Source organism: Haemaphysalis longicornis, unplaced genomic scaffold (genome assembly GCF_048455015.1).
Source record: "Haemaphysalis longicornis isolate Haplotype H1 unplaced genomic scaffold, Haemaphysalis longicornis Haplotype H1 scaffold_2, whole genome shotgun sequence".
NCBI classification, from domain to species: Eukaryota; Metazoa; Arthropoda; class Arachnida; order Ixodida; family Ixodidae; genus Haemaphysalis; species Haemaphysalis longicornis.
Genome location: NW_027526295.1, coordinates 228,496,680 through 228,640,858, shown reverse-complemented (window position 1 = coordinate 228,640,858; position 144,179 = coordinate 228,496,680). Strand labels below are relative to the sequence as shown.

Here is a 144,179-nt window from a genome sequence, read left to right as displayed (position 1 = left end):
TCCCACCCCCCCCCCTCTCTCCCACCATTCTTTCTTAAAAATGGTATTGAAGATCCGATGCCGCATGACAATATAAACTATGCTTACCATTACATAAATTGTCTTACGTCCTTCAAAGGGGCATTGTTCTCACGGAGGGCTTTTTTTTCTCTGAAGGGGAAACTAAAAAATTCTTGCTCGCGAGGTACGTTGGCACGGCTAGAGAAAAGGCCTGATTGATTTGACATTTATTTGCCTCTAAAAAAAGTGTTTCACTAATATTTTCCTATTTTCTTTTCACAGCAGGTGCTGGTGAAATTTCCCGCGTGGAGAATCCGAAGTACGAAGACTCTGATGCACAACGCTTCATCTGCGCTGGCTACAGAGGTGGCTGAAGGGCATTCATTCCTGCTGCTTTGTAATGGCGAAATTGGCCACTCGACTGAGGTGTACAATAAACAAGTTTCAAACTGCCAATTTGTGCGCATACATGCTGTTCTTTTCAGTCATTTGCTGGCCCGCATTCCGAGCATGGCCGGTTTACATTTTCACAATGGCGCATATCTTTAGCCTAGTGCCTATTAAACTTTTTCAAACTACAATATGATAGTTTCTAGTTGAACGGTAACAATTCCCACTAAGACACATTACCATGGCATCTCTCAATGTATTTAGGTTTTATTTAGTATACACTAGTAACACATTTTGAGTATATTTGAAGCAGTATTTCATGTGCATTTAAAATGCATTACTAATACATTTTGCACGTATTTAAAATTACATTTTCTGAGCATTTTTAATACATTTCAAATGCATTAAATATATATTTTTCATGCACTGCTTATGTATTTTTGAGGTACATTTTAAATACATTGTAAATGTATTCGAAATGCATTTCGAATGTGGACAAAATAATGCAGAATAAATACAAAGTTAATATATGTATTAAATGCATTCAAAATACATTAAAAATACGGCATCTTTTCGCTAAGGGTGTATGCCCGTTATCGGAACTTTTGTGAGCGCGTTTCATACCGACTCGTCCATTCAGCGCTGCCCTTCATTGTAAAATAACCATAGCAGCGTGCGCAAATGAAGGACCTTTGCACTGATGGCGAAGAAATAAACGTGCCGTTCTGGTAGAATTTTTCTTTAGCTCTTTGTGGCCTTCTTTGAAGTTTTTTAGGCGCAAGAGTATCGTTCTTCTAATGCTGAGTCCGTTTGGCATGATAAACAAATGTCGTAATTTAAAAGAAAGAAACGCTACAGGCCACAGGCCCTCTCAAAAGAACCAGCAAACCTCGCACTCCCCGTCCTCCACCTCCCCCAACCCCCATACCGGTGTGCGCTGTTGTGATGCTGCCTGGATCTAGAACTGTTACTTACACATTCTAAAATGAAGCATGAAGAAAATATTGAGCAATTGTCAGAATTAATGAAGTAGCCAAAATGACCGAGAAATCATCATTGTAAACAACTTTGCAATTTTTAGCCAACCTCTCATGTCGTAGCCTGAGACCACGCTTCAGTAATTTAATCACAACACCGACACGTCTTACAAGTTGCTCGAAAACCTTAATGGATCGTGTTCTAACAAACATTGAAACAGGTGCTGACGCCCGGGTTTACAGTAGTCCGCTCTGAGATAACTATCCTGTTTACGGGACCATCCATGAGTCAAGAACTGTAAAACGTAACAATACAAACTTCACTAATAATCTTGATGATGGCGTGATACGCCAGCAGCTCAGGACTTTAACTTAATCCTCATCAGATATACCGTATTGATGTAGATGAAGAGTTTGAAAGCCTCATTGAGACTCTTATCAACACAATGGCCAGCAGTAGCCGAAATACACGTGCCCACTCACGCGACAAGCCAATTTGCCCCTGCATGAATAAAGAAATTTTAGATGTTATAAAAAAGAGATTACTGGCACTATAAATGGACACATAACAAAACCAATGACTATTATTTACGTCAATTCAAACACACACGCAGCACGTCTGTTGCTCTGAAGAGGACTCGTAAAAAGAAATTTTATTCGAGTCTCATCACGCACTCCTATGGCACCACTAAGAAAATATGGAATATGTCAATAAAATTATAGGGCACTCCCAGAAGGTACAACCAGCCCCTGACAATGTTATTTAAGCAACGGTTGAAACCTTTAATAATTTTTCACCAGTGTTGGTACTGACTTGGCGGCGAAAACTTGCACCATTAGCACGCACAATTCCATTCTTACGCCAATAAGCAACACTTTTGTTATGGAAGACATTGAATTGAATGAAGTAATGGCAATACTAAACAGTCTTCCCAAAAACAAAGCCACAGGCCCTGACGGTATTACCGCCCGCTTCATCGAAGGCATTGACATATTTGGCCCCATAATATAATAATTTCAACCACACTCTCCTTGATGGTATATATCCGTCACGTCTGAAAATAGCCAAAGTTACCCCAGTATTTAAAGAGGGGGACCGATCTGAGCCATCCAGCTATCGCCTGATTTCAGTTCTAAGTGTCATCAGTATTATTTTCGCAAAATTAATTGTAAAACGCGTCCAAAAGTTTCTTAACAAGCACCGCGAATAGGTCCGCAACAGCATGGAGTCCGCCCGCAAAACTCAACATCAACAGCTGTGCTCTCACTTACCCAAGAAGAAGGCTGCTTGTATGTTATTCTTGAACTTGATGAAGTGGCTCGTACTCTCAGAACGAAGGGGGGGGGGAAGAGGGGAACGGGGCTTGCAAGCGACGGGTGTATAGTTAAATACTGAAATAGTAAATATGGGAGTAAAAATATAACCAGAGTTATTTCGCATGAACGGGGGAGACAAAATGACATCATTGTTTCCCAGCTGTTTAATTTCGTTCACTGCTTCGTGGACATTTGGGAACCGATCTATCACCGATGTCTTAATTTCTGTCTGAAGTCGTAATAAGCCTGCTCCGAAACACAAAAAGAACTTCGCAAAACACCCGAAAAACGGTGTGAACTCTCAAGCCAAAAGCAAACTCCTGTTGGGCGAATGCACTTGGCTCATGATTCGTTAAACAGCAGGATCTGGATCATTTTCGATACAAACTGTGATCTGCGTAGACGTTTTCAGGGCGTTATCTGCACTATTTCCTGACCACCCCTTTTTAGGGGAAAGTGGCCGAGTTTTTCTTGTCACTGTAGCTTTATTTATTCTTATCACTGCAGAAAACTGCAGAACTGCAGGTTTCTGGACCTGGCTCATTTGAAAAAAAAAATCTCATATGTGTACATGTGTTTTTGATGAAATAAAGCGTTAAAAAAAAGCGCTTGTCCTTTACTGGTTCGCGGATATTTTGATCGCACCCTCCACTCGAGCCTCCAGTGCAAGAGATCATTGACACCCGCTTCCCCATGGATAAGCATTACGGAATCCTTCCCTCATCCGAATTGATGGAGCAAATGGAGTGCAGGAGGGACTCAAAATACGACCCTTTGTATTCTACACCTTTTCATCTGCTTCTCTACCTCCTCTCTCATTCGGTTCCCTCCCCCAGGTCACGTGAACCAGTGGTTGACGTGGTGACGATGACTGGTCGCTCAAGTATGACTGCTGTCTGACTGATGTAAGATTGGTTGAAGTGATGTGACTGGTGGGTCCCACGTCGTTTGCGAGTAGCGCATTACAGTTAAGTGGCCAACAAGTGGGTCCTGTGACCAACCGGGAGTACACAGTGTATCCACGGGTGGGTTAATGAATGTTTTTCAACTCCGGTGTATAACCAGTGTGCTACCAATTGAGCGAGTGACCCGCTATCGAGCAGAACAACAAGTCTAGCTGATTCCGGTGACAGACAGACAGACAGACAGACAGACAGACAGACAGACAGACAGACAGACAGACAGACAGACAGACAGACAGACGGATACAATGACGGACAGACAGACAGACAGACAGACAGACAGACAGACAGACAGACAGACGGATACAATGACGGACAGACAGACAGACAGACAGACAGACAGACAGACAGACATTTTCGCGTTTGCCTACACATAGTACGAATTCCGCCTTTAAAAGCACGCATTTCAGTATGCCTTCTATATTTAAACGCCTAATGTATTTTCTTCAAATACCGACAGCGGTTGTTGAGTGGATAAGGCGTTGTACTGCTGAATTGGAGGACGTGGTTTTAATCCTACGCGGAGGCTGTTTTCTTGATGGAGGGGTGGAAAAAAAACATCTGTATATTGAGTTTTCAGTGCAGGTTAAAGGTCTCCAGATGGACTACTTTGATCTAGCCCCTAAATACCACGCACTCCAAAAACTAGTTGCAACTTCCTCATGTAAATCGCTCAAGCTCTTTTTTGTTCCCGCATAGATTTTATGCAGTAAATTCCAATTTCAAGGTAATTTCTATGATGGCAGGGAGCCACCAAAGCTGGGTGTACCCAATCACTGACAGTGCTGCCGTGGCTGAAGTTACGCCGAAGCGTTTGAAAACACGTTCACCACAGCGAAGCGCATAAATGTCAGTCATTCAATTTATTAACTCCAGAAGACAAGATGTGACGGGAGTTTTTTAAGTATTCGCCTCGAAAAAAGAACATTACTCGAATCAATGCCTGAGGGAGCTATCCCCTGAGGTTTGCCCCATATCTGCCATGTCCTGCATCGATTATTTATAACAGCCTGTGGAGGGGCTCGTTTCAGTGAAATTCATACTTGACCCATTTCCATTTAATATGTAAGATTGCGTGGGTCAAAAAGCGCTTGTTTTTACATTGTGGCAGCGAGGAGCTCTCAAAAGTACAGGCGCCCCATGGATAAGCAACTGAACGACGACAACAAGAAGTGTAATTAAGAAGAGTCCAATTTAAATTCGACAGTTACCTAGAGTAGGAACACCATGTGTCGTCGTGGTGCCTAGTGCACTGTGCCACCGGGTGACTTTGTTTTGTGTGGCCCTTCGCTCGTCCAGCGCTCGTCCTCCATGGTCTCTCAATCCTTATTATTACCTTCCTCCTTGAGCTGCATAAATGCGTTGCGGACGTCACAGAAATCGCATTTCAGAGCTTGAGCGTGTTTAGTGTTTTAGAAGGGTTTATGCGGAAACGGCTGTTGTTGCTTGGGAACAATTTAAGGTGGCCATTCTGAACGGGACGAATTAGAAGGGGACACTACATGCTCGTAGTTCTTATCCGTTAAGTTTTACGTGGCCCCAGCCTACTGATGATGTGGCAACCACTTTAAGTTCGCTAAAGATAAAAAATCGCTTCTAATAATAATTTATTTCCTTGAGACAAGACAGATGCTTCATTTCCCTGCAGGCGTGATTATGCGGTCTTAGTTCACATTGTTGTTTATTTTAGGTATACTTTGTAAGGTAAGCATGTGTGTAATTCCTCTCTTGCTGATTCTGGCAACCTCCTGCAAGGTCTTTACCGCAGGCGCATTGTTTCATTCTCTTGCAATGGACGTCATGACGAGCCTGGACAATGGGTTTTTGGTCACAATTGCGGCACCTGGAAATATTTCTACGTCGATCGGACCAGCGATGCCGCTTATTCATCGGGCTGTTTGGATCTGGACTGAGTACTCCTTGTATTTATCGTACCCTTTTGCTTCTTGGTTGAAGCAAGGATTGCGTCTGCCAACTCTAGTTATATTTCTACCCTGGCATTTAAATTATCGTTTCAATTATGTGCCCATAATAATTGAAAGTGTTTTCAATTCTGTTGATTCGTACTTTATCCTTTCAGTATTAGAAAATGAAACACTGCCCTTGCGGAATTTTCGCGCCCATCTTGATTGCCAGGTCGTCTACGTCTCCTCGTCTATCATTCGCGAGCCAACTGATTCCTTCAACAATTGCTCAGCTGTGCGGAGGAGCACCGGCCCGTCACTAGCAGTCTTTAAGTGCCGCGCAAGCGACGAAAAAAGGTATCCACGAAACCTGCAACTAGTTGCTGCTACCAAGTTCGGAGGCACATTTCAGCAAAACATCCAAAGGTTTCCAGAGACAGTGGCTGTGATGAGAGCGTACTCTGCCTTGAACACGACGTTGTCTGTGTACGACAAAACGAAAAAAGGTAACGAACCTTTCCCAGTTACGGAAAGGATGGCCCACTTCGGCCTGTTCCCAAAGCCCTTAAGAGCTTACCCAAATAACTTGCATTTTTATCACGCCTTGTACCCCCCTTGTAGGCTTTGTTTCTTCACCCGCAGAGTCGTAGGGATAAGGATTCCCCTCTCACTTTCTCTTTTCAGCTTTCTGGTGTTCGCGACGTACCTACTTGTCATTCTTTTGGTAGCAGCTATTTTGTATCCTCGCTGTGGACAACCTTGCAAAAATCAACGCTCAGAAATGTCGGTAGTGACCCTCTATTTATTAGCGGCATCTCTCGGTAGATCACCAGAGCCTCTCCGCTTCAACGACACGGGAAGAAAATGTTTGATAGGAACATGGCTGCTTAGTACTTTCCTCGCAGGCGCCTACCTCCAATCGTGGATCACAGCTGAAACTTACGTCCCTGAATTCTCGAACGAAGTTCAGGACATCGCTGATCTGGAAAAGCGTATCGATGCTGGATCTATTATGCCGTGTATCGACTACGATACGTATTGGATTCTTAGGGATAGTGGGACCGCGCTTTCGAAAAAGCTTCTGACTGTTATAAACCAAAACATTAAAGATAGCGTTGACAACAAGGCACTGGACAAGTGCTTTCGTCTTGCAGTCGGTGGATCACACATTTACATCCGACCTTGTGGTAGATACGACAGTTTCTTGGCTCTTCAGTGGGGTTTGGTGAAAGGCGAAGACACCTTTCAGATGTATCTGCGCGAGTCTGAAATGCTCAAAAATTGTCCGGTGCGACACCAGCACCGGCGCGTTTTATTAGCTGTTTCCGAGTCTGGTATGGATATTCATGAAGAGAGAAATGCTGGACTTAAGTACGTACGTGAAGGCACCATCGTCCTTCATCAGCCTTTTTTTAACTACTTATGGGCGTACGCAGCGGGTTGTTTCTTCGCACTGTTGTCGCTGGGAGGTGAAATACTTTTTGTCCGAATCAAAGATCTCACTTCTAAACCCCATTGAGATATCTTTGAAGTTATAGAACTTTAGAAGTTGTCCATGCAAGCAGACCAGTTCAGGATAGGGATTTTCCCGGAAATATTTATTTTTGGTTTAGCTCTGCTTCGACTGAACCGGAATCTGTATATTGCGAATTCAACTTGAATGAACTGTAGAAAACGAAGTATAACTTTTAAAGAGCCAGGCTGGTTTACATGGAAGCTAGTACAAAAACTGCGAGCAAAATAGTTAGCGGGAACACGTAAGAACTAAGAAGGGTGCCACAAATAGTGCCAGTTTTTTCTGGCACATATTATCCCCACTGGCTTTATATATAGTTTTCACGCACCCGTTTTCTCTTCATAGCAATGTTCCCCAGCTTTACAGCGGTTTCACTTCAAGTACTTAAAGGGGTAGTGAAAAAAAATTCATTTGCCTTTTCTTAATTTTATGTGGTTGAACAAACTTCTATGAACATATATGTAAAACAGTTTCACAATTCATTGCGTCTGGAATTTAAGAGACGCCTTTGGAAGAGAGAGAGAGAGACAAAGCTGTAGTGAACACTGAAGAGGTTATCCCTACAAATGGCGGGGCGTGCTACTTGAGATGGGTATTAAAATAGGCGAAAAAAAGAAAATAAAAGGGGAAGAAGTACGCAGCAACAATGAAAAATAGGGATGAGAAAATAAAATCAGTTCAGATCATAGAAAAACTTCACAGCGCTAGAAGAAGAAAATTCTGAGGATCCCAAGATTAAAGAACCTCCATTAATCCCGAGTCAGACAAAAAAATAAGGGAGCCTTTGGCCTGCTGCGTCGCAGACGACATTACCCTGGATTCCGAAATGACCTGCCAGCCATTGAAGCGGGAGGCAGTGCTCGCCTCGTAGTCCAAGTGTGTGCAATGCGTGTATATCACGCAAAAGTTGGCTGCAGTGTGTGGGATGGCTTCATTAGTGTTTGCAGGCATGCCGCGAGTCGGTAAAGTTCACCCATTGCCGAGCGGGACTATTGGTGCTGTGAAGGAGTGCCGCCCTCATAGCAGTTAACTCAGTGAAGGTGGACGACGTCTTGTGATCACTATCCTGGGCCCCACATATCCGTCACTTCAGAGGACGCCTGCACTCATTTATGGTTATTTTCAGGATGCTGACAGGAAAAACACGGGGCTGGTCACTGTCCTCACAATTGCGACTCTATCAGCACTATTTCTTGGCCTTCTGCGGTACAGCCTCCCAGCGCTGACTGGTTTGTCTAAGACTAACTTCAGAGTGCTAGAGTGTGCACAAGCTCATGTTCTGCGCATCTTCCTGGGCCTTCCAACGTGCACATACACAAATGGAAGTCTCTGCGAAGCAAGCTGCATGTCAGCCCAGCCACTACAAGCTCACGAGTTCCTTCGAACCAGCCTGCGTCACGTAACCCGGTATGCTGACCATCCTCTAGCACATTGGACTCGATTTGAGGCGCATTACAAGCGACCGCGCGATATCGCCAGTTGGTCGGAAGACTAAACGCTGTTTGTGTATATTATTTGGCAAAGCTGTAAACCCGATATATAAAAAAAATAATGCATCCTATATAGGTTTCCATAGACAGTTTCTTTCACCTACGTTCGTGGCGCCGCGGCCGATTCAGTTGTCTGGCAACCAGTATTGCAGAACTCAGATTTACTGGCTGTTTGTGGGGCTTGTACTTAGTCTCCCTGTTGAAGTTAACGTTGTTATTCCGAATTCTGTTTGCAATCTTACCCTTTTAGAATCAAATGGTACAAAGCCAAAAAAGCAAAAAAAAAAAATGTGTTCCCGCGTGGGATTCAAACTCCGGCCGCCGGGCCGGCCTGCATTGAAGTTGGACACATTACCCACTCAACCAAAGACAGAAGGTGCGGGCGCGCGTAAAAACTGCGGTATACAATTGGCTTCACACTCTTAGCCCAGCATGCAGGTTTGTTTTTATAAAATCTAATCTACCCTAAGCTTTAACCGCCAACTTAATGTTCAGCGCTTTTACAGTAACACAAAAGGGAGCATATCCAATTGGTGAAACAACGTCAACAGCATTGTTTATTGCTGGAAAGCAATAGACCTACGTGTTGGTGGCACTCGGTGACGCGCTGCGTCGCTGCTCCCCGCTCGTTATTTTTAGGCTTGTATCCCCCCCCCCCCGCAACGTTTTACGGGTTGGTTTTATTTTCCGACAACTCAAATTTCCTTCGATAAACGTGTTCCTGTAGTACGTTCCCATTTTAACCTTTCTGTCATTTATCTCGATAGCCAGGTCAGGAACTTCCTATTCGCATACCTCACGTTACAAGTTATGCCAGAAAAAAAACGTCGGAAATCTTGAGCAATATGTCTGCTACCACAAAGACAGTTGAGACTAGGGCGAAACAGCGCAAACAGTTTTCGAAATACCCAGTTTACTTTAAGCATTGTTACTTCTTCCTGAACCACTCGCGGGGGTTGTTGACTCGCAGTTCGGCCATGTTAATCAGTCGTATTAGAAAGAGATCAATCATCCCCAATTCTGCTGCGGGCGAATTTCATCATGACGCCGATGTTGTATGTGTATCTGAGTTTTGCGAGCTCCCTCTACGCCGACATGTTGCGCAGGCAAGGGTGAGGTACGATTGACTTCTTAACAAGACGACTCTTCATGAGTTCAGAAGGAAAGGCTCGGTGAAACCCAAACTGCCTTTTTTTTACCTATTTGCCGATATCGTACGAAAAGAAGCTATGCTTAGTTTGTTTATCAAGATTACCCAGTTCCAAATACCCACATAACACATTTCTTTTTTCAAAACCTCTTTAGGACGCCTTTAAGACGTCGTGGTGTTTTGTATGAGGATTAGTATGGTAAAAGGGAGTGACAAAAAAAATAGTAACAACGTAAAAAGTAACGCACACCCTCACAAGTATTGTCAATAATAACCCAAGTGAGCATGTTTGTTAGAATCCAATTTCCAAAAGAGGAAACAGTATGTGCAGATCGCCACTCTCATTTGTGACCTCGGGAATGGGGCCAACAATAAATATATGCAAATGCAAAAAGTAGGAAATTGTAATACAAAAATCGACATCGGCATGGTTTCGCTTCATTCGGTTGCCCTCATTCTATTAATTACTCCAGTGGTTGGTTTACTCATGCAGCTATTAAGTTTCCCAATATTTTGAGACTACTAGTGCAAAATGATTCTAGCATTCATCAACTCCACGCACCTTCCGGAAGGGTGCAAGAATTTATGTTTTTGTTGAGATGTTTTCTTTTTCTTGAGTTTTTGCTCCTTCTTCATGCCGCATACGTGTCAATACAGTTCACTAATTCGAGAACAAGGAGAGATAAGACACGTACCTCGAAATTATAACCGGCACTTTAGCGTCACACAAATTAAACGTCAATGCTGTCTCCAGCCATTGCACACACGTAGCTCTATTGCAGTCATATTCCTTCTCCATAAGTAAATTTACGCTTCTACAACCCCACCGTTTAATGTTCAACGCCCCTCTACCACCTCACGTCGACTGTTCAACCACTACAGCTGTTCACGCATTTACGGTGCCACACATGCTTTAAACTCGTCTGCTCCCAAGTGCTATACGCATTTGGAACGTTCTGCCCGATCATATCGTATCTGTGTCATGCCATGTAAACTTTAGGCGCCTTGTGTCTGATTATTCTGCTTCTGAACCTTTCACAAACACTTAGTCTGTATGTATTTTTACTAGTTATTTGTTTCTCGCCATCGGCAAGTGTCCGATATTTCAAAGTGCATTGATAGGCTTATCGTGTCCTGTATGATACTGTTCATTTTTGATTAAATGTAGACATATGTGCGGTAATCAACGAAATTTCTATTAAGGCGACTAGTTGGTTCGAGGCTGACGCACATATTCGATTTTGTGTGTGTGTATGTGCGTGTGTATGTGCTTGATAAAGTTGAAGTACTATCTGTTGTTAGTTTTGCCTACCGGTGTTACAAAATTTGTGCGCTAAATCTGTTAATATTATATGCTTCCCCTTACTCTATGCCCCACTCCGCGCGCCTGTAAGGTATCTTGGATAAGTAAGTAAATAAATAAATAATTTTTATTAGCTTTTATTGTATTGCTATCACGCTGCTACGAAACCTGGGCGTTAGAGATATTCCAAGCCTATGCACCCCTTAAGGATGCGCCAAAAATATTTGATGTCCTCAGAAGTCTGTGAGGAAACATTTTATTTAGTAATCAATGAACAGTACGACAGCTTGCAAAATGTTGATTAACACAGATTACCCCGTGGCAAATTACGCTAGTACGTATTGCTGTAGACGGAGCTGCAAGAGTACTCCCGGAGATCTAACAGTGAAGCAATGTCGTCTTTTCGCTGGTAAGGCGATCGCAGTACCGCCTTTTACTCGTTCGGACCGAAGTGGTGACCCCAAGTGCTCATTAAGAGGTGACACTCTATGATATATCGTTTGTGCGTCAACTTACCTTAGAAATCGCGGTGTCATGTGTCAAGTATGGGGTTGTGAAAACAGAAAAAAAGACTACGAACATCACAGAAATGAGTTAAAACTAAAAAGATTAGGTGAATGCAAATAACACGAGAAATTTGCCAATAAAATTTATGGAAAGAAATTGTATATGGGCACCTGTCAAGCGGACACGCGGGAAATAGAAAGAACAGAACGTTGAAGAATCCGCCCATATGTGCGTAGCATGACGGAAGGCAAGGTGACAATGAAAGTGACCTAGCAAGTGACTAAGAACGCCGGTGTCGGAATAGGACTAATGAGTACTGCAGATCGCTCAGCGCAAGAACAAAATAGGGGTGTCGGAACTTGGTGCACCTCAGTATGCAAGAACGGGACAACGGAGAGCAGGCACACAAGTTCGTGATGCCCTATGAGCCTTACCAGAGACGAAGCTGCAGCTGCCTCACACCTTTGGTCTCCCTTCGCTACAGAATGCTACTCAATTCGCATCAGTGTCTACACACCGTCGGTTCCAAGTGCAGCGGCAGCGGGAGCGGACGAGACCGAGGACCAGTAAGCATTGCGGAGATTTTTACCGCCCTTGAAGACTCTTGGCCGCCAGCAGTGGAGACGCTGGAGTGACGTCACTCGTCGCTAAACCTCACGCACTAACTGGACTTCGCCGTGTCGCAGCAGTGCATTCTGTACAGTTGGGGTAGAACACTGATTTTTAGTCGCAGCCTAAGGTGATTGCTTGTGTGTAGAATTAGGTTTTAATGACGTAGAGATAGGTCAACACTCTATACGCCTCGAGCGCTGCCAGTAGTGGCGCCACTGAAATCCCCCTAGGGGCCCGTTTCGAACGCAGCTGACGTAGGCTCCGGCCCACTTCCCAGGGTCGCCGCTGCTTTTGCTGCATGTTCACGACGGAGATTTACGCGTTATGTGCGTTGGAAACACTTACGTATATGGAGCAGTCACTCTGTTCGCAAATATTGCGGATTTACGAGAGCGTCAATGTTTCTGACACGACCTTAGTGTGGTACATTCGTTCTGTGTAAGCGCCAGGTGTGTGTCACAGGCCGGCGTTACGATAATGGCATATGCATGGAGCTGATTGTCATTCCGCTGCTCTGAAATGTATTAAAGAGTCTCTGTAAGCAGTGTTTCCTCTGATGGCCCATGCTACGGCTATACACTACGACGCAAATCGGTTTTGTGTGCTTACATAATCTTGTGGAGCACTCATACCTGACAGCACGCCAGTTATGCTTGTCAATATACCTCAGATAATGATTACTACCCTGGAGAAGGCATTGTACCCTGACATTCCACGAAAGGAGTAAGATGGATAGTGCAAAATTATACTCGACAATCAGCACACGACAAAAAAATTATTGCTTGGTCATCTTGTCGTGAGTTGAGCGCTCGCAAACATTAATACATCCTCCGGGAGCAGCGCGGATACGGGCTTATAGAGTAATCCGCGTCCGCGACTTAGTGATTCTTGGAAACATCATCATATGATACATGGACCCGACAGAATCTAAAACACACTGAAATCACATGGCCTCATCAGATACCAATCTCTTACTACAACAGCGTTTATAGCATGTAAACTGCTTCCTCTGTATACTTTAAAAAATGCGTCTGCCGAGTAATCAGCTTGTCGTTGAAGTAAAAAACCAAAGTAAAGTGAACTCGCAGCTTGAAGGTGTGATTACTAAAACTTTCCTTCCTTGATTTTCATCCGCCTTTGTACGCAACGATAGTTAAGTGTCCCCCCCCCCCTCCATGTCTTGCGAAATAAAAGTAGTGCATTTCGTATCTAGGTGTTCTGGTGAGGCCAACCGAACGCACGTCCTTAGAATTTTCAAAGCTGCAATGAATTTTTTTCATTCCCGTACAAGGTAATTTGTTTCTTGTTGACTTGCATGCCTTTTATTTTTTCGTGGTTTTTATTAACTCTCCTCAGTTATTGATACAAGGCGTAAGTGGGCACATAATGATTTAACGACGCGCAGCCTTGGAATATACTTAACATTTTCGCCTCTCTTATAATTCTCATAAAAGACACAAGTTATTGTCAGGTATTGGGAAATTACATCACCGATTCGTATTTTTCTACGACGTATATGTTCGAAACAAAGCCGCATTCATTGTCCGCGCCAGAAAAAGAAAAACACCTCTCACTGTGCCAGTATCAGATATAAACCGAGGGGCAATAGAATTCGCTTGTGCTGACGTCCTACCAGGTTAGAATGGTGGTATACTGTGGCTGTCGCCGTCGCCCTTAGCAGCGGCACACAACCGCACAGAATTGCTTCCCCATATAGCTCATGTTGGCGTTCGAGCACTTAACCAAGACGCAGCTGTTTTTTGAAGTGACCTAAACGTAATATTTGATTAGAGACCTAATTATTACTAGTTGTTTGGGGCGCGGAAAGGCAAAATGAAACGAAAGAGAACCGAAGCACTGCATGAGCCCCTATTGGCCACGCAGTGCTCAACCCGTAAACGCCGCGGAGAAGCGGCGGCAGGCCGTGCGGCAGTCGCGAAGCTCGAGGCGTATAGACTTGTGTTGTATTTTTGTGGCCTTGCTCGTGTGTGGCGTGTTTCTTTTGCAGTTAGTACGAACGTGCCGGTTTGCTGTGTATGGTTGGCGTTGCTTAATTTTTCGATAAAAGAATACTACCATCATATCTTGTCGTCTTTCCGATCTTTATTTTCTTTTAAAGACTATAGTCTTTCTTGGGCTACTTAAACCCAGAACTTTTGGTCTGTCTGTCTGTCTGCCCGTCTGTATGTCTGTAACTCCATTCAGCGACCCGGCCAAAGTAAAATGCTGGCTGCGCAATAGTGTTATATACTCAGAGCCAAATGTAAACGTCTAAGCCCGGTTTATATGGTCATACTTGTCAACTTTGTTGAACAAGAACAAGGCATTACGCAAATATAAGACAGGAAATTAGTACACAGGGGATATTTACAGTGTTTCTTTATTAAAAAAATTCCTGGGTGCTTGGTTTTTTGATAGCAAATGATATTCTACATCTACTGCAGAAAACTGCCGCCTCCTGGCGGCATATAAAAAATCATGCGGCAACAGCAACGAAAAGTTCCACTAGCTGGCGTCCACGTTCTGCTTGGAACGCACGTGGAGCACCGCCCGCAGTTCTATAAACCTTGTAGTCGGCCGCCTCCATTGACGCGCGTAGCTGCCGTACTGCAGCGCTGGCATCGAGGAACCCTGCCTGTAGCAGTGGAACGCGGTAAATTCAAATCGCCTTGACAAACCTTTAGTGTGTTTACTTTGGGATGAGCGTGACGGAACAGGAACAGCATGAGAGGTGAGCGGGAAAGCGATGGGGGGCATTTCCTTGGCAAATGCCTACAAAGACTATCGTCTTTTGACGACATTTGCAACGGAAGGAGCAGATACGCGGCCAATTTTTCGATTAGGGAGGCGCATCAAATCAGGACTACTGAATATTTATCACTGCCTTTTAAGTACTGGTCGTTGATGGAACACAAAATGGCTTTACACAATGTTTGTGATACCGTATTATGTTCAATTTAGTTTTTGCCTTTCAATTACTATCAACGTATCTGTGCGCACACTTAGTTATGAGTATCATTGCCTAAATGGTCTTGTAGAAAAATAAATATACTGTCTCAAGGAAGGGTCTCGATCGTGATCGAGTACTTATGCTTGTTGCTTCAGATGGATGGGGTCTGGGGTTCGATCACCAGAGAGACGAAGTGACGAAGACATTTTGTTTTCTATATCTGTGTTCGGCAGTGCATGCCGAAGATACTGCGGCGAAGGAAGTGGCAGACTACACGAGAGCTGTTACAAACATTTTAAACACGATAGTCTTTCATGGGTTCTAGGGCATTAGCAGCAGTATATTATTTTGCTGTATGCATCTAAGATCGTGTCTCTCCCGAACAATCATTTTAATCCTATCATGAACGATTCATCAGACGTACAACTGTTTTTAAACAGGCCATCTATTTTCCTACCTTTCTCTTTTAGAGTGAGGGAAAAGGCTTCTGCACTCAAGGTCCCCATTCCAGATTCGCATAAAACGCCCATCCATAATTTCATTCCACCACGGCATCTGCGTCCTATATAATGTGACCCGTCATTCACGCAAATAGAAAAAATAGGGTACCCAGGAAGGAGTATGATTCTGCAGCACTTCCTGTTCCTGCATGACCAGTACACGAGCGCGGAATTCATCAGCGACGCGTCAATAAGTGCTTCTACTCTCTCTTGTGCAGCACACAGACCAAAGTTTAGCGTTAGTTAAACAATAAATTTTCATAACAGCATTTACACGGCAGAAGCGTATGGCATCTTACTCATTTCAAATCACATCATCAAACATAAAATCCGAAGTCCATCGTGTACACAGGTTCCCTAAGTGTTGTGGAGGCGGTGTCATCAGGAAGGTCGTCTTGAAACTTAGTGATACATGTTCTTTTAAATGTTCTAATGACTGCATATGCCTCAACTCTTGAAATATGTAGGGTACCAGGGCACTGCGGAATCTCTGGCAATGAGACGGTTGATAAAATGGCTGGTGCTGCTGCTCTCATGACTACAGCTGACGTAACAACAGTAGCTTACACCGACCTAAGGACACATATCAGACTGCAGCTTCGTAACACATGGTAATTACAGTGGAGTCAACAAACAGACTACAAACTACACGTAATAAAACTATAATAGGGACGCTACACAACTGAGTCACACAACAGATACACTGAAGTCGCCCTGGCCAGACTACGGATAGGCCACACACATGTAATGCACTCCCACCTGCTCACTGGATCCTCGGGACCCATGTGTAGCAGGTGTAGAAAAGGCCTATCCGTAGTCCCGATACTAATCACATGCAGGGTACTTGATACAAAACGACACAAACATATCCCCGAATTATGCAGATGATACATACCACTGCAACCATCATACTCTTCAGCCGACGAACCAGTGTTTTCTACTCAACGTGTTCTGAAGTTTTTAGCTGAGGTAAGATTTCTGTTCCTCTTGTCATATCACTGGAACAACTTTTCCGTGCACCGACTGCGACACGCATTGACTAATTAGGGACAGTGAGGCAGCTCTTTCGAAAAATCTTCTGAGTATTATGAATAAAAACCTGAAAGATCGCGGCGATCTTGCCGTCGTAGTACCACACATTTTCATCGAACCTTGTTGTAGATACGGCAGTTTTTTTGTCCTTCTGCGCTTTTAGTTAAACGCGACTAAACCTTTCAGATGTATCTTCGCAAGTCTGGCATGCTCAAGAATAGTCCGGTCAAACACCAGCACCGTCGAGTTTTATTAGCAGTTTCTGAGTAGGGTTTGGTCGTTCATGAAGAGAAATGCTGGACTCAAGTGCGTACGTGAAGGTCACATCGTGTTTCAGCAGCTTTTTTTAACTAGTTTCCTTTAGCTATTTCTGGCCTTCTTTGAAGTTTTGTAGGCGCAAGAGTATCCTTCTTTCAATGCTGAGGTGGTTTGGCATGATAAACAAATGTCCTAATTTAAAAGAAAGAACGGCTACAGACCACAGGCCCTCTCAAGAGAACCAGCAGACCTCGTGCTCCCCGTCATCCACCTCCCCCAACCCCCATACCGGTGTGCGCTGATGTGATGCTGATGGATCTAGAACAGTTACTTACACATTCTAAAATGTCGCATGAAGAAAATATTGAGCAATTTCCTGAATTACTAAAGTAGCCAGAATGACCGAGAAATCATCATTGTAAACAACTTTGCACTTTGTAGCCAACCTATCATGTCGTAGCCTCAGACCACGCTAATTTAATCACAAAAGCGACACGTGTTACAAGTTGCTCGGAAACTTTAATAGATCATGTTCTACACACATTAAAACAGGTGCTGACGCCCCGGTTTAGAGTAGTCCGATCTTCGATCACTATTTTGTTTATGGGAGCATTCATGAGTCAGGAACTGTAAAACGTAAAAATACGAACTTCACTAATAATTTGGATTATGGCGTGATAAGCAAGCACCTCAGGATTTTCACTTAATCATGATCAGATATACCGTATTGATGTAAATGAAGAGTTTGAAAACCTCATTGAGACTTACCAACATAATAGGCAACAGTAGCCGATATACATGTGCCCACTCACGCGACGAGCCAATTTGCCCCTGTATGGCTAAAGAAATTTTAGATGTTATAAAAAAAGAAACGTTACTGGCATTAATGGACACATAACCAAAGATTAATTGTTAAAAGATTAAGGGACACATAACAAAACCAATGAATATTATTTACGTCAATTCAAACACACACGCAGCACATCTCTTGCTCTGATGAGGACTCGCAAAAAAGAATTTTATTCTAGTCTCATCCCGCACGCCTCTGGCGACACTAAGAAAATATGGAATATTTTAAAAGAAGTTTTAGGGCACTCCCAGAAGGTACACTCAGCCCCTGACAATGTTACTCAAGCAACGGTTAAAATCTTTCACTATTATTTCACCAGTGTTGGTACTGACTTGGCGGCGGAAATTTGCACCAGTAACAAGCACAATTCCATTCTTACGCCAATAAGCAACACTTTTGTTATGGAAGACATTGAATTGAATGAAGTAATGACAATAGTTAACAGTCTTCCCAAAAAAAGCCGCAGGCCCTGACGGTATTACCGCCCGCATCATCCAAGACATTGACATACTTGGCCCCATACCATATAAACTATTCAACTACTCCCTCCTTGATGGTATATATCCATCACGTCGGAAAATAGCAAAAGATACCCCTGTACTTAAGGAAGGGGACCAATGTGAGCCATCACGTTATCGACCAATTTCAGTTCTAAGTGTCATCAACATTATTTTCGCAAAATTAATTGCAAAACGCGCCCACAAGTTTCTTGAAAAGTACCGCGTCATCTCTCCGCAACAGTATGGATTCCGCCGGCGAAACTCAACATCAACAGCTGTGCTCTCACTTGCCCACGTACTTAATATCAACATGCATAATAATAACCTCGCCGCTGTAGTATTCTTAGATCTTCAAAAAGCTTTTGATACAGTAGATCCCAATATTCTGCTTGATAAACTTAACCATTCTGGCTTCCCAGACAAAACCTTTCATCTATCCCGTTTACTTACCGACCGTCAGCAAAAAGTGTTCATTACCATAACAACGTCTTCACTACGATACATAACAACAGGTGTTCCGTAAGGGTACATGCTTGGGCCCTACTGTTTACCCACTATATAAACGACTTGCCTCGAGTAATTTCTTCTGAAATGCACATGTATGCCGATGACACTCCTATCATATTCGCAGCCGATGATGAGGATGAACTTCAGGATAAACTCATCATAGAGCTAGCTAAAATATCAAACTGGTTTTCGAGAAACAAATTGATAATCAACACAAAGAAGACTAAATACATGATATTTCACTCTGAGAGAAAACTTGTAAATTACAGTCTAATTAAACAGATTATTAATGGTGAACTTTACAAAACCAGTTCCCTCAAATATCTAGGTATTGTCTCTGACAGCAAGTTTAACTGGAAGAACCAAATTACGCATGTTTGTTCAAAGTTAGCCTCAGGATGCTACGTCCTTTTACAGGCTCGTGATTGTTTTGACATTAATATCTTATACTATACCATGCCTTTATCAGAAGTCACCTGACATATTGTTAAGAGTGCTGGGGCTGGACGTTCACTACGTACCTTAACCCGATCAGACGATTTCAAAAACGCGCGATTAAAATTATTAATTTCGCCAAATGCCACAGGAAACTTCAGCTTCAAATTTCAATCTTCCCCTTGCTGATAATATTTATGGTGAGCGACTTATGCAGTACGTTGATGTGAAAGCGCGCAATAAAATATCTTTTGACTTGAGGAATGATCATAACTTCTGTAAAAAACTGAAAAACCATTTTCTGTTGTTATATGCCCAAGGGTGTCACTTGCGCTAGAAACAAACTAGTTTTTGTTCTTTTGCTTTTTGTTCGCAGCACGATCATTTGCGTACAATTGCAAAGCTCGCACCCTTTCTTTTCTTTTTTTAAATAGTCCTTACGTGTTATGTATGACTACTGTATTCTAACATGGTTATAGTGCAGTATGTTTGTACACTGATTGTTAACAGTGAGACTGCTTATAACTATGCATTTCCCAATTTGGATCCACAACTAGACTTTGGCTATGGGTCCAAGCACTGTTTGCAAATATTACGTACCTATGCTTGAAATAAACCCAATGATTATTTCTACAATTAATTAATTAATTAATTAATTAATTAATTAATTAATTAATTAATTAATTGATTGATTGATTGATTGATTGATTGATTGATTGATTGATTGATTGATTGATTGATTGATTGATTCTGAACATTACGATCGCTGTCAAATAGCGAACGCTTTAACTGTGCCATTACTGTCCGTTCCACGCTGAAACACGGTAGTGTGGAGCATTAATGTATTCGGAGCCCGGTCATTACGCGTGTTTTCTTGGTGCACTCCGGGAAACAAAATGGTGACTTGTTTCCAGCATCGCACCACCACCCAAGGTCATGCTGGCTCTGTACAGCTGCCCAATGCTCCGTTTTGCGGTGGAACGAAGAGCTTTCCTAGCATAATTTCTATTTCCCGTGTCACTAACGATAAGTGCAAAATTCCTATGCACCTTAAACATTCCAGAGCCGCCCATACTGTTCTCTCGTTCAGCTTTAAAACCGGCAATGCGTACTCGGCTGACCAATGGCAGCGCACGCATCCGCTAAAAAGTATTCCTATCCATTTATGTTTGCAAACAAACTGATAGGGCCTCCCAACAAAATTCGAAACGCAGCAAGATTTTTGTCTACTTGGACAGAACATGCCGCTTAACCACGAGAGTATGGTCAGACACTACCGCTTTGCGTTATTATTTTTTCTTGCTAAATTTAACGTTCGACATTTCATTGGATATTGAACTTTGCAGTGACTTGCTCTACCTTACCCAGGGGTGGTACCTACACCTAAACGGGACGGGCGCCCCAGAAAAGTTGCTAGATAGTGCATGCCTCCAGGCAAACTATAAAGCCTTTATGTACAAAGCAGTGAAAACTTGACTGAGAACAATGCAAGTATTTCAGAACACCAATTTTATTACAGCAGACTGGACATTTGGGCTATACTGAAATGTCAACCAGGCTTACGATGTTACAAAGCACCGTCTTCTTATATGCACTGTGCGTTCTGATAGAACCTACGAGAAGCAATATATGCGTTAATGACTCAAAATGGAAGCGCAAATTTCAACTGGCATGGCTTGACAAATACCAATGGCTGAAGTATTCAGCGCTGCTGGAGGGCTAATTCTACCAAGTGCGTGTAATTTCCGCCGTTAACAGCACTGTCTTTGTGCGTGATGACTGTGTGTTCAGGGTTTGTTTTTGCTGAAATTATTGTTAGTGATACAACGCTTGTATTCGTAATTCATAGCCTGTCATATTTAAAAAAATGAGACATGCACTACGCATAGCTCAAATGCATACAATGTAAACAGCACAGAATTAGCTCCCTTGGCCCCACTCTGGAAACTTCTTACAGGGGTAGAATGCTTATTTTAATTTTTTTTCTGCATTTTGGACAAGAACAACTAAATAAATTTAATTCTTACCGCTTGCGTCATTTTATTGCGGATATCGCACTCATCATACTGCACACGTTGGAGTAAAGAAAGTAATCCCATGGAACTACGACCATTTAATGCAATGCCTGCACAAGGTGCCAGTGCGGGCAGTATACGTCCCGTAATACGGGCGCAGGCTTGCACCACGTGGTTAGCAGTTTTTTTTCCACGTTTACAACTAAACCTTGCACCAAATACCATCATAATAAACACCAATATCCCGAGAGAGACATTGAACGGGTTATATGAAGATAAAATACAACCTAGTCTTTGCTATCTCACTCGGAGTCACTCCGCTTCATTCTAGTCATAGAATACGTTTTTCAATCGAAGCAATGCAACAAATATAAACAATTTTCCAATTTCGCACTGCAGTGACATCATACATATTGGCAGGATTGATGTAGCATAGGCCAGCATTGAAACGTAGTTATGAGTGTGTTAACGTCAGGTTAGAACATTTCGATTATTCCTTTGAAATTGGCGAAAAGACTGGTTCTTATCGGGACAATTCAGTCTTTTTAATGAACCACACATGTCTTTATAGCCTTTAAGGACGCAGGAAACTACCGCATTCTTTTTGTTTCGGGAAGGAGGGGGGGGGGGGGAGAGGGTGGCCTTCTTGAGGACAACCTTAGCCCACCCACGAAGAAAAATCTCGCCTGGCGTGCAGGGAAGTTCCCGCCGGTCAGCGCGAGGCACGACCTCACGGGCGCTCCGCATTTTCTTAATATTTTTTCCTGCAACACTGAAGTTAAGGCTTGTACAACAGATCCGCTGTTAAAATTATCCAGTATACCTGCAAGCCGAGGATCAGACAGTTGGATGAGGTGTTTATATGCGTCCTCAGTGTGACCATTGACCCAGTAAGTTGACCAAGGGAAATCTCGAGTCACAGCAATATTCACTGCTTTTGACGTGCCCGTTGGAGGTCTAGACACGTTAGGTGGCTCGGAGATTGTGTGCCCTGAAGTGCCTGAATGTGTGTGTGACACGCAACAGAAAATAAAGCAACCGAAACCAAGAAAAGTGGGTCGCATAGTTGCAACATTTACTTCGCGTCTTGCGCCAATGGACTGAAAGGTATGCGCCACTGCCGAGAGTACCTTATTGAAGCAACATAACTTGGCGCTAGAACACCAGTTTCTGACAGCCACAACGCACAGAAATTTCCAATTTTTAAGAGGTACGCAGACGACCCTGTCTTCTCCCATATTTTCGCGCCGTTCTGTTCCCCTTCATTATTTTGCACCCGGCAACCACGCAAACGTTTGAAGGAAGGATATGCTACAGGGGCCCTGAACCCTGGTCTCAGAACCACCTTCAAATGCGTACCAACGCCTACTCTCCATCACGCCTAATCCATCACGAGATAGGTTCGCGTTCAACCACCGTCGTCATCTTCCCGTAGGGGAACCGCCAAAGAAGAAGAAGAACGAGAAGACAAAGCTGCGAAGAGGAGGGCGTGTACATTGCTCTCAGCCGGTGCACCAATGTCAACAACCTTTACCTCACCAAAGCTGACGGAGACTACCGATTCTGATGATGATGATGATATCTGGATTTTAATGGCGCAAGGCCAGCTAAGGGCAAAGTGCGCCAAACAAAAGTGATTTCATGACAGCGATGTGAAAGTAAAAGTAGAGGGTTTCAGTAAACATACACAAACTAAAACAAGCTAATGAAGATGACTGGTGTAAAGGGCCAGGTTGTCATGATGCATGATAAGAGATGAGATGTAAAAAATTGACATCGGTGAGAAACTTAAAAACAAGCTTCGTGGAAAACATGGGCTCGTCTCCTAGAAAGTACAATGGGTGAAACAGAACATGTTGTCTGTATAGTTGTGGGAAGTGTTTGCGTCGTGTTGTGTCAAGTGCCTTGCATTGGATGAGTACGTGGATTACGGATAGGCCCTCTCCACACCTGCTGCACGTGGGTCTTGGAGATCCAGTGAGCAAGTGCGAGTGTGTTTCATGTGTGTGGCCTATCCGTAACCTTGCTAGGGTCACTTCGGTGTGTCTGTTGTGTGAGTCAGTTGTGTGTCGTCCCAAGTGTGGCTTTATTACTTGTAGCTTGTTGTCTGACTGTTGACTCCAGTGTGTTTGCCATGTTTTACGTAGGTGTTGTCTGATGACTTTCTTCATGTCAGTGTACGGTACAGTTGCTACGTCTAGAGTGTTTCTCAGTGCAGCAGCAGCGGCCATTTCATCAGCAAACTCATTGCCCGCGATGCCAGCGTGGCCTGGAACCCAGCAGATGGTAACATTCAGACCTGAAGCATACGCCGACATCAAAGATTTAAAAACCAGATGGACAATGTAATTTTTGGAAGATCTTTGCGATGATAATGTACGCACGACGCTTAGTGAATCTGTGAAAATGATGGAGTTTGCGATATTATGTTCATTGATGTGATTTAAAACAAGGAGTATACGATATGCCTCCGCTGTAAAAATGCTAGAATTCACATTCATGGTTTTACAAGCACTGAAATTGGGTCCGTGTGCAGCACAAGACACCGTAATGGATGTTTTTGAAGCATCAGTAAAAAATTCTGTTGCCCCATATTTCGCCTGGAGATACATGGAATGCTGCAAAACGGCAGCTGTGGGCACCGTGTTTTTCTTTAATTGCGTAAACGACAAATCACACAATACAGGACGAAGATGCCATGGGGCTATAGAATCAATGAGAGATGTTGTAAAAGTGTCTAAAAACGAGACAGAAAGTTCAGAGGCTTTCTCCCTCGCCCTGAGCGAGAAAGACGCAGAAACAGATGGACGATTTAAAAACAGTTCGGATGTAGATGTATCGTTCATTATAGAATTAATGGGATGGTGAGACATTGATGAAACTTTAAAAGCATATAGCAAATCGATATACTCGCGCTGGTACCCTAGGCACCATCTGTCACACTCGACGTACGGACTTTGCACGGGGCTAGTCCGGAAAGCACCAGACGCAAGTCGAAGGCCCAAGTGCTGCACTGGGTCGAGCATTTTCAAAGCAGTTTCCCTTCCTGAACCATACAAAACACTCCCATAGTCTAACCTCGAGCCTACCAGGCTGGTCAACACTCGCAGCAGAAGTTGTTTGTCAGCACCGTACGAGTGATGCGACAAGACCTTTAGAATATTCAGTGTTTTAATACATTTTTGTTTTAGTTGTTTGATATGAGGGATAAAGGAAAGTTTTTATCAAGGACTATACCTAGGAACTTGTGTTCTTTTTTGACCGGAATCGAGACAGCATTCAGTTTGATGTCTGGATCTGGCCTGATACCACGCCTTTTGGAGAACACAACACAAGTGCTCTTAACTGGGTTTAGCTTAAAACCGTTCTGATCAGCCCAGCCAGCTAGCTTATTAACACCAAGCTGGACTTGGCGTTCGCAAATTGGCATACTACACGACTTAAAAGATATTTGGACATCATCTACATACATTGTACAGGAAATGGTTCGTGGCAACGCCTTTCGAAGTGAGTTCATCTTGACTATGGACAACGTACAACTCAAAACGCCACCTTGAAGCACACATTTTCCTGCACAAAAACATTTGAAAGGGCAGTACCAACTCTTACACGAAAGGTTCGTTCTGCCAGGTAGCTATAAAGAGTGTTAAACAGAGTGTTAAACACCGAATGATTTCAGGTCGCTAAGTATCCCGTATCGCCAAGCAGTGTCGTAGGCTTTCTCAAGATCAAAAAAGACCGTAGCACAAAACTGTTTGGGGACAAAGGCATCCTTTATATACGACTCAAGGGCGACGAGTTGGTCGTTTGTGGATCGCCCACCCTGAAGCCGGCCTGGCAGCTCTCGAGAAGACCATTGTATTCTGAGAAGTACACGAGTCTCCTGTTAATCATCTTCTCGAGAAGCTTGCACAGGCAGTTTGTGAGGGCGATGGGTCGGTAACTGGCGGGAGAAGACGGGTCCTTACCCTCCTTCAGGAACGCCACTACAATAGCCTCCCTCCAAGATTTCGGAATGTGCCCCGAAAGCCATATGTTGTTGTATAAGTGTAGGAGTGTTTCAAGAGTATCTGGGTGTAGGTGTTGTATCATTGTGTATGTAATCTGATCTGTGCCTGGAGCTGAAGGTTTACATGTGCTCAGGGCAGCCTTCAGCTCATAGAGAGTAAATTCAGAGTTGTAACCAGATTTTGACCTGTTATTATCATGTAAGGACTTCTTTTCACAAGCGGTTTTATGTCTCAGGAAAGTGTGTAGTGTGCAGAGCTGGAAACGTGTTGAAAGTGTTGTGCAAGTGTGTTAGCCTGGTCTTCCAGTGTGTCCCCTGTTGTACTAACCAGGGGCATGCTGTGTGTCTGTTGTCCTTTTAGTTTTCCTATTCGTGTCCAGACTTTGTGTGTGTCTGTGTATGAGTTAATAGATGTAAGGAAGGTGCGCCAACTCTCTCGTTTTGCCTCACGGCGCACACGTTTTCCAAACGCCTTGGCCCGTTTGAACAAAATAAGGTTGCCCGACGTGGGGTACCGTCGAAGGATACCCCACGCCTTGTTCTGGGCCTCTCGCGCCCGCCTGCAGTCCTCATTCCACCACGGCCTTCTCTGGTTGCGCGGGGCACCAGAGGCGTGGGGAATGGACTTTTTGGTGGCGTCGAGGATGTGCGCCGTGAGGAGTTGGGTAGCTTCTTCAACGTGCAGGTGTCCTATGGATGTGTGGTGTAGTTTCGATGTCTCTGTAAATGTGTTCCAGTTAGCTCGTGCTTCATTGAACCTATTATGGGAAGATGAGCTGCTTGGGCCTTTACCTATATATGTTAGTGAAGTGGGGAAGTGGTCACTGCCATATGGGTCAGTGCCCACTCCCCACTGAAGACATGGAAAGAGAATTGCCAAACCAATAGCCAAGTCAAGATGTGAGTATGTATTGTGTCCTATGTTATGGTATGTAGGCTGTTTCTGGTTGAAAAGGCATGCTCCAGAGGATGTTAAAAATTTCTCTATCAGGCGACCTCGGGCATCCGTGCGAGAAGAGCCCCAAAGAGAATTGTGTGCATTGAAGTCGCCTGTAGATGTACGGTTCAGGAAGCTGGTCGAGCAGCGCCTCAAAGTCAGAGCTCAGAAGTGCAAGATCAGGAGAGATGTAGATGGAGCATACCGTTATCAACCTATTAAAAATTATCGTGCGGACGGCTACAGCCTCAAGGACGGTGTTCAAGGTGACAGGGTGGCATGCTAAGGATTTGCGGGCGATTATGGCCACACCACCAGACGAGTGTGTGCAGCCATCCCTGTCTTTCCTGTATACCAGGTAACTATTTAAGAAATTTGTGTGTTTGGAATTCAGATGTGTCTCCTGGACACACATTAAACTTGGCTGGTTGGAATGCAGAATCTCATGCACGTCGTCAAGATTATTCAGAAGGCCTCTGCAGTTCCATTGAACTATGTTTTCTCTTCCCATTATGATGTGTCAGAGCTACTGGAGTGTGATTATTTATGTAGGGTCTTTCGGGGCTTGGACTCTTGGGAGGGGCTTTCTGGCCTTCTCTACTGACCTGGACGTCGCAACCCGTTCCTTCCGCTGCGATGAAATCCGGAAGGGCTCGACGTCCATGTCATCATCTGATGGCAAGGGGGTGCCCAGCGGACTGGGCCCCCTTGACGTGGTACCCTTTCGGGTGTTCTTTGCCTGCGCTGCCAGTGCCAAAGGCGTGGGGAGCACCACAGATGATACAGGCAGTGAGGCGGGGGAGGGGGTCGCTGCGACTGCCTCCGTCTCCATCTCCGTGCCCTCGCGTGTGGTTTGGGACGGTGGAATGGAAGTGGAGGATGCAGCATCACTCCCACCGGACGTGGATGCCACCACAGCCGCTGCTGGCCCAGCGAGTGGTGCGGAGGCGGGTTGGGCTGCAAGAGGCAACCCAGGGGGGGGGGGGGGGCTGGGGCGGGACCAAGTCCGACTCTCGGTACTGGGTCCCCGCCGAAACAAGACGCCGCTCCGCCCCCCGGCGAGCTGCGTCGGCGTACTTGCCCAGAGAGAAGGAGGCGAACCTCTTCGCGCCTCTGAGAAGGTGATGTTTTCGGTTACCTTGATGTTTATGATTTTCTTTTCAAGTTGACATTTTTCACATCTCCTGGAGTAGGCCGCGTGTGGACCCTGGCAGTTTATGCAAAGAGACTGTTGCACGTTACAATTTTCAGACGCGTGGTCGTGCTGGGCGCATTTCGCACAGGTAAGTCGGCCGCGACAGGAGTTTGTGCCGTGCCCGAACCGTTGGCACTTGAAGCAGCGCCGCGGGTTCGGGATGTAAGGCCGGGCTGGACATCGCACGAAACCTGCATTGATGTATTCCGGAAGGCTCGACCTGTCAAAGGTTAGGATGAGGTGCTTTGTTGGTATGTGTTTATCATCTCTTCGTATAGTTATTCGCCTGACCGCGGTTACGCCCTGGCCACGAAGGCCCTCCAGCAAGTCGGCTTCAGTTTCATTCAGTAGGTCATAGTCGGAAATCACGCCCTGGGAGCTGTTTAGGCTGCGATGGGGCGTGACTCGGATTGGCAGATCGGCGATGCTGGTTTGAGCAAGAAGTTTATTGGCCTGATTCTGGCTACTGACCTCGACAAGAATTTCACCGGTTCGATGTTTTTTGGCCTGATACGACCCTCCAACAATACCGTCAAGAAACTTTGAAATGAGAAATACCGACTGTGAAGCGAGATGTTTTTATTGGTCTACAGATTCCATCGCGATGAACCGAGGATAGTTGTTCGGTTTCGGAGGACTCAAGTCAGGAAGTGGTCAGGAAGCAGGGAGACGGGGGTACTTTCTCCTTTGACCTTACCCTGGTAGTCAAAGAGGTCCCCGAGCTCCCTGCCTGGTAGACAGGCATACAGGCAGGGAGCCCATCGGCCGGAGCTTGACCAAGGCTCCGACGGCCACCGTTCGCGGCTTCTAACCCTTCACCTTTCAACTTCTAGCCACGGTAGGTGACAGCTTAGGTATGGGGGGGCTCGGGGTACGCGGTGTCGCCACTCACCGTCACCAAGATTGCTCAAGGTGCCCCGTGCGGGGAGACTACCGATTCTACCACAGAGACAACATCGACAAGAACATGATGGACGAGTTTTGACGCCTCGAGAACCACCGCCTACTCACCGTAACACAACAGCACTTGCGTGCCTTTGCCACCGGCGTGGACCCGGACGCGGAATTCCCTCTGGCGCTAGTAAAAACCAGATCACTCAACATAACGGCGACACAATGAAACCACACGGAACCGCCACGATGCTTCGCATCCTCAGCAGGATTCCCCACGGGAAGCAAGAATAGGTACAAGATACGATTGAGTAGAACACCGTGTACGAGACGGAGGTGGTCCTGTTCCGTGATGCCATGGTGCTCGGTGGCGATCCATCTGACTGGATGCGTGGTTTGGGTAACGCATTTCTTTACGTGCTAAATTGTGGCTGTGGGTGATCTGTTGAGTGGGAGGGTGAGGCTGAAGACTCTAAGTTGCTGTGTGTTGGGTATTTGGTCAGATTGCATAAAAAGGTCGGTGGTGGGGTTTGGAGAGGCTTTCTTGCTAGGGGGCGTAAACTTTAGGAGAGCGCATTTTTGTGGACAGCTCTGGGGGCGAAAGGTTTGATGTGGTGCAGGGCTTCGTTGAGGCCGTGTTGCAGTGTTCATATGTGTTGGCCGGAGCCAGAAGGAACCTAAAGGGCAATGTGTGCTGCGTAGTGGAGGGATGGTGAGGAGAGAGTGGACAAGAGGATTAGGGCAAGTTTAAAGAGAGTGGACGCGAGGACCGCTCCTTGGGGAATTCCGCGTTCTGGCACATGGAAAAGATCAGAATGTACATGGCCCAAACGGATGGTAGCAGTACGTTGTGTGAGAAAGTTATATAGTGGTTGAAGTGTAGGCTTGGGTTTTGGGAGGAAACTGCCTGAAAGATGCTAATGTGTGAGACATCGTCAAAGGCCTTTTGGAGGTCCAGTGAAATTTTAACGGTGTGGTCTCGTGGCGGGGGTCTTTGTGGAAATTATAATGGTACTGTACTGGCGTCGCATTTACTCGGAAATTTTGTTCCATTGATTGCTAGCTAATGTGAGTGCGGGCGCCTCGATCTTAGTGTGGAGGGTTTGTAGTTTTGTAGTTTGAGGCGAAGGTTGCGTCGATGTTTGTTTCCGCCAGTGCTCCTCTATGCTGGTGTAAGCCTCCCAAAGGTTTCGGAGGTGGGTGGGCACATATTGCACTCGAGGAGCTGTGTCGATGGTTTTCGTTGCAAATTGTTTAGCTGAGAGAAGGTGGGTCCTTATTGTTCTAGGTCAAAGTTGCAGGTGGTAGTTGGCAACAGTGGGCATTCGTTACGGGAGAGATCCCAATCTGAGCATATTCGGGGTGGGAGTGAGAAAATTGTGGTGATGCCCTTGAGAGTAAGAGATACGCTTGTAAACTAGTGATTGCAGCCAAGTGCATCCGATGTCCTGGAGGGGTAATGGGTGAGTTGCCCGGTGCAAAAGGTGAGGGCGGGAGTGGTATCACGCTGGAATTTATTGCCAATGCATGTTGGGGAGGACGGTTGGGTGGAGTGTGAGGTGAAAGGAGTGGGTAAGTTCTGATAGTAAACGACCTTTGTGAGTCGTGTGAGAGTAACCCCACTACACATTGGAGCGATGAAATCGCCTACAATTATGAGAGGGCCGCGTTTAGCGAAAGAAAGGGCTTGGTGAAAGATGCATTTGAAGGAGATGTGTTTGGATTTAGTGGGGCTATAGATGTTGAGAACGTGCATGCGTGTGACAGATGATTTGGGAAGGTGGAGAGTAGTGACTATGTGTGGGATTGGTGAGGCGAGCATTCGATGCTTGCTGGCAATATCACGGTGCACAAGTGTGGATATCTGGGAGAAATCCGGCGTGGAGTGACATGCATAGTCTGTTAGCTTGGGTGAATAGTACTTTTTCTGTGGTGCTAGGAGGGTGGGGAGTTGGGTATGGCTGTAATGTGTGCTTCGAGGTCTATTTTAGTTATAGAACCGTGGCAGTTTCACTGCCAGATGTGTTGAGGGTTAGAGGACCGGGTCATTTTCGGGATTGGAGGTATGGTGCAGCGTGTGAGCTTCGCTTGTGTTGGGTGTACTAGAATGGGAACTCGGTTGGGTTGTTTTAGATCCAGCGGGCCTCCTCTCATACGATTTATTTCTGCCGAATAGGACACTGGTGCGAGCACATCGCGTGGGGCTTCCATACCAGCTCACCAGCAGGACGGGCACACAGGGGGCTCAGTGTTCCCCCGGTAGCGGCAGTGGTCTACTGTGTGGAGCCCAGCACAGTACCCACCGCACGTGAACTGGTTGCGGAGGTGCTTTTCAACATAACCAATAGTAGCGTACAGCTTACACTTGGAAATGTTGTGTGTACGAAGCGCAGACAATGTTGACGTGCGTCAGCTGTTTCAGTTGTGTGTAAAGGGGGATGGATTGCCTACTGGGATGATTCGTGTTCCTTTCCTGTTTATGGAGTCTGAGGTAATGTCATGCGGTGTTCCTTGAATGCGAGTATATTGCGTGAGAATGGAGTGGGTGATGTCTCCTGCGCGAAGCCCAACCGGAACGCCAACGATTCGAAACATCGGTTTTTGAAGGGCCAGGGTGTCCATGCTGTAGCTTTCTGCCAACGGGTCTTGTTCGATGGGTTGTTTTAGGTGGGTGATTCCCTCCCTGCTTGAGGATGAAACCCCCACCGTTCTGTTCGTAACCTTAATGCCGACGTCTACTAACCCCCAGTTCTGGGCTGAAGTTTGTGGCCACAAACTTCGCTATGGTGCTTCTGCTTACACCTGCGTGGTTGGTTAAGTTGATAACCAATGCTGTCCTTGAACTTGGGGTCTGTGGTTGCTTTTGTGATTGTGGATAATGTTTTTAGTTTGCGTAGGTGTTCGGAGGGGTGCGTTAGATTGTGGGGTCTTGGAGTGGTGGTGCTACAAGGGGTTAGGAACGTAAGGGTTGGAAAGCAGGAAAGGTTTGGACACGTGGTGGTGGCTCAAAGGTGAAGAGGTTTGGAGGGGGCTCTTTGGGTCCAACGGGACTTACTAATTCATGACCCACGGGTCTAAAAATCACGGTGTACCGATACGAAAGGGTTTATAGACCCATAGAATGCTCCTACCGGCCTAGTTTGCTTCGTTTAGAAATATGTCGTTTCTTTACTGAGATAAAAAGTAAACAAGATATGCCTATCGTTTGAGGCACATTTCACTAGATGGCACTAGCTATGCAGCAATCAAGTGTTTTATGTCTTTATTTCTGCTTAGAAGGTTCATATTTGTAAAATAACCAACCTCCGCCGATAGGAACATTGATATGTATTTGTAAAGATTTTTGTATTGGTGCACGATGGTTTTGAAGTCAAGTCCGGGGGTCATGAAGAGTAAGTCCCATAGTTATGTTAACAGGTGAGTCCCCCTTAAGCCTTCATGTTCAGAGATTCGTAGTGGAGACCCAACAGGATGCTTTTTCTCTTTTGGAACAAATGCAACACGTGCTTACTTGTCTTTTCTGTGAGGCCATCCCACTGAGCCACAATCAGTGCACTCATGTAAATTGTGTCGTAGCGGATGGCGGCGTCTAGGACAGAATCACGTGGCGGTGTGAGCTTGTGTATGGTAGCGGCATTGGTGTGGGAGGGGGTAGGGGAAAGGGTTGTTTGACCTGAGTCAAGAATGGGAGGGGGGATGTTTGGCTTTGTTGGTTTATCCGAGGTGAAAGGGGCGACAGTGTGGTGGGTCTTGATACGGGACGAGGGTTTTCAGTTTATTGGTAATAGAATGCGGGAAGAGCAGGGAGGTGTTCGAAAGGGTGTGCGGGGATGGTAAACGTGAGGGGGAATTTTAGGAAGAGGATACCAGAGATTTTGGAATTGTTTCTTTGTGGTCAGGCTAATTTGAGAGTGCTGACAAGGATTTGGTGTTAAATCCCGTCTGGTCGATGTCGACATCCCCACCCGAGGTCTCAGGTCCCGTACTTGAGTTCTGAACCCCACGCTGGCCTCGGATAGAGGAAAAGGGCTATGCTTTGGGCGTCCATTGAGTGCTCAACTAAAAAATCGCGGGTTCTGTGCGCTACGAGCGAGACCTTAGTTCATGTTTGTTGGTTGTCGTGGTTAGAGAAGGAGATTCATGGGACAAGGAGCTGGTGACGAGGTTGCAGAGCGGATGTTTTGGAACTGTCTGTTCCGATTTGTTTTTTCTTAGTATTTGGTTTGGTGGTATAGGGGCAACATGGCTAAGAAACTGCTTCCCAAAGTGCTGGCTTAGTGCGTAGTGCGGGCTGGAATCATCTAAGTCCCAAAGCTGCAATTACAGGAAAAAATTGGCCGCGTATCTGCTCCTTTCGTTGCAAGTGTCGACGAAAGACGATAGTTGACTGGTGCCCCTGGCAAGCAAATGCTCCCTTTCTCTTTCCCGTTTATCTGTCATGCTGTTCCTCTCCCGTGTCGTCCCTCCCAAACTTACACGCTACAGGTTTGCTCAAGTCAATTTAAATTTACCGCGTTCCACTGCTCCAAGTCGGGTGCCTCGATGGCAGCGCTGCCGTACGGCGGGGACGCGTGTGAATCGAGGCGCCTTACTAAAACGTTCATACAAACACGTTGCCCTCCTCCACGAGCGTTCCAAGCGGACAGTAGAACCTATCTAGTGGAACACTTCGTTGCATTTGCGTTTGATTTTGTTAAATGCCGCCAGGTAGCGCGGGCAACAGCAGCCAACGGTTTTCTGTAGCTGATGTAGTATTTTTATTGCTATCAAAAAATCAAGGATCCGTGAATACAAAAAAACTGCAAGTATCACTCATGTATTTATTTTCTGCCTTATATTTGCGTAATGTCTGGTTCTTGTTCAACAATGTTGACAAGTATAAACATTAACGCCGTTCTTAGACGTTTAGATTTGGATGTGGGTATGTAACAGAATTGCGCAGTTTCTGTTTCACTTTGTCCGGGTGGTTGAATCGAGTCACAGAAGGACAGAGAGAACAAAATTTCTGCGTTTAAGTAGCCCAAGAAGGACTATCGTCTTTGAAGTATCACTAACATGCTAATTTACAGTGGGATTTTGGCGGTTAGGGTGGCTGTGTGTTCGGCATGGTATCGCAGGCAGTATTGTGCGACGCTTTGTGAGCTGAGGTGTTTTGGGGCCGAGTAAGCTTCCCGAGATGGTCCACGACGCTCTGGCTGTAGTTTTCGTTTCCCAAATTTCAAATTCATTTCAAAAATAGATAACTACGCTATTTAGGTGCTGATATCGATGCTTGAGGTGTCTACGCTTCGGTTACATGACGAGCAACGCCTTTTTAAAAGCTTTACGGAGATAGTTTTTGACGGCAAGGCTTTAGCCTACGACGCTTTATTTTCGCCTGTTTTTCTGATGTTTTAGCTGGAGTATTGGGGTAAAAAAGTTTGAGAAAGGCACTGCTTGCTTAGGTGCATGGTCATGTGAGGATTGCAGTGATGTCCTATGTTTCTTTCTTCATTAGTTGTTTCGCAAGTTATAGCGTAAAGTTCATTTTAGGTTTAGCGGCTAAGGTAAGCTCTGGACTAAAATCTTAGCGAAATTGCATTTATGAAGGAATAATATTATTTTTATATGGTTGTGTTCGCAATTACATAGGTGTTATTGCGGTTGTGTTCAAAATGAGCAAACTTACAGAAAAAATGATTGTTTCTTTTAAAAGTAGTTTTTGTAGGTGTTTTGGTTTAATTTAAAAACATTTCTGGGGTATAAAAATATATTCTCTTCTGTCATAGGAATCAGTAAAACATGAAAGTTAAATGTCCAGCGAAATCTGCGGCTAAGCATAATTTGCCGTTCGGCGGCTGTCTTGTGGGTGTGTTTGGTGAGTGACGTCCTGCGGGCAGGTCACTTCGGCAAAGGTGTACACTGGCGTCTTTTCCGTGATGGATATGACGTCAGCGAAATCTTATGACATCGCGGTATAAAACGCTTTCATGTTAGAATATAAAACCCGAAAACGAAAAAACTCCCACCTCCCCTCGCGGGAATCCCTGTGTAGATGCGACGCATCGGTGGTTCACGTTGCAGCGTTGGACAGCGGAGGAACGACGCTGGAACGATGGAGCGGAGCGGCGCAGGCACCGCGTTTTATAGCGCGCATAACGGTGAGGGGACGCGCCGGCGCCAGTGCGTCTGCCGCGGCTATGACGCAACACAATCCAACACAATCCACTTTAATCCAATCCAATCCATATCTAATCCAATCCAATCCAATACAAGCCAAGCCAAGCCAAGCCAATGCCCCTCGCGAGAGAGTGTTCGCTATCGGAGAGGAGAGGGGGTGAGCGGCGGAAAGCGCAGCTGGCGCAGCGAGGAGAATGGGGGAGGGTGACAACGCCGGATGGATGCAGGGACAAGGCGAGTGAATGAGATGCGTTCGCATCTAAAACCCTAAGTATAACGTACTCTTTAGTACTTAAGGTTGGTTCCCCGCAAGAAGACACTGTGTGCAGGGGTGTATACTTTGCCGGCCGCTTGCTTCGTTGTACTGGCGTCACTTCCGTGACGGATATGACATCAGCGAAATCTTCGTGTACCCAGGACTAAAACACTTTCATGTTAAAAAAGTGTTGACGTCGTCGGTTGATGGTAAGGAAGGTCTTGTGGTAATTTGGTCAGTGTGCATTAACGCTCCGTTGAGTTATGGGGTTGTGTAAATTGTAGTATGAAGGAACGAGCTCACAGAGTTGCGTCCTCTTTCGGCGGCAGTGCGTCTTGGAGCAAAGCGTGTGAATGACTTCGGGAACCGACGCTAGATTATTCCCAGTAAACACGAGATTTAGCCGTATCGGTCAACCACCGCTACTCTAGAGTTTTATGCGTACAGATCGGACGAAGAACACACTTATCCGCACCACAAGTCCGCTTCGCGCGTTCCAAAGATTTTTCAAGTACGTTTCTAAGGCACCAAACCAATCTGCCCTTTTTAAACAAGTATGATTTCATTCGCTGTGGTGGAAAGGAACGTCAATGGATCTGAACAAGTTCTGTTTTATTTTTCTCCGTATAAAATAAAAACAGAAAAGTCTTTCCTTGCGGTTTGCTCCTCCACAATTTAAGAGCTGAGCATATAAGTAAATAACCTTCTGCACACTTAGTTCCAAGCAAACGCCATTGTTTGCGCACGCGGTAGTATTGCTTGCAGAACAGTTCACATCTGCGAAGAGTGTCTCAAGTTAAACTGATTGATTAAAATACTGGAAGTAAATATTACGTTGCATTTTTTACTGGTAACACCCTACAAACTTCAGTTGGAAGCGTCCTCTTTCACGGCAGACATTTTTTCAACCAAATTCATCCAGAGCACAGTTTTAGCACTTATAGTTCTGACGCTGGCAAGGTCTTCTCCAATTGGATTGAAGGGAGACACCAGGCAGTCAAACACAAACGCCCCAATTCTGCTGTGTGTTCGGAAATACCGGAAAAAGAACAGCGAGGCCATTTTTTGCAGCTTTGTGCAAAATCATTCGTGTATGGCTTACTACCATGTCTCAAAAAGCTGTCTTCGGTCTTTCGTTATTTTTTTCAGATCTCTGGTTGTCTTGAAACATGCAAATATAAAATGAATGTCAACCCGAGAAGTAAGGGTGCGTCCGCGTGTGGGTGGCCGCTGAATGAAAGTAATGTTATTTTTATTTCATGATAAAGACTCCAGTGTGATAACCCGGAACCGAGAACCCTTGACCCACATTACAAAACGCGGGAGTGGGCTTCGCATTAAGGTCTAGCCTTTTTAGCGGTAAAAGGGAGTGATAAAAGTATCAAATATTTCCTTTTATGAATTACTTGCTGCATATAAAACACATTCTCCTCACTTCGAGCCGCGCTCGATACATTTTCTTTTCTTGAAGGTTTGCGAGTGGGGAATTCCGTTTCTTGACTCGGAGCACTCGTAAAGGCTTCAAGCGGAAAGGTCAGGCACCCTATTGAAACCTTTTTTTCCAAAACACAAAGTGATTCGTCCATGCCAGAACGGCAATCACCCGCCGCAGAGTACGTTTAGGCAAACTTGAAAACCTAATCATGAGGTTAGTACAAGAAAATAATCTTTTCAAATACCGGCAATCAAGTCCTCTACTACTAACTGTAATATCACGAGCGGCTCAAATTTATCAAGATTTCTGAAGCAGGGAGAATAATGACGTTCTGAGAAGGCTGTCAAATAACAAATGCCACTGCCGAGTGTACTTCTATCAAGGTTTGCTTCTGAAAGACAAGAACCGTTTTTGGCTTTTAGGCAAGTGATTCATCACAGTGCTGAATTCTTCTGTTTGTCGATCCAGGATATTTTTATTAGGAACAATTAAAGAGGGAGCTAATTGGCCAATTCTTTGTCAGTATCTTCAGAGCAACAAAATATTTGCTATATGCGCAGGATACATCTGGGCAACAGCATAGTGATTTCATTTGCAGTTTTCGCAACGGAAGTTTGATGGGTAGCTTGTAACGTATACAATGCGTATTAATATCAACCCATCTTAAAATTTGTATACGTAGTGTGTACGTGCGTGCTTTCGTGAATCCTTTTGATTGTTTGATGGGTTGTTTAACGCGCCGACGCAACGCAGGCGATGGGGTGCGTCACAGTGGAGGGCTCCGGATTAATTTTGACCACCTCATGATCTTTAACGTGCGCCGAAATCTCGTACACACGGGCGTTTTTGTCTTTCGCTTCCATCAGAAAAGCGGCTGCCGCGGCCGGCAATCGAAGCCGTGGCCTCGTGCCCAGCAGCGCAACGACTTAGCCACTGAGCCACCGCGGCGGGTTTGTGAGCCCTTTTACCGCATGGTTTAAAAATAAAGCGCCACTACGAAAAGCAGGAGTTGAAACCGCACTCGATAGGTTCTGTAAGGGAAAGCATAGCTTTTCTGGGGCATCATTTTGCTCATAAAATCAGAGTGTAGGGATTTTATACAAGATCTTTAGGTTAGAATGAAGTCCACGAAGGGGAAGTATAATTCATTATGATGTGTACTAGTTCCTTCCCATGAAAGCTGAGCCAAATTACATGACGATGAGTGGTACAGCTGGACGTCCGCGCAGTTTCAGACAAATACAAAAGTCCGCCTTATACAATTACACCCACTGGTCAACGGCGGTGTTGGCGAATGGCCAAAGACAACTAGGACAGTCCGAATTTAAGAGGTTCAGATGGCTAGCAGGTGATAAGCAGCCAAAACTGCTCCACGTGAACGGCTGGGATAAAATGCTCCTTTACAACATTTGGCAGGTAATGACAATTTCTGGTGAGAAAGAAATGAATAAATGTGCTGTGCACCACTACAACAACACTGTGTCTCGTTTTTATGCGTGCTAGACTTTTTGTTCATTTCGGGCTTGATGAGTCATTTGGTTCATATTTTGCGTTTTATACACTCGCCGACTTTCTAGGAGAAGTCAACCGCTTTTTTTGGCCCCAAACTATTTCAAACCAGAAATCACTGTGCGCATGAACTCGCCCAAAAAACTTTGGTCGTCCTGAAGTAGCAGCCGCTGCAATATCCCCTCAATTTAGGCAAATACGCACTGGGAAGTTGCCCTGGGGCTCTAGAGCAGAATGGTCGAATATTAGGCGTACTCGTCAGTTTCCCTTCCCGTGGTTAGCGCTACCGCCATGAACATCGATAGTTCAGTTGGTGAGAACCGAGCAACCAAATGGGCGACTCGGAGGAAGCACTCGTGACATTTATAGCACTTCAGTGGCTTTGTCTGATGAATATGCCCGCCAGCAAATTCAGAGTGAAGAGTTGTTGTTCACTATGTCTAATGAACTCGACGTTTCCAGTTCAGTTTCGCACCACGTGGCCTGCTCGCGCACGAGAACTATCGGAATGTCTTCGCTCTTGCTTTATTTTTCTTTGAAGCCTGTTGGCGGGATGTTTGCACTTCCATATCCCTACATTGAGCTAAACATTCAAACATCACTCTTCTATTACCAAACGGCACTGTTCCATCCTTTCTGACGCATTTGTATTTTAAAGCATATTCAAAACATGTTTTTGAACATGGAAAAGAAAAAAAAAATCAGAGAAGAATGCACCCATGCGGAAGACTGAAATGCCGAAGCTGTAGTAGGTGATCATTGACGGCCACAACGTTGAGTTTAATATAGTTGTGGTATTGTGGTTTTCGTCGGCGGCGTGGTATTTCAATGACCTTATGTTGAGCAAGGCCACAGTGAGCTTGTTGTTTCGGCCGACATTATCGTACGCCATGGGACTCTGCAAGCGCGACTTCTCGTCTCTAGCGGATGCTTTGTCTGCGGCCCTCCCAAAGAGCGGACTCTTCCTCGGCCATGCAAACTCTCCACGGCCGGGCCTTGTGTAACAATGATCACCTACAGCAGCTTCGGCATTCAATTTGCGCCTCTTTTACGGTAAAGAACGTATGCACACGATGACGCGAGGACGAACGAATGAAGGGCGTATGCAATGACGTGTCGTTCTCGTTCCGAGCAAGTGTCGTCACGATGCGGCACCCGTTTGAGATTTTTGTGGCCACTCTGGAACAATCTCCCTAGGCGGGTATGCTTGGCTTGACGAACGGCACGCAATGCGCGCAGCGAACGCTGGAGATTTTTATTTCTCTTTCAATATTGACCCATCTCCCTAAGTTGCTATCCCTAACTGAACGAACGCGTGCTAGAGGCACGCGTGCTCGAGCGCCAGGGGTTTTCTCGGTATTTATAACTGCGGACACCGTGCACAAGCGATTTGCTCAACAGCTTCACTGTTAAAAAGTAGAAGAGTCTTTAGACCACTTGTTCAAAGTCATCCGTTCAAAGTAAAGTTTTGCTGAAAGCCCAAATCCCTTTGCTGTAAACTTTTTAAGCCCTCTCTACTGTTCACCCGATTGATAATGTGGAGTTGATGGCAGCCATCAAACATTAGCATAGTGGATATGGTAACGCCATTAATGATGGCACGACGGCAGATGACAGCGTGCTGACACGATGGCAAGGTAATAGATGTCGGCATGCTGGTAGACGACGGCATGTCGGTAGCTGACATGATCCTGATAGAGGTAGCTGGCAGGTTAGGTGACGGTATGGCGCAGATATACGAGAAATTGCACAGAAACGATGACGACAAGAAAAGCAAAGATGATACGCAATGCTCTCTCAAAACTGGTTTTATTTCTTGCGTACAAACTTATAAAACAAAATTTGCAGTAAATAAGTAAGTTTGCGTGACTTGCGTTTTGCTGTGTCCTTTCGTGTCATGGTCATTTTGCTGATATCCTGCCACAATGCTCTGAAAAGTCATGTTGTATCTATTTTATGGGACTTTAGAGGTGGGTGCCGGGATGCTTAAAATATTCCACAATACAAACTTGTTTTTAACTTCGAATACAGTAACCCCTCGTTATAACGAAGTCAGCGGTACAGCGAAAAAATTTGTTACAAGCGGTATTTTGATATAAGCGATCACTGGAGAAAACATAAAGAAGTTGCGCTTTAATTGTACCACATCTGCGAGGAATCAAAAACACAATGTATTCAGTGAAGCACAACTTTATTTATGCGCAAGAAAGGCAGTGAACTTTGGCTGGAGGAGCAGTGACGTAGAAACTGGCAGCAAGGCTGCGAAAAGTTGGCATGAAGGCGAGCGAGAGCAATGACTCTCGTCCTGAATGCCTCGCAGACTGGAGAGCGGATGAGGATGGGAAGCCAGTGCCCACTTTATAGGGATGGTGCAGATGTCACAGAACGCTACGGCAATTAAGCGCTTTAAAGCGGCGCAAATTCCGTGGCTCGAGTCTGAGGCTGTGTTTCCTCAGATCAAAAACGATTGTCCGCTCATTGTGGGTACTCAGCGCAGTCAACAAAACTGACCGCTTTTGCACTAGGGGCAAAATCGGTCAATTGCTTATCACTGGGTATTTTTTCCCGAGGTGTGCAGCCGTGACGTTTGCAAAACAAGTATTTTTCGGCGCCCCGTTGTCGACGACACTGCTAATTCTGTGGTGCGACTGCCGGTGTTCGTGCACCCTCACGTCCACGCCATTGACCTGATGTCTGGAAACAAAATTCAATGACCGTACGACGCATTTGGGCCGTTTGTCTAAAGTCGGATGACTTGAATAGAGCATGACCAGCTCGACAAAATCGCCAGGGAAGCTCCAGCTTCCCTTGACTCACCATGTTGATAACCTGGCTCAGCGCTAGGTTGCCGCCGCTCGGCCACGCCTACGCTAGCCCTTCGCTCTAAGCGGGTCAAGCTCTTCGTGCGCTTCGAGTAATGCGGCCTAAAATACACGCGTTTGGGTTGGGAGCACAATAAATTTCGAATGAGGCGATATTTAGAATAAAGCGATTTTGCTTTAGCGAGGAATTACTGATTATCGTGAAATAACAAATATGGGGATCATCTCCTAACAGGCGGGCAGCTGAAAAAAAAATACATTGAGTTATACACCAAAGCTTGCACAATCCAGATCAACTCAATACAAATGTATACGCTTATTGCACATGCCTCCTTAAACATCCTGACATGGTGATTCTGATGTGGTTCCTTGCTTCTGCTATTCCTCTTCGCCATTTTACTGTCAAGTAAAATAGCGTCCAATGAGCTCTTTCAGTGCAACAAAAAGTACGTGGTGTATAGACGTGACCGTGGTTGTAAAATTGGTGGTGGTGTTTTAATTGCTGTTAGTGACCATTTGGAGTCTTTTCTAATCATGCTTCATTCTAATCTAGAGATTCTTTGGTGTTGCATAACTTACAATTTCAAAAACTTCATATTTGGCATTTGTTATCGGTCCCTCTCTAGTGCTGGTGGTTTTTACGAGAGTCTTCAAGATTGCTTGAACCAGATTGCCGTGCGTTTTCTGGGTGTGCCACTTTTCCTTGTCGGTGACTAATTTTTCAACAATCAAATGGGCGCATGCGTGTCCCTTTGCTGATCCTGCGACTGCCGAGGCTTCATGTTTTCTTAATGTCTGTGCCGAATTTAGTTTATCACAGCTAGTCTGTCAACCAACACGTGTCACGCCTACATCTTCTTTGCTTGACTTAATTCTGACGTCATCCCCTGACATAATATCCCCCATTACGCACGTGCCGGGGTTAAGTGATCACGCCGTGCTTCACTTTACTTTTTCTCTTCCTTCCAATCGAAAACCTAAGCGGTTAAAACTAATCAGAGATTATAACAGAGCTAACTTCGAGGCTATAAACGCTGAACTTTGCGCCTTTATGGATACTTTGCTGCCATACGGCATATAAGGTTTTAGAATTAATCAATAAATACATACCTTTGAGGAATGTGTACAGAAATACTAATGCTCCCTGGTATACGCTATATCTTTAAAGGTTATCTAATAAGAAAGCCAGGCTCTTCAGTGCTGCTAAAAAATCGTCAAGTCGGGTGCGGTGGGCTACCTATAAGCTAGCAGCAGCATCCTACGCGAAAGCTTTAAAAACGGCTAAAAGTAATTTTTTCCACTGTACCTTACCCTCCTTATTAAAAACTAACCCTAAGCGTTTTTGGAGCACTGTGAAGCCGAAACAGGACTGTAACATTTGTCTGGTAGACATGTCGGGAGAAGCAATTCCGAACCATTCTGTGCCTCTGTTCTGAACAATAGCTTCGCCAATTCTTTTTCCGACCCCTTTATCAGTGATCTCCCCCACATGCAAGAGTCTAATTTTTTCCCTTTGGACCCATTAGCTCTTCATCCCGCTGGTATTGGAGCCATAATATCTAAACTAAAAAGGTCGTCATCCTGCGGTCCTGATGACATTAACTCTAAATTTCTTCAGAATACTAAGGAGTACAGCTCAATTATATTGTACTTCATTTACACCAAATCTATTGACGAGAGTTACTTGCCCAGGAAATGGAAGACCTGCAGGTGGTTCCACTCTACATGTCAGGTGACGCGCATAACCCCTCAAACTACCGTCCCATATCCATTACTTCAATCCCTTGTAAAATCCTCGAACACATAATATTCACTCATTTGGTTAACTTTCTCGAGTCTAATCAGTTTTTTCATAATTCCCAACCTGGTTTCAGAAAAAAACTTCTCTTGTGAAACTCAACTTATTACGTTTACCAATGACTTCAATGCATTTCTTGACTCCTCTTTTGTAACTGACTGTCCTTGTAGATTTTTCCAAAGCGTTCGATGAAGTTAATCATCAACTTCTCCTACTGAAATTACGTAATTTGAAAATTGATCCCCAAGTCTTACAATGGATAGAAGTATTTCTTTCTAACCGAACTCAGTTTGTGCCTGCCAAGCAAACTAACTCCTCCCTTGAGGTACCTGTGCGCTCAGGTGTACCTCAGGGCTCTGTTCTAGGACCCTTACTTTTTCTAATTTACAATAACGACTTACCTAGTAATATTTCTTCTTCTCTTTGCCTCCTTGCTGATGATTGTGTGCTTTATCGTAACATTACTAGTTCCTCTGACGTTCAATGCCTACAATCTGATCTTAATCATATTTCTACTTGGTGCAAACTCTGGCATATGGAGCTCAACATAACTAAATGTAAAGTGATGAGGATATCCCGTAATCAATTAATTTTTCCTGGTTATTTTCTTAACAGTACTCCATTAGAGTCCGTAGTGGAGTATAAATACCTTGGTGTGCACATAACTAACAATCTCTCCTGGTGCCGACATATTGATTTTATACCATCTAAGGCTAACTGCATGTTTGGATACTTAAAGCAAAATGTTTCCTTAGCACCTTCTTCTCTCAAAAAACAGTTATATGTTACTTACGTGCGCCCCATACTTGAGTATGCTTCGTCAACCTCGGATCCTGGATATACTAATCTCACTAACCAACTTGAAGCTGTACAAAACGGTTCTCCGAGATTCATACTTTCTAACTATCATCGTACGCCCAGTGTAACTTCTATGAAATCGAGCCTGAACCTAACTCCTTTCGCTACACGTAGAAAACTGTCCCATCTGTGCATATTTAAGAAAGTGTATCATAATAACCATGTACTCAAATCACGCTGGATACAACCCGCACGTTTCATATCTGAACGTCTTGACCATCGTCACAAAGTTCATATCCCGCACCAAAACACTGTCACCTACTCCCATTCTTTTTAGATGCAGAGCATCTTATAGCGGCGGCCTGTCACGCGTCGTCGGCGCGCGCCGTCCGTCCGCACCCGCCAGCTGTGCGATAACGCGCGCTCGTACCCTCCTCTCCCCTTCTCCTCTCCGCGCCGTCTGTGCGCCGACGCGCTTCCTCCGTGTCTTCACCCCGCCAGCTGTGTGATAGCGCGCATGCGCGCCTCTCTGTCCTCCTCCTCTCCACGGGCGCTGCTACCGCGCGCTCGTACCCTCCTCTCCCCTCCTCCTCTCCACGCTGTCTGTGCGCTACGCGCTTTCCCTCCGCGTCTCATCCGCAAGTTGTGCGATAAGCGCGCATGCGCGACTCTCTCTCATCCTCCCCTCCACGGCAGTTGCTTTATATACCCCGTGCGTGCGCCGCTGGATCAGTTGCTTCTTCGGTTGATTTGCGCAGCGCCGTCTCGATGTGCTGAATGGACGCCAACGAATCTGCCAACGAACTGTCTGGCGCACCTTCAAACAGCGCCAGTCAGTCCGTTATGCTCTGCATCCTCACAATCCCCCTCGGGGAGGTGCGGGTATTTTTTTACCGTAAACGTGCCGTGAGTGGAACCACCTGCTTGCTTCATTAGCTTGCATTACTAACCCTGTCCATTTCTGGGAAGCATTGTCAAATTCAAATTTGTTGTAAGTTTTTTTTGTCTTCTACTTCCTAGTAAGGAGTGCTTTTTCGTTGTGTATTGTTTCTTTATTAGTGTATTGTATGCTTGTGTCGATCGGCCGTTTCTGTGTTCTTTTACGGCGAATGATGTGCGTTTACCATTTGCTTTTATTTTGCTCCAAGAGTGATTGCGTGTACGGCTGCGTTTAGTACATTTGCTTTACTTTTTTACTGTATTTTTTGTGTGTACAATGGTTAAACACTTATCGCGTGCTTCTGACATCATTTTTGCTCTTTTATGTGAGCCCTTCCCCTCTACAATGGGTGTATGCCCTGAGGCTAAAATAAATAAATAAATAAATAAATGGGAAAGGGTCTCCCTGTACATGCTTAGCATTCACAGTCGTCATTATTTAACGTATCTATATAGTGGTAGTGGATTTTGCACCACGAAAAATCTCTGCAATACAAAAACCACGGATCGCGGTTCAATCCAACCACCCAACAACTTCAGAGACTGCTACGCATGGGAAGCACAGGTGACGGGATGCTCCCTTTATGGCTGCTATTTAGGCACACAGAAAAGAAAAGGCGTGGGGGTCTCAAACATTTTTAAGGTGTGGGAGTGTACTAACTCTATCACCACAAAAAGAGTATCGATAATTACTTTACTGTTGCAAGCTACTTAACAGGCCTCTGAGGCTTGTCAGCTGTTTTTCCTTTAATGATTAGCCGTTTTGAAATGCCCCCAAGGAAACACAAATATGAAAAGTGAAAGGTGCTTAGATTATGTTTACCACATCCAAATATTCTTCTTAAATTGAAAATGTTCATTGTTTAACGTTTTCTTCTTGCCTTTTCCATTTTTGCCTCCGTCAATGTTAAACCCCACCAAATGAAACCCTGCATCCACCACTACACCCGACTAATTTATAATAACTTTACGGTGCAAGAATGAATAGCTCTGACTTTAAATCGTCTATCTTGACTGTCACCCAGTCTTCTCTCATACCAACACTTACAAGTGGGTTTCACAAAAATTCAAAATGCTATCAATATTGCAAAGCCACTGTTGTGAACTAAGTGCCAGGCGCATGCTCCTATATTAGATTTGCAACTCGTTTCAGGTGGCAGCTATCGTTAACACGTATTTAACAGAACTTGTTGCTGAGCGAGTTCGTTCATACTTGAATTTTAAAAAAATGTGGCGCTAAACAGACGTGGGTGAAGACAAGATACGACAAACCCATGCGCCAACTTCCAACTGTTTATTCAAAGAGAACAACGCGAATTTATACATGACTTGCAAAGAAAAAAAACGAAGGTGCAGTTCAACTAACAAGTGTAAGGGGGTAGTGACAATCACTGGTATGCACTAGTGCCACTTTGGTGAAAGCATAACAAGATAATTCCGCGGGCCTGAAGTTAACAAGCCAAACTGCGCAGCAATGTCGTGTATACAGTATCTCCTTTAAGTGTGACGGGGTGTATATTGGACAAACAGGACGCTGCTTCAATGAGCGTGTGAGAGAGCACCGATTCGCAATTGGTAGCAACATGGGCGGGACCTAGCAGACCACTGTAAGCGCTGTGGGTGTGAGCAATTACTGGAAAAGACGACCTTTCTAAAAAGAGCAAGAATGATGAAACGGAAAGAGAGATAATCCAGGCGATCATTATAGAAAGAGCAGGCGACACGTGCATCAGCATGCCATCACTATCATTAAATGACAAAGAAATCTCCTTCGACAAAGACCGTGCGTAATCGCATAGTTTAGAATGTGTAGTTGACCCTGTTGCGGATCGTATTGCACCTTAAATACGCATGCGTACTTTGATTTGTTAACTTCAGGCCTGTGCAATTATGTTGTTATGCTTTCACCAATGTTGCACTTGCGCATACCAACGAAGGGCCCCCCCCCCCCCCTGTTACACTTTTTGTACAAGTGAATAAATAAGCGTGGTTTTCTTTGAATAAACAGTTGGAAGTTGGCGCCTGTGTCTGTCGTATCTTATCTTCATCCACGTATGTTTAGCGCCACATTTCGTTTGCATTTAACACATAGTATTCTTGGTCTAGCAACCTGCTCACTACACATATTAGAAGCCACTGCTACTCTGTGGACTGCAATACGGGAACGGTCAGTGCAATGCTGTTGCCACCCAGATGTGCTGCAGGGATGGGATGGCGCAAGTGCGCACCACATATTCTTTATTTCTTGAATTAACGTTTTGGATATGCATAAACAGTTGGAGTCAGTTTCCTGTTACATCAGTTTAGCGTGGTAATGTCAGGCGTGGAAAATACAGATGTCAGTTCTCTCATAATGTCGCATCTTGTTCATACTAGTTCTCTCTTTTTCTGAGAATTGCCGCCTTTGTGCTTTTCTTTGGGCAGTCAAATGTACAATGGCAGAAAGGTTTAGGTTAAAAATTACATAAAGACGTTAAATACAATACATCCAAATTCACTTATTCCAAACGCAGAGAGCAATGAATTGCTGAAATGAAGCCGACCACCTGCATATATACACAGTGCTATTGGCAGACCAAAACACCAGTTATTACCCACTCCCAGTCAAATCAGGAAAGTTCTGATAACGGCATTTCACTGAGGACGTCATAGGAAGGCACTATTATTATATAAAACTAGGTGCTCACCCAGTGTAACCAACCTCAAAAACAGCCAAAGATATCTGATGACAGGTACATCTAGGCCAACAAACTAGGGCATGCCAGGTGATTTCTACTGCAAGGTGTAAATGTCAGTAGCCTGCAAAACGGAAGTTATTAGGAAACAACAAGCAAGTCGCATCAGCCTTAACCCTTCAAAGTCCTAAATGCAATATTACGGTGTTCAGCAAGATGTTTTGCACTCCAAGCCAAAATATAAGATCCCCTAAAATACCACATTAACCTGGATGTAAGTATCTCCAAGTGACTATCACAGCAGGGTTGCAATGTCAACAATGAAGTTTCTAACTGACCCATTATATTTTTCGAAGTACATGCTGGTCATTATGACCAGTTTCTGTATTCATAAAAAGGTGCCTAGATGAGCTCCCTCATTGCCACTACGGCACATTATTGCCTCAACTATAGTGTGACAAAGTACTGACTTAAATGGTGACAACGTTGCCTTAACGATTATGCTGAAGGACCCTGACAGGCTATGTGACAAACTTCTGAGCAAAAATGAAAGCGAAACAATCTTTTGTTTCTGAGGTCTTATTTAGATGATTGCTGCTAAAGCAGGTTCAATTCACCTTCAGATGCAGTGCATGAAGCCCACATGATGTGCCAGTGCTTGTTTTCAACTGGAACCATCAATATCTTAGCCACCATTTTTTTTCCTTTAAAACATGCATCTAATTAGCATCGATAATGGCCGTGATATTTGAGGGAAGCATAGGGCACCAGACTTAAGGCTGTGCTCACATTCACATGTATCAAACCCATTTAAATAATCTTCAGAAATAAGAGACACATTGGTAGTGCCCACAAAGACTGAAACATGACAATAATGCAGGAGGAAATAGCCAGTGCTTAAAAAATTATTGCGACGAAAAAGAGGCTTTTTTCTACTGAAAAAAAAACATCCAGTCTGACATAACCATTCCATGTCTGGAAAAGCCTGTTCTCCGATGTATTCTCTAACGGTATATTCTCTAGACGTGTGTTTTGTTATCAAGAGGTGTGTTTTGACAAATAGCGTAATTTTTGCTGTGAAATGCTGTCCACAAGCTACTAGAAACAGAGCTTCGGCCTTAATGAGTCCCGAGGAGACCTCTTTTTTTTGAAGAATTTGCTCTTGTGGGGGGCGCACTCATCCACAGAATGAGAGCCCAACGCAAAATACAACTCAGCTACACACGTGGCCGTGGATTATTCGGAGACGGTAATGAATGTTGCAGTGCTTAGACGGTCACGATGCGCGGCAAGCATTGCTTATGCCTCTGCACCTCATGCACCATACGCATGTATAGTTTCGCCGGAGCAGCAAATTCGGGTTGAATGCATGGTTTTGGTGCTAGTGATACACATGCACAAATATGTATGCGCATTATCGAATGAACGGAACACTAAAAGATGCACTGCTAGTGCGAGGCGTGCAAGTGTGACGTCAGTTTCAGCCATCGAACCTTGTTCTTAGCAGTGCAATTAACTGAATGATCGCTTTGAAAAATGCGAGTCCCTGCAATGCAGGGTACACTGATATGTGCGTTGGCCAAAAGCTACCTAAAGTGCACCACCTTGCTCCAGCTCCGAAAAATGGTACGAAGTACAACTTCGCAATTGCTTAAAAATAACTACCAAGAAAAAAAGAAATTGTAACTTTTGCGAACTCAACGTGGAGCGGCATATTGGTGTTCAGTTGGCCGACCACGCGTATTGGCGAAAGGTCGCGAACAAGAAACCGTTTAGACAACGCAGCAGTACCACCCCAATTCGCTCAACAAAAATCTTAGAAGCGGCTCAAACACTTGGGCTCTTCTATTTACACACTCGAATTTACGGCGGATAGTCCGCGGCAGTCCGAGGATTCCCCGAAGCCATAAATGCATAGTAAAATCGAATGCCGGACTGCTGCTTCTCAGGAAATCCGCGGTGAGTCCAAAACTAAATGGAAGAGTCCCACTGTTGCTGCTCCAGCACGCAATATCCGCTGTCGAAGGGCGCTCTCAAAAATCTACGTAACCCTCAAAATCAGTCGCTGCCAAAAAACATTAGGCATAACCGGCTACGCAAACCTCTAACACGGAACAGAAGAGCCCTGCCCTGTTAAATACAACAGTCAAGTACGCAAAGCTGACTCGTTGAAGGCGGCATACCTTCGTAGAAGCAATAATCAATTGTCTTCAAAGCAACTGAAACAAAGCCAGTCGACAAGCGTGTACGATTTCAGAAACTCGCAAGCCAGGGGGAAGTAAATGCAATGGCGATCGTGCAGGAAAAGCAGTCGAGTACTAGTGCCAGTGTTTCGGTTTCGGCTGTGCTCCGGTTTTTTCGCAGCTTAGTCCATGCAACTAGACGCAAACTGAACAAAATACGTCGAAATAAATTCTGGCTTGAACATAGACACATAAAGCATCGTAAATAAAAAGGTCAGGTTCCGTACCACCAAAAAAAATTACACCATCTTCCCGTGGGGAACCCTGATGAGTATGCGAGAGAGAGATAAAGACATTTATTCGGTGAAATCCGGCACCGGGGGGTGCGTCACGAAGGACTCCGCCCCGTCCGTGGAGTCCCCGAAAGGACCGGGCTGGATGACTAATGTGCCTGGGGAGACCGGGCGTGAGGGGCATTACAGCCACCACCTTGGTGACTGCCCGATCCGCCTCGTTTCTGTCTAGCCAGGGCTAGCTCCAGCTGCTGGATCACCGTCGGTTGCGCACTGAGGTCCGTAGAGTTGAGCGCGCACTGCACATTCGGGGGGAGCACCCGCGGGTACCCCTGAGTTTCGTGTTCTACACATCCCCACATTACGTGTGGTAAGTCTGCTAGCACCAGTTCACACACACAGCACGTGTCACTTGCGTAGTATCCTGGACACACATAACGCGCCAACGCCGGCGTAATCACTGTGTTTGTCTGTAGTTGACGATAAAGCACTCCCTCGGTACGGGTGAGGAGTGGGTGTGGCTGCACTGTCTTCCTCCGTTGCTCCCGATGCCAGGCGAGTACGTCTCCATAGTTCAGGATTGGGTGCATTTCATTGGAGCTGTCGCAGTCAGTCTCATTTCCCTCCGCCCGCGACGTAAGAGGTTCGGCAGTCGCTACACGGTGTGCGAGCTCTCGTGCAACTTTGTCCGCCTCCTCATTGCGGTTGGGGGTCCCCTTCGATAAGTTTCCCATGTGCGCCGGGAACCATCTGAGGTATGCTCGAGCCATTCTGTTTGTGGGTGCCAGTTTCCACGCGACGCTGCTTATCGCATCTCTGCTGTATCTGTGGACAGCAGAGAGGGAGTCGCTCAGTATCGTGATGGCTTGACCGGGTTGACAGGTCAACGCAAGCGCTATGGCAGCTTCTTCAGCTTGCACGGCCGTACGGGTCCGGACACTGCCGGCCGTTACACACTGACCATCGCGTGCTCGTATTACCGAGAGTGCAAAGACCCCGGTCTTGTGCTGATGTTCGGCTGCGTCGACGTAATATGCCGAGCCATCGTTTTCATACATGAGCGCTAACGCATTTGCTCATGATCTACGACGTCCCTCGTCCAGCCCCGGCTGCACGTTGCGGGGAAGTGGAGGCACGACTAGTTGTTGCGCAAGTAGATGCTTCTTGCCCGCGTGTATCCTTTGGTCTCCCTCTTCAGGCAGGGGGTCCACCGGCGACGTCAGACCCGCCCTGTGGAGTATCTCCCTGCCCGCTTGCGTGGTGCCAAGCCGGACTATTTGCGATATGCGTTGCGCCTCCCCTATTTCTTCAAGTGTGTTGTGCATTCCCAAGCCAGCCAGTGCCACGTTACTGGTGCTAGGTAGGAGGCCTAGGATGGCTTTGCAGGCCTTGCGAATGGCCGCATCGATCTTGTCCTTCTCATGTCGGAGCCATTTGTGAAAAGCTCCAATGTAGGCTACATGGCTGACCACAAAGGATTGCGCCAGTCGCAGGAGGCTCGCCTCCCGCATTCCCTGTTTCCTCGTGGCCACCTGCTTGACTAGGCGCGTGGCCACTCCTGTCTTTGTGATGAGTCGGTCTACTGCCGTCGCGTTTCCACTGCCCCGGTTGATGTGCATGCCCAGAACGCGGATGCTGGCCACGTGAGGGATGGTGCCGTTATCACCGGTGTGCAGGACGATTTCGGCGGCCTCTGCCTCAGCGCTCTTCCTCCAGTGCCCGACGGGGGGTAAGACCAGTAATTCGGATTTTTGCGGGGAACATTGCAGTCCTGCCCCTTGCAGTTGCGTTTCTATTCGATCTATGGCTTCTTGCAGCTGTTCCTGTATGTGCCCCGTGGCTCCTCCTTTTACCCAGTGGGTCACGTCGTCTGCATAGATGGTATGATGCACGGAGGGGAGATCGGCCAGACTGTTGGCAACCGGGATCATGACCAGGTTAAACAGGAAAGGGGAGATGACCGCACCCTGTGGTGTTCCCTGGCCTCCCATCACTCGTTCCTCGAACTGGATCTGGCCCGCTTGGAGCTGCGCCGTTCTGCCCGTGAGAAAGGCTCGTATGTATTCGTAAGAGCGCTTCCCGAGGCCGACTCGCTGAGCATGTGCCAATATGGCCGCGTGCCGGACGTTATCGAAAGCGCTCTTGACATCTAATCCTAAAATCGCTCGGCAATCAGTGACGCTGGGCTGGTCCAGCAGGTCACTTTGTATGAGAAGCATGGCATCTTGGGTGCTTAGCTTATTCCGGAAGCCGATCATGGTTGGAGGATAGATGCCGTTCTCTTCCATGTAGCGTTGCCATCTGTTGTTTAGGATGTGCTCCATGACCTTGCCCACACACGATGTAAGGGATATGGGTCGCAGATTTTCGATGTTAGGTGGTTTTCCCGGTTTGGGGATCAGGACCGTACGGGCCGTCTTCCACTGCTTCGGTACGTGACCAGTGCTCCAACATTTGTTGAAGAAGTACGTGAGTGCCGTAATGTCTCCGTCGCCCAGGTTGCGAAGCGCCTTGTTGTGCACTCGATCCGGGCCTGCGGCGGATTTGCAGTTGAGTTCACTAACGGCTCTCCTAACCTCGCCTTCGCTGATATCGGCGTCCAATTCGGGGTTTGCCTTCCTTGCATATTCCGGATGGGCGACGCTAGGCGTAGAAGGTAGGTACTTGTTATTGAGATAGTCTCGTACTCCGTCCTCCCCGTGCCGTTTAATCGCTGTGTGCAATATCTGCTCGAGCCGGTGTCTCTAGAAGGACTTGTTTTGTGTTTCGTCTCAGAGAGACCGTAGCAGCTTCCAGGTACGGCTAGCATGAAGCTGCCCATCCGCTTCCTTGCAGACTGCATGCCATTGCTGTCTGGCTAGCTGTTGGCTGTACGCCTCTATATCCCGACCGAGTTGCGCAACATGTTTTCGTAAGTTCCTACTTGTTCTATTCCTCCTCCATCGACGCTGAAGGGACCTTGGCGCTTCGATCATGTGGGCCAAATGAGGGTCCATTGCAGGAACGGTGTCCTCAGTTCTGACCTCCGTGCTCGCGTCCTGGACCGCTTTATTTATGTTGTGTGCCCATTCCTCGATATCTTCAATGACGGTGCAGGTGCTTTGCCTGCGGAAGGCTGCCCAATCCGTGAGCTTGTGCACGCGCAAGGGAGTGTTAGCGCCCTCGACACCGAGTTCCAGCGTGATTTCTATTATGTAGTGATCGCTCCCTAAGTTCATACCAGTGTTTCTCCAGCTTACCGGACCCTCGCTTGGCGCGTTCGTGAAGATGAGGTCCGGGGTCGTGTCGCGCACTGTGGACGTGCCGATTCTTGAGGGTTGCTTGGCATCTGTATGAAGGGTGAAGCCCGCTGCCTCGGCCTCTTCCAGAAGGTTCCTTCCCTTGGCTGTCGTGCGTGGATATCCTAGTTCCTTGTGAGCAGAGTTGAAATCACCTCCCACGACACAAGGTGCGCCCGGAACAAGCTGCTGGACTCTCTGGAAGAGAGTCTTGAATCGCTGGCTCCCGTGCTGCGGGTTGCTGTATACATTGACGAGAGTGAGGGAGTGACGCTGACGCTTTCCCAGCACCACCTCCGTAGCGCAGGTTTCGAGCGCCGTCGAGCCATTGTGCGGCGGATCGAGTGGGATGAAAGTGATGCCCTTGCGTATGAACGTGCAGACCCCCTGCGCCGCTCCCTTTCCTTGCGTACGAGCACTTGGGGGTGAGAAGTGAGTGCGGTACCCCAATAGTTTGGGGGGATCCTCCATGTGTGTTTCTTGTATCAGAATGACCTCCGGGGGGTCCGTCATGGTGCTAACGACCTTTTGTAGAAGGGCTTTGCGGCACCGGAGTCCATTTGCGTTCCAGTGCCAAATACGTATACTGGTCTTTTTACGGGCCATCGTTGAATGCCTGTGTAGTCTCGTGTTGTTTCCCGCCGAGGGTTCCGAGTTGTTTAGTTATGAATTGTTTGAGGTCCACGATGTCCCTCTTTATGCTGGTCGTAGTCTGCTCTATGTTAACGATCTTTTCGCCTAGTACTTTGATCTGTCCAGCTTGCTTGTCTATGCGCTTGCTGAGCTTGTGGATGCGGACACCGTAGTTGATCCCCGCATCATCCGGCGTGAGTCGGCACTCGTCGGTGTTGAAAATTTCGGCGGTGCTGTTTCCAGTGTCCTCCTTGGGCGGCTATTCCACCATGCCCTCCTCGTTGCGGCTTCTACCTTTCCGGTCCGTTTTCTCATCTTGATTGGCGGCTGTGATGGCGCTGCATCGCGATCGCCCGCCGGTGCGAAGGCTGGGGGTCGCGGAGCGTTACCCAGCTGCCACGTCAATTGTGATTGTTGCGGCGGCGGCTGCATCTTCATGAGTTGGTCAATTATTTTCTTTTGTTCCTTGATCGTTTCCTGTAACTGAGCTATCACTTCTCGTAGCGCAGCGACCTCGTTATTTCCTTCTCCTCTCTGTGAGAGAGTGGATTTATCTCTCATTCCTCTTAGCCGGTCCCCTTCCGCAAGTGGGCTGTGGCCGGGCGGCGGGGCGTTCCTGCGCACAGCCATTTTCGCCCACGTAATGCGGTTATTCGAATGACTACGTTTCCGCTCTTTGCTTCGTTCTCTGCTTCTGCTTCTGTTGTTGCGGCTGAGCGAGCGCTGGCGTGTCCCTCCATTGTTCTCCTTCTCGACGCGCTGCAGCTGTGGGAAGTCCTCTTTCCCGCCAAAACTGACCGTTGCGACGTGGCCTTTGTGTTTCTCTGATCCGTTCGCCGTCATCTTGCGTTGTCGGACGAGGAAGGGGGTCTTGTACTTGTTACGGCATCTGCCCGTGCCCGACGGGTGGGGGCCGCCACACAACTTGCAGCTCGGTTTGCAAACTGTTTCGTGATCTTCCGGGGGGTTCTGTTGCCCGCACGCGAAGCAAACGTTCTTTTCCGGCCGGGGGCATACATCTTTTCGATGTCCAACCTCCCCGCATTGCCGGCAGACCTCTCTGTGTTGCTTATATATCTTGCATCTCACAATGAGGCTGGCAAATTTGATGTGTTGAGGTACCACTTGTCCTTCAAAGAGCACCACGGCCGCCGTAGTCTCCCCCATTCGGTGCGCGGCAAGGATGGTTGGGTTGCGCTCACCGATGAGGCACGCGTTGATGTCCGCCTGCGTGTACGCAAGCGGGATGTTGTATATGATTCCCTTTACGGTATCGTTAGGAGCCGCGCGATACGCAAAGACTTCATATTTGGTGCCCTTCAAGGTGATAGCTCTGACCTTGTCGTACTTGTCCGCCCTTTCTCGGCTCGGTGTGCTGATGACTACGATGTTCTGTCCGATGTTTGGACAAACTGTATCTTCCAGCGTTGCGTTTAACGGTATCCGAGCCGACGCTGCCATGGCCGCCACAAATTCTAGGAGGTCTTGTTTCCCGATGGCAAAGCCGCATCGCGGCCGCACTATAATACGGTGATCGTTAGCGGGTAGGCTAGGCATGCGCGCCGCTCTCGCCATCTTGACGTTGACTCTCTGCTTGATCTGCGTACGCGTCAATTGTGGACGCTTACCGGGAGAACGAGGACGATGTCGCTGCTGTCGTTGGTGCTCCGACGACACGTCCCCAATCGTTGTCTCCCTTTCGGTCTTTCTTCCTCGCCGCGTGGCTACTATCTAGCCCGCGTGCTCGTCTTCTTCGCCGCTCGTTGAGGCGGCTCCGCCGATCGACGATCCCCGCACTCGAACGGTCATGCGGCCGGAATCCCGGCCCACGTAGTCACCAATTTCGTCCGACACGTTCACTTCCATCGCTGCCTGAAGATCTTCCGGCGTTTCCGCCGACACGTTCTTCATCGTAGACGCGTCCCCGCGCTCGGCGGAGCCGGCGCAAGGGGTGGTCGCCGCCGCGGCGGCCGAAGCCGTCGCCAGGCCTAGCCGCCGATCCGTTAGGGTTAGCTGCCGCTCGGCCACGTCGATCGTTAAAACTGGCGTAAAGTGCCGAAAAATGGTTGGAATTCCAAGATTCTTTCACCGGGCGGTGCCGGCGATTGAACTGAGAAAGTACTCACACTTTCAGAAGACTTGGCGAATTTCTTCCGCGATAAAAAGCGGCATTTGCACGGAGCCGAAGTGAGACACGTCCGCACTCGGCGACCGCTCGCAGCGCCCCCCGCGAAGGAGAGAGCGCAGAGTGTCATGAGTATGCGAAGCATCGTGGCGGTTCCGTGTGGTTCCATTGTGTTGCCGTTATGTTGAGTGATCTGGTTTTTACTAGCGCCAGAGGGAATTCCGCGTCCGGGTCCACACCGGTGCCAAAGGCACGCAAGTGCTGTTGTGTTACGGTGAGTAGGCGGTGGTTCTCGAGGCGCCGAAACTCGTCCATCATGTTCTTGTCGATGTTGTCTCTGTGGTAGAATCGGTAGTCTCCGTCAGCTTTGGTGAGGTAAAGGTTGTTGACATTGGTGCACCGGCTGAGAGCAATGTACACGCCCTCCTCTTCGCAGCTTTGTCTTCTCGTTCTTCTTCTTCTTCGGCGGTTCCTCTACGGGAAGATGACGACGGTGGTTGAACGCGAACCTATCTCGTGATGGATTCTTTGGTTGGCCAATCCCTAGAGGCATCCTGCCACAATCAGCATCAGAGGCGCTGCGGATGGGGCTGGTTGAGCTGCAAGGGCGCGTGGCGCTTCCCGCCACAGCTTTCCCACGGGAAATTCAGCATCCCCCTCTAAAGTTTTCAGTTCGTCGTTTCCGTTGACGTTCAGCTTCGCTTGCCTTCGTTGTATCAGTAGCTTCTTGACGTAGTTTGAATGAGTCAAGGACATAAGGCGCCTTCGTAGCACTTGCTCCTGTCCCGGATTTGTAGCGTAGTGGGAAGAGCACCGCGTACCTCCCGTTGCGGCCAGAGAGTCGTGGGATCTAAACCGGGCGCCGCTAACTACTTCTTTTTTTTTATAGTGTAGTATCGCGGAGCTGTGGGTGTAAGGAGGAGAGTTGCGCATGCGCAGTGAGCGTGTGGACAGCGCCGCCATCAACGACGGAGGACCAGGCGAACCTAAGAAATGCTCCGCATTTAAAAAAAGTATAATTCCCTCCGTCTAACTACGGCGATGATTGAACTCGAAGCTTAGTCTGAGGGATTACTTGGTTGTTGTCTAAGTTTGTTCTTTGACAAGCACACGGTTTGGACTTTGACCCTTCGCCATTTCATTTCGCACGTAGAAAGCTCCGCGTTCGGCCATCATTGTCGTCAGACGGAAAGGTGCAGTACTTTTCCTTCTAATTTCGCACGTCCATGCATCCGTCTCCAAATCCAAACTGTTTGAACCATGTCGGAATGGCGCAATGGGATATATGTCGGTCGCATAACGAGAGGGACCCATGTTCTGTTTCGATCACAGGACGCGTTTTAATTGCGAATGCACTTCTTAAGCGAGCCTGAAGCGTCCGCCGCCGTCCGCATAGCAACAGCTGCGGGTGCGCGCGCTCCTCGTCTTCCTTGGCAACGGGGGGAGATGGGCGCGCGCTGCCTGGCCGCTGACATGGCACATACCCACGTGGGGTATTGGCCAGGAATCTCCTCGTCTTCCTTGGCAACGGGGGGAGATGGGAGAGCGCTGCCTGGCCGCTGACATGGCACATACCCACGTGGGAGATTGGCCAGGAATCGGGCGTGAGAAGGGCTAATGCACCCGCTTAAAGGAGTACTGACACGAAATTTCAAAGCTGAGATCCGCTCTAGCAATCAAGTACAACGACAACACAAATAGGTGTCTGTGAATAAATGCGTCTTTCTTTCTTTGTAGTTGTGTGTGTGTGTGTGATCTCTCTTTCGCCAACATTACCGAACCGCGCAAATTCAACTCGTGCATTCGCACTTTCACATTCTTCCCCTCGGGGAAATGCGGGGAATTTTTTTTTATTGAGTCGCTTGAATGATCACCATCCTCGTCAGAAACAGTTGACCACCATGGAGTGCGTTTTCGGCGCTCACAGACGAATCAGTGAGGCAGGCTCTTTAGCACAGCTGTTGTGTTGCGCAAAAGGACGATATTCAAATAAACCTTGCGCGCACTGGTTGAACGACCCACTGTGTCATGCGGCAAAGCCACTGTCTGCGTTGCTGCCAAGGTTTGGCCAACAGAAGTTTAAAGGAGAAGGAGGGAGAGAGGGTCGCGGAGCTTTTCGCGGGCTCCCTGGAGTACGTCGTGGACCTTTAGAAATCTGCTTAGCTCGATTTGACAATCACGCAATATTGAATGGTGAGAGCCGCAAAAATATCTCACTTTACAAACAGTGAGGACGTATTTGGTGTAATAAAAAGAACCGTCCAATACCACTCCACTCATACCGACGCACAGCATTGCAGTTTGATAATAATTGACGAGCAAGAAATTGAACACCGCAAATGCGCTGTCATTAATCCCTGTTGATGTGCTGTTCGCCATTATTACATAAATGACAGTAATAACTTCGTTTTTTTCGCAACGATACGTATAAGCAATGCCTCCTGAATTTTTTGGGAGGCGTTGGTATAATAAACGCCTTACCCTCAAAGCTTTAATATATTGGAAGCATCATATGGCCCATGTGGCGAAAAACTCGGCGTTGTAAACATTGGATGAGTGGAAAAATCCTCAGACCGCGCGCTCTCGTGTCACTGAAATGCCATCGCAGGGACGGGAGGGGAACCCTGGAACGTCCGGTGATTTACCTACTACTCTAGGCGTGTGCCACGTTGCTCGATGTGCCCCGCGTTTTTCAACCAAGAGTATTGAATTGTGGTAGTGCGATGCCCGCATCGTTATGCTACAAAATATGCGAGAAGTTTATAATTGTAGTCTATCAAGTTTATCATTGTTTATCATTAACCCGGGTAAGCTTAAATGGTAGGTTAGACAGGCTAAGTTTAGCATGGACATTGTTTTAAAATATTGTGACGCCCTCGCGATTTTTCTTCCTTCTATCCTTTTTGCTCACGCCCATCAACACAGATTCAGTGCTCACAGAAGCTGTTTGTCGAGGCTAAAAAAACTCTTCGTCTTCACAAATAGCCAAAAAAATGCCGAGATGTCCTGCACCACGTGCTCTTAGCAAATTAGGCGCAACTCCTTAACATCGCCACCATTATAAAACACAGTCATTCTCTCTCTCTCTCTCTCTCTCTCTCTCTCTCTGTCTTCCATTCCCTCTCTCTTTATCAATTTGTGCACGGCCAGCCTTATGCGTAAATAAGGAAGCTTCGTTTGACGTACCCGCACAGTCCCCTGAGTACACTGTCTTCCCGGACACACAAGGAAACTATTCAAAGCGGTATTTGTGCTGCGTACTTACACTGTATAAAAACCCTTAATTGTGCGCAAGTATGTTTGTTCATTAATAAAAGTTTGCATATTATGCGCAAAAGCTTACTTCACAAACCCGCTTTTTTTGGTCACCTGAGCAACGTCCCGCATGTACATTGCCGCCGGCTATTATCAGGCAAAAATTATATTTTTGCCGACTCTGCCATTTCCAACAGCAACACAGTGCATTTTCTCACAAAGAATCATTTTAGGTAACCTGATTTGCGCACAGCATTTACATTGTTGAATGTTAATGCGCACAAACTAACTTGGAAAACAAAAATCTATTGAAGAAAATTTCAAATTTTATTTAACAGAATAAATCTAAACAGCGAGAAGACAGGTTTCTTGGCAGCAGAACAACGAAGTTGAGGGAAAATACAAAGTGTCGACAACTGCAAAGTCGAATGAAGGCATCTCCAAGGGTACGAAATAAACAAAATCAGCATTATGATGACAATGTCTAACATCATCGCCATCAGCAATCATCTCTGCACGATTGCCTCTATCCCTTTCAAATATTATCTTCGGGCTTGTAATATTTTATATTGGTTTTTAGTACTCGGCGGATCGGCGGACCTTAATTTAGGTCCAAAACTCTTCATATAACTTCCCTTCACGATGCATGCGCAAATAATGTAAAAGAAACAATGAATGAATGAATGAATAAATGAATGAATGAATGAATGAATGAATGAATGAAACTTTATTGACATAAGGTTGGCGACTAGGCCTATGTGGGGGCGGGTGGGGAGGGTGGTGTCAATTCGGGAAAACTTTACATTCTCAGATGGACGCCAGTGGCAAAATCGAAGTTCCACAAAGAGGCAAACACCTGCTTGGCTGTGGCTGTGGGTGGGTAGAACCAGTCCGTCAAACACGTAACGCTGCTGTGTTTGCAAGAGGTGCGCTCTGCGTGCAGTCCTGGACACTTCCAAAGGAGATGGTCAATGGTCGGTGTGGCTCCTTAAGAGCACGTCACACACGTGGTGGTGTCAGGGCCGGCGGAGGTGAATTGCTTGCGGTAGTTCCTGGGAGAACGGGTGGCCTCCCTTTCTTTGGTATGTAAGAGCGCCACTTGAAAAGGATGTCCTCTGTAAGCGCCGCCCTAGCACGAGCCTCGTGGATCAGAACCTGAAGGCCACGTGGCAGCCCTGTAGGTAACGGGTAGTCATTGGCAGGGATGTGGCTGCGGAGTTGTGCTCTTGCACGTCGCTGGATGGTGGCACGGGCTTCAAAGGGGTCCAATTTGGGGTCGTGATGAGGAAAAACTGGGTGGGAGGGGGTGGAAGGAACATCGCCCGCCAGGGCGCGCGCGGCCTCCTTGGAGGAGTCAACGCAGTGCCCTGGCACCCCGTCTACCCGAATTTGTAGTCCTGTTGTACAATGTAGCCTCCGGGCAAGCATCTTGATGGACGCAATGATAGAATTCTGATAAGGCACCCGGCGCAATGCGTGGAATACCTCCTGGCTGGCTGTGGATATAGTTGCATGAGGCTGGTTGGTAGGCCAGTCAGAAATTTGAAGTTGTCGGACAGCCAGTAATATCGCTTCGAGTGGGAGGTGGGTAGACGATGGCGCTGTTGGGAGTTTTTGTTGAGAGGTGGCTTGAAATGTCGAGTGAATGGCGGCTAATCCGGCAGTATTCGTGTCTTGGTCCCACGTGGCGTCGGTATAAACAGCGCTATGTGGAAACCACTCGGTCATTTCAGCTATGCGTCCGTGTTTGTTAGAATGGGGAAGCGGAGGACCCGTGACTGCGAATGACTTGGGGTTAACGACGATGAAGTCGTCCTATGGTGGAAGGGGCAAAGGGATGGGATGTTGTTGTACCGCGCATTGTGGCAGTAGCGCAAGTAGCGCACGGCCGGTTAGAGTGGAAGCTCGTCGGTAGTCGTGGCCTTCCTGACGGGTTCGAATGATTTCTGTGAGAGGTGGGAGTTGAGCGCGCTTGTATAGCTCCTCGAGTTTGGCATGTTTAGGAAGGCCAGTGATGACTCGAAGGCTCTCACGATGTAGCACCTCCAGCTGCTACAACTGAGCCTTAGTGAAGTCGAAGCATACTGCCCCATTTGTCACTTTGCTCGTGAGGACAGCCTGGATCAACAGTTTGAGTGTATCCGTTGTAACCCCTCCTAACCGGTTGCTTATGCGTTTGATTATATGAAGCTGTTGATGCCATATTTTCTTGATTTGGTCAAGCCACACCCTGCAGCCGCCATCATCAGGGACAGGGATGCAAAGAACTTTAACCCACTTCTAGGGGGACGGCTTGAGGAGTGATCGTACAAACTGAAAAGTGTAGGCTTTCTTCTGTTGCTGTGTGCCGCCAAACGCCACATTTGTGCTTTTATCAGGCGAACGCTGCATCCCCATGTGTTGGAGGGCACTGGCGAGAGTATCGAGTGCAGTTTGGATAAATACCTGCACTTGCTGTTGGGTTAGGTGTGTCTTTCGGGGATCAATCCAAATCGTAATATCGTCGGCATATGTAGTGCTTTGAATGTGCGGTATTTATCGGAGTCGCCTGGCAATTTTTGACATGACAAGGTTGAATAGAGTCGGAGATAAAATAGCACCCTGCGGTACACCTCGGTGGTTGTGGAAGATGTGGGGGTGCTCTTTACCCGTATGGATTTCAAACATTCGGTTACATAGAAAGTTCTTTACAAAATTGCTGAGTCTGTGACCGATGTTAAGTTCCCCATAATCGAAATGATCAATGCGTGGGAAACTGTGTCGAACGCTTTCTTCAGGTCAATAGTAACAAGAAGACTCCTGGAGCTGTCTTAACATTCTTTCTCGATTTTTTCTCTATCATTGGTCGTGATAAGAGCAGGCTGTCATGAGTGGAGAGACCGGGCGGGAACCCGGTTTGTGCAGGGTCGTAAATGGCGTCGTCGCTGTCTCGATTAGGCAGGTGAGACGAGCAAGAATCATGCGCTCCATCAGCTTGCAAAGAGTGTATGTGAGCGAAATGGGATGAAGATTGGAAATGGAAGCAGGTTTTTTTTTAGGTTTTGGTATTGGGTGCACAATAAAGTGCTTCCATTCAACAGGGAGTATCCCAGATTCCCATATTGTTTTAATTTCCCCTAACAACTGTTCTTTAGATTTATCATCAAGGTTACGGAGCATTTGCCAAGTAATTTTTTCCTTCCCGTGAGCGCTCTTGACATTAACAGCCTCAAGCGCTATGTGTAGTTTTTGAATGGTGAAGAATGTGTCCTCAGGCTTCAGGGGATCACCGTAGATTGGGGCGTAGATAGTCGAGTCATATACATTATCTTAGGGGAAGAATGTCTGGGCTGCAACTCGATCCAGTTCTCTTCCTCTTCCTCCTTGTCTTCCATGTAACAGAAAATAATAGTAAAAGAAACTGGGAACTTTGTAATCTAGAAGTCAGGCTATCACATGCTTTTCGACTGTTCATGTGTCCCTTGCCCGCGGAGCAAGAATATATAAGAGGCGAAACGTCCCTTTGCGGCAAGCGCGCTCGGGCGGGTGGCGAGTTTTAGCTGACCGTTTTGCACGGTCCGCTCCGCCCCAAAAGCAAGCGGGCGCGTCATTGTGTATACGGGACGCATTATACATGTGTGTACGCTATGACCTGTCTTTCTCATTCCGAGCAGGTGTTGCCACGATTACGGCTAACGCTGGAGTATTTTTTTTTTTTGGCCAATCTTGGCCAATCTCCCAAAGTGCATATGCTTGGCTGGACGAACGTGCACCGGGGGCTCTGGGTGGTTGCCGCGAGGCACGCACACACAAGCGCTTGGCATTTACTTGGTATTTTTAACCGCGGACACGCAAAATGACGATTTGCTAAACACTTCGCTGTTAAAAGTGTACGCTACCCTGGCAATGTGCTGCCACTACAGCAAGGTGTTGAGGGGCGTTGGTGATTGTCTACCTATTCCCCATGTGTGTAGCGTCCACAAGCAAAGGTCCCGTGTTCGCAAACCATATGCGCCAAAAAAGGTATCAATGTATCGGAAAGTATTGCCGGCATGACTCAGAAATATCCTCAAATAAGGAGGAGAGGGTCAGTACCGAAAAGCGCAGATGCTGCAGTGAACAGAAATGCTGAGGTAACCACGACTCATGAAAAAAATATAGAGAAAAATGCGGAGGGAGCTGGCACGCGCCAAATGTTGCGAGAAAAAAATCATGCACCCCTCCGTCTAACGACGACGGCGGTTGAACGCGAAGATTTTTGGTGATGGATTTTTGGTTGGACAATCCCCATTGATTGTAGGGTTTAACGCGCCGACGCAACGCAGGCGATGAGGCGCGCCGTAGTGGAGGGCTCCGGTTTAATTTTTACCACCTGGGGATCTTTAACGTGCGCCAAAATATCGTACACACGGGTGTTTTTGCTTTTCGCCTCCATCAGAAAAGCGGCCGCCGTGGCCGGGAATCGAATCCGCGACGTCGTGCTCAGCAGCGCAACACCTCAGCCACTGAGCCAGCGCGGCGGGTATCAGTTTATAGCTCTCGGGTGTGCGCCTGTTCCGCGGCGCCGACGTCTCGTTATAACCGAGCGAACGATGCGGACACTGAAGACAACAAGTTAGAACGGGCAGGGAAGGGGAGGAGCAGAGTATGGCGATAGTGTGAGGGGGAGGGCGGTATGCCGAGAGGGGGCTAGGAATTCTCGGCGGGGGCGACGCGCTACGAGATAACCGAGAGAACGACGAGGCCACTGAAGATGGAGCAAGCAGGAAATCGGGCGATGAAACTATAGCGAAAGATGTTAGACATGGTTCCCCACGGCGACGCGCTACGATACAACGCCAGAGTAAATCGCTTGCCTTCGTGGGTTCGCTGATGCGGCGATGACTTCGTGATACTCAGCAAGTATGCGCCGTCACCCATAAAACTGCAGTTCCCCTGTGCACAAATTTCGCATGAAGGCGTATCGTATTCGTCAGCCAAATTTTCTCTAAGTTAAATATTCGCTAGCAAAACTAATAACGGAGTTACGTGATTGCGGAAAACATTTTCCGAACAGCGCTGGCTGCGGATAAAAAGGAAAGAGCTTCACCCATTTTATGGGTATTCAAGGGCACTCAGCGGCTAAAAAAAATTCACAGCATATCCACGGGGTGAATTATGATGAGTGGGCGAAGCTCCTGAGGGGAAATCATCGGTAAAACCGTGACTCTTCAGTGAAAGTTCACCCACTACATCTGTGTCCGAACGTAACGTCTAGAAAGTCTCGCTTAAACCGCGCGTCGGCACCTTGGGGCTGAGCTCGCCTGATGCGTTTTGCAGACGCCTCACGAGCTCTCACTGCATCGGGGTCTGCCTGCCGATACGCGCGCTTTCTCGCCGCTTCCCGTTCTCTGACGTTTTGGAGATCCTCTTCGCGCCGCAGCCGTGCCGCTTCACGTACGGCAGGGTCCTCGCGCCGTTGCCGTGACGCTTGGGCCTCTCGTTCTCGAACGCTGGGATCTTGGCGGCGTCGTCGCGCAGCCAGACGACACGCTTCGGCCTCCCGCTCTCTTACGGCAGGATCTTGGCGGCGGCGTCGCGCAGCTTCACGGAGCGCTTCTGCCTCGCGGGCTCGCACATCTGCAGCCTTATCCATCGGGCGACTCCGAGCGCGCGCCAACAGCGGACGGATTTTATTACAACGCTCCCCGCCATCTAGTAAACAATCCAAGAACTAAACTAGAGGTAGCCACGCCATCTAGTAAACAATCCAAGCGCATCTTTTCATCATATACAAGTACCGCCATCTAGTAAACAATCCAAGAACTAAACTAGAGGTGGCTACATACATACGTCGAGGATGGACAGACCCACGCCTTAAGGAGCTTCACCCCTAAAACTGACAAATGAAAGCTGAGTATTACCCTAGATTTCCGATAACTGTCTTCCGGCAATCCGGTCCAGTCCAGTCCACTCACTGCTCCTCGCGCATGCGCATCCCGGCTCTCCATGAGCCACGCGAAACAGCTATCAAGCGGCTCCGGCGCACCGTCCGACTTGACTACTGCGCAACGGAGGCGCCCAGCTGGGCACGCGCCGGCGCCAGTGCGTCTGCCGCGGCTATGATGTCACTCTTCTGGAATTCGCAGACCTGCGAATGTGCAGACCCAATTCTCTACACACCCGTACTCCAATTGGAGTAAATTTCCAATTCAATCCATTACAATCCAATTTAATCCACCCCAATCCAATCCAAACCCTATCCAATCCATTCCAATCGAATGCTCCTCGCGCTTGCGCAGCACGGCCTTTCATGGTCCACGCGAAACTGCTCAACCTCGGCCAGTGTGGCTTACGCTACAAAAAAAAAAAAAAACTTGCCTCGGGCATTTAGTACTCCTCTCCTTTTGGTTCTGCGATATTCTCCAAGTGATTCCTCCCTTAAAACTTCACAATAAGAAAAAACAGTGTCTCAGCAATAAACTTTTCCAAATGAAACATCATATTGTCACGTTTGCGTACAACACGGCTATCCAGGCAACTATTGAGATGACACCGTTCGAGCTTGTCTACGGAAGACGGCCGATTACGATGCTTGACGCCATGCATCCCCAGGTAGAAGACGACGGCCTCAACGCCGACGTCCAAGGATACCTTCAGCGTGCGGAGGAGGCCCGGCAGCTCGATCGAGTTCGCACAACGGACCAGCAGCTGGTGGATGCCGGACGCTACAACCTCCGACGCCGAGACGCCGAGTACCGCCCGGGCGATCGTGTGTGGGTTTGGTCTCCAGTCCGCCAACCTGGACACAGTGAGGAGCTTCTCCCACGGTATTTCGGACCCTATCATATTCTACAATGCGTTGGCCAACTTAACTGCGAGGTGATCCCCGATGGTGATTCCGGAACATCACGACGACGCACGGGGCCCGAAGTCGGCCACGTGGTTCGCCTGCAACCATAGTACGCACGATGATGAAGTTTTTTTTTTTGTTTGCCGGGACTGTCTTTAATTTTAGCATTGGGTGTATGCCCTCTTAGAGGGGCTGTAATGCCACGAACCATGTTTTGGGTTTGTTCGTTTATGTTTTGTTTTTGCCGACCGGCTACGCCGGGCTATGTTATCTGTATTATCCGTTGGCCAAGTGAAGCGCATGTTCGGTTATTTATGCCGCACGCGTTATCTACCACCACTCCCTCAGACCTCACACACCTAGTTTGGTGGTGCCCAGCTTTCGCCACGCACCGTACATTGAAATCTCCCCAACCCCATCCCGATCCACAACAAACTGATGCACAACTATTATATGAAATAGCGGTTTATTGATTAAAAGCGGTCTGGAACGGGTTGTTTGAGCGGGTCCTCCCCCGAACGAACTTGTGTATGTGCACAAACCCTATTGCAATCACCATGAACTGGCCCATGAATTGGAGGTTACAAGAACTGGCCCAGTTATTGAGTCTACTGATACTGAGAACGACCAGCATGTATTTGTTTATTTTCTCTTACCCTTCCTCCCCATTCCTTTCCCCCATCGTGACCAGCGGTCATCCTTTTCTATTAAAGGTTGTCTCTCTCTCTCTTCGGTTATTTATGCCGCACGCGTTATCTCCTTTGATAGAGAAAGTGTCGCGAACTAACGTCACCAACCTAGAATAATCTTCTATGATCTGCAGTGTTCTGGATGCAATTCGACTGTTCTAGAAGCCCTCTCGCCGAGAGATAAATGACCGCAGAGCAGACGCCGTGGCATTCGACTCACCGGCACCAGCCTGCACACGTCACTTTGTTGACTGCTGTTTCGCCGCCTGTGTATTCTTTGAGTTGTTAGGGGAGCACAAGTTCGCTCCAATAAACTTGTTTTTCCTCACGACAGCTGCGTCGTCTTTGGCTACGTGACACGTAGGTGTCACGTAGTTGTGCCTTTGGTCCATGTCAGCCCCTGGTGTGGGTTGCCGCTTCTTTTTCTTCGGAACAACCCCACTGAGGGCAATCCACGCAGCCCGCATTCACGCCAAGAGCACTGTGGGGGCATGTTTCGGCCACGCTGTCTTCATCGTCGCCGTCGTCACACCGAGCTTTCCACCTCACAAGGCGCATGCTCATCTCGCTTTGTGGAGTGTCCGGGTCTTAATCCCCCCCAGACCCAAAAAGGCCCTGTATTCTTTAAAGTCAATTACTGAACCTCGTTTACATCGTGTTCCTTGATAAAGTGGGCCTGAATCCGAGCATCCCTTGATCAGTTTTGTTCTGTGAGCCACCGGCCTTTTTTGTGTGCCGGGCCATGAATTTCCTGCGTGAATATTTAACTACGGCTCTCGCATTTATAATGTACTGTAATGCATCTATGCAATTAAAGAGTGAACAGGGGCAGAAAATGCATCAAAATAAATGTAAAAAAAAAGATAGCTTCCATTCGTCTGCCCTACTTCCTTTTTCAAAGGGGGAGAAGTACAAAAAACCAGGCGTCGGGCTCTAGGTCTTTGAGAACTAACGTAAATAACTTAGTTGCTTTCCCGGCGTGCTGCCTTTGAGAACTGAACGTCCTCTCAGACCCTTCCTACATCAACGTCCTCAACACACATTGGCAAATACTACATCTTACTTCCCCTAGAGAAACGAACCTTCTGTTTCGTAAATGCGTGGTATTACGCAGACGACAACATAAACTGAAATAGCAGGCTAACAGCTTCCAAGAAAGAAATTCAACTTCTTACTGAAGAGCAAGCTCATTAGAAAACTTCACATCCAGATGACATTCCGGCGTAGCACTTCGACAACAGCTTGGAGAGCAGCCTCCTATGCAACTCCCTGCTTCAAGATCGACATAAACCGTATTATTCATTTCTTTATATTTGGGCACAAGAGAAAATGGCGCGACCAGTTTCATCCAAAGCACAGTACAGAAGAGTATTTCCTTCTGAATGCCTATGTATAGCCTATATTTTTAGTGGCACAAAAGCACAGATGTAGGAAAGCGAAAAAATGCTAAACGCGGCTCGTGTTGTTAGAGCTCAAGGATGACATTTTCGAAAAATTGAAATTGAGGGCGCAACGCAGAAACATCCGGCAGCCGCGGCGGAAAAGCTGAAATTCGTTCTTACTGATTTTTAATACAGCGGAAGCATTACCAACACGATGCTCCATGGTTAGATGAGTGCCAAAAAGACTGAGTCACCGAGAGGCGTTTCGGTTGCACCGTATACGACAAAACGTATTCCTCTAATAGTCAGTCCAAAAAACGGTGCGCGAAAAGACATCGATACGTTATAAGACAGTTCTATACGAAACGTCCTAGCACATTGCAAATTTTTTTAGCTTATTAAAAGTTTCACCATTCATCCATTCTGGAAATTAACGCTGGACATAATGAATATAATGCTTGGGCAATGAGGAAACTTGTAAATAAAAATACGATCTTACCGTGAGCTTTCTTTTGGATATGCCAGTAAACCTGCCGGTGTTACAACACAAAAACCTTCAAGATAAAGATAGTACCTGTGCTCTCAATGCCAGGTAAAATAAGCTACTTATACACCACTTTAGAGACACTACTAAGACTGGTGACATCCTTGCTTTATTAGCGTGCTAGTACAGGGTAGGTCAACCACATGAAATGGTTGTCGGATATTTTCTTGAAAATCTTCGCAGTGATCAGCATAATCATCATCATCATCATAATCATCAGCCCCCTATTAATGTCCACCGTGGGACGAAAGCCTACTCCACAGACTTCCAACCGCTCCTGTCATGCGCTGTCCGATTCCATTCTGTGAAACTGAATTTTCTTATCTCACCTCTAAATCGAGAAAATGGTCTTCTAAACTCCCGTATTTCGTTAACCACTCCGTTACGCTGGTGATCAACCGGCTGCAATTTCGTCGCCTTATATGTCAAACATAAATTGATTAATTCTTAATTTGAACTCATTAAATCATTCACCCGAGTTTGTTCCTTGATCCAAGGTGCTCGCTTCCTGTCTTACCGCCAGCCATAGGTCGGCAAAAAGAAATAACTCACTCAAACTTCCTTCGCGCTGTACTCCCTCAAACTTAGATTCAGAAAGCTTGTTTGTACTCAAAATTGCTCGTACTCACTCGCCCCATACTCATGTGTAATCGCAATCACTTGTACTAAAACTCATTAGTACTTACGAGTACTCGTACTCCATTTATACTGATTGTACTCAACCTGTACTCACGCGTACTCATCCCTACTCGCTTGTACTCACTCCGTACCAGGCTTGTGTTCAAAAGTATGTCTACTAATTTTTCTCACAATCGGCCTCTTGCAGTCACGCGCTGCACGAGGTCTATGAACTCGACTAAGGCAACGTCAAAGAGCCAGAGAACGCTCCCAGCCCGTACCAGTTGGTTCTCCTGGCTCCCTTATCACAATTTTTTCTAACAAAAACAGGCGAAAGCTTTTCTCATTGCCCATTCTGAAGATCGAGGAAGAGTGGCTTCAGCGTGTGTTGTTTATGGTAGCAGCCTCCCGCGACCCTCCCTCCGAAAAATTAAACAAAGGAAGGGCACCATGGGTAGCTTCCCCCGTGCTTGGCAGGGCATTCACTATGGCAACCCCATGATGAGCGGTTTCCGAGAGTGGCAAAACCGCGAAGATGGAGTAGAGAGCGCCGCAGTTCCCCCCCTTATCACCTTATTTTCCTCCCATTAAGGGACTCCGCAAAATTTGTGAGACTCGTGCATGCACGCCCTGACTCGAGTGCTGAATCAAACTCCCAAGTTTGTACTGGCTGAGTACTGTACTCCCGAATACTGCACTTACAAGCAAAAGTACTCACGAGTACTGTCATCATGTGTAATCTAACTGCGAGTACATGTACTGACGCCTGTACTCCCTCGTCATTGTACTCCCTTTTTTTCCTGGGTCTGTACTGACTCATAATCGCGCTCACTTTTTTGTCTTGGTCTCCATTTACTCATTATCGTGCTCACTCATGAGTTTGCGCACAAATGAGTACAAATGAGTGTACTAACGGGTGTGTGCTCCGATCTATTCTCCTAGCGAATTTTGTTCCATGGCTACTTGAGCTGACCTCAGTTTTTTTCCCTGAGTCTATTAAGTCGCCAAGTTTCCGCTCCACATGTCATGAATTGCGAAACTCATTGGTTGCATACCGTTTGATTTAGTAATACAGGTAGCTTAATTTTCCTTATTTGGGAACGCTTGCCGAGTGTACGCCACCCCATAGCTATTCGGCGCCGGATTTCCTTCACGAGATTTGGGTCCGCATGACGATAGGCTCAACAAACATGAAGTCACGAATAACGGAGTTTCCGCATAGTTAGTAAGACTCCCTCTATGGTCTTTGCCTTTTGTCCCTTAAGGCCATCTCTGTCCGCCGTATGATAAATTTGATATGGTGTTTGCTTGGCGATTCAGTGAACGTATACCGTTACACCGCCCCCAATTGCCTTCATGAAACTGGATGTGACCATCTACCAGCTAACGGCCGCAGGCATACCGGTACTCTATACGTTAACCATCACACGTTTCCGGGTTTCACCTTCAACCGCTATATGACATGTATACCACACATTCATAGCCTAAATGAGAAGCTAACGTCATTTTCGCGCATATTCGGTTTGCTCCCAAACAGAAGACGTTCTTCATGTGTCTGTGTTGGCCATAGAACGTGAAATTCGAACTTACGTATGATTTTGGTCTTCGTTCGGGTTCACGTAGGCCATACGGGATAACAAAGCTTTCTTTTTAAAATATGTGGTCTTTATTGGGCTACTGAAACAAGAACATTTTGAATCTGTCTGCATGTCAGTCTATCTGTGTGTCTGTCGCTCCCTTGATTCATCCGCCCGGGCAGAAGTTACCAGAATTCTTGAACGAGACCTTTTTTTTTATTATTATTTATTTATTGATACTGTAACCCTCACTTGAGGGTCATTACAGGGAGGAATATAAACAAAAAAAAACAATACACAATGACAAAACAGACATTAGGTTTCGTGCTGCCGGTAGTACAATTCTAGCGAACACTCTAACGCTCTGACATTTGAACTAGTAACAGCGTACTCTGGAAGTCTATTCCACCTTTATATAGGTAAGACATTTCCGAACTACTAAATCTGGTAGAAATGTTCATACTTGGCAGCCATGAAGAGCAAAAAAAAAAGACATTAGACATATTTGAGTCAAAAACCCAATAAATAAGTTATATTTGCAGTGCTCTTTTGATGCAGAATACATGGCATCGCGTCTTTTGTGGTGGAAATAAAAATAAACGCCTTGAAAAAATTCTTGTGACCCGAAAATAGAAAATTCACTGCCGCGCGACACTAAGGCGTTATAGTGCTAAGGTCAAGGTAGAAGATACGGCCCTCCCGGGGCGACCGTTTACAAGGCGATAGTCTTTCTTGGGATGCTTAAATTTGAAAATTTCGCATTCTCTCTTTATGTCTGTCTGAAGAGAGTCAGACAAAAGGATTGGAGCAAAATTGCTTCCCTCATTCCCACCCTTTTTCCCATAACCCATCCCGATGTCCAAGTTCCCGTTCCCAGCAACCCACCCTATCCGGCTTTTTCCTAGGGGGGACAGGAGGGGTCCCCCCGGGCTCGTCCCCCTGGCGGTGGGTCGCAAGAAAGTCTTTCCCGTTAATTTCTCTCCACCTTCGTGTGGACAAAATTCTCTTTGCCGGTTGGCCCTATTTTTGTACTGTTGCAATTGGGTATAACCGGTTGTACTTCGTGTGGTACCGGGGAGCTATTGAAAGCTCCATTTACTCATGTCTATCGGTCTGTCTGTCTGCCTGTCTGTCTGTCTCTCTGTCCCCAGATCCAGCCATCGGGCCAAAAGTTAAAACAATTCTCACCATCCTGTACCGTTGAGCTCGAAATCAAAGGCGTTTATTTTCTCTCCCTCTCCCTCTCCCTCTCCCTAGCCCCTCTCTCTCTCGCTCTCTCGCTCTCTCTCTCGCTCTCTCCTTTACGAGGGGTTTGTCTGGAAACAGACTTTATCCTAATCAACACTGTTGCGCATAAAAGAAATATTGAGCATATTTGAGGCTCAACATCAATGTACAATCAATACTCGCCATTTTGTTTCAGTCGAAAGTAAATGTGTTCTGTATACTAACGGCAGCAAACAAAAAACGTATGTTGAAAACAACATTTTTACCTCAAAATGCAGCAAGAGCTCGCGCAATCCTAGATCTCGCGGGAGTGTTTCAAGTTCACTAGTAACAAGAGATTCAAGTAGACCTCGTGAGCAGTAGAACGGGGTAAAACTGCATAGATTTGGGCAAACCTCCACCGTGTTTATTCTAGGAGGCGCAAAACGAAAGTTGGAAAGCGTGACAGTTGGGCGGAAGAGAGAAGAGAGGGATTAACGTTGCAGAGTCGGCAGAAGTCTATCGTCGTTTGGCGACATTTCCAGCGAAGTGGGCAGGTAGGCGGTCAATTTTTTTTAGATTGTCGAGTCGACCCCCGAATAAATCTCAATGAGCTCGAAACTATGTTGTTCAGAATTAGTCGGAGTTCAGTTGTTTTCTGCCTGATATTTCCGTGGTCAGTCATCTGCTTGGCCAAAAGTTCATTTCAGCCGTGAACGCTGGTGGCTTATTTTATCAAGAATTCGTGAACTACCTCGCGCGTGCAAAGCTATCGTCACAGCGAGTTTGAAAAACATCAGTATCAATTCCGAATCGTTGGTCTTTTTTGACAATTCCAACGTAATAAAATATCCCTTGCGTAGAGTATTGCTGTAAACTCACCGTACTTTTTGTTCTAACAATTACTTCGAAAGTCGTTATTTCAGTAGTGATCTGCTCATGCGTATATAGCTTGATTGACAGCTTTCTATACAGCCGCAAAGATCAAGAACGCGAAAAACACTGATCAAACAAATTTAGTTGCCCTTCAATTGTCTGCCTCCATTGAGCAGTGTAACCTCAAAATAGCTCAACGTTCGCAACCTTTTGACTTTTGACATGATCAGTGATGGCCATCTTGAAAGATGTTCGGTGGCTGGCATAATTGAAGAGCCGGGCTTGAAAAGATGGCTGCAAGGCACTATCGCGCACACCGTAATCCTGAACTTGAGTGAGCGTGTCCTTTCATTTCATTATGTGCCACTGAAAGGCCGTCCCTATGCAGTGGCTGCGCCACACGCATTTGACTCTTGTCGAAGCTTTCGTTCAAACCACTATTTTAAGCAAATTCTTTCGACATAATGTGGTCGAAAAAAATCATTTCGTCCAAAAATAAAACCAGGCGAGGTATCCCTGACAGCAGCACGAAAGCGGCTTTAAAGATGTACAGTCTACGACGAGAGGGGAAAGCAGGGCGCCCAGTAAGTGCCATGGCGTACAGCCGCACTTGCGACAATGGCTTCTGGCCCGGATAAGCTCAGTGTCAAGCTGAATGTCACCGTGACAGGGCAAAAACAGCTGATTCGCTAAGAATATGTTTGCAAACCAAATAGTTTTCAGTAGCTCTCGGCTCGACGCCCATCCGCGTGCGCAGGTGCCGATGAGGGGTGGGTAGAGGAGGGGGTCAGCCGGAAGGGTTTCGTAGATAATTGCGTTGCAGGACGGAACAGTATTGTTTACACCAAGTTAAATATTTAGCATTTTGGAATTCTAAACAAACAGATAAAGGGAAGGCGCTGAAGTGGCGCAGCTGGTTGTGTTAAACCTGGAAGTCTATCCGGTGCGGCAATATCATACGTCACCATTTTAAGTGCAGAGCACTTTAGGGGTCACCTTGTCGTCGAAGCTCGCTCGATGGACCCAAGTAGAGCCCCACGGAGTTCCGTCGTAGCGGCTGTCATCGCGGCGTAACCCAGGGCCTTGGAAAGCTAAGCGGTTTATACAGTCATAAGCGTTCGGAACTCGTGAACCGCTGGCGCTTGTCCTACACCTCCCCGCTGTTTAGCGCGAAGAAAACTGTAGGTACATATGAGGCAAAATATGCGTAATTACCCGCAGCGCCCGCGTTAATTTAGTTAGGAACCCTCGTCGGGTTGGTTTTACGAGAGTAAGCGAAAAAAAAGTGGCAGTGCAATGCCGACGCGGGCGGGAGGAAAAGCTAGCACAAAAAGTACACAACTCCTGCTTTCGAAGTTTGAGGCAGGGGGCGCACGAGCACTGCGAATGCAGGAAACTTGAATTGTATTGCGTGGTAGCAGTGAGCGGATAATGACGCTACAGCGCATTATGGCGAATCACTGCTCTGTACTTGCGACAGCTTTCACATTGAGTGAAACGGCTTTTATTTTTCTTCTAAATTTTACTACAGGCACGTGTTGAAGAAAGACAGCTTTCATAGGCGTCATATTTAGACCTAAGAAGAAAGGTTGTTAACTGATATAAAAGAATGCTAAATCACACATTACTAACTATCCTGTTGTGTTTCTTCCAAACGTTAAATCTGCTTCCTGGTAAATCGCGTTTTCTGGCTTGGCTATCCAACCACGCCTACACCACCGCTTGTCGGAGAGCTTTAAAGGGAATACTACTTCTACGGCTACCTAAATGCAAAAGAGCGCCATAATTCTTTCGGTAACGACAACACGTTGGATAGGTATCATGATAGCTAACGAAAAACATAGACACTTCGAAAAGCAGCGTGAAAAAAATGACAACGGATAGACGCCATGAAAGCGCCAAAGTAACCACTGGGCCACCCCGTAGGCCCGAAGGGTGCCGGTTAGCAGAGGCGGGGAACAATAACATGTGCAGCCAACTGGAAAGAAAAACAAAACGCTTCCCGTGGTCGGAATCGAACCTATGTTTTTCGCGTTATGAAACCTCGCGTTACGATTGAGGTATCATCGCATTCCGGACGCAGAGCATATATTTTCTTTAGGTTCGTTTCACCGGCGCAGGCTTTGTAGTACATGGCCGCGGGTTCAGGCGCGTGCTAACGCGGTCCACTTTGGGAGAGATGTGAAAGCATGCGGACGAACGATCCCGGCCTGGCAGTAAAGAAAAACTCTCACCGGAAAGTTCAGAAATACATGTGAGGCGTAACATCCGGGTCTCCGATGAAGGGAGAGGGGCCCTCAACTCTGCGATTTCTCCATCCTTGAACCACTAGCGCAAGCTACGCCCATTTTTTCTTTAGCAGACAATTACACATTTTACTAAAAAGTAATCCTCGTTAATTCTGGACATCGGTTCTCTCACGTTTCTCCTTGTCGTCCTCATTCTTAATTAGCAGTGGAACCGTTAATGGCGACCACAACATCTCTCGTGCGTTTAATACATACTTCCCCTCTGTATTTTAGGTTGAAAATTATTCTACTCCCGCTTTTAACACTCCATTCGATATCAGCCCAATTTCTGACGTAACTGTCAGTAATGCAGGTATCGTGAACTTGGACGCAAAAAAGAGAGACGGCCCCGACGGGATCCCAAATTCCTGTCTAATTCAGTGTGCGTTATGGATATCCCGCTACCTGACCAGTATTTCATGTTCCTACGGCACAGCCGAAACATCCAACGACGACCTTGAGTTCATCAATGAGAACGCTGTCTGGTTACAAGGCTCTCTCTGCAATGTGATCCCAAGGATATAGGCCAGAGCAAGCTGCGAACAAACATCGGCTTTTTGAATAAAAACTGGCTAAAAGATTGATTTTTTGGGGAGCTCGGGCTGTCGGCGTCTTATGCCATCGTATTCCCATGTCGTCACGGTACTAAAACACAGAAGCAGTAGTTTTCCAACGCCTCGCGCTACAACGTAACTCGTATACTAAAAGTTTATCGCGAATAAAACCGCTTCAAAATGAACTAACATGATTTAAAGATTTTTGTAACTCTTCCTGTCCGCTTCAGCGGTCGTCAGGCATAAGCAAAAACCATTTGTAGACGAAATTTACACACAAGTACCCACCGGCTTTGAACGCTAGGCGTGCTCGGGGCGGATGGTCGGTCGACGCAAGAGAATCCATATTTACCTCGTGCGGAGCCTCGTTGATCACCGATGACGTGCTTCCAGGAAGAGGCGCGGGCCTTGCACTGCGCTTGCGTTAACCCCAGCCACTACCCCAGCTGGGACAGATGGGACCTGAAATTGCTTAAATCCGGTTGAACATAGGAGAGGGCGCCACTGCCGCAGCAAGCGGGCGATCTCTGCTCTCACCGGCGCTTCTCCGGCGCCCAATCAGCGCGCGCCATGTGGCAAGAGGGATTTACAATCTTTGAATACATAGATACACTGCATGCTTCCCCCCTCCCCAGGTTTCGCGTTAGTGGCGATGGCCCGCGATTTTTTCCTTCAACCTGCCTCGAGATGGCCAAAGCGCAGCATTCAGGTGCCTGAATAGTGAGGGGCTTGCTGTTTACATGTGATTTATACCTATCTGTTACTTGCAGAACGTAAATCAAGAAAACACGGGGATTATTTTCCGGTTTGTTCACCTTGAGTGGTGTCGCCTAAATGAATAATTGCAGCTTCAGGTCTCAGCAAGTGCGGGGTATTCTCGGCGGACCTACGAAGACACTTGTTTCATTCGTTTAGAAGCTATTTTTGCCAGAAAGTAAGGGTGTTACCAATGTAGGACAGTGATTCCGAAAAGGTAAACCCATGCGAAGGCTATAATGCATATGTGGTGTGTGCTAAGGTTTTCCGAAATGTGGAACCAAATCCAAAGTATCCATAACAAAAGCATACATTTCTTGTGCCTTTTTTGAAAATGATCATCATCTATTACAGCGAAGCTGTCTATAGCTAGGATCCAGCAGATCGTCCCAGGGCGACAGAATGAGCGTAGACCAACCATTTTCAGAGTATGGAGGGGGAGGATGAAAAAATTTTATTCGGCCCATAGGGGAATCATACCTTGTTTTGTGGCGCCTAGATGACAGCCGAATGCCTTGGCTCCTGGAAGGAATCTCCGGACGTTGGTACAACCCACTTTAGGATGCTAGGGGTTTCGCTGTGTAGCACAGTCTCCCATTGCTCCTTAGTACTCACAATAAATATTCCTTTTGAATTTTTGAAGTCTTTTTCCGCGTATTGGAGCATTTCCATAGCATGCGAGCCGGGCTTGCAAGTTCGGGGCGGTGTTTACATAACCGTCGTGTATTTGCGGATGGAAATGCTGGTGATAATTCATAAAGCAATATAAAAAAGGCCTAGGACCCTTCTACTTTGATATAAAACGGCTTGTATTGCCCCTGGAAATTTTATTTTCAGCAATGCATCTGTGTTTAGAGGTGAAGCAGAATTTAATGAGATTGGGGTGAGTAACTTTGGTCTTTATAAGCTGTCTTTCCCACATTGTGTCTTACACAGTGACGAATGGCCATCCACGGAGGCAGTATGGTTACAGCCCTATTTCTTACTCATCTCCAACACCAGTGCCTCTTTCTCGAGTCGTGTATACTCCTCGCGCGCGCGCTGCCTCCTTCCTCGCTGATATTGTGCAATACCGCGCTCTCTTAAACGGCCGCTTCGGGCGCACTAGAGCCTGAGCCGTTATTGCTGTAGCCGAGGTATAATAAAACGTCCCTTTGTCTGCCTACGAATCGTGTGTGTCCTTGGTCTGTTGCGTAGAGGTCGCGCCCCTTTCCTCATAATTTCAATAGCAAATTCCCAATACAGTTATTTCCCGACAAAGCCAATCCCCCCAGACCACCAGCTTCACCGTACTTCCCTCTCGACAGGGCGGAATGGCTCCGAATTTTTCACTGAATGGATGAACAGCAAGAGAAAGTAATATTACGAGGCGTCCGGAACCATTTCCAGCACTTTTTTTCATGTGTCCCGCTTTGCTTCTCAGGACGGGCAATGAAATGTCTGTATTGGGATGGTTTAATGTCGCCGTAGTGTAATGTTATTTCGCTAATTGGTGTGACTTCTAGTATAACGCCTGTTCGAGAACAGCCTGCCGTAGTTTAATGAAGTGTATTTTGAACGTTTGGTTTGCCTTCTCATTTCGCCACGATTGCGAGTTTTTTTCCGAGCACATATACCTTTATGCGCACAGAACACAGAAACTCAAACCCAAACAGAAATTTCGCTTAAGAACTCTTACGCATCCCTGCCGGCTACTTTTGCGGGGGTAATGTAGGGTCAAGACGATGGAATTTGCTTAGTAATCTAGCGGCAGCGAAGCCAATTCAGGAAATCCAGGAACAGAATTCTGAGTTTCGCTCATTTCAGAAATAAGCATTTCGAGTGTGTTTCAATCGCGGCGCATCGCGGGATAATTTTGAACACCTGGGGATTGAAGTGCGCCGAAATCTCGAACACACGAGCGTTTTCGCTTTTCGCCTCCATCAGAAAAGCGGCCGCCGCGGCCACAAATAGACCCCACGAACCTGGGCTCCCTTCGAGAAGGAAATGGGTTTTATGTACTCTATTGTAAATGTAGCACCACCACCCGTCCCCTCCCATAAACCGTACCCTCCCCTAAAGTATGGGGATAGAGTAAACCCCATCTTGTTTAAATTCTTGCTTGCGCTTAAGGAACCCCAATACACGGTCCACATTTGTCACTTTGAACGAAAGTTCATTACCACGCCTCTTGATCTAGCTGTTAGAATCAACAACTAACCCTAGCTTGCTGTCAGTCGTTGATAAGCAAGCTTGCTGGCGTCGCCCTCCAATAAATAAATACTTTCCTACCTCCTCTCTTTTTTCCAGGGAAGAAACCCAGTTTGAGGACATTTCTAAGAAGTTGAAATTGGAAGGTTGAAGGCTGCCTTATCTCATACGTTGCCCTTGTGATGGTGTTTATTGTTTCAATTTATTGCAGTTAAGTTTGTAATACGGCTGGATATATAATATCCGACTCATTATCATTTCCTGCATGAGACACACTGTTTATTCTCCTCTCATTTCTGCTGTTTTTATGATTAAACCTTTTGCAATGGGGACCAAAAATGGTTAAAGATTTTCTGTATATTTGTAAGTGTGAGACCGGTCCTGCCGCTTCTCTCTAGGACCACACCGAGGCATTTTACATTACAGATCTGTTCGATGACGTTCCCACATATTTTTATTGCGGTTTTTTTATCAGGGCCGCGCGACGCCGTCTATTGTTTACCGGAGCTTACGGCAGTGACAGGGCCACGGGAAACTTGAAGAGTAATTTAGAGAGCAAATAACAGCACTGTCGATAATACCACCTTTTGAAACCACTGCTTTCTCCAATCTAAACTGCAGAAAAAAAAAAGATTGCCTACGCACATTTAGTGCACGAGGCAAACACGTAGAGAAACCCTATGGAATTTCTTTTGGACCGATTATAAGGTGCAACCGCCGACTTGAAATTAAAGTCTCGCTTTCGAACAGTCCTGACGTATGCCCAATAAAAGCACTAAAACCCCACTTAAGTGAGCACGGTAGGTTCAACTGTGGGAATCAGTGGTCTTCTGATGCTGAGGGAAAAAGATAAGATTGGGGTACGGGTAGCATTTGTCCATCTTCCGGTTTACTCGCCTTTCTAGTATGGCTGCACATTAAATTTTCCCCGGCTAATTCGCAGTGCCCTTTTTTGTTCCCTTTTATTTTTGAGAAGCCTAGTTATGTTGCTTTTAGGTGCGGAGCACCTTAGGACCGCACAATACCCGTCCGCGTCCGTGCGCACAGCATTTACAATCGCAAAAAATCACACTGGCACCGGCAGGATTCGAGCCTGTGTCTAGTAGACCAGACAGAGTTAGTGTCAGTAGTCTTACCCATTGTGATACGACCGCGAATCAAACGGCCTACTCCCTCGCCTGTAACAATTCGGAGTACCTTAGGACCTCCCAATGTCGGTCCGCGTGCATCCGTGCGCACGCCACCATCAAGCAAAAATCAAGCGAAATTCGATTTGAGCCGTGATTTGCTGTTTCATTTAGGGAATAATCAAGGTGCAACTCGCTGCTCAAATCGAATGACAGTCGAGCGCAAATCGGATGTCACTCGGGGCGCAACTTCGATGTCATTTCCAGTCCCCGTACTCCGCAACTTCGCCACCATCCACGGACTGGAGATGCTGCCACATGTACATGACCACATGTTCAATTTCTCCCTGCTATAATGCCATCTTGGCGCTGCAGGAAATTAAATAAAATAAATAAATTTCTATCCCATATTACTTTCTCCTCATTCAATCGGCACCCACAAAAGGACACCTGTAAGTACACTTAATCAACATTACTATCCGTCCACAGGGAAGTAGGAGGGTGTATATAATGAACACCAAGTTTACCACCTTTTACTGGTTTCGAGCTCAATAGTCTCTTCAAGGTTCCACGGAAGACCTTTACTTGCACTTGTCAAATTGCATGAGGCTCCCTTTTGCGATGAATGCACCGACAGGCAAGCGGATGAAGAGGATCTAGTTTCTTCCTGTACCTCTTTTCAATGCTCTGTGACGCTGTTAGAAACAACCTGGCCACCCTGAACAAAAGGGGCGGCTGCAGGCTGATGTAACTGAGCCTGAATGAGCATAATTTGGGATCTGCTCGTCCAGCGAGTGCACACTCCGGTATTTTGCTGTGCATTTATTCCGTTGTGGTTGTCCCTTTTTCTGAAAGCCAGAGTGCCGAAGCAAGGTTTTTGTTGGCTCTTTAACCTCCCTGACTTTTTTTTCGATAACCGAACATATGCCTATGCTACAGCCAACAAAAAATGACATTTCTAATTTTCTTTTTTTGTTGTTATTATTATCCTGACCTCGACAAACTCCTAAGGATAATGATAAGTTGCAAATAATATGTTCTCAGAAGAAAGACAATTAATCTGTTTTTGCGGATGGTGCCACCGGAGGAGTTTTATTTATTTGTTTTATTTACTTTTAGACTTCGTACGCGTTTTTAAAACCTACAGAAGAACCCCGCTCTCACGCTCCCAAGTGCGGCGTTTTCTCGGTTGCAACGTTGTTTCGGTATAGTCCCGGCGCAGCTCACATAGAGCCACATGCATTAAAATCCTCACTGTTACGTCCTGGCTCAGAGTACGTTCCGGGATCATTCGTCGCAATCTGACACTCCGAACACGCCCGGGCAACATGCGCGGACCGCCAATTTTGAGTATTGACAAGCCTTAGCCAGGCTTGGCTACGGAATTGTTGATATACAGTAATCTCCCTTTACTCAAAGTCGTAAAATTAGCTGAAAATTTTGAGATAAGCGCGGAGTTTCGAGTTAAGTCGAATGGAGAAAATTTGTAGCCAGGTCCCTGAAATAACAGATAGGGATGCTAACAAAAGCACTATTGCAGAGGTGAGATTTCGTAATAAAGGCAAAATAATTCGCAGGAAAAATTAACTTTTATTATTACAGAAGAAAGAACTGTGTTGCGCTGGGCTGTTTCGAATTCGCATCTGCATCCAGAAAAGCGTACCCGAGCTTCTCAATGCATCGCATGAATTGGTGGTCGCCACCGCTGCATTCTACCTTATTACAACGCAGACGCAGCATGTATGCTGTTTCTGCCATTGTAGCCACTTCTGGAGGCTCCTCCCCGTCCGCATGATCAGCTGCGTCGTCCACACTGAGCTATCTCAATGATGTACGCGCCAGACAGCATTCCGGTAACGGGGACGCGTAGTCCTCGCGAACTTGCACTTCACGACCGCATTCGGTGAGTAGTGGGAGTAATCACTCGAACGGGGACCTTATCAGCTGCCTGCAGCGGACTTTGCCTTGTGTCCTCTCTGCCAGTATTTCGAGACATCCGTGGGCCTCCGAAAATACGTCTCGAGATAAAGCGGGCATATGCGTAGTGCCTATGGGAGGTAAACACACGGTGAGAAATAGTTTCGAGAAGATATTTTGATATAGCAGAGTTCGATTAACGAGGGATTAATTTTACGGACAGGCAACAGGAATATTTTTCCCTTCCCCTTCTTTACTCTCAGCATGAAGCAAAACCGGCAGGGCGCACATTCTTTAGGCTGCTAAAAGTTTACTGTTTGTTTACGTTCCTATTTGGAATGGAAATACCAAGAGCCTTCTTCTGGGATACCCCTACCGTTGATGCTTGTACTGTCTTTAGTGGGCTTTCTTATATTATTAACCGGCTATGCCGCATATTGCAGGCACTTGGTAAGGAAGTGTGTACTGAAAACGAAGTGCCAAGTCTGCAGGACCACCAGGGGAAGATGCCGCTGTGTTTACTACCTCTTGTAATTTGGGGGAACTTCTGAATCTTTCCGTGCATATTTTAAGCTTTATTAGCGATCTCAACGTCGTTTTTACGGGTTGCTTCGGCGACAAGGTGCTTCACCATGACAGCGTTATGTATGTGCTGCAGCCCTTATTCACAACAAACACCTTAACGGTGTTGGTTGCGCCCAGCACGTGAGACCTTGACAGCAAATTTAATTGTGTTCTGTATACATTGTTACACAGATTCATTTCTATATAACAGGTTTAAACAAGTTCCCTGATTACATGCGAAGGTGGAAGCAACACCTTAAACTTAGCCGTCGCTAATGATCGCAGGCGAGTTATGAAAATGCGTTGGCCAAAAATGTCAATTTAAACCTCCATGTTAGCGTCATTCCTAAACCTTTACCTATGTAGACTTTGCGCATGATTTCCTGCGTTACATTTCATTTGCTGGGCTATTGAAAATGAAAACGAAATGTGTACTTTGTTCCAGTTCCGAATATTTGAACCTCCATTTAGTGTTCTTGAACCTTTACCTCTATAGTAGACGTGTTATATTTCATTTTTGTCGCGGTCAATATATTTTCTAAACTATGTATTGCATTTGTTTTATGTGCGTGTAACTGTACTCTCAGCATACTTGTGAATTAAATTTGTGTTAATTTGATTCAACTCCTTTCTTGACCGAATCAGGTGAAAGGTGGTGCAATTAAAAGAACGTTGCGGGAATAGTTCTATGAAAGACGGTCATTGGGACAACTAAGCTAACCGCTGGGTTAACCCCTTTTTAGTTAAAAAGATATCTCGCTTGCGCGTGTCATTTTCTGTTCGGCCACCACGGTGACCCGTAATTATCCCAAGCGGGCCACTGCTTAAATACTGCTATGAAAACAACTCACGCAATAAAAAACAAACGCCATTTATCATATTAACCCACATAACTGCAGTCCGAGCGTAAATTGCAAGACAATAAATAAGAAATTCGTCTGAGAAGCTATCATCCCAGTCCTCATATTTTTTCGTGTCATTTGCGTTGGGCAATTATGTCCATCAAGCAGCACAATAAGGACACAACCATAAAGCAATCATGAAGTGGTTCGTATCAGGCAATTTCACGCAAAAGACTTTTTTATGGGAAATCGGAATCGCGAAAATGTCGCTGCGATTACTTTATTTACAATCCGCTACGAATGCTGCACCAAAGGAAAATCCGTAATTTTCCTTGTTGTCGAGCGGGGAAGGCAAAACTAACGCAAAATGAGCCGCAGCGTTTATTTTTCATTTCGTTACCCACAGTCCACTGTACCTACAGTATATTTAAGCAATCGGCCGACCCGCAGAACAAATTTAGAGAGCTCCGCGCGTAAAGCAGCGTTTCCTGGCCGGACTGGGCGCGCGGCCGTGAGCGCGGCCAGCCGCCGCTTTCCATTTCAGTGGTCGTTGACTACAGCGCCGCCGCTATTTTCTGCGCGAAACAAGCACCTCTCCGTGCGGCCGGTCAGGCCACTCTAAAACTTCTAGTACACTCTAGTTTCACTTCAGAATGCCGGGAGTGCGTGTTTGCCATGAAATCACCCCCGCAAGAGTAGCTCGCGCTCTCGTCGTCATCGTGCGCTTCAAGCTTTCAGAACACCGTTGAACTTGCGACCGTGAACTTGCAACTTTGTAGTGCCTTAATGGCGTCGTTAAAACGGGAGGCGCTTTCCCTTCAGGAAAAGCTTGACGTACTTAACGCAATGGACAAGCCGCCAGCGCGGAAGAGGGTAGACATCGTTAGGGACCTTGCATTGCCACGTGTGGTGTTTTCCAGCGATCGCAAAAAGCAGCAACCCTAAGAACATTCTCAAGTTTGTTCAGGTTTGAAAGCCAATGTTGCAGAAATACATGGTTGCAAGTCAAAGCTGCGCTACTGTTGTTCATGTTGAAAGGTTTCCTCACTGCTAAGTTTTCCAGGTTGTTAAGTTTTGTTTAGTGTATTCTAGCAAAAAAAAAAAAAGACTTTTCGCAACCGCCGATAACAGTTCTTGTATTGAGGGAAATAAAAATTTACCTTGATATGCAGGGACGGTTGCGAACCCATTTTTTCAAAGACCGCAACATATTTTCGTCAATGCGAATTATCGAGCAGCAGTTAAACTTCAGCCCTCCCTATGAGGCAGCGACGTAAATCACAAAATAAAGTACCCACCAAGTTACGTTACCGTCCTAAATAGTAACATGGATTCAATGAGAACACAAGAAATTGTACATAAAAACAGTCTTCAGTTTGTCGGGGTTTTTTTGCGCCTAAAACCATTGGGAAACACCCACCTTAATCAATGTGCGCTGACTGTCGGTCTCCACTGTCTTGCGCCGGTCTTCACTATCTTGCATGCGTAATCACGTGAACAGCAATTTCGATGCTGAGGTTTCGGTCCCATCCTTGACCGAAATACCTTGTAAGAGATATAGTTGACCCTCCGATAGTAGACCGAACGTCGTTTATTGGCAGGAGCAGAAGCAAAGCGAGCGCAGGTACAAGCATACTGACGATGACCGAAATCGCACGCCGTGCACCTTCTGCCGTACTTCTTCCACTGCTACCAGCGTGCGCGCATACCGTCGTGCATAGAGTGGCCACGATCGAATGGCACTCATTCTTGATGTGGCACATACCCCTATAAGCTGATGGAGTTACAAGACCTGCTCATTAGCCTTGCTACAATATATATATATATATATATATATATATATATATATATATATATATATAGCGAATTAGAATAGGAAATGAGGGGCTCGTTGAAAATAAGACACCAATAAAGTTTCGCAATTAAGAAAACCTCGGAAAGCAAAGGGGAGGATATGGTAGGTCATTGAAACAGACAAAGAATTTGGAAAGAAAGAAAGTGGAGAAAAAATGTTCGCCAGGTGGGATCCGAACCCACGACCTCCAGAATACTGGTCTGGTGCGATAACCGCTACGCTACCGACATGGCTATTTTTCCCCTTCGCTTTCTGGGGTATATATGTCAATGTAATTTTTTCCTGTGCTTGGGGGTGGCATTTTTTCTCCACTTTCTTTCTTTCTTTCCAAATTCTTTATCTGTTTCAATGACCTACCATATCCTCCCCTTTGCTTTCCGAGGTTTTCTTCACTGCCAAACTTTATTTCTGTCTTATATATATATATATATATATATATATATATATATATATATATATATATATTGACCCGCTCGTCTTGTGTTCCCCGTAGGTCACCAGGATGGCTCCTCTTTCCGCCGGGGGTATTGTAGTAAGCATGTTGCGCCCATCAGAACGGTAATGAGCATCAGCCACAATGGGCAAATCCCCCTAGGTGGATATGCTGCGCCGGATGCCGCTGGAGGAAGAGGACGCGCTCGCTCAGGGTCAGTCTCGCAAAAAGCTGGTCGTTTCGGCTCACCCCGTCTGCATCGACGCCTCGTTCGTGAATAAACAAGTCCAGCCTTCTATCGGACCGCCGACTATCTCCTTTACAATATATATATATATATATATATATATATATATATATATATATATATATATATATATATATATTGTAAGCAATGACTAAGGCAGACATTAGCAGCCGTATGTGGACATTCTCCTGAGTGGCTATGTGCCAGATGCTATGTGCCACCAGCCTCGCTCACCGCGCATATCGTCGTCCACGCTATCATCATCGGGATGTTCTGGAATCTCTGCGCTCGACCTCAGCTCGCTAGCCTGTCGCTCTCTGCGGGATTAGTTTAATAAACTGGTGCCCGACGACTGCTGGCCTGTGCCTCACAAGTGGTGGAGGTAAAGCGGTCTGATCCTTCGTACCTCGACCCCCGACTTACCCCTGGAGCTCCGTTCAGGTCGTCGCTTACCACAAGAGGCCATGCCGATGACATCTGAACCAGCCAGCGCGGCGGGTTCAGCCGTTCCACCGTGCTTCGTAACCAGCCGCGAGCGGGACCCTCCCTTCTTCACTGGGCTTCCCGGCGATGACGTCGAGGATTGGCTGGATGAATACAACCGAATCAGCTCCTTCAATCGGTGGGACGATGCCTTCAAGCTCCGTAACGTCTCCCTCTCCCTCAGAAAAGTAGCGAGGACGTGGTTCTACAACCACGAGCGCGACTTCACTGACTGGCAGCGATTTACTTCCGAGCTGCGCCTATTCTTCGGAACGTCGTCTACGCGTACGGAAGCCGCCAAAAAGAAATTGGACGAGCGCATGCAAAGACCTGGTGAGTCGTACACATCCTACATTGAGGACGTTCTCGCATTATGCCACCGTGCCAACAAAGATATGACGGAGGACAGCCGAGTGCGCCATGTCCTGAAATGAATTTCTCCCTTCGCATTTAACACGCTGGTCGCACAGAACGCCACCAGCGTTAACCAGGTCGTAACGATGTGTCAGCGCCTCGACGACCTGCAGTCCCTCCGTGTGCAGCCAACACAGTGGGACTCCCGCGCTTCCATGGACGAAGCGGACTTGCGCTCCATGATAAGATCAATTATCCGCGAGGAACTGGGAGTGCAGACACCACTCGGTTTTTCAGAATCATGACGCGAGACATCTCCTCCGGATCTGCGCGAGATGATCAAACAAGAGTTGGCCTACCTTATGCCGGCCTCCCCATCAGCAACAGATATTCATCCCGGCTCAACTCAAGCCGCATTGGCTTCGATGCCTTATGCTTCCAATGCCACGATTTCGACACCTCTCTCCGACTCGGTACGTTCGCCTTTGGCACCTGTGTCTACCCCTGTCTCTCGACCGCCCATGCACACCCGGTCTGACCATGTGCATCCTCACCCAGTGCCACCTGCTGGTCCCGTTCAGTTTCTGCCAGGTCCTCCTCAGTTCGCGTATGGCTACCCTGCTTGGCGTCCGTCCCGCCCAACCTGTTTCTATTGTGGCATCCTGGGCATATCTCTCGTTTCTGCCGAAGACGCCAACAAGATGAAAGGCTCGCGTACTCCCCCGTTCCACAAAGCAGGAGTCAACCGTCTTACGACTATTATTCTCAAAGGTTCCCGTACGCACAACGTTCGCCGTCACCAGCAGACTACCAGGACCAGCACCGCAGCTCCCGCCCGCCGAGACGATCTTCCCCAACGCCCTTCCGCCGCCGCTCTACCTCGCCGCTCTACCTCGCCGCTTCGTCCTGCCTCCCAGAACACGGAAAACTAAAGGCGGCAGTTTCTGGGGGCGAAACTGCGTCACTTCGGAATTCTGGAAGTCCTCCTCATCGACCATCGAACACGTTATCAGTTTTAGTTGAAGGAATTAGTGTTGAAGCTCTTGTGGACACTGGTGCGAGCATTTCGATAATTCACGAAAGTTTATGTTCTCTACTGCGAAAAGTAAAAACTCCATATTCTGGCCGGGCTCTACGAGGTGCGAACTCCGCTGCTATTGAACCATCTGGACTGTGTACAGCTCGTGTTTTTATCGACGGCATTCGACACCACATTCAGTTCGCAGTACTGGCATCATGCGTTCACCAAATGATATTAGGCTGGGATTTTCTTAAATCGGCGCCTGCTGTGATTTCTTGTGGTGAACCGATGATTCATATGAATGATACAGACTTGGCCAGTGTTTCGGATACTGCAGACTTGCGATTGGTGGCGTCCTGCGACTTAACTCTTCCCCCTGCTCAAGAAACTATACTCTCGGTTAATTTGGACAAAATTCTCGACGGTGATGTACTCATTGCTCCGACAGGAAAACTCCCCCTTCATGGCGTAGTTATATCCCCCTGCCTCGTCCGTTTTTCTGCGGGAACTGCTCTTCTGGCCGCAGCGAATACTACAGCCGAAGCGGTTTTCTTGCCCCGAGGGACCACCGTTGCTTGTGCTCCGCGCGACGATGCAGTGAATGTCGTCTCATTGGGATCTGTCACGTCGGACGATCATTCGGTGAGCACTAAGCCTTCATCCTTTCCCATTAGTGCAACAATCAGTTCGGATCTTGACCCAGAGCAACAGGAAATGCTATTGGCTCTTCTGGGGAAACACGAAATTTTATTTGATTCTTCTTCTACCATCTTACGGCAGTCCTCCGCAGCCACCCACCGAATCGACACAGATGGCTCGTGTATCATTCGACGTCGCCCGTATCGCGTCTCACTGAAGGAGCGTCAAATAATTCAGGAACATGTCGACGACATGCTGAAGAAAAACATAGTTCGTCATTCAACCAGCTCCTGGTCATCGCCCGTTGTTCTAGTCCAGAAGAAGGACGGATCTGTACGATTTTGTGTGGATTACCGGGCGCTTAACAACATAACTCGGAAAGATGTCTATCCGATGCCTAGAATTGATGATGCTTTGGACACCTTGCAAGGGGCCGAATACTTCTCCAGTCTGGATTTGAGATCGGGATACTGGCAAATTCCCATGCACGAGCAAGACAAAGAAAAAACAGCTTTCAGCACGCCTGACGGTCTTTACGAATTTAACGTAATGCCGTCCGGGTTGTGTAACGCTCCGGCCACATTTGAACGCATGATCGATACGGTTTTACGCGGCTTAAAGTGGAAGACGTGCCTATGTTACCTTGACGACATAGTCGTATTTTCTTCTACTTTTCCCGAACATCTCCGTCGGCTTAACGAAGTGTTAACTTGCCTTTCAAACGCCGGCCTGACCCTTAACACAAAGAAATGCCACTATGCAAGCAAGTCAATCAAGGTATTAGGTCACCTGGTGAGCAAAGAGGGAATCCGGCCCGACCCTGACAAAATCAATGCCGTACTAAATTTTTCTCGCCCAAACCGTCAAAAAGAACTTCGCAGCTTCTTAGGATTGGCCTCCTACTTCCGCCGATTCATTCGAAACTTCGCTTCAATCGCTTCCCCTCTACATAAACTGCTGTCTTCTGACACACCGTTTCTATGGTCCGACGACTGCGAAGCTGCCTTTCAGAAACTGAAGTGTACCCTAACCTCTGATCCCGTACTCGGCCATTTTGATGAAACAGCGCCCACTATACTACACACCGACGCCAGCGGACTCGGCATTGGGGCTGTTCTGTTACAGCGCTGGACATCTTCTGTTGAGCAGGTAATTGCCTACGCCAGCCGGACATTGACACCTGCTGAGAAAAATTACACAATAACAGAGCAGGAGTGCCTCGCTGTAGTTTGGGCAGTTCAAAAGTTTCGTCCATATCTGTACGGGCGTCACTTCACTGTGGTCACGGACCATCACGCCCTTTGTTGGATATCTTCCCTAAAGAACTTGACCGGGCGGCTAGGCCGTTGGGTACTCCGCTTGCAAGAGTACAGCTTCACCGTCGTCTACAAGACTGGCAAAAAGCACGGGGATGCAGACGCTCTGTCACGCTGCCCGTTATCCCCCACTCAAGATGACATTCAAGCGCTTTCTGAATCAACGACAGCCTTACGGATCGCCGCTGTGGACACTTGCACGGAACCACTTTCTGAATTGGCCTCTCAGCAAAGGTCCGACAATTACTGTCGCAACCTCATTGACCTGTTAGACGGTTCCGCTCAACCACGCAATAGTCGTTCACGCCGCCAGCTCCGCCAATTTCGACTCAGTAATGGAACCCTTCACCGGTACAACTACCACCCAACAGGCGACAGATGGGTTCCCGTCATTCCCCGTGCCCTCCAACGCAAAATTTTAGAGACATTTCACGACGACGCTACCGCGGGCCACCTTGCCTTCCACAAAACGTATGACCGTATCAAGAGCCGCTTCTTCTTGCCCGGCCTATCCACCTCTGTTGCCAAACACGTTGCATCGTGCGTATTGTGTCAGCGCCGCAAACGTCCAACTTCGGGACCTGCAGGCACACTGCAACCCCTGCCGTGCCCCTCCTCTCCTCTCGAAGTCGTTGGCATCGATCTCTACGGTCCTCTTCCCGTCACTTCGGCTGGACATCGGTGGGTCATTACCGCAGTGGACCACTTGACACGATACGCGGAAACAGCTCCTATTCGCACGGGCTGCGCTTTAGAGGTGGCTGAATTCTTTTTGAAGACGATATTTCTGCGACATGGACCGCCCAGAGTGCTTCTTAGTGACCGAGGCCGGGTATTTCTTTCGGCCGTGCTTGCAGAAGTTCTTCGCGCCACCAAAACTGTACATAGAACCACGTCCAGCTACCACCCTCAAACTAATGGTTTGACCGAACGTTTTCATCGCACGCTCTCGGATATGATTTCCTGTTACATTCAGCCCGACCATAAAAACTGGGACGTCATTCTCCCCTTCGTCACCTACACCTATAATACAGCGGTTCAACGAACCACGGAATTTTCGCCATTTTTCCTTGTTCATGGGCGCCCACCTTCAACTGTTCTCGATAATTCTTTCTTGACTGTGCCTGTGGCCTCTGCATCCAACAGTATCGATGACTTTATTTCTCGCCTGTCTTACAGCCGCCATCTCGCTCGTCTCAGGACGACAGCCTCACAGGAAGACCGCAAGTCAAACTACGACGCTTCGCACCGCGTTGTCTCGTTTCGAGCCGGCGATCAGGTCTTACTTTCCACTCCGCTCCGGACTCCAGGACTGTGCGAGAAGTTCCTTCCCCGCTTCGTAGGCCCTTACACTACCCAGGAACAGACTTCACCGGTAAATTACCGCATTACGCCCACCTCTACTGTCACCGACCGCCGTTGTCGCGGCACTGAAGTTGTACACGTTTCCCGGATGAAGCCTTTCAACTCCCGGAATCCGCCTTAAGCGCCCGAGTCGGCCGCTTCAGCCCCGAGGGAAATGTTGTAAGCTATGACTAAGGCAGACATTAGCAGCCGTATGTGGACATTCTCCTGAGTGGCTACGTGCCAGATGCTATGTGCCACCAGCCTCGCTCGCCGCGCATGTCGTCGTCCACGCTATCATCATCGGGATGTTCTGGAATCTCTGCGCTCGACCTGAGCTCGCTAGCCTGTCGCTCTCTGCGGTATTAGTTTAATAAACCGGTGCCCGACGACTCCTGGCCTGTGCCTCACAATATATATATATATATATATATATATATATATATATATATATATATATATATATATATATGTATATACGAGAAAAGGTTCCTGGCTATAAGGTTAACTGTACGATAGAGAAGTCACATTGAAAAACAGAACAATATTTATTCTAACGTTTCAAACGGGAGCCGGCCGAAACGTTAGAAAAAATATTGTTGTTTTTCAATGTGACTTCTCTATGGTATACACGCACACACACACACACACACACACACACACACACACACACACACATATATATATATATATATATATATATATATATATATATATATATATATATATATATATATATATATATATATATTTGTTTATATATATATGTGTATATACGCGTGTGTGTGTGTGTTGCAAAAGAGTATAAAAATAAGGGACTCGTTTGGTAAAAACGGAAAGGAAGGATAACTGTCAAAGATTTCATCCTCAGAAGGCAAGTGGGGACGAATTGATTTTTGAACTTATTCTTTTTTCGGATTTTTTCGCACTTCAGTATCCTGAGGTTTTTGTATTCTTACTTCTTGCAAGCTTTTGTACTTAAGCAAGGGACAGCCTTGGTGTCTTTAAGGTTCTTGTAAATACAAAAAATCTGTTTCCTAGCAGCATGGGATGACGCCAACGATTGCTTGTCACTCTTCTGCATCTTGTTCTGTGCATTTGGTTACACCATCAGGGCTATAACCCTGCATGCAGTCTCCTTCGGCATGGACACCTTGACGATGCGGGCGTCTTCTTGATCGCCTGCGGAACACTCAGCATAACCGTCACGAACGCACTCGAGGCCTTCACACTTGCCGTTCCCCACAGCTCGTTTGGCGTCATCGTCGTAGCATTTTCTTCGCCTTCCGGATTCGTTCCATAACCATAGTCTTGTGCGGTCTTAGTACCTTGAGTATACTTTCCCATTACGGGTTTTGCAGGAGGAATTTCGATTTGGAAAGCTTTGGCTTACTAGCATACTAGCAAAGCTCGCCCAATTCGCAAGTCTCAAACCCGGCCTGTGGCTGCAATATGATCTCGAAATTTTCGCTAGTAAATAAATAAGCATCCTAGCCCACAACGCACAACAGGTGGGAACTTTATGTTTCACTTCCAGATGCTCACTTCTACTTCAAGAGGATCATCTTTACTTTTTGAGCCGCTATCTCCGTATCACACAGGTTTACGCAGTACTTGTGTGTTAACGCCCCCGGCTTTGCAGGAAGCAACGCTACCATTGGTCGCCACCCGACACCTCGAACAATGCCAGCCTGAATTGTTGATGGAGGAGCGCGAGTAACAATGGCCTCCTGCAGCCGTGCTCACCCGCATCCTTTCACTGGCATAAGTAGTCCGAAAGAGGACGCTCTTTGTTGATCCTCTTTGATACGTTTTTATTCTTGACGTCAGCGAGTACAGGGAAAATCTGTGCGATTATGTGTTTGGTTGAGACTAAAGAAATTGTAAGAAAATCACGCGTAAGCAAAGCAATCGTGTTCAACTCTGCAAGCAGCGACAAGAGCTTACCGGAAGTAGTGGGAAGATCAACTCGCACGGAAGAAAGGATAAATTCGGATAAAGTGATCTGGCAGAGTTTACATCATCACCTCACATAACTTTATTACCACAAAGTACCCTTGAGGGGGTATTACATAAGGGGTGGTAACATACAACAAATGCAATACATATGCAGGATGGGTATAAATACGAACCGGGGTAACCACTAAAGAAAGAAAAAGAATATATATGCAGGAAGGGTATAAATATAAACAGGCGTAATACCTTGCAGAAAGAAAAAGAAAGGCAAAGCGAGAACCAAGGGCGCCAGAAAGAACACGTTTGAGTATCCCAAGTGAAAAAAAAGGAGAGGAGTAGGAGAAAAGCGAAATGAAAGGCCGAGAGGTTATCCAGGCTTAGAGCCCGGATTGCTACTCGGCACTGGGGAAGGGGCGTTCAGGGGATAAAAGAGAGGGCAGGCGAAAAAGAGGGGATAGGAGCGGGATCGCGCACACACTTTAGTCCAAGCTTCGTGGGCACTACAGTCTTTCAGCTAAACCTGTGTCCTTCATAAAACGCAGAAGGGCTTTTGTTGCCTTCTGCGAAGTCGATTGTCCTAGAATAGTCTCTAGTTTGAACTGTTGATTGTCCAATCTGCTGAGCTCGGCTGCCAAAACGCGTCTTTCCGATGAATACTGGGGGCAACAACAAAGCACATGTTTGATTGACACTTTGGGTAAATGTTAAGAGGCACATTATGGTGGCAAGATCAGCGGAAAGACCATTCCAGTCGGGGGCTGTGGGAGAGAAGAAGGCGGCAAATGTCGTGTTGCGGGCAAGTGGCTGGGCGCATGAAAAGAATGAGTGGTGCGGCGAGATATGAGGGCAGGAGGCAAGATATAGGGTGACTGACCGAAGGTACTGTGATAGAAATTGGGGAACAAAATGGTGCTGGCAATCCGGTGAAGAATGTTAAGGTTTAAAATACCAGATTTTTGTTCAAGGGATGAAACGCTCACGTTGTGCGAGTATCAGGTAATGATTCCAGTGCGTCTGTTAAGTATTCTTCATGAGGGCTCCAGATAGGCGGCGCGTATTCAAGTTGGGGGCGAACTAAAGATTTGTAGGCTAGTAGCTTTACAGGCAAGTGTGCATGACGTAGATGTCGTTTAAGAAACCAAATGATCTATTCGCTGATGATATGATGACTTTGATATGTGCGCTCCATGTTAAATCGTTGCTTAAAGTGACTTCCAAGTACTTGTAAATGATGACATTTCTAATGGAACGTTACCGATTTCATAAGAATAGTTGAGGGGGCTACGGTGACGGGGAAAGAGAGGGATTTGCATTTATTAGAGCTTAGTATCATGAGCCAACGATTGATACTATTATTGACAGTCGCAAGTTGGGCAAGTTGATAGGCGTTCATGGCTAATCACAGCGCATGTTCATGACTAATCACGAATAACCACAGGACAGCGCCTATCCTGTGGTTATTTTTCCGTCTCTCTCGTGTTTCGCGCTGTGATTAGTCATGCATATTATTGCTCAGGTTATTGTGTTGCTAATTATCAAAAAGGGCAAGTTCAGTCTCACATGAAAAATGCTTCCTAAACCCGGCCTGTTCGGGATGAAAAAATTATTAGAGTCCAAGAAGTGCATGATTTCGGCGTAAATGACGTGTCCCATGAGCTTTCAAGGTACGCTTGTTAAAGAAATGAAGCGATAATTGAGCGCACATGATCTATCACCTGATTTGAAGAGGAGAATAACCTTTTCATTTCATTTCATTTCATTTCATTTATTGCATCCTTAAAGGCCCGAGGGCATTACATAAGGGGGGCAACAAATACGGTGTGAGGCTGTACAATTCAATATGAACAAATTATTATAAACAATACAGTTCTAAATACGCATATGGTAGTTTGGTCAAGAATGACAACAAAAACGAATCAAGCAACAAACAAAAGGAACGCTTTGACTGGGAATTAGAGTACAAACAACTTGGCAAAAAAAATTATACATACAGTACGCTGGTAGGATATATTTACAGCCACGGGTTATTGGATGGAATCAAAGTGGGATTCCAATTTTGCGCGGAATGATGTGCGGTCAGGTGTGGCAACAATGGTGTCGGGGAGGTGATTCCAAAGTGTAATTGCTTGGGGGAAAAAGGAGTCGTTCATTGCGGATGTACGGCCGTTGATTCGTGCAATAGGGTTAGAATGGTTAATGCGAGAAGAAGTTCTGTTAGGGGGCTGTAAAAGTTCGTGTCTTGATTTCGGGCGGAAAAAGAAACTGTGCAGGAGGCATAGGCGTGAGATGAGGCGGCGTGACGCGAGAGATGGCAGTTCGATTGATTGTTTTATGGCGGTGACGCTGATTTCTCTGGAGAACTGTGAGGTTATAAAGCGGGCTGCGCGGTTTTGGACTGATTCTAGTTCGTTAGCGAGATATGCCTGGGATGGATTCCAAATGGACGATGCGTATTCGAGCTTTGGGCGTACGTATGTTAAGTATGCTAGTTTTTTAACGTCAGGAGATGCAGATTTTAGATTACGGCGCAGAAAACCAAGCGTGCGCAGAGCGTCTGAGCAGATGGACTGCACGTGCGGCGCAAATGAAAGAGATGGGTACATGTGCACACCGAGATACTTGTATGAGGAAGCCGAATCGAGAGGAAGCGAATTGATAAAGTAGGTGTGATGAACAGTGGCGCGCTTACGGGAAAATGACATCGATTTGCATTTGGTTAGGTTTAACGGCATCGATGAGTCTTGGCACCATAGCGCAACTGTGTCGAGGTCTTGTTGTAGTTTAGTACTGTTTTCGATGTTGTGAATGGGGGAGTATAGGACACAGTCGTCTGCAAATAGTCGTAGTTTTGTTTGAATATTTGTTGGCAGGTCATTTATAAATATTAAAAATAGAAGAGGTGATAAGCCTGCGCCCTGAGGGACGCCTGATGATACGTTAGTTAAAGAGGAGTTATGATTATTGGCAGAGGTGAATTGTTTACGGTTAGAGAGGAAGTGTTCAACCCAGGAGACAATATTCGGTGCAATGCCAAGTGAATGAATTTTGCTAAGTAATAGATTATGTGGTACGCGATCAAAAGCTTTGGAAAAATCAAGGAATATGGCATCAATCTGAAGGTTATCATCCATGCTTTTTAGTAGGTCGTGGGTAAACTCGGCCAATTGGGTCTCGCATGAGAAGTTCTTTCGGAAACCGTGCTGGTGGTTATAGAAGAAATTTATTGATTCAAGGTGAGTCGCGATGTGAGAAGATATAATGTGTTCCAGTAATTTAGAAGGAATGCTAGTCAGGGAAATCGGGCGGTAGTTTGCTGGATTAGTTCGCTCTCCTGTTTTAAAGATCGCTACTATTCGGCCTATCTTCCAATCGTCTGGAATTTCGCTTGTTTCAATGGACTGCATGAAGATGAGGCAAAGAATCTGACTAACCACTGTGACGGTGTTAACTAAAAGTTTGGGGGTTATTTGGTCACATCCTGGCGCTGAAGATATCTTAAGACCAGTGATTAGTTTAACGATTCCTTCAGGGTTAAATGCTATTTCGGGGGATACAGCGCCGGGGGAACGGGTAGGTAGTCGTGTGGACTGTGTAGTGTTAGGGGTAGAAAATACAGATGAAAAGTAGTCATTTAAGGCGGTGGCAACGTTTTTTGTGTCCATTGGTTCCCCGTCTGGGTCTAGAAGATCTATGTTAGTACTTTGATTTTTGGGAGAGAGCATGCGCCAGAATTTAGTAGGATTTGAGCGGAGGATAGATAGTAGGTCACAAGAAAAATATTTATCTTTGGCTTTTTGTAGTTCCTTAATATATTTTTTGGCGCACAGGTGGTATTTTTCCCATGCTAAAGGGTTATTGCATTGACTGGCGGTCCTGTAAAGACGTTTTTTTCGATTTAAGAGACTTTTCAATTGTTTGTTGAACCAGGGATTATTGGAATCCGATTTTACGCGGATGGTTGGAATATACTGTTTTTCTAAGTTTAGTATCGTGTTTTTGAATATCTGCCAGTTGGCGTTTACTGAACGGGTTTGATATGATCCGCGAAAACTGTCAAGAAAGGAACCAAGTTCGTCATTGATAGCGTCAAAATTTCCTCGTTTGTAATCAGTTATGAATTTTTCAGTTGGCGACCTTCTAATCAGAGGTAGAGATATGCAGTTGTGGATAAGGTTATGGTCGCTGAACCCAGGGAGTACTGTTGTGCGCTTTATGTCATCCGGGCTTGATGTTAGAAGAAGATCTAAAGTGTTATCGCCTCTTGTGGGGCATGTTATAGCTTGGTGTAGGTTAAAATCTAGCGTCAGATCAAGGAATTGCTTGGATTCATTAGACGGGGATGCACTAGGGGTTGATAGCAAAGGCCAGTTTATTTGAGGGAAATTAAAATCACCGAAAAGAAAAATAGGGGCTTCCGAAAACTGGTCTTTAATCCGGGTGAGTGAATTTGAAAGGAGGATGGAAAAGCCAGGTTCAGAGTCAGGCGGCCGGTAACAGATTCCAAAAATTGCCTTTAGGGCAACGTTTGAGACTCGCACCCAGGTTAGTTCTAATGTGTCGTCATGAGTGATAAGAGAAGATGATAGATTGTTTCTAATAGCCATGAGCACGCCTCCACCCCGACGATTAGTGCGATCATGGCGATATAAAGTGAAGCCCATGTTAGGCGGGAAGATTTCGTGGTCGAGTACGCCTTCGTGTAACCCCGTTTCCGTTAAAACGACAATGTCGGCTTCTACATCTTCCATAAAACTGTGTAGTCTGTCGAGTTTAGGCAGCACGCTTCGTATATTAGTGAAGGCAACATTTATATTTAGCGTTGATGACCGGATTGGTCGAGGGTTAGAGGTACAATGGACGGAGGGGCGTCATTCGGTGGTTTTATTGCTCACACCTGATGATTCATCAGCTATGGCATGCACAGTCTGTTTTTTGTTGATTTCTACAATTTTGTCGCCATTCTGGTCGTACATGTAGCACTTTTTGTCCACGTGAAGTCTGTCGAGACTCAGTTTAAATGCGCATTTCTGGGGGCGGATGAACTGCAACAGCTTTGACCGCGCAATGCGGGTGGCAGCTGCGAAGTCCTCCCTAATGGCGAAGTCTGTGTCTTTAAGCATGCGACCGCAGCTCAAAATGCGTTCCTTCGTTTTGTAGTGGGCTAGTTTAACAATGATGGGTCGAGTTTTGTTTTCTGTAAAGGTCCCGATTCGGTGCGCGCGTTCCATCGCACCCGGTTCAAGAGTAAGTTTAAGCTTGTTGGCGCAAAACGTGGATATCTTTTGCTCCGACTCTTCCCATGTTTCCTTTATGTTGTCTGTTATACCAAGAAAGAGAAGATTGTTGCGTCGTAGGCGGTTGCTGGCGTCAATAGTTGCGGCTTTGAGCACAGAAATTTCGCGGCTTATCTGGGATGAATCGTTATTATCGCTAGGGTTGCTGGTTTCCTACCTTCCAATGGATTGCTAGGTTACCTGTGGATAATGACTGACAGAACAGCAAAGACAAGTAAATGGAAGATATCTGTTTGGTATTTTTCGGAGATTCGGAGTTAATATCGTCGGATCCCGCTGAAGAAGACAGTTTTTGTTTGTCGATTAAGGATATTATTTTGGCAGCGATGAAATCAATTCTGGTCATTAGAGAGACGATTCTAGATAGGAAAATCGGAAGGGGATTGTTAGTTTCGTTTGTAAACACGGAAGCGAAGGCTGCGTTGAATAATTCTGAGCCTTCAGAAACGCCAACTTCCCCGCCCGAAAAATTATTCAAAATAATACCCGGCACTTTCTTAGGGTTAACCACCTCCCAAAATTTTCTAGGGTTATTCCCTAAAATGTTAGGAAGATCAGCATGAAAAAGGTTCTTTTGTGGTTCGAATGGCGTTATAATAAAAGGTTTCGGCTTCTTTGTACCTAAGCTAAGCGCTGGCGGTTTCTGCGCGTTTAGCTGCAAGAAAAAGTCGTTTTTGCTTATTTTCACGCCGCTTTAAATGACTGTAAAACAATGGTTTTTGGTGATTAGAACAAAAGGTAGCCCTGGGAATAAATTTGTTTGTTGGCAGCTTCATTTTTCTTAGAAAATTAACCAGTTATCGTTCACCGATTGTTCAATCAATGTCGTTGCAAAATGAGGTAGGAATGCTTCCAGTTCAGTGTCTATTGTATTGTAATCCCCCTTGTCGTATAGACGTATAGTTTTACTGCATGATTTGCGTAGTTCCGGACGAATTCAAAAACCGCATAAATAACTTTGTGGTCGCTGATCTCCGGAAGGTGTGTTAAGGTTTCAGGTTTAGTTGTCAGAATCAGGTATAGAATGTTAGAAGCTTCACCATAAATTCGTCTAGGTTCTGTTATTAGCTGCGCCAAGTTAAAATATAGGCAGACGTTAATGAAATATTTTGCTCTGGCGAGGCCTGTTATTAATTGGTTGGGATGGAGGCGAAAAGCAAAAACGCCAGTGTGTACGTGATTTCGGCGAACGTTAAATATCCCCAGGTGGTCAAAATAATCCGGAGCCCTCCACTACGGTGCGCCTCATCACCTGCGTTGCGTCGTCGTGTTAAGCACTACAATGAATAAGTCAATATTAATTGGTTGCCGTCATTCCAATCGATGTCGGGAAAATTGAAGTCTCCAAAAAGTAGATATGCGGGGTAGAATATTTAGTAGCCAGCCGGTTTAGTGTATCGTTTAGATCTTGTGCAAAATCTGGGTTATTGTCTGGTTCATGTTTCATGTTTGCGGTTCATATTTCATTGTTGTTTCATATTGTCCGGTTCATTTTTCATGTCCGGTAACCGATATCACACACATAGCAGAACTGTTCCCGTATAGCGTGGCAGATTACCCACAGAATTTCGAGCTTACAGTGAAGATTCATCATTGAACAGGATAACTGGTCATGGTCATCAATGAGTACCCCCCGCCACGTGTTTGTTTCGTGTCCTTCCGGAACACAACAAAATCTGGAAATTCGGCAAGAACCTCGCTATCTGTGACGTCACCCGTCAACCACGTATCTGTCAGAACTAGTATGCTGGCGTGCGATGTTGATACAAGATATGATATGGCCTCGCGTTTTGGAAGGAAGCTACATAGATGAGTGAAGATTACGAAGAAGGAAAGACCAATTTGGGTTCTCTAACATTAACACGTTTTGTTTTTGTTGGATGGCGGGGCGATTGCTACAAAATTTCGTTTACAGTTTGGGATGTTTCGTCGGAAATGTATCTTTTTTTACCAGCAATGTATCATCGATGCTGACCGAACACTGGGATATCTGCGACGTGATTTTTTTATGCCTCCATCTAACTTAAAAATAGTTCTTTATCAGATACTAATCCACCCTAAATTCGAGTATGCGTGTTCAGTGTGGGACCCAGCACATGACTACCTTATTAACGCCCTAGAATCCATACAAAAATGCAGTGCACGCTTCATGCCAGTATATCTTCAATGGCACGAACGCTAAACCTGCCTCGTCCTTCTCTTCGTAGAAAGCTGTCATGGCTCAACCTGTTTCATAAAATCCACCACTTCAATCCACAGCTAAAAATGAACTTCTTTCCAGTCCAGCATACACATTGTCGCGCATAGATCGCACTTTCAAAGAAAACATCCCTCATTGTCATGCCAATCTGCATTTCCATTCTTTCATACGTAAAAACTCAGACGATTGTAACCGCCTGCCAAGTGCGATAGCTACAGTCACGATGCGCGTGCATTTCGCTCAGCAATTGAACGACATTTAACTGTGTTATAGTAGTGTCCTCTCATGTGTTTATTTGCTTTGTGCGTTTGTATATCTTATCTTCTCCTGGAATTGCAAATTTATTTTGCTATTTTGCACAAGTGTAGCTCTGTGTGTTCCCGTAGCTTATGGCACTGTGGCCCTTACTTTACAGTATTATTTTTTTATACATCCGGTATATTTGCATATATTTACATACATTTTCACTGAGTTGTTCTTGTTTTTGTAATTATGGCTTCGCATTTTTTCGATGCAAACTTCCCTTTTATGTAGTTATTTTTCCCACTATTTGTACCAAAAACCCCTCCCTTCTGTAACACCCCATGGGCATTGAAGGTACCGAAATAAATAAATAAAATAAAAATAAATAAACATGCAAAGTCTTGTACCGCAGAGAGAAGGGTTCTGATTTGGGGAGGCAAATGCGGCCACGTTTTTCCGGGCTTTGCGAACGTATTCGGAGAAATATTCCCCGATACTGTAGTTTGTGCCTTCCAGTTTACGTCCACTCGAGATAACTGGCTCTTTGCTTTTAAAGAAGGTGAACTTGGCTATTATTGGCCGCTTATGATCATTCCCGCGACACGTGAACACGTTCGATTAGTTTAGGACGATGAGTAAAGTTTACATGGTCGCGGCAGTGGTTAATCATTATTTCTTCGGAATCCGTAATTTTTTCTGACAGATTCGGATCACGGAGGCTGTAAAAGATGAGGTTGTTTCTTCGGGAATGATTTTCAGCGTCTTCAACCCGTGCCTCCATGTCGCAGATTTCGCGGGCAATTTCTACGATGTTACCATTAATTGTTCCTGTATCCTTCCTAAAAGCTACAAGATCTTGGTAGTGAACGTCAAGATCTGTGATACGTTTAGTTAGACCAGCCATGCATTTGTTTGTTGTTAGTAGCTCAGCTTTAAGTACTTGCACTTCGGCGAGCAGTGTAGAGTGACCTGCGGATAACTTCTGCAATTCGTAAAGAATAAGGTTAACGGGGAGAGGGTCTTTACGCGAAGAGTCGTCAGGGAGAGAGTTAGGGCCGGGGTTGGACTTCACGTCCCCCGAAAGAAGCAAGAGAGCACGAGCGACATTTACACATTGAATGGCCACGGCACAACAGCAATGAGGGCTCGGTATCTGAACCAAAAAAAAATCGCTATTTTTTTTTTAGTGATGAGGTCATGTGGTACAGTAACCTGCATTGCGAAGACGAACGCTTGCGCTGCAGCGGCGGCTGCTTTTCTGATGGAGGCGGAAAGAAAAACCGCCCGTGTGTTCGAGATTTCGGCGCACGTAAAGATCCCCAGGTTGTTGAAATTAATCCGGAGCCCTCCACTACGGCGCGCCTCATCGCCTGCGTTGCGTCGGTGCGTTAAACCCTACAATCAATCAACGAAGACGAACGGGTTAGTTGACTGTGCGATGGCACAGACGCAGAGCTCACAAAGCTTGACCAGAGGTTGCTGACAATTTTTAACTGTCGCTGAGCTGGTCGATGACGGCGGTAATATGCTGATGATATGATATAATATGATGATGACGTCGGTGATCCCGTGATCTCCCGGCGGCACAGCAGGACATCCGGAAGCTGTAGCATCGTGCATGGGTAGGACGGCGTCATTCCCTGTGCTGAGGTGCTCCCGGTACGCTGGAACATTCGACTAGGCAGCCAGCAGAGCAGGAACCAGCAACTGAACGATGATAGGGGCGAGCGCCTGCTTTGCGAAGACGAACGGGTTAGTGGACGGTCACAGCCTATATGCATATTTCTATATCTTCAGAGTGAGTAACAAAAAACATCATTGGAACTATAAGCAGAGTGCATGGAAAATATCATCACGGGAGTAACCTTAGTTCACATACAGCCCGGTATGAAAGAACATCGTTTTGCTACGACCACCGGAGAGGGATAGAATGGCAGTGGCGGTCGTGCGACGTTCACCTGGCGTTCACCGCCTCGTTCACGCAAGTTATGCAACAAGCTTTTAGATGCGAAGGCATCTCATTCACCCACCTTGTCCCTGCATCCGGTGTCGGCGTCGTTGTTGTCGGCGTCCACCCCTCCCCTATTCTCCTCGCCGCGCCAGCTTCGCTCTCCGCCGCTCACACCCTCTCCTCTCCGATAGCGAACACTCTCTCACGAGGGGCATTGGATTGGATTGGATTGGCTTGGCTTGGATTGGATTTGGATTGGATTGGATTAAAGTGGATTGTGTTGGATTGTGTTGCGTCATAGCCGCGGCAGACGCACTGGCGCCGGCGCGTCCCCTCACCGTTATGTGCGCTATAAAACGCGGTGCCTGCGCCGCTCGGCTCCATCGTTCCAGCGCCGTTCCTCCGCTGTCCAACGCTGCCTTCAATGGAAACCTGCCGTGAACCCCCTATGCGTCGCATCTACACAGGGGTTCCCGCGAGGGGAGGTGGGAGTTTTTTGCCGTGAGATGGCGCAGTTGACACATTCTGAGCGCGGACGCGTATTGAAGGTCATGCTCGCTGCCTGCAGTGTAAGAATACCAATTCCGAAATCAGACGTTCGGACGTGGCGCAAGTTATAGTTCCAGAGAGTGTCTAAGGGATTCTTAGACAATGCATCCTATAATAGGCAACGTCTATTGACAAGCGGAATATCAGAGCTAAAAGCAGGCATATGATAGTCCGAACATGGGACAAGGATATAAATTTTATTGAAAAATGTAGAAAGAAAAATATACAAGAATTCAGATTATAATCTATTAAGGCGTAGCATTCTTACACCGCTTGTCTATAGTGTGAGTGCTTTACAGTCAAATATGGCTATCAGTAGTGAAGAACGTTGGAATATTGCATTATTTCTAAGTTCTGTTCTGTTTTTTTTTTTTCGCCAATGATGTATATACACAATATTATACCGATAAAATGCCTTAATTTGCTTCGCTAATTTTGTACCTTTTCGGAAGAAGCAAGACGTACTGCAGAGTTGGTCCATTTACGCTATTTTTATACGTACTTCCAATGTTCTTTTGTAGAATTTTTTTCTTTATTCTTAGGTTTTGGGTGATATGTATAAGATGCATATTTTTGGTTTTGTCAGATCATTCTTGTGAAATTTTTTTAGTATATTTTCCTTATTTTGGGGTGTTTTCAAAATTATGTCCAAACAATTATCGCCATTGACGCTATTATAACGACTGCAGATGTTACTTCCGAAAAATCTGCATTCTTGTGGAAATGCAGGGCGTTAAACGGTCCTGACTGTGGGGTACTCGGCAAAGAATGCTAAGCATTAATATGGTGCAGCGGTACGAGCCAGTTCTCCCGTGGAATGGGCTGCAGAGCCGCAAGGAAGGCCTGCTTGTTCTCTTCGTGTTTCGTTTCTCCTCTTAGCCTTTTTTCGTTCATATTTAGAAAATCCCGAACTGCCTTTCTTTACGCGGCGACGACGTAGAATAATGGTTCAGTCACTTGCCTGTCATCACGCATCCCTGCGCTCCTATCCCGTACCAGTTAAGCTTTTTATGTTTAGTTTTGTGCGGCATGTGTCGGCTTTTGCGAACTTTTGGGTACTCCAGCTTTATTCGCTCTTTTACAAACCTATCGTACCCGCGCTTTCACACCAAAAAGCTCCTTGAACGTTTTATATGCGTGCATTTTACTACATGGGACCCATTAACCGCATTCAGTTAAAGCGCGGCTTTGGTCACTTGTGCGCTCACTGATACTCCTGTAAGCGCTGTAATGATGACAAAAACAAAATAAACTGCTTACAGCAACTTATGTGTGCGAGAGTTGTGTTTTCTTAAGTGATACCTCCTAGCGGCCCGCGCTGCCGGTGTGCTTACCCTACCTAATCTGAAAAAAAAAAAAAAACTCTCAGGGGTTTTATTGACCAGGTTAAAAAAGCTGGGTTAAGGTACAATGCAGCAGTGGCAGCTCCGACGGCCGGTGAAAAAACGTGTGTACGCGTAACTTGACCATTGTTACGACTCTGCCAGCTGCTGGGTTTCGTTTCAACATTCCTCGGCTGTGCGGCGAAGCCTCCAGTGCGTGCGCCTTTCAAACAGGCCCCCCCGTTTCAGTGACTCATGCTTGCACGTCTCGACAAGCCTGCGTCTCTGGCGCCTATCTGTCGGCGCATTTCAAACTTCGGCGGTTGCCGATGAGGCAGGCTTCAACGTGCCCCAAGGACACGGAAGCCCCGCGTCCGCAGCGGAGTCCTCCTCTCTCCCCTCTCCCGGACTCAGCGTGCGCCGCTACTACCGACTGCTCACGAACTCCGGAAAGAGTGTTGTGTGTGTCTGTGACGTTCGTGGCGTGTGCACAATCTAGAGGGAACGCTTGTTTTGACCGTTAGGGCTTTGTGTATAAATAGACCACACCCAAGCGCTGTAGTTTTATTCCTGTTTGAGCAGTGAATCAATGCTGTCACTCTGCTCGAGTTCTGTACTGTTACCTCGCCCGTCGGGGCATTGTTCTTTGGCATCGGCTCACCTCTCACTTTGAAGTAAACAGTTACGTTAGCCTAAGCTTCTGGGCTTCTTCACGGCTGCAACAGCGGCTGGCCGCTCGCTTCACACGACGCTACCACACGTATGTCGGAGGCGACGGAGCTCGCCTCGGGTCGGCCTTCTCGTACGGAACACCATCCATCGTCTTGCCCCGCCACTCGCTGGTGTTCTTCGTGTTGGGAGTATATACATGGTCATGACGTTCCTCTTCCGGCAACGCGATTGGAGGTCGGCTGGCGAAACCGCGTTTCTGCGATCCACCCCAAAAAACAGAACTCACACAAAGGGCTGGTGCAGGCTCGCAGCTTTTGAGCGACCTTTTTACACGGCTAGGACGATAAACTGGAAGTTATCGCAAGCCACGCTCCACGTGCCTTGAAAATGAATCGCAGTCGCCATCCTGTGTTTGTGCGCCTGCGTGCGGAGACACGCGCGTTTTAGCAAGAATTCCATTAGGCTTGGTATCAGGCGCGATTCTGCTGCTTTGCAAACACGATATCCTACAAGGGATTATTTTTCGCCAGATATTCATACGAAGGGCAGTCAAGACAACCGACAAAACAATAAATTTCTTTGTTAAATTGGTTAAACTGTGCTGCATTTTATTGTAAGCCTCTTCTTTTCATGTAAGCGCGCAAATGTCTGCCGACATACCCGTTGCAAGGAAAGTATACCATCGGATTCGTACTTTTGGGGGAGAAAATGCATCAGGAGCTGCAAGACATCTGGATTTGCGTCAATTGACGTAACTTTGTATTGCTTGAGAATATACCGGAAGTAAAAGTGCCACAGCCGCTTGCTTCAAGTAATATCGGCTGTAATCTTGCCACGATTATAAAGCAATAAAGCACGGCCACGCGTTGGTATAAGCGACACCTGGGGTGCTATTCCAGAAGGCCTGAGATTGAGTGGAACTCGGGTGACACGAGCTCTAGCGACACCCACGAAACTTGATGATATTTCGAGGTGGAGTTCACGCGCTTTAAAAATGTGATTCATGCTATTTGATGATTTATTGGAGTGACGCAACCAGTCCAAGGAAGCGGGCTCCGAGGCGCGACTTGGGCGTGCCGCATTTTTCACTGCGTTGTCAAGCTGCATTGCTTCCTGGTGGCTACTGGGGACAAGCAAATCCAATTGCTTTACTTTATCCCGCACTTTTTATTAGTCTGTATTTCACGACATATTCCATTCAATTTTGATTTCAGGCGATCCTATGAGCTTTTTGTTTGACATTTTTCGTCCTAAGAAGCAGTTTCTGCCCATTTCTGCCGTCGGTGGTAGACAATGCAACCACGCGACTAAGTCTGACTGGCAAAAAAAGAAAGTCGGTGATGAAAATGCTCGACATTCAAAGTAATTGCTGCTCGTTGTTATCGAAAATCTCCGTCCGTTTTTCGATACAAAATTTCCCAGATTCACTTACGTCTGCATACGTGATTTGAAAGCGAAAGCCTGATGGCTCTTATTAACAACTGATACAATGCACTCGCGATGCTTATAAACAACTGATGCATTCTACTTGCGATAATTCTTAGCTGATATATTGCAATTGCGTATTTTTCCCGTTTTCATTTTTTTGTCTTTCGGCATGAATTTCGGCATTACTTCTAAAGGGTTCATTGCTGCTATACTGTGTTTGAGCCAGTTTCTTCTGTTTGATTTCGTAGTGAACTTGTCAGCAAGAAGACTGATTGTGATGATATGAATAAAAATGAGTGACTGGAGCACGACCGTCGGCAGTATTTTGTCTTGAGGGAGGGGAGGGGGGAATACTATTGTATTTCCCCCCTTCTTTTTTTCGCAATACTAATGTATTGTGGGAGAGAGGCCGAAGCCAGCAGAATATTTTCTAGGACATTTATTGTTCTTTTGTGTACACGACAGATCAAGAAATACATAGCTGATAAAAGTTCATTCCTACGTATTTATTGTACTAAAAAGCACACATCAGCACTGGCATTGACATCAGGAGCTTTTGTGATGGCTTTGCAGTTTCAGCACCAAGCATTCGACTTCCGTGAAAGCCGGGTGAGGGTTCAGGCCACTCGGCGCCCGCAGGAATGCAAAAAAAAGTAGCCACAACACGCGCACACGCGATGTGCAGCATCAGCATGCTTCCGTGTGGGCGCCCCAATTAGCGTGTAATGCCATGTTCTAGTCAATGCGGCGAACTAAATGCACGAGTTCTCACAAAAAGAAAACAGGCGGTTTTGGACACAATATTGACTAGTTCCCAGCAGCCTGCTGATGGTGTGAGCGTTCCAGAATAGCGCGTGTGCCACGTCGCAGGCAAATTTTTGCTGCGACTTAAATTAAAATCAAGGAAAAAATTTAGAGCTCTTCCACTCTGTGAATAAAAATAACCAGCAAAGAGGGGCGCAGTCCCAAAAGATCATGAAACAAAACACTTTTGCTTGTAAGTTGCGATTGAGCATCCTTCCTAGTTAATTATCTGAATTAGCTGAATGACTAGTAAATGAACCTCGCCGTCATGCCACAATCGTCTCAATGACTAATAATTATATAATTTGTTTTGGATTAGTTTCCATTACGCAACTGTTATGGCCGTTTTCTGAAAATATACTCCTCCCGTAGTCAGCCATGTATTGAGAGCAGATGGTTACTCTGAAATATTTACAAAGCTGTAAATATTTCTGAGTTACCGTCTGCCATCCGTACATGGCTGATTTCAATAGAGTTGCCGGTGAATGCTCTGTAGCTCTCAATCTGACGCAGGTATGTTGAAGAAAATTATACAGAAACTTGCGACTACCGTAAAGTTCCGAGCGAATTCCCACTCTGGAAACATCGCCCACCCGCCTTCAGGGGTGATATATTAAATTTGCTAAAAGAGCCTAAATATTGCCCACCCCATAAAATCGATTACTTTAGCGCCGATGAGTAAACAAAATAAAATCGAACCATCTCTTCATGTGTTGATTCGGTCAATTATTTGTCATTTCAGCACTTGAGCCAAAAGTTCACCCATCTGGTATTTTTTCTTGATATCTCCGCACTTCTTGATGGGGGTACGGCCACTTTTTGTAGTTTTTCCTACCTTACCCACAAGATCGCCCGTCCCGTATTTTCACCAGATATCTCTGTAATTTGGGTGGGCGTTCTTTCGGGTCTCTACTGTAAGATGACTCTATTAAATGCGAATTCATTTTTTAGTCGGGGGTTGTCGTGCTCCATCGGCGTGCGCCTGCATTCCTCCAGCGCGAGCGCACGTGAGCGCGCGCCTCGTAGTTCTGCCTTCGTCGTCGTCGTCGTCGTCGTCTCGGCGCGGCGCACCCGCGGCGCTCGCATCGCGCAGCTCGGGCGGAGTAGCGGAGAGTGAGTGGAGAGGAGGAGCGCGCTCGGGCGTGTGAGGGCGCTCGCATCGCGGAGCTCGGCGGGCTCTCTCTCCTCTCCGCGTACCCTCTCTCCGCTCGCTGCGCTCGGAATCTATATAATGCAGTGGAGCGCACGCCTGGCGCCTTGATAGCGATGGAAGTCGGTGAAGTCGAATCCCTCGCGGCAACGATACCGCAAGCACGAAGTGTAACACAATGCAACCTGAGCATTACACCTCCCGCTGGCGGTGACGTCACTGCAGTTGCTTCAACGTCATCATCGGTTGGAGGACTCACACTCTCGTCTCTCTTCATTAAGTACGCCATTAATAATAATTACTCGCACCGCACTCATCGGTGCACCCAATGCATTCGCATTTCCGCACGATCCCCTTCGGGGAGGTGGGGGGATTTTTTATTACGACAAGTTTGTTTTACTTGGAAATTAGTTCAGAGTGAAGGAACTAATGAGAACCCTGAACTAATTATTGCAAGTACGTGAAGAAAACTTCGCATAACCTTCACTGTGAAATGACTAACTCTTGCACGTAAAGGAAAATTGGCGTAATGATAGAGTCGTCGTAGCCGCAAATTTCAGTATAATTTTTTTTTTCAACGTGCCTACATCAGATTGAGAGCTACAGAGCATTTACTGGAAGTTTGGCTTTGCAGCAAGGTCGAAAGTTCGTCGACGCGACACTTTCCGCAAGCGAAAAATTCTTCAAAAACTAGCCATATACAGCTTCACTGTAGAAAGGCAAGAAAGTGAATAAATAAACGAAATTTTGGCCACATGCACGAATTTCTTAGCTTTCTGGAAATCCTTTATGCCTCTCGGATGGACGGAGATAAATTAATTTTGTCAAAAACTACTCATAGGCGTCTCCAGTGCAAAAGCGCAAAGAAGGGAGTAGCACTAATAACAAAAACACAATTTCGGCCACGTGCATGAACCTCTTGCACACTTTCTGCAAGTAATCAATTTCGGTCGGACGGACACCGACAAAATCATTTTATGAGAACCTTCCAAGGACCGGAGCCAGTTCCTCAAAAATATCCCGTTTTTAGTTCCCTGCTAAGAGACTGTCTCAACCACTGGGTTTGAAGAAACTTGTGAAAGAAACGTCTGGAAGCGGGGGGCTTGATTATTTTTGCATGAGTGACGCCGATACGCCACGTGGCCGAACTTTGAGAAGAGCGGAAAAGAAAGGGTTAGCGCAAGGAGCTTCGCGTCTAATGGCCGCTTTTGAGCATCCTCGTGACGGCGAAAATAAATCAGTTTTCGGTTTAAGTGTGCAACTACCAGCATAGACTATAATGAGCTGCTATGATTTGGTGCAACTGAAATACAAAAAGATGCAAGCAAGTAGTTAGTAGGGCCAGTAATAAAACACAATCGCCGCGTATATGGGCTTTCAAATATCCGCATATTCCGTGCAAGTCCGTGGTTTCGCTTTAACGGACGATGACAACAAAGAATGCATCGCGAATACGTCCTCCGCCTCTGCTCCTGCATGCGCGTAAACAGGCTTCACTGACCCAGAACGCTATTTGCGGTGGTGGAACCTTTACAGGCGCCACAGTTTTTTTCTTCGTATTTTTTTTTTGGTAACGCCATAGAACGCACACCGGCTTAAACAGCTTCGCTATTAAAACAGTATTGTTGCTCATGCTGTGCATACGTGCTCTCTTAATTCGCCGAACTTGGAGTAAATATCCTGTAAAGTCGTGGAGCTGCTATAAGTACCCAGCCCAATAGCCGTCGTCGTTTCCCGTGTTCCTGGTATAACAATGGTGCTATATGTATGATGAGGTTGTCGAAAACAGTTGCAGCGTCAACACTGCTTTCAGTCTTCTTACAGAGCTAATAAATGTACTGTCAAGAGGAAGAGTTTCCGGTCTATGAAAGCAGCAATTTGTGCTTTTTCTGTGCCCAACAGAAACCCGGGGTTATATGTGCAGTTTTTTTTGCAATACTTTCTTAATTAGACAACATCTCAGATGCATGCGACAGTTTGTGGGCTGCAACCAGAAGAGAAAAGACCTAAAATGGCCATTTTGGTAGGATGTAAACTTTTGCTCATGACTGTACATTTACATTACGAAATTTATTCCCCTCAGTTCGCAGTGGCTCAAAAAGAGTTGTGACGCGAACGCCCAGCGCATATAAATTGTGAACGCCGTCTCATAGATGGCAGATTGAATTAAAAACGCCGCCCGTGGTGATGTAAAGAACAACAACGGTGAGCTGTTTTCATATAGAATCCCGAACCCGGACAAGCAGCGCGCGAGTTCCGCGTGGCACGGCCCAGAGTCTCGACGACATTCCGCCGCTTGCCGTTCACGACATGTGGGCGTATTCAGCCGACGAGAGCTCCCGGGGATCTTGCTTTTCCCACAACACTGCCCGGCTGTGCAAAAGGCTGAGGACGTAAAGCGGAAGCGGAGGCGCTGTCTATGGAAGGACACCTCTTCTTTACTCCTCGCACGTCCTCCGTTTTTATTTCCTTGCAAGAGTCGGGACGCAAACCCGAATTAGAGCAATGACACCGCCTGTAATGTCAAGAACAGCCGTGTCGGCCTCACGTGTTCGCTCTCGCTCTATTTCTCTGAAACTTGTTCATTGCTTGTTTTTAGGGGCATCTGCGCAAAACTAGGGTGCAGGCGCCATTTTCGTACGTAAGCCGCCCTGGTTTCTACATCTCTCTGTGTAGAAACCGAACGCAGTGACTGGAGGAGTGAATGCGTACATGTTTGGCCAAAGCCACGGGTTTGGATTGTGTACTGAGAAAATCAATTAACGTTTCCAGAAAAAAAATAGTTAGCCGATTTATCATCCATGGACGTTGACAAGGCGCCAGACGCCGAATGTAATGCTACCACTTGATCTACCGAAATATTGGATAGTGTTTGCTTGCCACCCATAGGTATGCCAGCACTGTCGTAGCCAGAAATTTTGTGGAGGAAGGGAGGGGGGAGGGAGATAGGTGAGCTTTGGTTACACCAGCATTGTATGTATATATGTGATAGTAAATCGCGTCAAGTTAAAATAAAGTATTGATGCAGAATTGTGATCTGGTAACTTAACCTGAATAGGAAGTTGTTTTTATTACAGTACTCATTCACCTAACACTAAAATAAGTCGTCATTCGTGCTTTTGTTGCAGTGGCCTATGGAGCCAGGGAGGCGTCTCAGACTGTCTTCACGCACATGATCAGCGGCCTTTTATCCCTACCGCTTGTTGGGCTTCAAACGCGGCAATATGCGTGTCTCGACTAGAACCGGGATATATCGCGGGTCTTCTTCGTTTTTTGATACTCTTCTCTTTTCGAAGCCGGTACCACAATACCGGCGTAGGACGCGCTTCCTCCCTGGCGGCTCGTTTCACTGATTGGGCTCCCCCTGGGTTCGGGTGGGTTTGAAATCTAAACGAAGCTTCTTTGAGCTTCTTGCAGCTTCTTCGGATGGCGCTGTTTCAGGGAAACACAACAATTTGACCAAAAGTCAGTGACGCCGTGCTACCTTACTAACCGGCGAAACCTCCACTGGGCAAACGAGGACTCAAAGGCAACTTCTATTTTTTTCCGCTCATGGAAGAAGCGGTTAGATCTCTACGCAGCACAATGGATCTGGTACCGCTCTTACGGTAGTTGGAACGCGTTTTCACGACCAATAGGAAACCTCAGATCTCCGTCTCCTTTCGGATACCCGAATTTGTCTACAAGGCAAAGGCAAAACTGTTGTGTAACAACTAAACGGTTTCGAATGGCATTGGCTTCATTAAATCCCGCACATACAATTTAAGGAGCACTGATGTAGAGCCGTGACCGGTGTCCTGAATTTGTGGTAAAATTGACGTGCCTCAAAATTTTAATTCATTTCGCGCATGATCCGACATCTTAACATTTTTTCATAATTACCTTTTTGCTCTTTTTTTTCTTATAATCTGGAATAGCATGCAAACAAGCGCGACGGATCGGCTAACGTATACATTTTCCATTAAACTTATTCTCTCGGTATGGTACTTTTAAGTTAGCACAGAAAAGAAGCGATGGGATGTTTTAGGAGAGCTTTTCGCCTGGCAATTTAAGATTACGATGATGATAATCATTGTATGCGTGGCGTTAACATCTGCGTGGCCGGGACCGTTTGTATTGCAATCGTATCGCCACGTTGTGCACGTTTGCAGGCTTGAACAACGCCCGCACAACGTCCATGCTTAAGGTTCGCAGACTTTCAGAACCATCACGGCATTGTTTCGGCCGGTGTGAGAATTCTCCTGACACCTGTCAGCCTTTCGCACTAATTTTTCACTAAATTTCAACGTTTTTCACTGAATTTCAATTTCTGTTCGACATCATAATGCTATTTGAAACCTGGTGCGACATACATAGTGACATGGTAATTTTAGATGAATACAATCATTACTTTACCAACAGAACTGGAATGCGCGGTGGTGGGGTTGCGACACACGTTAGAAAGCGTTTGCAGTGCGAAGTGCTACAACAGTACACACGCATGACTCCGGACTACGAGGAATTGAGCCTGACAAATGGTAGCAACATTTACGCTGTCTTATACCACCCCCCTTCTGGTAATGTAACTGTATTTCTGGAATTCTTAGCAGAACTGCTTGAATTTTCTTCCTTTCATTAGTACCAAATGCTGCTCGGTGGTGATTTTAATATCAATTTTCTGGATGATACCGCTAGTTCGAGGGCATTTTGTAATCAGATTTCCTCGTGCGGATTCCAGAAGATTATTTCAACGCCGACACGTGTAACACAGTCTGGTCAATCAATTCTTGATCTTTTTATCGTTAGTGCAGACACCGAGGTTCATTTGGCTGGTACGATAAGCTGCGGCCTTAGCGATCACTGTCCTATTTTTATTCGTTATTCCAGTAGCGTACTAGCAGAGGACCGTCGCCAGCTTAAAGCTAAAGTTAAGTTCAGGTCGTTCTCAAATCACAACCTTAATTTATTTCGGACATGCATGGTAAACGAAGACTGGTCATCCGTTTACGCTGAGACCGATGTAGACCCTAGTTACAGTAAATTCTTGTCCATCTTTTGTAAACATTACAATGCCTGTTTTCCGTACATCAGCGCAAAATTTAAAACAAAGATAAGGAAGCCTTTGGTACGACCACAACAGATAAAAATGATGAAACCCAAGGACCAACTTTTCAAAACGTTTCTAAGCACAAAAAATCCTTCTGGCTTTTCGACGTTCAAAAAATATCGGAACAAAGTAAACTTCGAGCTAAAGAAGGCGAAAGCATTATACCACCAAAATGTTTTTGGTAACGTTTGAGAGCAACGACCTGGTAAAGTATGGAAAATCATTAATAAAGCTCTAGGACGTAAAAGGGAAAAAAGCATTCTTTCTAACATAGTTGTAGAGGGCCGCAATTTATAAGGCGTTCCCTTGTGTGATTATTTTAATGAGCATTTTGTAAATATGATTCAACAAGGAAAAAGCCTTACCTTCTCCCGAAGGTAAGGCCCGTTCCTTTTACAAGAAAGGATGCGGCAACCTTCGCACATTCGATTGCCTGGAGAACACAGCGGTGCATTTGGACCGACAAGAAACGTCAGTACGCGCCTCTGCATATCATTGACCCTAAATGCAGCTTTAAGGTGCCTCCTGGGCTCAGCAAGCGTGAGGAAGCGGTATTGCATCGCCTACGTCTCAACGTGGAGTACACACGACATTTCCTCTGCAAAATTCAGCAGGACTCTTCATCACTCTGTCCAACCTGCCATGTCATAGAAGTCATCAAACATGTCATCTGTGCCTGTCCAAATTTCACAGTGCCAAGGCAGACTCTCCTAACATCTTTGTGTATGCCACACCACGCAGGCATTGAACTAAGGGCAGTTTTCAGCCCTTGGTTGGACCCACGCCAGGGCGTACGGGCTACCAAAGCTCTGTTGGTGTTCTTGCGTAGTACCGGCTCGGAACAAGTGCTGTGACCAACTTGACTTCCAAACTCTGTGTATGTGCTTTCCAAACTCTGTAAATGCGGTTGAACAGTCATGCTGAACACCTAGTTTTTATAATATGTATTTATTTATTTATTTATTTATTTATTTATTTATTTATTTATTTATTTATTTATTTATTTTAGTTCCCAGACCCTCATGTTTTCGTTCATTCATGTGGCGTAGCATGCTAAGCGATATGGCTCGGCTAACCTCGCTTTTACCATTAAATGCATTCTCTCTCTCTCTCTGTCTCAATATTCATTGCCCTCCGTCCTTAACAAATTTCAAAAAGATGGTATCTACTACATAAAATGTACGAAGACGAATCTGCGAAAATATTTTGTGGCCAGATAGCCATTTGTCTTACTTTCGTGCACTTGTATTGGCTTTTATTGTTTGTTTTGGTTTCTTTTTGTTTCACACAGTGAAGTGTCACATGCCTTAAATAAGGTATAGCTGGTTCTGTTATAGTTCAGAATTGTGTTTATTGTGTCTATGCATTTTTTTCTGTTGTTACCTAATGTATGTCATGATTAATATTACCTAAGAGTGTGTACACTTATGAATTGTTGTTCGTATATAGGTGAAATGCTGAAATTGCGAGAAAAAAGAGATTTGCATGTGAGGGAATATTTACAATCGCATTAAACTACTGCTACCAACGTAAACGAACAAGATACCACGTCGGAGGCGCTCTTCTCTACAATCCTAACATTCATGAATTCTCTTTTCTACCTGAGGCTTGTTCGATAGCATGGAACTGCGAATTGGCCCATAACACTGAACAGAGCCTGAAGCACCAAAAACATTCTAAAAAATTGTTGCACCGCGTTTACTTGCGGCTACAATGGCGTCGCATTCTCGTATTTTTACTCGGGTACAACTTAAAACCGGCAATGGAAGTTTCCTCCATGCTTCATGAGTGCAGCCAGATGTTACTCCGCGCAGCGCAAGTAGGGAGTTACTGGGAATATTTTTATAATGGCACGAGCCATTTTCGTGATTTTTTGGAATTAATGTGCTTCTAAACTACTGAAACGGTGACAAAAAAACGACGTGAGGAAAGGCAGACGATATCACGCATTCATAGCAATCGCCTTGCAAAATACACGCGCCCGTTGTCATCTGGGTCCGTCGCTTAGGCGGAGTGATACCGTACATGAGATATTGCTGTTTTTAACTTGTTCCCGAGTATAGCCGTAGAAGCGGGAAGTATATGGGCATTTTTCATCGTAACGGGATGATATTATTACCGCTACCGAGCCCTGGCCTTCTTTTGTTGCGCCCAGCTTGATCGATTGCGTCCATACCCTTCATCCCTATGCAGCACCATCCGATATTGAGTTTATTTGCAGTTTGGACAAGGCCGCTCTCTTGCCTCGGCTTGCGTTTGACAGCCCCGTGTGTAACAGACGAGGTTGGATCAGTGTGCCTTATCTTTTGCATATCCAGGGAGACGCGCCCCTGTCTAGACCGAGGACACTACGTTGGCTCATCTTGGACAGTGCCATCGAGTTGGCCACTGTGTGGGCTAACTAGAAACTAAGTTCTTATCCTCTCAGCAATAAATGGATAAGCTGGGATCGCATGATTTGAGTCCTTGTAAAACTTTCTCAAACACTCTATGAGTGAGCTACATCTTGAAGCAGTTAAATCAGTGCACCGTGCAAGAACGCTTAAATTCTCTCATCTTGCAGGAACTTCAACGCCCGCCACAAATACTGCGCGATTTGTAGCTTCGGTGCGGGGACTGCGAGTCTGGTACACTGCAAAGGGTTAGTTAATTCAGGTAGCTGCTGTGGCTATGACTATAGCTGTGCTGGTGGATGTAACTCATTGATACCGTGAAATAATTAGACCTCATAAGACACGTCCCCACTGAGTCCTACTGCAGGCAGCCGCGTACGCAAATGTGAAGCCTGAACAGGACGTTGCAGTACACCTGGCCGAGAAAATCTTTCACCCAATCAAAATAGCCCTGGTGTACCATGCAACATGCACAAACATGCCATCCCTCCAAGCGCAAAATAAGAGCTTACTACTACGCAAAGAAAGTAACCTGAAACAGCACACGAGAAACATATCTTTACTGACGCTGCTGTCATCATCATCACCAGCCTATCTACACCCACTGCAGAGCAAAGGCATAGCCTCCTGTATAACGCCTTGTCGTTCTCTCTGGTGGCGCCCTAATCCCAAGTTCTCCTGTGTTGGCGAGAGCATGGTCAACATTTGTCTTCACACCTGGCAACAATGGGTGGTTTTAAGAAAAAAAGTTGTCAAGGCCCTTTGCAAACAAAAATATGCGTTGTATTAAGTAGACTCTGGCACTAGCACTGACGGGCAACTCCTTACTGAACAAAAAAGATATAAAAATTCGTGAGGCCTTTCACGAAGCAGACATATAAAACTTGACTGAGGTAATTACAAAAGAGCTGGTCTTTCTTGGGCTACCTTGTTCGTTCGTAAATAATCCAACGCAAACGTTTTTTCTGCGTTTCACTGGATTCAGCCAGAAATGTTACGGGTGAGTTCGCTGGTGGGTTTGTGAACCAGTTGAAATTGATCGCTTATTCGGTATGTGAATGGTGAGGGAAGAATGAGTGCAGCGGGGAGAAGTACAGACGGAAACGAGCTTAGTGCATGCTGAATGCTTATCCTTAGCTTACACAGGGGCCCTCGAACACTGAAAATCGCCTTGATCTAAAGCATGAAGTCGTCATTCTTTTTGAGCAGCCCGCCATTGCCGATTACCGCGTCGTCAATATATATCTACTACATGCGTGATGGCACCATTTTGGAGCAGCGGCGGCGGAGAAATAAAGGAGGGAAGAGAGTGGCCGTGTACCTTTTCGGTGACCATCATTAGATATTAGCGGCAGAACGAGGCTGAATGGACTCGTAAGTAAAAAGGGGGAGCTCAATGGTTCGGACTTCTTTAAAAAATTTAATTTGTATGACTAAATTATCACTAAACACCGAATCAAGCATAATTATTTTTCACTTACCAACTCCTATAGAGAGGCAGAAAAGTTATCTGTCTCTTATCGGAACGACAACCAGGAGGATATGTATACATGTAGTTGGGAAACTCCCGTAGCGAACCCAAAAGGGCGAGCGTGCAGGCGGAAACAGTACACTTGACGCAGTTTAGTAGTTCTGCGACGCCACACATAAAGCTTCGGTCTTTAATATTGGCTCATGAAGTTCAAGCTCGCCGTTTTGCTGACTTTTGTAGGTAAAAGACGCCTTCGCGTAGCAGACGACACCAAGCTGCGTTTCAGTTCACCTCCGCCTGAAACAGCAGTTCGCATCGGCATGGCCATCGAAAAACCTGGGAATTGTCACCCCCGTAGTGAACGGGCTGCTGCAATGGGTTTCGGGGCGATAGAACAGGCACAGTCGGTTTTACAGGAGACTATGGCAAAGGCCTCTCCCAGAAATCTGCGACGCTGCTGTACGAAAGAGTAAATGTACCTTTGCGTTCCTTGGTAGTACAGAAAAGGAGGCAACAGAGCCGAGAATGTGTATTTTTGTGGAACAGGCACAAAGTCTAGCAGCAGTCACACGGCGTTTTATTATGCACAGGTGAACTTCGACCGAAGTCTACAACACATACCCGCACTGCAAACCTAGATAACAGATATTAACACAACAGTACGCCCTTTCATCCACGCAACCGGTGACGGAAAACACCGGTGACGGAAAACAGCCAAAGTCAACAACACATACCCGCACTACAAACGTAGATGGCAGATATTAACACAATAGCACACCCTATCTTCCACGCAACCGGTGACGGAAAACACCGGTGATTTTTTTCTCTTCGATGAAGGAAGTCACAGAAGTGAGAGTTATCAGATAACGCAATACGATAATGCTACGCAGAACTACGTAAAGCACTAACTACATCACACGAAAGAAACAGCAGGGCCGAACAAAACACTATACGCAAAACATAAATCAGCACAAATTTCAGACCAGCCAGAATACACAAAGTCCCACGAATACTGTGGGCCAATCCGAAAGGGCGCAACAGGTCTGAAAATATTATATTAAAAACACACTTTACAGCAGGAAAAACAGAACAATCTGCATCTTAAAAAACGCAGAGAGTGGTTGTCTGGGCTTGCAACTGTACGAGAAAGAGCCCATGGCTGCCTTCATCAAGTATAGTACCAGCTGTTCCCTACAATGAGGTGTATTTGAGTACAGTAAGACAAATTTCTGTCTGTATGTCTGCGTGTCGGCAACCGGGGTTACCCACGTACACTCCTTGCGACAGCTTCCCGCAGGCAAGTCGCGGGTCCCTCTCGCGTCGTGCTCTGGTCGAGTCCCCCACCAGTAAACCCACGCATTTTGCTTACTTTCTTACTTCAGATCGTGCTGAATATCACGGTCAGGTTACTTCCTTGCTTGTTGATGCTTTCATTGGACCAAACTAAACTGCTAAGGTCACTGCTGTATGAAAGCGTTGCGCCAGCGTTTTACGCGTTCCTTATGGGGCTCCGTCGTAACAAGATATTCTGCTTTATGGCATTGAGTGGTGGTCACAAAAGGGCTCAGAGGAGCAAGGGTCTTGAATTCTGCGAAATGTGTTGGGTTCGTCGTGTCTTTGTGCCCAGATTTTTTTTTATTTCCGTTTATCACGAAGACGACGGCACCAATGGAGCCGCTTGCAGCGCGGGAACATCTTCTAGCTCTAAATACTTTTCTCAGAGCTTCACACACTTTTTACAGCCTCTAAATACCTCATGGCATTGCAAAACATCTGGGAAAATGGTAGGGCGCATTTAGAGCCTTAAAAACTTTTCACTTGCGCGCACAAAATGTTCTTGATCTTTTCGTGCACTTGGCGAAAAAGGAAATACGGAGGCCGTAAAATCACCGCGGCATTTTTTGGAGCATACAAAATTTCGGACCACTTCCGTTTTATTATTGTCTACACTGGCGCTGCGACATTCAAAACGTCCGTTTTCTATCTTTACAACATAGTTTTTGGTTATCAGCTGCTATGTATTGTTTTCTTTTCAACAAGGTGCGCTGGCGTCACTGTTTCTGCTACTGGAATTTCTCGTGTAAGAGCCAGCCACGTTTGCTGTCGATACTGAGCTAATTATTTTAAAGCGAAGCTTTCAGCCTCTCACTGATGTCGTCTGTAGTCCACCCAAAACGCTCTGCAGGAAAGCGAACTTTCTCTAACGGTCATGATCATCGTGCATGAATGGAAGAGCAATTAAAAACACTTCCCGCGATCCGAAGGATGCACGTCCCTCGTGTTATCAAAGCGATGTCTACATGATTGCGCTATTCCGGCCGTTTTTTTTTATTGACGGTCTTCGACAGTAACAACACAATACAACCGGTAATACGGTAAATAAAAATCAGTATTACTGCTCCATTCCGGCACGGTCGACGCAGTTTGGGTTTGGAGAGGGGTGCATGGACGGAAAAATTAGACAAAGAATGCACCCCTCCGCCTAACGACGACGACAATTGAATGGTAGGGAAACCATGTTATGCTCTTATCCGTAAAGGCCGGTGAGAGCCCAATCGGGGTGCAGTAAACTATTCCGATAGGAAACACTTTATTTGTATGGTAAGGTGGTGTGATGTGGCTCCGCTCGCTGGTGGGTTGGTTGGGTTGATGTTGCACTTGATATTTGATTTTATAATGCTTGGCGTTCCCCCACCATTTTCGTTCCGACAGAGGGGTAGTTGATTTTTTTTTTGTCTGCAGTTTCTACTAAACCGCCATTTTTATATATTTTTTTAACAGGGGTTAAGGTACTCAGCGAATTAAAGTAGAATCTGCACCGTTCTTCATCATTCCCCTAAACCTGTCCGTGTGCTATCTAGAACAAATGCCTCTCCTATATTCTGTCAGCCCATCGTGCCTTGCGATGTGCTTCTCCATTCTTTGTCCAGGGATCTTAATATGTTATCCCTCCATCGCGTTAATCATGTTCTCTGCTTTTAGTCCTGTCTTTGGGCAGCTACTTTGGTACCCCGGTGGCCCACCGGTCGTGAATTCTCCGCAGTACACGCCCAGCCCAAGTATACTTTTAATGCGTAGTATTCTTTGCCGAGTACCACCCAGCCAAGACCGTGTAACGCCCTGCATCTCCAGAAAAACGCAGATATCGTGGAAGTTCCATTTGTAGCGCTATAATGGCGAAAATGGAGATAACTGGTCGCACAAAATTTCGAAAGACTAAAAAATAAGAAAAAATTTTAAAATACGGAAAATGTCGAAATGTATACCGCATAGGATTTCCCAAATAATGCAGATTTGGCGAAAGTTCCAACTGTAGTCGTTTTAACAGCGTAAATTTGCATAATTCGTCGGACGAAATCTAGAAAAACTAAAAAAAAAAATAAGAAAGATTACGAAAGTAGCAAACCGTGTAACGCCCTGCATTTCCACACTCATGGAGATTTCGCGAGAGTTCCAAATGTAATGGTTCTAGTAACGTAAATGGAGATAATTGGTCGGACGAAATTTTGAAAAACTAAAGAATAAAAAAATACTTAAACCTACGGAAAATGTCAAAACGTATACCGTATGGGATTTCCACAATAATGCAGATTTGGCGAAAGTTCCACCTGTAGTGGTTATAAAATAGTCAATGGGCATTATTGGTCGAACGATAAATTGAAAATTTAAAAAAATAAGAAAAATATAAAACAATTACGTAAAATGGCGAGCCGCGTAACGCCCTGCATTTCCACAATCATGCAGATTGCGCGAAAGTTCCAAATGTAATCGTTGTGGTAACGTTAATGGAGATAATTCTTCGGACGAAATTTCGAAGAACTAAAACATAAGACAGTTATTAAAAAATTACTGAAAATTTGAAAACGTTCACCGCATGTCATTTCCACAATAATGCAGATTTTGCAAAGGTTTCACCTGAAATTGTTATAATAGCGTAAATGGAGATAATTGGTCGAACAACAGCTTGAAAATTTTAAAAATAAGATAAATAAAAATAATTACTGCAAATGGCGAATCGTGTACACCCTGAATTTCCACAATAATGCAGATTTCGCAAAAGTTTTACCTGTAATCGTTATAATAGCGTAATTGGAAATAATCGGTCAGACAAGATTTAGCAAAACAAAAAAAATGGCCTGAAAAAACTCACACTCACGACGGGCGGCATACGAATGCTACGCACTAGTAGAGAATACCCTGAATTTCTGCAGAATTTTTCCATCAAGGACGACAGCATTCCAGGCTAGTTCGCCCCCACAGGTCCGGTGCACTCACCAGCATGCGCCCATGAGGTCGTGAATAAAGATGCTTATTCTATCTCTCCTCCTACGCATGCGGTAGCCCTCTTATGACGTCAACCTGTCTCACCTTTCGAGAGCAGCTGCAAGCCAAATGTTTTAGCTGCTGCGGTGTATGCCTATCGTGCATACACCGCACAGTGGGCTGCTTGTCTACCGTGCAGGCAGATGCTTGCCGCGGTCGCGCGTGTAGCGGGCGTTTGTGCCCGCAGAGATGCTCCGTGTTTTTCAGCGTTATTCATACCTTGTAAACGACGCGCTATATCTACAAACTCGGCTAAGCTCGTGTAACGGATAGCGACGATCTACATTCGTCCGTACCGTCCCGCCGGTGCATACGCCGTGCCGCCGGTGCAGGAGCGCCGCGCAACCGCGTTTTCTCCCAGAGCCGGGTACGCTGATTGGCTACAGCATTTAGCGGGCCCACCAATAGCGCAACCGTACTGTTGAGAGCTTCGTGCGTCACACGGGTGCGTCACAAGCGCTCTGTCGCTCGTCAGAGCACGGCAGTGTGGCGGCAAGGAAGCGGTAGGTGAGCAAAGAAGAAAGAAGGCACCTTTGTTGCGTGTTTGTGCGGCCCCTGCTTTACGCAGAGGTCTAATACTTGGTATACATTGTCGTGAAGGGGAACTCTAGCGATTGCGCGATTAAAATGGCGACCTTAAGAAGCCTATTTAGGGTCCCTTTAAAAGGCAAGTACCTGAATGATGGCGTTGATAACGATGCGCTTCACAAGTGCATTTTTCTTGCTGTAGATACGACAGTTGTAGATAGATTGTTGTAGATACGATAGTTTCTTGGCCCTTATTTGGGGTTTGGTGAAAGTGCAAGACATCTTTCAGTTGTATCTGTGAGTGTCTGACATGCTCAAAAATTCTTCGGGGCGACACCAGGATCGGCGCGTTTTCTTAGCTCTTTCCGAGTCGGGTACGGACATTTATTAAGAGAGCAACGATGGACTCAATGCGCACATGAAGGCAGCAACGACTTTTCACAGCATTTTCGAACTACTTATGGGCGTACTCAGCACGTTGTTTCTTCGCACTGCTAACGCTAGGAGAAGAAATTGTTTTGGTGGGGCGGGTTGCTTGCGGACAAAACGCTTGTCCGCGAACAACTATGCGCAGGCTGCGGAAAGGAGCCAGAAACCATGCGACATATTGTAACGGAGGGCAAAAGTATCCGTCCAGTCCTCAGTGAGGGAGCCATCCAGCTTCCGGAGGCCCTTGGCTTTAAAGTTAGCGGAAAAGTGAATTGGACAGCAGTAGAGGTTAGTAAAAGAAGGTTAGAATGTTGGTGGGAAAAGAGCGGAGAACAATCTGGGAAGACATGCGGACAAACAAGTCAGACTAGCACAAAAATTTCGTAAAAGTTTTCTCTTTTTATTTTGATATTTTTTTAATTTGTTTTCTTTGTATTTTTTGGCGAGGTGATTGTACAGTGGCGTTGCTGCTAAGGCCGCTGTGCAACGCCACCCCGTTACAAAGCGGAAGCCGCTAATCATCATCATCATCAGGGGCGTCTGTTCGGCGACTTTACTGGAACGACGAGTAAACGTTTGGCTTCCAAGCTGTGTATTCACCTAATAGCATATCTTACACAATGCCAACGGGGCACTCACAGATGATCCCCAGGTGCTTTACTTGATGATTACCACCACCAGTGAGATACAAATTGAGTGATTGACTCTCTAGCGAGCAGAACCACGAGTCTAGTTGATTCGGATGACAGACAGACAGACAGACAGACAGACAGACAGACAGACAGACAGAAAATTTTGGGTTTCCCTACACCAAGAAATTAAGACTGTCCTGTGTACAAGCACGCATTTTTGTATGCCTGTTTCATTTAAAAGGCTGGCACTTTCTCCCCCAGACAGACTACGGCGGCTGAATGGATAAGGCGTCGTGCTGTTGTGATTCAGGATGTAAGTTTCGTCTTGCCGCGAAGGCTGTTTTATTGATGGCGGCTTAAAACCAAAACGCCTCTATATCAAGGTTTCACCGGTGGATAAATGTCCCCAGATGGGCTAGATTTATACGCTGCCAACCTCTACCACGTACTTCAAAGTTCATTTGCAACTTACCCCTGAAAATCCCTCAAGCTTTCATTTGCTCCACCCCAAAATTTATGGCGTAATTTCAGTTTCTAATGTAATTGACCTGATTGCAGGAAGCCACCAAAACAGTCAGTCGCCTTTCAATGACGGCGCTCTGGCGCCTGAAAATACGCCGGAGCATTTCCAATCACTTTCGCCAAACTGAAACGCATAAATTGTAATATTAATGTGTTTACCCAGTGGACACGAGTTGACGGGATCGGTTTTTAATATTCGCTTCGAGGATAAAAGAAAAACACTAAATAGAGGGGATGATTCTGCCAGATACCCGCTTAGATTCCTACCACATCTGCCATGCCTTGCATCGATTATTTAAAACAGGCTTTAAGTGGTTGTTTTCAATGAAATTCATATTCCACTCTTTTCCATTTATTACCTAAGGTTTCTTGTGTCATAAAAACATACTTATGCATAAACGGAAACGAGATGCTCCCCAAAGTACACCTTATTAGTGCATGGCGTGACGACAACAGGAGATGTAATAAATTCAGTTGTTTCGATCCACGAACACCTAGGGTAGCAACGTCATCGACCGTCGTGTTGTCCAGTTCGCCGTGTCACCTGGCGGCTTTGTACTGTGTGGTTCATCGCTCGTACAGCGCTCGTCCTGCGTGGTCGGTCGATTCTTTTTTATATCTCTCTTTTGGGCGTCTTAAATGTGTTTCTTCCGTCAAAGGAACAGGATAGAATTTCCAATTAAGAGCTGGAGTGTATTTATTGCGGGGAAATGGATTAGGCGCAACCTAGTGTAATTGTCTGGGCACCCATCGCGACGTTCCTTTTGAACGGCAGGAATTAGAAAAGGAGTCTACGTGATCGCACTTCTCACCCTTTACCGGTTTCTGAGTCCACAACTGACCGACGATCTCCCAACCCCTCTCTAAGTTCGGCAAAGAGAAAAAATTGGTTCAAATATTATTTTTATTCCCTCCGGATAAGAAAGTTTTATTTCCTTGCAGGCATGATTATGCGTTAGGTCACATTATAGTTGCATCGTACATCGTACATCGATTTTACCGCATTATAGTTGATTTTAGGTATCCTTTGCAAAATAGGCATGAGTGTAATGCTTGTCTTCATGATACTAACAACCTTCGACCAGGTCTTAAAAACACGCGCATTGTTTCATTCCCTTGCAATGGACGTCATGGCGAGCCTCGACAATGGGTTTTTTGTCACCATTGCGGCACCTGGAAGCAATACTACGTTGATTGCACCAGTGATGCCGTTCCTTGATCGCGCCGTTTGGATCTGGACTGAATACCCCTTATTTTTATCGTATCTTCTGGTGACTTGGTTGAATCAAGGGTTGCATCAGCCAACCCTAGTTATATTTTTACCTCAACACGTAAACTCTCGGTTTGCTTATCTTCCCATAATACTTGAAACCGTTTTCAATTCTGTTGACGCGTACTTCATCCTTTCAGCAAAAGAAAATGAAACACTGCCCTTGCAGCCTTTTCGCGCCCATGTTGATTGCCAGGTCGTCTATGTCTCACATTCTCTCATTCGCGAGCCAACTGATTACTTCAACAATTGCTCACCTGTGCGGAGGAGCGCCGGTTTACCACTAGCAGTCTTTAAGCGCCGCGAAAGCGACGAAAAAATGTATCCACGAAACCTGCAACTAGTTGCTGCTACCAAGTTCGGAGCTACATTTGAGCAAAATATCCGGAGGTTTCCAGAGACCCTGGCTGTAATGATAGCGTACTCTGCCTTGAATACGACGTTGTCTCTGTACGACACTATGAAGAAAGGTAACGAACATTTTCCAGTTACAAAAAGGCTGGCCCACTTCGGCCTCTTCCCCAAACCCTTAACAGTGGGGGAACATAACTGTCATTTTTCTCACACCTTGTACCCCCCATGTACGCTGTGTTTCTTCACCCGCCGAGTCATGGGGAAAAAACTTCCCCTCTCCCTTTCCCATTTTAACTTTCTTGTGTTCGCGTTGTGTCTAGTAGTCATGTTTTTGGTGGCAGCCTTTTTGTATCATTACAGTCGCCAACTCTGCAAAAAGCAACGCGCAGAAATATCGGTTGTGTTCCTGTATTTATTCGCGGCCTCTCTGGGAAGGTCGCCGGATCCGCTCCACATTAACGACTTGGGGACAAAATTTTTAATAGCAATATGGCTGCTTGGTACTTTCTTCGCCGGCGCTTACCTCCAATCGTACATCACCGCTGAAACCTACGTCCCTGAATACTCGAACGAAGTTCACGACATGGCGGATCTGGAAAGGCGTATCGATGCTGGAACTATTTTTCCGTGCATAGACTACGACACGTATTGGCTTCTTAGGGACAGCGGGACAACAATTTCTAAAAAGCTTCTTGATATCATAAATAAGAACCGGAAAGATCGCATCGATACCGATGCACTGGACAAGTGCTTTCGTCTTGCCATTGGAGGATCCCACATTTACATTCGACCTTGTTGTAGATATGACAGTTTCTTGGCCCTTCAGTGGGGTTTGGTGAAAAGCGAAGACACCTTTCAGATGTATCTGCGGAAGTCTGACATGCTCAAGAATTGTCCAGTGCGATATCAGCACCGGCGAATATTATTAGCGGTTTCTGAGTCGGGTATGGACATTCATGAGGAGAGAAATGCTGGACTCAATTACGTACGTGCAGGCAGCATCGTAGTACAGCAACCTTTTTCTAACTACTTATGGGCGTACGTAGCGGGTTGTTTCTTCGCGCTTCTGTCGTTGGCGGGTGAATTCGTTTTTTTCCGGGTCAATAACCCCACTTTTCAACACCATTGACGTATCTTTTAACTAAGTCTTCGATGTGGAAGGAGGCAGCAGACAGGAGGCCAAAATCTCTAAAGCGATGAGTGCCGTTTTGAAACGATGCGGTGCTGGCATGCAAGTGCATGTATCCTGTTATTCGGGCGTCGCTGGGAGCAGCGAAGAACGGTGGAAATGGCACGGGACCGACCAGGAGGTGCAAATGCACTACCGGCCCAATGCAAAGAGCAAAACGTCTGGGCGTATACCTGGCCGTTCCTGTATTCCTGGTCGTTAGAGATAGGCCAAGCATATGCACCCTTGAAACAAGTACCAAAAATATTTGGTGCCCTCAGAATGTAATGAGGAAACGTCTTACAAATTCGTAATCAATGTGATGTAAAACAGCTTGCAGAATGATAATTAACATACATTAACCTGTCCATCAATGTACCGGTAAAAGCAATGCTGTAAACTTAAATGCCAGGGTATTCCCGGACATTGATAAGCGCCACTAAGTCGTCTTTGCGATGAAAGTCGATCGTGTAACTGTCCTCCACTCCTCTTTTCCCAAGTGGTGACCCAATGCTGCCGAAGTGGGGACGTGGTAAGACATATCCGTAGCGCGTAATTTAAGTTAGAAATCTGGATATCATGGGACAAATACGCAGTTGTTCTCAAAGTGAAGAGCCGAAACAGCAGAGAATTCAGCTAAACTCAAAAGGATCAGGTGAAGGCAAAGACTAAGACAAATGTGCCAATAATTTGATTCAAGGGGGGAAATTGGACACGGGTGGCTGTCAAGCGGACGCGTGAAAAATGGAAAGAATAGAAAGTTGAATAATCCGTCCGTATCAGCGTAGCATGTCGGAAGACAAGCTAACAAGGAAGGTGACCCAGAAAGTGACCAAGAACGCCGGCGGAGTCGGAAGTGACCAATGAGTACAGAGGTGTTAGCTGAGGGAGTGAAGTTCGTGTGACTCTCTGTGCATGGACAGGACAATAACGTGGAGCCACCCACGTTCATGATGCCCTATCAGCCCCGGAAGCGGTGACGCTGCATCTTCCTCGCACGTTTGCCCTCCCTTCGCTGCAACATACTACTCGACGCATCAGGGGCTGCACACCGCTGGTTCCAGCCGCTGTGGCTCCGGGGGCGAACCAGACAGTTGGCGAGTGAGCATTGATGCGATTTGTGCTGCCCTTTACGACTCTTCGCTGCTAGCAGTCCAGACACTGCGGTAGCGTCACACGTCGCTAACCACCGCCCACTAACTGGATTTCGCGACGTCGCAGCGGTACCATCTGTACAGTTGGCGTAGAACAGTACTTCTTTGTCACAGCTTTAACTCATTGGTTGTGTCTAGAATTAACTGTTAATAAGGTGGAAATGTGTTAAGACTGCATACACTTGTGTTCTAGTATTTTTATGGTCGCGTTGTTTGCAGGTGGTGTGGTTCTTTCCGTGGAAGTGCTGAGTTTCTGTGCGTTTTTGGTGTTCTTCGATTTCCCGATAAAAGAACAATGATATCGAATATTTTCGTCTCTCCAACCTTTATTTTTTCTCCTTGGGGATGCGCATGACACGGAAACCAATGAGCCTTTTGCACAGCCTGTTGAGTTAATGTCGTTGACGGCGCACAAAATTATTTTTCACAATGTATGTAATGCCTCATTACGTTACGTTGGGTTTTGTCCTTTGATCTAATATCAACGCAATGCGAACGTATGTATTGTAAATATTATTACGTAAACGGCCTTCTTGTGGTGCGGCCTTCTTGTGTGGAAAAGCCACTTGTGGTTGCGCATTTGTGCGTCCCGCCTCGGATGAATATGTTTTGCGATCGATCCCCAAATATGCGAAGTGGCGAGAGCATTTTGTTTTTTATGTCCGTGTTTGGGAGTACATTTGGTGTGATATTTGCAGACAGATACATGGCCACACGGACACATGGTGGCAGATACATGATGGGCAAGAGCACCTCCATATAAAAGTACCGCACAAAATAAACTCCTGGACGATGCAGCTGCAAGAAGTGCGGACAGGTAACTAAGGTCTACTTTTTGCGGGGGCTATTGACTATTATCAGTACAGGGGTGGATATAGCAGACGTCAGCAGCTTTACGAACGAAACGCGGTCTTGTAGCGCTCAAGGTGCTAAATTTGAAACAAGGCTAGTCTCCTGCTGTGCCCAAATATCGATCCTAATGGCGCCGGTGTGATTCATACTTGAATGAAGATCAATATATGGCAAAATTCATACCGTATTAGGCGAAGTACGTTGTGCTGGTGTTCACTTAAGTGAAGAATGACTCACGAGAGCCTCACGAGAGCCTCACGAGGGCCATTTATCATTCTCCTTGTAGAAAAAAATGCACAGCATGAGGACAACCCGTTCCTGTGGGCATATTGAACCCACGGGCGAATCAAATTCCTCCACAAGTGCCGCAGTATTAGTTCAAGCATTGTAAATCCTGCCCTCGCCTTACCTCGCTGATACATCGATCTTAAATACATTCCAGTACACGAATGGAAGCAGCAACACCAATAATTACACGGGTTTCTATATGCAGTATGGTGATGAAATAAAAACAATTGAGTAGCTAAAACCCCAAATGAAGTGTAAATTTTTCCTGCTTTACTCGTCTTGTGGAGCTCATTTATAGTGTGATTTGCATTGTCTCCTGTACTTCAAATTCAAGAAAGAAAAGACGACAACATCGGGGCCGTGTTACTTACGGGACCATGGTCCCCTGCCTTGGTACCCTGTGTACATGAACCATTGATTTTGGGAGCGACTGAGTGCACAGTATTAGAAATGCCTGTGGCGCATCTCGCAAAGCATAGTCCATCCTCTTCATTTGTGGATGTCAGGCGTGCTCTTGTACCATAGCTGCAGCAACACAAGCACACGAAGATCTAAGGCATGGATCAGCGTTCGAAAAGAAAGGAAAACGTGGAAGACCGGGCCGTCAATTGTTCTGCTCACCGCCTCTCCAAGGTTCTGATGCTGGAGTCTCAGGAAAGTATTGCTGCGTGCTCGCTGCTGAGGTTAGCAGGAGATATTCGGGCACGTCTTAACAGCCATAGCGTTCTTCCGTCCGTCCTATTTGTTGACAGATAGCATTTGAACAAGTGTAATTGGAAAAAGTACCAAGAAAAAATGTGGTTGATTCTTCTTTCATAGGAATCGGTAAAACACGAAAGTGAAATGTACCTTCACAGGAGCATTTGATTGTTTATTATTTGCGTCGGTATGAACTTGCACCCCGCTTTTAAATGCGGAGCATTCCTTAGGCTCGCCTTGTCCTGCGTCGTTGATGGCGGCGCCGTCCACACGCTCACCGCGCATGCGCAACTCTCCTCCTTACACCCACAGCTCCGCGATACTACACTATAAAAAATAAATAGTTAGCGGCGCCCGGTTTCGATCCCACGACTCCCTGCCCGCAACGGGAGGTACGCGGTGCTCTTCCCACTACGCTACAAATCCGGGACAGGAACGAACGCTACGAACGCGCCTTATGTCCTTGACTCATTCAAACTACGTCAAGAAGCTACTGATACAACGAAGGCACGCGAAGCTGAACGTCAACGGAAACGACGAACTGAAAACTTTAGAGGGGGATGCTGAATTTCCCGTGGGAAAGTTGTGGCGGGAAGCGCCACGCGCCTTGCAGCTCAAACAGCCCCGTCCGCAGCGCCTCTGATGCTGATTGTGGCAGGATGCCCCTAGGGATTGGCCAACCAAAGAATCCATCACGAGATAGGTTCCCGTTCAACCACCGTTGTCATCTTCCCGTAGGGGAACCGCCGAAGAAGAAGAAGAACGAGAAGACAAAGCTGCGAAGAGGAGGGCGTGTACATTGCTCTCAGCCGGTGCACCAATGTCAACAACATTTACCTCATCAAAGCTGACGGAGACTACCGATTCTACCACAGAGACAACATCGACAAGAACATGATGGACGAGTTTCGGCGCCTCGAGAACCACCGCCTACTCACCGTAACACAACAGCACTTGCGCGCCTTTGCCACCGGTGTGGACCCGGACGCGGAATTGCCTCTGACGCTAGTAAAAACCAGATCACTGAACATAACGGCAACACAATGGAACCACACGGAACCGCCATGATGCTTCGCATCCTCATCAGGGTTCCCCACGGGAAGATTGTGTAATTTTTTTTATATTTTGTCGGTATGGCACCGTTAGACGCATCAACATTAGACTGGATTACATGCGCCCGAGCATTGCATAAATCCTATTGAAACCCCAGGCACTCGCAAATCATGCGAATGGAACTGAACGGGTTGTCATCGAATCGTTTGCTGAAGTCACAGTACACTATAGAGAAAGCAGCATGATTATCGGGTCAAGGAGCGGTCTTGTGGGTGTACTTGGTGAGCGAAGTCCTGCTGGCGGGTTGCTTACGCAACGGTGTGACCACATTGGTCGTGCTCCATGGCGTGTACGCCAGACGCTTGCGTTGAGACGAGCTCAGCTTGTGGAACGCAGCGGCAGCGTTCCACAAGCTGAGCGGCGTTCCACATAGGCGGCGGACGGATAAACACAGCAGCTTCCGTTGCTCCACGCTGCCCTTTCGAGGCGCCAACTATCGGCGCTCATTAGCGTAATGACGCGCTACTTTGCTTCACTTCTCCTACACGGCAGCACCATCTCAATGAACAAGTTAGAGGGAAGGACATCAGGCACGTTCGAACAGCAATTCGGGCAAGACTTCATAGTTCAGTCGGTCGAGCGTTTCAAACCTCCCATTGCGGCCAGCGTGATTGTGGACTCGAAAGCTAGCGCCACCGCGCCAATGGAACTTTTTCTGGTTATGTCATTTCTGTAACGGATATGACGTCGGTGAGGTTTGTGTACCCCAGCATAAAACACTTTCGTGTTAAAATTTATGTCAGACACTGTTACCAATCACAAAGAGTTCCTACGGCTTGTAATGATAGCCAAAAGTAAGTATGCGAGTTCGCTAATCGTCGCAAGAAATTTTCAAATTACGTTGCTTCCCTTGCAACGATACGCTACCCAGAGCTCCTCTATTTTAGGCCATGTACTCCAGGGGAAAAAATCGCGCCAGTGTTTGCAAAGGGCCAAGAAGACAATATAAAACTTTGCTCAATTAGAAAGAGGTGGCCTTTGGTAACTCGATGAGCTTCATGCCAGCAGCGGAAGGCATTTTTAACCAAAAAACGTAAGAAAAATACGAAACGTTCAAATTCCGCGCTGCGGGGACGCAATATTGGCAGAGAGGGGGGGGGGGTGCGTAACATGAGTTAACATTATATAATATAGTTTTCACTGCAGTTTCGGGAGGTTACTATTCCAGCTATGAGATAAGAGGTAACTAGAGGACCTACTGCAATCGTGCAGTCCCGTTTCTTGGCGGTGGCTTAGGTGGACGTTCACCAATCACACAAACAAGGTTCTATGACGTCATGTTGAAATACCCGGAAAGTGGCTGGGGACTCGTCTTTAGTTCACAAATCTTTTTTACTGTCTCCATTATTTTCTCATAGTTAGAGAAAAAATGGTATCGTTCTTATCGGGGAAAAAAGTTCTTTTAATAAACCAAACCTGTAATTGGTCCTTATCACCTGTTTAAAAAGCGTCCATAGACTTCATAAAACAGTCTCAAAACTGACCATGGGGAGGTCCGTGTCAGGCTTTCAAGGGGTGGATGCCGAAGAAAACGCCATGCCATTGAGAAGTTCGTACGTGAACAAGCGTGCATGTCTCACAGTGCGGATTCCCCAAAATAAACATACAACAAGTAAATCGGCACGAACTGGTTTGGGGCCATTCCGAAGTTCCCACGCAAGAAACAGTGTCCTTTTAGTCGACAAGAGGTAGTAATTGTGGTCTGACACATTGCGCTCTCATTGTATCGGACCCATTGCCATAGATGAGGTACTGTTCCCAAGACAATCCCTCGTTTTCTTCGACGCGTCATTTGAAAAAGACTTACTGTTCAGCACACTCATAACTCACGTTAATGAACTTCCTACTTGTTATAAATTTAACCCGTAATCATTTCTTCTTACTCTGATTCATAGAAATTTCGATCCGTTATGTCATCGGTTAACACGTTATCAAGACATGAAACTTTGCGTGCACCAGGAGGTATTGTACGCTGCAAAATCGGCTTGCAACTATTGAGTTGGGTTTCTCCTTGGAACTGTATTGCCCGGGAGAAACTTATCTGTAGTAATAATGTCCTGTATCATATTGACCTCGGCTATTTTGTCTTAAACCCGTCCTGCCTACTGTGTCAGGGGTTCACAGTAGTCAACTGCAAAGGCATGCACAAAACCGGTATGCATTGTTTCTCACAAGACTTACTCTTGATTTCCCACTCTTCTTGCTTCCCTTACTCTCGCTTCATGTGATTTCCTCCTTCGTTTAAATACTTGCCCACCTTTTTCCCCGCTTGCGCCATTTACACCTCCTTCCTGACTGTCGCCTGCCACATTCGCGCAGCAAAAAAAAAAAAACATTCTCGGGGCCCTTGAGCTTGCTTCCGCACTTAAAGGTGAGCTTCTGGTGACACTTATATACAACTTCATCATATTTACGTCATTTAGGTCTCTTTTATCGTTTCTCCGTCTTACGGCGTGAGTTACTTCCACAAGCCGGCTGGCAGAGGCCACAGTTTCCCTCATTCTGCGCAACGGGTTTGCACCTCTTCTACGTGCTATCACATAAACGCCTCTCGCAGTGCGCACTGTTCTGTAACTTTTACGCTTCCAAGTCATAGTTTTGTTAAAGACCTTCAACGGTAGCGTATTATATACAGACACTAGGGAAAAAAGACGGCAGGACAACAGGACAAGGCACGCATGCCAACGAATCATTCCATCTTCCAAAACACACACATCACCCGCGTTTATTGGTGTTTGAACAGTTCTTGAAAAGAAAGTTCCTGGCCAGTCAAAGGGTGGTTTATCAGTGTACAGATAACGAATCCTGGTCGGAATTCATAGCCGCACTCACTTTTATGAATATTAACAATATTGCTCCAAGCTTTCCGGCAACAGTGCCCAATCATGTCGACAGCGGCGAGCTTTGGCAAGAATTCGCGATGTCCTGTCGGAACCGCGATGATCGTTTCTCACGTCGAGCAATTTGTCTCCGTCGAGCTTTAAACATAAATTTATCAATTATTTTCGCCGTTTACTAAAATTTTATGTACTAGGGCGCTGTTAGGTTACAGGTACCTGGGATGAAACACGGGTTCTCCACTCAAATTTAGATCGCCAACGTAAGGTTCCACACAGCTCGAGGGGTTAATACCCTCGCGAGCATGTTGCCCGATGGCAAACGGATGCAAAATTCAATACGTTCATTGTTAACACAGTTCATGCCCTTCTTCGAAAAGACTCATAAGCGCTCACTTACCAACCCTGCGAATGACTTTGGGAGTGACGCTTGCTGTTTCCCACTAAAGGGGAAATTGCGCCGTATCGGTCACCCAACACTGCTCTAGAGTTTTATTTGTACAGATTGCATAGGGGAAACACTTATACGCACCAGCTGTACGCTTCTCGCATTGCGAGGATATTTCAAGTATGGTTCTGAGGCCCCGAACAAATACAGCCTGTTTCAACAAATGTGACTTCTATTGTTTCGGTGGAAGGGAACACCACTGTATCTACACAAGTTCTATTTTATTTTTCTCGGTGTTACAAACAGGAACAAACTTACCTCGCTACCTGCTCCTCCATAATTTAAGAGCTAAGCATAACATCTAAATAAGCTGAACCCCACATAGCGTCCAGCAAACTCTAGTGCCTGCGGACGCGGTAGTATGGCTTCTGACATAGTTCACCTGTTCCAAGAGTGTCTCAACCTAAACTGACTTATTGGTTATGAGGATTAATCGACCGAAGCTACACATACGATGAGGGGAGGGCTCCGGAATAATTTCGACCACCTTGCATCTTTAACTTGTAAAGCGATTCAGTAAAATACTGGAAGTAAATATTACGTCGTATGTTTTTATTCGGAACTTCCTAGCCACTTCAACTGGAAGTGTGCATTACGCAGTAGGCATTTCTCCAACCAAATGCACTTTGAAGTCAATATTAGAACTATATTTCTGACCCTGAAAAGGTCTTGTCCAAGTGGATTGAAGGCAGTCGCCACACAGTCAAATACAAAGGCCATAATTCGTCGGCGTTCTCGGCGATTCCGGGAAGAACAACACCGAGGCCCCTTTTTGAGCTTTGTGCAGAACCATTCGTGCGGGCTCACACCCATGTCTAAATAATGTGTCCACTATACTTCATTATTTCTTTCCCGTCTTTGGCTATCTTGAAACACGGAAACACTAAAACAGATGTCGACCCGACAAGTAAGTGCCCATTTTAGGGTGCGTTGCATCTGACTGAAAGTTGTGTTGTTTTTATTTTATCACGAATAGTCCTGAGTATAAACACAGAACTTAGAACACTTCAATCACAAAACATGACAGGGAACGAATGGGCTGCGCATTCAGTTCTAGCCTTTTTAGTGGTGAAGGAGATAAAACTAACAAATATTCATTATTCTTCGTTCCTCGATGTACATGAAACACATCCTTTTCACTTGGGGCAGGGCGGAAGACATTTTATTTTAGTGTGCGTTTGAGTGCGGTGAATCACGTATATTAAAGACGATAGTCTTTCTTGGGCTACTTAAACCCAGAAATTTTGGTCTGTCTGTATGTCTGTCTGTCCGTCTGTCTGTCTGTGACTCGATTCAGCCAACCGGCCAAAGCAAAACAAGGCCTGCGCAATAGTCTTATATAGTCACTGCTAAATCTACCCGTCTATGTCCGGTGTAATGTTCATACTTGTCAACATTGTTGAAGAAGAACAAGACATTACGCAAATATGAGACAACAAATCAATACCGCAGTGATATTTGCAGTGTTCCTTTATAAAAAAATCAAACAAGCTTGACTTTTGCGAAATTAAATACTTCATCAACTGCAGAAAAAGAATTCACGTCGCCGTCGCCTGCTGTCGCCCGCGCCACTATAGCTTCTGGCGCCATTTTAAGAAATCAACCGGCAACAGTTACGAAAGGTTCCACTAGATAAGTTACACGTTCTGCTTGCAACGCACGTGGAGTAGGGAAACGCGGTTCTATAAACGTTGAAGTAGGGCGCCTCGATTAACGCGCGCCTTCGCCGTACGGCAGCGTTCGCATCGAGACACCCGGTTTGGAGCAATGGAACGCGGGAAATTTAAAGTAATTTAAGCAAACCTTCGGTGTCTTTACCTTGGGAGGAGCGCGACGCAAGAGGAACAACATGAGAGGTGAGCGGGAAAGCGAAGGGAGGCATTTACTTCGCAAAAGCCGATAAAGACTATTGTCTTTTGACGGCATTTGCAACGAAAGTAGCAGATACGCGGCCAATTTTTGACTCGGGGTTCTCCTCACGGCTTCAAGCGATAACGCCAGTCACCCGCTTGAGACCTTGTTTTTAAAAAAAAAAGGTGGTTCGCCATTGTCGACACAATTGCCCGTCGCACAGTGCGTTTAGTCAATCCGGAAAATCTGATAATTAGGTTTAAAAAAACAGTAATCTTTTCAACTAGCGGCAATCAAGTCTTCTACGCTAACTGTAATATCACGTCCTGTTAAAGTTTATTGAGAGTTATGAAGAAAGAAGAATCATTTTATTCCAAGATTGTTGTCAAATAATGATAAATGACTCTACGAGTGTCCTTCTATCAAGGCTTGCTTCTGAAACATAAGTGTCATCCTTAGCCTTTTGGGCAGGTGAATCATCCCAGTGCTAAATTTTTCGGTTTTGCGAACCAGGATTTTTCTATTAAGAACAATTAAAGAGGGAGTCAATTGGATAATTCTTTGTCGATACCTTCAGAGAAACAAAATATTTGCTATATGCGCAGAAAACATTTGGAAAACTGCATAGTGAATTATTTTCTAGTTTTTGCAACAGAGGTTTGATGGTAGCTTGTAAGATATGCCTTACCAATATCAACCCACCTTAAAATTTGTATGGGTAGTATGTACGTGCGTGCTTGTGTGAACACTTTTACCGCATCGTTTAAAAATAAAGCAGACCTACCACTACCATGTCAATTGGCGTATTCATAGGAGTGCATTCGGAAGGCATTCTCAGATAATCAATGACAGCCTACCAAATTGTCCCTGAAGAAGAAAGTGTATGACAGCGGCATCTTACCGGTACTCACCTACGGGGCAGAAACTTCGAGGCTCCCTAAGAGGGTCCAACTCACATTGAGGACGACTCAGCGAGCAATGGAACGGAAGATGATAGATGTAACAGTAAGGAACAAGAAGAGAGCGGAGTGGATAAGGGAACAAACGCGTGTTAACGACCTATTAGTAGAAATTAAGAAGAAATTGGTGTGGGCTGGGCATGTAATGGGAAGGCAAGATAACCGTTGGTCATTAAGGGTAACAGAGTGGATCCCTAGCGAAGGCAAGCGTGGCAGGGGGCGGCAGAAAGCTAAGATGGGCAGACGAAATCAAGAAGTTTGGGGGGATAAATTGATCGCAGTTAGCACAGGACGGGGATAACTGGAGATTAATGGGAGATGCCTTTGCCCTGCAGTGGGCGTAGATTGGCTGGTGATGATGATCATTATTATGATGATGATGATGATGATGATCAATACTCGGCGATGAAATCGTACCTGAAGGATTCTGTAAGGAAAAGCATAACCTTTCCATGGGAACATTTCGCTCATAGACTAAAAAATATAGGAATTTTATACGCGATCTTTATGTTACTATGAACTCCACGAAAGTGAAGTATAATTCATTGTGATGAAAGATGAGACAAATTACCTGAAGATGAGCGGTAGAGCTGGAGGCCCGTGTAGTTGGGGACAAAAGCAAAAGCAGAGTCTCCCAATACTTTTCTGATCACAAAACTCCGCCGTAACGCTATGGGAGGAGGTTTCTATGTCGCCGAAGCCGGCGCAGGGCGGCGCCAGAAGTACGGAGGGGGCTGACGACACCTGAGCGCTGCGTCTACGAAGCTCTAGGCTCCAACAGTATCCGGCGGCGTCGGAAGGTAGTTTTCGCAATTTCAAATAATTAGTCGATGGAACGCCTTTGGTGATATTGTAGAAACTGCTTTTGGTCTGCCGCTACGATAGCGTGCACACTGCAGTTAGAGTCCTTCAATGCTTAAAAAAAAAACAGTGGAGGGCACTGAAGGACTCTAATACAGCGATGAAGTGCGAAATGGCGATGGAGATCCTGGGGTTATCTCTTTTTGCCGACGACATTTGGGTACAATTCAAGACATTCCACTTAATGAATGTACACAATTTCAATGAAAAAAGAGAAATACTTAAATGATTTATGTCACAAGGGTCTCCGCGCATTTGCCCTCGTCCGTTGTCGTTCGCTCGAGTGACCCTCGTCTCTAGCTTCTTAATAAGATCCACTCCAAAACACCAAGCACTTCAGTTTTATTTCATTAAAACTACGTCTTCAAGGCTGTGTCCCAAAAGACTCTGAGGAGGAACTATAAACTAACACGCACTGGGCCGCCGATTGGCCACGTCAACCAAACGTTCATACACAGACAGTCACTTGATCCACACTCTCACTCTCACTCAAACTCTATGGTATTCATCGGTGCACAAGCACATCACTAATAAAAACCTACCGACTGATAGAAACTCTGAGCGCTGGCCATCTACCCTCGGGCGGCCTCTCTAAAGTATTGTTCCAACGACGCGCGCCAAAATTACGCTCAGCGCCGAAAAAATTCCACCGTTTTTCAACACGGGGCACGCATGACAAAATGAGCTGTCAGTCCTTAGTCACATATCTCCGCCATCGTTGCGATACTCTAGACCCTCAACGGATCGAAAACTCTCTGCGTACAGCGGAATGTAAAACTTCTCTAGACGCGGCGGCGCGCATTTCTCTAGTCATTTCTGGCACCACAATTGACCTCGCAGCGATCATAACCCCGCAGACCAGGACGCACCCGCGCCTCGTACGCACTAATGCTTTATTTCCCCCGACAACTACAGCAAGAGCCAGCGAGGCGAAAGGGCTCCTTCGGTTGCTTCTAGCGCCCCTCGAACACGCCATCCCGGCGGGCAAAAAAAAAAAAGAACGTAGGATACACAACAAAAAGAACGCAGCTGTCAGTGGTCTTAATTGACAAACTGGGGAACTTAAACTAGACAGCCCGTCTAAGACGTATTCAAACGAATGCAGCGTGCCCCCCGCGCTAAGAGGAAACTAAGACCTCGCGGCAGAACATCGAAGTGGTAGAGGGATTTGCCCCAGAGGGTGGGACATTTCTGGGAGCGCAACGCAATCGGAAATTGGTGCTTTCCGAACGACATTGAGTGGCTGCACAATATTACGTGAGACACATTTTTGCTCATGCAGTGCCTATGTAACGTTATCATGGTGAAGTTCCATGAAACGTAACACGAGCTGCGAACTGAAAATTGAGATGGGTTAGACTCCTTAAGATCAGCCTGTAGCCACGCGACGAAACCTTCATCACCCACGCGTTGAAATTTTGCTGAAGCTCTTAGAGATCAGCGCACAGGACTGAAGTTAGCTTCACTAAACTGTAAACCGCAGCCGCAACGAACACCGGCCGTGTAACGGTCGAATCGCATATAACTCGCGCCGTCGGCGCCGCCGCGGGACTCGCTGCGCGGATAACATTTGCTAGTTTCGAAATCTGGGGCTTCGCCAGTGTCACAAACCCAAGTAAAGAACCTTCACATAAATAGAGCATAATCTTACGCTGCCTTGCACGTGATAATAAAAACTGCTGAACATGTACATGCATTAGTGCTGCGTCGGCACGACTGGCTCCATCTAAGCGTTGATATCTTGCATAGGTAAGCGAATAAAACTTTTTTCACAGGCGAACGCGGCAACCCCATTGTGTCTCAAACTTAATATGAGTGATAGCAAAACATTCTTTACGCGTTCAACAACTGCCTCAAATGGGCAGCACCTTCAGCGGTGCGCTGTGCGCACGGGTGGCGCGGGCGCAAAATGCTCCCTCCTATCGTTTCTGTATATCGCGTAGCGCAAGCGTTGCGCGTCTGGTTGCCGCATGCCGCTGTGCTGGTTCCACCTTTCGACAGCGAAGCCCGCTTTCAGTGCTGGGCAGAAGACACCGTTTTGAGTCAGTTCTGTTCAAGTGACCGTCGGTGTTCGAGGTGGCGGCGGCTGCGGCAGCCACTCAGCTGATAAGCAGCCGACTATCCCAGCAGTAGCGCTGTCCTGCATCTGCTGGCAGGGGCATACGCCGACTCCTCCCCGCCGCGACGGGCGCGGCGGTACGGCGGCGGCTCCTAATCGCGTGACGGGTGGCTTTCCTGCACGACTTTAGAACTCAAGATGGCGGACGGACGTGCAACTCTGCTCCCCTAGGGAGCTATATACAGAGACTCTACTCCCTCCCTGGCAGCGCCGACCCTAGCGGCAGCTTTTGGTCCAGTATGAACTCGGCCAAAGTTTCGTGACCAAAAAAGCGTTGAGGGACTCTGGAAAAATTCTGCCTTATACCATTACCACCACTAGTCGGCGGTGCTGCTGGAGAATGGCCACGGAACAAATACGAGAGTCCATGCATTTCGGCAGGTCTAGAGGGCGACCAGTTAATAAGAAGCCAAAACTGCTCCAGGACATCGGCTGTGAAAAAAAAATCTTCACCTTCAACTTCGGGATGTAATAATGCTTGATATTAGGAGATAATGAAATGTTCCGTGCACCCTTATAAGAACACTGCGTCGTTTTTCTTGCGTGCTACATTTTTTTTTTCTTCTTTTCTGGTGAGATGAGTCAGATGCTTCATTTTTGCATTTGATGCACTCACCGACTTCCCGGAAGAGAAGTCAACGATTTTTTTTTGCCCCCAAACGATTCTAGGCCATAAACCACTATGCGCGCGAACTCGTCCAAAAAAGTTTCGTGGTCTGTTGGTAGCAGCCCCTGCAATAGCCCTTCAATCTAACGGCGTCTATTTTCGGAAACTGCCCTGAGGCTGTAGTGCACGACGGTGGATATTCGGCGTACTTGTCAGTTTTCCTCCCTGTGTTTAGCGTGCCCGCGGTGAAAATCGACAATTCAGTTGGAGAAACGAGCAACCAAGTGGATGACTCGGCGGAAGCACGCCTGACAGTTACAGCGCTTCCGTGGCTTTATCTGATAAATATGCCCACCAACAAATTCAGAGAGAAGAGCTGTTGTCCGCTACGTCCAGTGAGCTCGAAATTTCTAGTTCAGTTTCGCACCACGTGGCCGTGGTAGCGCACGAGAACTCTCGCAATGTCTTCGCTCCTGCTTTGTTTTTCTTCGTGAAGCATGTTCGCGGGGACGTTTGCACTTCCATATCTCTACCTTGAACCAAACAGTCAAACACCACTCCTATACTACCTCACGGCACTCTCCCATCCTTTCTGCCGCAACTTTTATTTCAAAGCATGTTCAAAGCATGCTTTTGAACAAGGAAAAGAAAAAAAAAGCTGTAGTAGGTGATCATTGACGGGCCGAAAGTTCATCTTTAGTATCGTTGTGGTGTGGTGGTTTTCATCGGCGGCATGGAGTTTTAATGACCTCATGTTGAGCAGGACCAGATTGAGCTTGTCGTTTTGGTCGACATTTTCGCACGCCACTCTGCAAGCGTGACTTATCGTCTCTAGCGGATGCTTTGCTTCAACCGGTTAGCGAGGGCAGTCCCTGGAGAGCCCTCGCTAAGCTGTTGAAATCTGATTACTTTCATTTCACAATCACTACAATAATGTATGGTGAGATCGGCATAAAATATCTCCCGTTACGAACAGTGAGAACGTATTTGGTGTAGACAAGAGAACTGTCCAATACTATTTCACTCATACCAACGCCCAGCATTGCCGGTTGACAATCACTGACTTTCCGGAAAATTGAACGCCGCAAACGCACTGTCGTTAAGCTATGTGCTGTTCGCAGTTAATACATAAGTGGCAATTTAACGGCGTATTCTTTTCGCAACCATAGGTATAATAAATGCCTCACCCTCAGAGCTTTAATAAATTGAAAGCATCATTCGTCACATCTGGCAAAAAAAAAACGGCGTTCTAAACATCGGATGACGGGGAAAATCCTCGGACTGCGTGACCTCGTGTCAGTGAAAGCCATGGCAGGGACGGGAGTGGAACCCTGGAACGTCCGGTGATTTACCTACTACTCTAGGAGAATGCCACATTGGTCGATGTGCCCGGCGTTTTTCAAGCAAGAGGATTGAATGGCGGTAGTGCGATGCCCGCATCGTTACGGTACAAAATATGCGAGAAGTTTATCATTGTAGTCTCAGCAGCATGTCCAAAACGAGCCGAACACTTTTGCCTTTATTAAGCCAGTAAGCTTAATTGGTAGGTCAGACAGGCTCACTCTAGCATGGACTTTCTTTTAAATGATTGTGACGCCCTCGTAATGTTTTAGTTCTTCTATCCTTTTTACCCATGACCACCAACACATATTGACTGCTTACACAAGCAGTTTGCTCAAGATAAAAAAGTCTTCGCCTCCACAAATAGCGAAAAAAATTCAAGGTGTTCTGCACCATGTTCTCTTAGCAAATTACGCCCAACGCCTCGTTAACATCGCATCTACCATTACCACAGTCTCTCTCTCTCTCTCTCTCTCTCTCTCTCTCTCTCTCTCTCTCTCTCTCTCTCTCTCTCTCTCTCTCTCTCTCTCTCTCTCACTTGCAATAACAATGTGTGCACAGCTAGTCTTATGCATTAATGAGGAATCTATAAATTTTTCGGACCCGCACTAGTAAACTCGATACTACACTGTCGCCCCAGTTACACAAGGAAAGTATTAAAGGCGGTATTTCGGCGGCGTACTCATACTGTATACAAACCCTTCATCGTGCACAACTAAGTTTCTTGCATATTGCATATTGCAAGAAGTTTGCATATTGTGTGGAAAAGGTAAGTTTGCCCTACCGCTTTTTTGGTCCCCTGAGCAAGGTCCCGCATTGACAGTGCTGTTGGCTGTTATCAGCACACAAATTATATTTTGCCGACTGTGCCACTTCCTTCAGCAACACTGTGCATTTTCCCGCAAAGAATTAGTTTAGGTAAACTGCTTTGTCGCGTATCCTTTACCTTTGTTCTTGGCTGATACGCAGAAACTTGGAAAACAAAAATGTGATCAAGATGATTTTAAACTTCACTTAAGAGGTGAAATATAAGCTGCGATAAAACAAGTTTCTGGGTAGCAGAACAACAGGGTTCAGGAAAAAGCCGATGTGTCGACAAGCGCAAAATAAAATGGAGGCATCTCCAAAGATGTGAAATAAACGAAAGCAGCAATAAGCGGACAACATCTAACGTCATCGAAATTAGCAATCATCTCTGCAAGTTTGCATCTATCTCTTTCAAACATTATCTTCGGGCTTGTAATATTTTATGATGGTTTTTAGTACGAGTGGTGCCAGCTACTCGGCGGATCGGCGGATCTTAATTTAAGTCCGAAATCCCTCATATTTCTCCCCTCTCCTAGAAGCCATCCGTTCAATCGATGATTACGCGCTTCCCCGGAGGAAGAAGAACGCATATGACGTCAATGGGATTACTTCGCATGTTGTGCACAGCTCTCAGTGCGCCTGCGCTTTCCATGCTGTAGGCAGAAGATCGTTTGAGGCCCTTCAATGGAACAGCAGGCATTTAAGAGGCTATAGGATGTGTGGAATAGAGGGTGACACAAACCACCTTCCATTGCCTTTGTAGCACCCACACTTGCAGTACACACACTAATGAGGCCTTTTGCACAACGATGGCGTCGTTATAGGGAAGATATCAGCTGTTCAGGTCGCAAGGGCTAACAAGTTGCTACCCAGAAAACATTGTGAAGCTGATGTGAAGGTCACAGCAAAGTTACGAGCGGAGAACACTATTACTGTGTTGGCCGACACTTTATCCGTTACAACAAACACAACAACAACAACAACAACAACAACAACAACAATAATAATAATAATAATAATAATAATAATAATAATAATAATAATGTTGATTTACGTGCCCAGCAACAGCCAAAGGCCTGAGAGCAGGCACACGAATAGTCACATAAAAACAAAATACAAGACACATATTGCAAGAAACAAACCACCGACAGCACACACACACCAATTGAAGTAATGAAAATGACATCGAGGCATGCAAAAACGGGAGACAAGTATAGAAACAAGACTTCCAGCGTAAACAGTATGCTAGAGAGAATGAAACACAAATAAAAGGGTCATCGGGGACCAGAAAAATATAATTTATTCGTACACATTAATCAGAACACATACTCACTGCGAACAGGCGTGTCAAAGTGAGAACAAGAATTCCTAACACGGGAAACAGAACAAAACTAAGAGTGAAGTGTCCTCGTAATGAACAGCGTACTACGCAAATAGCAAAGAAACAGGCAACCGGCTACAAATCCTGTCGAAGGAAACAAAGAAAAAAATATAGCATACTCTTTTACCGGAGAAAGTAAGGTTGAGATAGTAATCTAAAGGTTTCTGAAGTGAACAAATGTAAAGCCATGTTGAAAATATCGAAATTTGCTGTACTGTGCACAGAGCCAGTTGCAGGATTGGTACCAATATCTTGTATTCCAATAAAACGTACATACATACACTAGCGCTAATTCCAGCCTTTGAAACTAGTTTTCTCCCATCTAAAATGCAGAGAAAAAGCGATTGCCTCAATACCTTGAGGGCACGGGGCACACACGTAGAAAACACGATGGCATTTCCCTTGCACCGATTATAAGATGCTAGCCCAGACTTTAAATTACATTTTACTTTAGATCAGTCTATATTTCATTGTGATTAGCAGGGTTCTTGCCACCTGAATGAAAAGAGAAAATTGAAGGACGGGGGTAGCATTTCTCTGTCTTCCGGATTACTCGCCTTTCTGGAATGGCAGAACATGCAATTTTCCCAGATAATTTCCATACCCGTACTCTTGCCTCCCTTTTATATGAGGGAAGACTAGTTATGTTGCTGTATTCTGTAATATTATTTCTCCGCATAGGTACCCCGGAAACAACCCCGCTGAGTGTACAGTTATGAACGTTGCCGTACGTCCAGTGTGAAGGAGAAGGGCATAAATTTATTAACACCCGGGTTACCAGGGAAGCTTCGAGCGTTAGAAGGCGGAGTTCATGTCTTTTACCGTTTTAGAGCTCAATAGTCTCTTCAAGTTTTCCCGGAAGACATTTACTTGCACGTGTCGCATTGCATGAGACTCCCTTTTCCAATGAACGCACCGGGAGGCAGCGGGCAGGGAGGAACTAGTTGTTCTTATACCTCTTTCCAACGCTCGACGTACTCACCCTGAAGAAACGTGGCGGCGGTAGTCAAATGAAACTGAGCTGTAGCTGTAATGAATATAATTTGGGATCTGCTCGTCCGGTGAGTGCAGATTGCGCTACTTTGTATTTTCTCCCTGGTGGTTTTCCCTTCTCAAAAC

General features: G+C 46.2%; 1 non-coding gene and 1 pseudogene across 1 annotated transcript; both read right to left on the bottom strand.

The window, feature by feature from the left end:
• Positions 1–54,716: 54,716 nt before the first annotated feature.
• On the bottom strand, positions 54,717–100,909 carry LOC144168537 (uncharacterized; annotated as a pseudogene).
• On the bottom strand, positions 84,319–84,391 carry Trnat-agu (transfer RNA threonine (anticodon AGU)). Its single transcript has one exon. It is a non-coding gene; the product is annotated as a tRNA-Thr (tRNA).
• Positions 100,910–144,179: the final 43,270 nt, after the last annotated feature.